The sequence below is a fragment of the Amblyomma mixtum genome, chromosome 9, assembly GCF_055824585.1.
Source record: "Amblyomma mixtum isolate Tamu chromosome 9, ASM5582458v1, whole genome shotgun sequence".
In the NCBI taxonomy this organism is placed as follows: Eukaryota; Metazoa; Arthropoda; class Arachnida; order Ixodida; family Ixodidae; genus Amblyomma; species Amblyomma mixtum.
In genome coordinates, this window is record NC_143020.1 from 93010337 (window position 1) to 93120589 (window position 110253).

General features: G+C 43.9%; 6 protein-coding genes across 6 annotated transcripts; 5 read left to right on the top strand and 1 right to left on the bottom strand.

Annotated features, from left to right (window-relative positions):
• Positions 1-16557: 16557 nt before the first annotated feature.
• LOC149330136 (uncharacterized) lies at positions 16558-30169 on the bottom strand. Its single transcript, XM_089559374.1, has 6 exons — positions 30103-30169; positions 29072-29396; positions 27777-28014; positions 17661-17729; positions 17483-17572; positions 16558-16696 (listed from the first exon to the last, which is right to left on the bottom strand). The coding sequence occupies exons 1-6, from the start codon at positions 30167-30169 to the stop codon at positions 16628-16630; spliced, it is 858 nt and encodes a 285-aa protein (XP_089415500.1). The 3' UTR covers positions 16558-16627.
• A 13187-nt stretch (positions 30170-43356) lies between these two features.
• On the top strand, positions 43357-49598 carry LOC149330137 (uncharacterized). Its single transcript, XM_089559375.1, has 5 exons — positions 43357-43621; positions 44615-44766; positions 46394-46461; positions 48072-48155; positions 49456-49598. The coding sequence occupies exons 1-5, from the start codon at positions 43502-43504 to the stop codon at positions 49596-49598; spliced, it is 567 nt and encodes a 188-aa protein (XP_089415501.1). The 5' UTR covers positions 43357-43501.
• Positions 49599-59373: 9775 nt separating this feature from the next.
• On the top strand, positions 59374-66600 carry LOC149330138 (uncharacterized). Its single transcript, XM_089559376.1, has 5 exons — positions 59374-59490; positions 60729-60877; positions 62924-62991; positions 64614-64697; positions 66464-66600. The coding sequence occupies exons 1-5, from the start codon at positions 59374-59376 to the stop codon at positions 66598-66600; spliced, it is 555 nt and encodes a 184-aa protein (XP_089415502.1).
• A 3754-nt stretch (positions 66601-70354) lies between these two features.
• LOC149330139 (uncharacterized) lies at positions 70355-81436 on the top strand. The gene is made up of 5 exons (XM_089559744.1): positions 70355-70471; positions 75421-75569; positions 77455-77522; positions 79127-79210; positions 81300-81436. The coding sequence occupies exons 1-5, from the start codon at positions 70355-70357 to the stop codon at positions 81434-81436; spliced, it is 555 nt and encodes a 184-aa protein (XP_089415870.1).
• A 1875-nt stretch (positions 81437-83311) lies between these two features.
• LOC149330140 (uncharacterized) lies at positions 83312-89663 on the top strand. Its single transcript, XM_089559745.1, has 5 exons — positions 83312-83478; positions 85627-85775; positions 87033-87100; positions 88710-88793; positions 89313-89663. The coding sequence occupies exons 1-5, from the start codon at positions 83362-83364 to the stop codon at positions 89447-89449; spliced, it is 555 nt and encodes a 184-aa protein (XP_089415871.1). The 5' UTR covers positions 83312-83361; the 3' UTR covers positions 89450-89663.
• A 4003-nt stretch (positions 89664-93666) lies between these two features.
• LOC149330141 (uncharacterized) lies at positions 93667-105113 on the top strand. The gene is made up of 5 exons (XM_089559377.1): positions 93667-93777; positions 96250-96398; positions 98445-98512; positions 103057-103140; positions 104977-105113. The coding sequence occupies exons 1-5, from the start codon at positions 93667-93669 to the stop codon at positions 105111-105113; spliced, it is 549 nt and encodes a 182-aa protein (XP_089415503.1).
• Positions 105114-110253: the final 5140 nt, after the last annotated feature.

A 110253-nucleotide genomic window follows, 5' to 3' on the forward strand; every position in this document is an offset into this window, starting at 1 on the left:
GTTGTCTTTTTCGATCACTTAGCGTTGCTTAAGAACTTCTCACACGTACGGTGCATTTTGCGATGGTCGCATAAGCATGTTTAATTAAGCCTCACTAGCCTAACTGGGTAAATTGGGGTGCGTCTTATACACGGGTGCGTCTTATATACCAATTTTTTCAATGACAGCCTGCATATATGGCGGGTGCGTCTTATACAAGGGTGCGTCTTGTACACCGGAAAATACGGTAGCCTAGAAACACGTTCATTCTGCTCTTCAATAGAGTCCCGCTTCTTCGTTTCTTCAATTAAAGAGTCAGAGTGCAATGGCTTTTATTGAATCCCGTAAAAGAAAGTGGATTCAAAATTTAGGCGCAGTAATGATGGAATACGTCAGGAACAGTGAGCTGGAAGAAAAGAGCGAGACAGTGTCTTAAAAATGTAAAAAACAATTCAAAGACTAGGTTCTCAGAAGCCATCTATGAAATAATTATTACTATGTTTGTTTGCGTCATTTGGCACAACTGTGTCTCACGTGGAATTGAGAAATGCGCTTGAACAACCAGCATAATTTTTTTCTTTGTGATCACTCGGCGCGCATTGCGCCGCTTAGCTGGGCTATCACGCTGTTGAGTTAAAAGTGAGTTAACCATGCCATCAGGCTGGTACGGATGAGTATACGCCATCAGGCGTACACTCAATGTAATGTGGTCACCCACGGACGCCTTACGTCCCCTGTCAAAGCGGACCACAGCTATTTGCTATTAGTTGTTGTTTGCTCTTAAAGGGGGCATCAAGCATCCGTGGGTGACCGCATTACTTCGAATTCGCGCGCTGTGACATCACAACCATTTCGACCAACCGAAAAGCGTGACACCTCTAATGACAACCTTCCGTCGACAACTATGAGGCACTGAATGCATTCGCCTTAATATTCTTCTGCCGCCGCGGTGGCTCAGTGGTTATGGTGCTCGGTTGCTGACCCTAATGACAAGAGTTCGATCGCGGCCGCGGTGGTCGAATTTCGATGTAGGCGAAATTCTAGAGGCCCGTGTACTGTGCGATGTCAGTGCACCTTAAAGAACCCCAGGTGGTCGAAATTTCCGGAGCCCTCCACTAAGGCGTCCCTCATAGCCTGAGTTGCTTTGGGACGTTACACCCCCATAACCGGTATTCTTCTTTTGCGATGCTACGGGAAGCGCACATCTCCGAAATAACGAGAATGGGCGCATTGACTGCAAAATGAGTCCTCTGTAACATCAATGGTGACGTGAGTTGCGTCGCTATGACGTCAGACGCAGTGGCATGTTCTGATGGTTAGTTAGTTAGTTATATTGATTTTAATGACGCAAAAGTAACTGAGGCTATGATGCGCCAAACACAAGGTTAGAGTTTTTATTAAAGGTGAAGCTTTTTATACTTAGAGTTTGTTTAAAACGCTGGCTTCCTTGAGAAACCTAAAAATACAAGAAATGTCAACCAGTGCTCGATCACCTAAAAGTAACATGGGGTGTAATGGAAGTCTTTCCCTATAAAATGTTGTAAAATATTTCTTTCTTAGTTCTTCTAGTTTGACGCATGAAATTAAAATGTGGTTCACCGTGAGTTCAGCACCACACATGTCACAGAGAGGTTTGTTCTGTTTGGTTAGTAGAAAGCTGTGCGTGAGGTGGGTGTGTCCAATGCGGAGCCGACACAAAATGACTTCGGTAAAACGTTCTTGATGCCTACATGATTGCCATTCCCCTAAAATTGGCTTCACAGAATGTAGTTTGTTGTTTACGTGCTCTTGCCATGCAGCCTGCCATTTATTTCTGAGTTTACTGTAGATAAACTTTAAGCAATTCCTGTGCGGTATGCTCACTTGTTTTATTTGACCATTCCGGGCTTGTGCAGCGCATACATCTGCTTTCTCATTGCCCACAATTCCAACATGGCTAGGAACCCAGCAGAATTTAATGTTATGCTTTTGTTTTGTGACTTTAACTATGTTGTGTATGATGTTTCCTATTATAGGTTCAGCTGCATTTCTGGAGTGCAGTGCTTTAAGCATACTCAGGGAATCGTTGTAAATGATGCTATTTTTGATGTTCTCTCTTACTATTTTTTCTACAGCTACAAAGATGGCATAACTCTCAGCAGTAAAGACTGATGCGCATTCTGGTAGTCGCATTATCTGTTTAGTATTTTCTCGGATTACTGCGCTTCCAACGTGACTTTCTGTTTTTGAGCCATCGGTATAAAATTCAATGTAGGTGTCATACTTTTCTTGTAGTGCAAAGAATTCCTGTAATATGTACTCATTTGGCGTTTGCTTTTTATCTAAATGTGTCATTGTGAGGTCGCATACTGAAGGCAGGCTGTACCATGGTGGTAAATATTCATTCCTTTGTGCAATATTCGGTAGGGCATCTAGTACTGTTAGCTCTTCGCATTTATCTTCAAAGCGCAGTAGTAATGGCCTGATAGAATGTGGTTTGTTGATGAATAATCTTTTAGATGGGCACTTGGTGACAATTGGATGGCAGAGATGTTTCGGAAGGGAACGGATTTTTAAGACATATGAGCATGTAAGGGCGATTCTTCGATCCTCAAGAGCGGCTTCATTAGTTTCAACGTAAAGGCTAACTACTGGTGATGTTCTGTATGCTCCAGATGATAGCCGCAGACCAAGATTATGAATGGGGTCTAATCTTTTCAAGTAGGATGCTCTTGCCGAACCATATACTATGCACCCGTAGTCCAGCTTGGAGCGCACTAGAGAGCGATATATTTGTAAAAGGCTTGCTCTATCGGACCCCCACCGCTTCCGTGAGAGCACTTTTAAGACATTGAGGGCTTGAGAAGCTTTCTTTTTAAGGTTGTTAATGTGTGGTAGAAATGTGAGTTTCTTGTCGAAAGTTAGGCCTAAAAATTTGTGTTCTTGTTTAATTGGTAGCGCAGTGTGATTCAGGTATAGATCGGGATCGACCTGTAGGCCTCGTCGCAATGAAAAAAGAACAGCTACTGTTTTTTGAGGAGAAAATTTAAATCCATTTCTGTCTGCCCGAGCACCTAGTTTATTTAGTGTGATTTGTATTTGTCTCTCACAGGTTGATATGCTGGAGGACGTGCATGCTATTTGTAGGTCATCTACATAAACTGAATACATTATGGACTTGGGTATTTCTTTAGCTAAGGAATTCATTTTTATTATGAAGAGTGTCGTGCTTAGAATGCACCCCTGGGGTACGCCGTTCTCTTGGGTGAAAGTCATGGAGAGAGTTGCTCCTAGGCGGACTCGGAATGTGCGGTTAGCCAGGAAGTCGTTCAAGCAGTTCAACATCCTGCCGCAGATACCTAGCTCTGCTAGGTCACGGAGGATGCCGAACTTCCACGTAGTATCGTAGGCCTTCTCCAGGTCGAAGAAGACCCCAATACAGTGCTGCTTGTGGATGAACGCCTCCCGGATGGTGTTTTCTAGGCGGACAAGGTGATCTGTGGTGGAGCATGTTTTCTTAAACCCACATTGGTGTTTATCTAGTAGTTGCCGAGATTCAAGTACGAAGGTCAGTCTAATGTTTATTACACTTTCGAAAGATTTAGCAATGCAGCTGGTGAGGGCTATTGGTCTGTAACTGCTAGGACTTGTTGCTGGTTTTCCGGGTTTGAGAAAAGGTATTATGACTGCTTTTTTACACTCGTCAGGTATGTTTCCAGTTATCCAGATTTTATTAAAGAATTTTAACAGTGCCTCTACAGCAGCCTCGGAGAGATGTGCAAGCATAGCGTAATGCACGTTGTCTGGTCCTGGTGCTGTCTTTTTTCCAGAAGATAATACCTTATTTATTTCTTGTAGTGTGAGAGGCTGGTTGTAATCCTCATGTACACCTGCTCCAGATGGGCATTTTTGTTTTTCAGCTATTGCTTTGTGTTTCTGAAATGTGTTTGTGTAATTGGATGAGCTTGAGATCTCAGCAAAATGTTCGCCCAATATGTTGGCCTGTTCTTCTAAAGATGTTTGTGTCCCGGGTGCTGTCAAGAGAGGAAGTGTGAAAGGGGTATGGTCACCAGTAAATTTACGAACTTTTTCCCACATTTTCTTTGATGTTGTTGAGCTGTTTATTGAGGAGACATATTTCTGCCAAGAGGTTTTTTCTGCATTTCTTCGGACATACCGCGCTCTGGCTTTTCCCTTCTTAAAGGTAAGTAAGTTCTCTGCAGTGGGATATCGACGCAGAGCGCTCCAGGCTTTGTTTTGTTGTTTTTTTGCTAATGTGCATTCTTTTGTCCACCACACTTTGTGTTTCTTTTGTGCAAGTCCTGTTGTTTGTGGTATAGCGAGTGTTGCGGCCGATATTATGCATTCAGTAAACTTCTCATTAATTTCATCTATGCTAAGGTCGTCACAAAATTCCTTTTCCAGATTGGCACTTTTTGTAAAGAGTGACCAGTCGGCAAGCTGAATTTTCCAGCGCCGTGGCCTTGTGGGGATGATTGGAGTGGATGATGAGAGCCTGATGACGGTAGGTAAGTGATCGCTGCCCATGGGGTCATTTAAAACATCCCATTTAAAATCGTTAAAAAGTAATGGTGATGCGAAAGCTAAGTCGAGAGAGCTCATTTTTGCGGAGCTTGGACAGCAATATGTGGCTTTTCCCGTATTTAAAAGACAGATATTATTCGAAAGTATAAAATCTTCGATTGTTTGGCCTCTAGAGTCACAGCGTACGCTTCCCCAAAACGGAGAGTGAGCGTTAAAATCGCCAACTACCAGAAATGGCTCCGGCAGTTCATCGATCAGGCCTTCTAGATCTTGGCATGTTAATGTGATGTGTGGGGGAAGATATACAGAACATATTGTTATGGTTTTGTAGCTGATGACGCTAACCGCAACTGCCTCAAGTTTTGTTTTCAGTTTGATTTCCTGAGCCGGGACGCCGTTTTGGATAATGATTGCGACGCCTCCCGAGAGTCTACTTGCATGTTCGCGATCACGCCTAAAAGTTGTATAATGCTTTAAGATATTTGAATGTTGTGGACCAAGATTGGTCTCCTGGAGACATAGAGCTAGAGGCATCACGGACCCTAGAATATGTGTTATATCACTGTAGTTCCTCAACATTCCTCTACAGTTCCATTGAATTGCAAATATCATGTTTGTTTTTTTGGGTGGGAATGGAACTGAAGGAATTTACTGTTCTGGGCCCGTTACCGGGGTTCTATCTTTTCTTCGCTCGTGAGAGCCGGTCCGCCGCTGCAAAGCGGGCGGAATGGTAGTTGTATCCATCACCTCACCAGAGGTGCTGGAGAACCGCGAAGCCGCGGATGTGTTGGTGTCAGGCCTCCCCCGACGGGGGGAAGTCCTGCGAGATGCTGGCCCATGGGCCGGCACTCCCTGGCTTGGAGTTGGCAGAGCAGCCTTGGCTGTCTCTGCCTGGGGCGTTGATGGCACTACCACAGGCGCGGTGGGAGTGGCCGCGGCAGATGCCGGAGTGCTGCGTGGTGCACCGCCCCTGCGCGCCACGTCAGCATAGTTTGGTTTGGCTGTGAAAGAGAATGTATTTGTCAGTGCAAAACGCCTTCTGGCTTCTTTGAATGAAATGTTTTCTTTGGTCTTAATGGTGATGATTTCTTTCTCCTTTTTCCAGGACGGACATGCCCTGGAGTACGCAGCGTGGTCGCCTTCGCAGTTAGCGCAGCGTAGAGCTGCGTCACATTCCTCAGAATGGTGGTCTTTTGATGCACATTTCGCGCAAGTTTTGCGGCCGCGGCAACTCTGTGAGCCGTGGCCAAACCTCTGACAGTTAAAGCATCTTCGGGGGTTAGGGATATAGTGTCTAACATTTACTTTGAGGTATCCAATGTCAATGGTTTCTGGCAATGTGCATGTGTTGAAAGTCAGGACCAGGTGTTTCGTATCTATATCTTTGTTGTCCTTGCGGATTTTGATTCGGTACACATCAGTGACGTTTTGATCGGAAAGGCCTTCCAGCATTTCTTTCTCTGTGAGATGTAGAAAATCATTATCTGAGATGACGCCACGGACAGTGTTGAGAGATCGGTGTGCAGTGATGGAGACAGGTGTGTCCCCAATAGACACTATGTTACAGAGTTTGGTGGTTTGGACATTTTCTCGGAGTTCTAGCAATAAATCGCCACTGGTAATTTTCGATACTTTGTAGCCGGGGCCCAAAGCTTCTGTTAAGCATTTCGATACCGTGAAGGGGGATAGAATTCTGGCCTGTTTATCTTGAATTTCACTGTGGACGACATGGAATTTCGCAAATGTTTGTTTCTTTTTAGAAAAAAAGTTCTCTGCCTCGTTCCGCACTCTTTTAAGAGAGCGATCAGGTTTGGAAAGGGGGGGAGCCATAAAATTTGATGTTTTTCGGTCATGGTGCCAGCCACCCACCATGGAGTCCAACAAGGGGACGCGACAGGAACTTGAAGGCAAGTCCTGCCTACGCCAGCTGTACACCTTAACTATAACCTAATATGACTCAACTCAGGGTAGTTGCTTGCAAGGGTGGAAGAGCGGGCTAGTTGGTAGTTCATCTTGAGGAAAAACACAGCGCACTCTTAAGACACGGACAAAGAAAGGCAAGACGATACAGCGCTGTATCGTCTTGCCTTTCTTTGTCCGTGTCTTAAGAGTGCGCTGTGTTTTTCCTCAGGGTAGTTGGTCACACACGGTTAACCCTCGCCGCCAGGAAAAAGAGGAAAAAACGAAGAAGAGAGGAGGATACAGGAAAGTTGTAAGAAAGGGACTAGGAAAGTGAAAGATAGAGGGGCGGACAGGAAAAGGCGACTGCCGATTTCCTCCGGTTGGGTCAGGCCGGAGGTGCCGTCTGCAGGAAGCTGGGGCCAAAGTGGTGTGTTGCCTCCGCCGAGGGGCCTTAAGGGTCCAAACGCTCGGCATCGGTTCAACCACCAGGATCCCCTTTTCCCCGGACACGGCGATGCCACGCACGGCTAAGCGCGGATGCTCGGGTCCGTGGTGACGCATTGCTCACCATCATCCCCCTGTGGGGATGTCCCTGCGGATGCTCGGGTTAACCCCGTGGTGTCGCCACTCACCAACGTCTGCATGCTGCAGACGCCTCCCTGCGGGGATGTTCTGATGGGTTACAACTCCGCCGCAGTCGGCGATGCACACGAGTTCGAGGAAGAGCCACAGCCGGGGTAAAGAGCCACAGTCGTGAAAGCAAAACAAAAATAGAGCAGAATAGAGTGTGGTTCTGCACGACCAATACAAGCCAATCACGGTGGGCGAGCGTATGCTTCGAAAGCACAACACTTCTGTAAATTATGAGCTTCGTTAAAAAAAAAATTAAACCCATGACCTAAAGCGCATTTGAAAGAAAGTAATGGAGCTTGTTTTTGTGGAGTTATTCAAAGCTTTTCTTTATTTTTTACGCGGAGCGCAGGCTCTGCCAGCTTCTTTACACCTTCTTGCTCAGTACATTTTCTTAAAATGTTTTCAGTTCCAGGAAGAATGTAAGAAAAAACACAAAGCATGCAGAATGTGATATCTCCTATGGCACGAGAGGAGAGGTCACAGTATTGAATATTTGCCTCATAAATGCAATGTAAATCGCGTTTTTGAGCACGTCAGGGAACCTATGGGCACTAGCGATTCCCATATGTTCCATTCCCATAGGCGCAATTGTGGAAAACAAGTAGCCAACATTTGTGAGCCTTTCTGAAAACAAAGCTTACAAATTCAAATTAAAGTAAAAAGAAACGTTGTGCAAAAACATGTTAAAGAAGGTGAAGCGCTTATTTTCTGAAAATTAAACGTGATTTAAGGATTCCAATGTGTGAAGTTCGCTTTTTTTTAGCCTAGCGTTTAAATCTGTGACGTAATCGCCCTTCAGAACCTTAACAATGCGGAGGCTTGTCCTCACATCTCTGTGTTGTACGCAGATCTCACTGATGACCTGACGTTGAAGAAGATTTCAGACTTCCGCTGCGTTCGTCTACCCATTTACGCGCCCAGTTGAATGCCGCCAAGCAACACTCCGCAGGCTTTCCCTTCGATGGCAGCCGCTTTCCTCATTCGAGCGAGTCATGCAGCCTTGGAAGTTTACCGTCCCCTCAATATGATGTATGATGCCCCGCCTAGCAGCCGCTGCGCAGTGCAGAGAAAACTGTGGAGGCTGTAATGGGTGAATGCGTAATCAATTTAAATGCTAGCACAAAAAGATTTCGCATGCTTCCACTGCAAATTGCGCACATTCGATCACTTTTAAGATCGTCGAAGTCTAAAATCTCCCAGTTACCCTTGTAATGAAAGCATTGAGAAATATTTAAAAAAGCCTGACGCGTCAAACTGCCAAAAATTTAAGGACATTGGTACAATATCTAGGGGAGCCACTCAAAGTGGAGCAGATTTGTGATAAGGGAGTATTTACAGATTAGCACCTATTCAAGCGCCGGAATACGACTGATGGGTAGAGCTATGCAACTCTCACTAAAATTTCAGAGTTGAAAAAAATAAAACGTTCCCCTTTGTAGCCCTATAGCTGCGCTTGGATGAATGCTAGTGCGTCATTACTGGCTTACCTCATCGAAGAACGTGCACGAAGAAATTTACGCGCAAGCTAGGCTACAAGAACTATGCGACACGAGGCGCTCTTGTCGCACAAGCAAAGTGGCGACGAGATTGCCAGACCATTGCCTGAACTGTAGCTCAGCGGAGGTCGGTAGATAAGATTTTCGCCAGCACGCATAACAGCCACGGCTGTGTATTGGTTGTCGCACGTCATGCGTGACTCTGCTCACAAGTGCACTTCTTGCCTCCTTGTTCAGAGCAGTGGTATCTAGTTTCTGGACAAGTGTTTCACTATCGCTGACACTCAGTAAGGCACTGAAGAGACTGCTCTGACATTAGACCAGTATCAGCGTATACGCACCGTCAAAAAATGGAGGAACAGCCAAGCTAATCTCGCCTTTGATGTTTTCGTGGTTACTCAGAGCTGTCTATTTCGACTACGTCGTTCCGGCCGTCAGCAACATGCAATTGTATTTAGCAACTTTGCGGCTCTTAGTTCTTTTGCCAGTTGTGAGGCATCGGCATTGTCCGCAAGCTTCTGTTCGCTACGCTACGCGAAGAGGGCACCACGACGCCGTAGCGTGACGTACGAAGCCGCTTGCCTTTACTAATACCGGTTCCGTCACATGCTTATCGTCTGAGTGTTCAGTACACCTTGACTGATGAATTTAACCGTGAACATTAATAAACTGCATGCGCACACAAACCCTCTGATGACTGTCGCTGAGTTACTGTGCAGAAACCAAGCATTTGAGACCGTAAAGTGATACGGTGAGCTGCAGTTCACGTGCAGAAAGGACTAGACCGCCAACCTCCCGCCTTACATGCAGCCAAAGCAGAAGCGAAGCCTATTCAGTGGCATCACCCCACTCAACCGATTCAGAGACAAGTCCTTGCATTTCATGCAGACGCTGCATAGGAGCGGTGAGGTAGGAGCGAAGACCGAGGCAATTGGCGCATAAGCACGTGCTTAAGTGATCACAAAGCCGCCATCGTCCCGCTAGGTTAAGAAAACCGCCAAAACTAAAAAAAAACTTGTCCCAGAAAGTTATCCGTTTTCTCGCTACAGATAACGCTGAAGCACTCACGTTATTCAATCGTAACCGTCCTGAAAATTTTTCGTGCATCTCATATGGTACTTTATGAATTCTAAATTCGAAAGATTTTATTTTAGACCAAAAACATCAATTCCATTATTTAATTGGCCGGCGAATGTTATTCTCTTGTTCCCAGTGAATAGTGCTCTATTCAACAATAGTTATGCTAATGGTAATGCACTGTTCTCGCTATGCTTTCGGCGTCACAGCAAAATTAATGGAGACAACCAGAAAAGGGCCGTGTAGGGGTATTCGTACGTCGCTAAATGCGTATGTTTCAATATCGCTTAACTGAGAGGAAGAGTTTCAACAACTATTTATTTTTCTAATCTATCACTCCTTGTGCCTGTTGCAAGTGATGTGAGACAAAAATTCATTGACGTATATTGAACCCAAAACATTTCCTTCCTTCGTAATTTAATGGGTCAGATGGAGAAGACTTCCAACTCCGGCCAGGTAAAGCAAATGAAGGGAATTTTCTAAGTGGTAAAAAAACCAGATGCGATAAGAATGTCGCGCTGGTGCGCTGGGGGTGATGTAGGGAAATGAGTACCACTTGCTATTTTCCATTAACTCGGTCTCATCACAGCCAACGTCGTTTGATGGATTTACTGATCAAACTTTTCTACCCTTTTTGAAGTTTCCCATAGGTGGTGATCCAGCAACGTAGAGAGGCGCTAGTGTGTAATTAAAGGGATCAAGTTGCTGTTGTGACTTAGAAAGTGAAGCCGATGTTGTATGGGAGCAACGAAAAAGTAGTGTTCACGCTGCGACATGCCCTGCCCGCGTTTTGTGAATAAATTGCCGCAGTATCGACAAATAGGTGATGGCATTCACTTTCCGCTTCGTACCATCCAACCAACCTTTGATTTGGGTAAAAAATTTTGGCTTGACGGGGCTATATTCAGTGCTGATGTGTTTCCTGGCACGTACCAGTTTTTTGTACACATGGTTGCTGATGTGGCGGGGTGCTGTTTATTCTCAGTACTTAACAGTATCCCATGCATTCAATTAGAATTTTCCGATACTGAAATTCCGATACTGAAGTTGTGACTGTGCCCTTTGCCCCATCTCTCTTTTCCTTTTCAATCCACTCGTCCCTCTCCCCCAGTGCAGGGTAGACAACCACAACACGCTTCTGGTTAACATCACTGCCTGCTCTTTTCCTCTTTATCTCTCTCTCAGATTATATTGTTAAAACACGCGGCAGCAAACGGAAAGAAAAGAGGTGTAACAGTAGCATCGTTAAAGTGGTTATTCCCAATAATAACATTGGTAAGACTCCCAGTTTGAAATTACTAGCTCAGGAAAAGATTTTGGGCTGGGACACCTAAGCTAACGTGTTTAGGACGACTCGTCTAGACTGAACTCTACTTGTTTCGAGAGCTGGCTCATGTAGCCCATAAACAGATAAATTACTGTCCAAATCAAGCACAGTGGTAAAAGTATATTACGAACACCCCACACAGTGGGAGCAAAAGAAAATTGTTTCCCTCTCTCTTTCCTTCGCTGAATTTTAACAACTGCTCAGTGCCTCTTTTAGCTTTCTAGTCTTTTTACCTAGTCAGTGCACCCTGATTAGTTAGCGCTTGCGGTCGAAATAGCTTGTGAGAACAGCTACTTAGACAAGTGGGCTCCAGTTTGAGGATATCCTGCGGCAAAAAAGAAGAGAGAGACGGAGGGAAGGAAATCACAATCCAGTGTGTTGTTGGATCCAAAACAAACTAAACTGCAGGAATAGTTAAAAACAGCTATACGTTTGGACTCGTTTCGCAGCCAATAATGGTTATTCTTTAGAACGTATTTAAAAAAAAATAGTGGAAAGACCGCTTCTTGAGCATGATTGGGACCAAACAGTGGTTGCGACAGCCAGAGTTTACAATAACTATGTTCTCCTTTTTTTTCAGTTAAACTTTCATCGATTAAAGAGACCATTGTAAACTCTTCGTTTTCACGCCTTTGTTCTGTACGTGCGCCAGGATAAATTCGTGCGTGTAAGGTATTCTGTACTTCACTATATATTAAGGAATATAAGCACTAACTCGCCGTACCATTATTGTTCTGGAGGCTTTCCGTCTGCTCTTCCTTAACTGCCAGTCATGATCGGTTTTTGGATTCGTAAATGCCCCGCATTGTTGGAGAACAAGCTTAAAGGGGTAGAGACACCATATATTGCTTATCGTGCTTTTGCTTTGGAATAATGCGTATAAGATTTGTAAACATGAATGAATAACCACGTGGAATTCGCAGCGCCCAGTTAATGATTCGCAATTGAATTTATTCTGCCCTCTTGTTTAAGTGTTGGTTTCAGTTGCCGAACGATGGTAGCGACGTCAGAAGTGGGCATGAAATCTCGTGAAGTATACAAAAGCTACGCTGTAATCACTAACTTACCACTTAAGTTCACTCCAACTCTTACGCTGGACTGCTTCAAAAGCCGCAGTGACCGGGCGACTAAACAAACAGCCATTATATGGCAATTTTTGTGCACCTCAGGTGACCTGATACTTACTTGTGGCGTCGAGCCCATTGTTCGGCTACGGAAACCAGAAGCAAAACTTAATGGTAGAAAAGATTCAATTATAGGCTATTTACTGAGCGTAGCCGAATTTCGCGTGGCGATCCATGTTTACTTATGTGTTACGCATCACTTGAACGCAAAAATACACTGAAAAAGGTTGGTATCTCTACCGCTTTAAATAAGAACTATTTCCATCGGCTGATAGCTACGCGAAACCGCTTGGTAGCGTTCACCAATAAGGTCTGAAAAAGGCGAGTATTGCCTGAAATTAGTCCTAGTGTGAGTGCTTGAAGTTCATTCTTAAATCACCAGTGGAAAGGGTCATTTCGTTTTTTTGCCCTTTATTCACGCAAATGTAGCTGACTGGAGACCTGAAGGTAAGGCGAACTTTATGCCGAGCTTGGAAAAAGAGTACTTCATCTAACAGGTTCTCCACGTGAACAGCTCCTTTTTTTAAAATCTTTGCGATGACGCAGGGTCATTGCGAAGGGAAGGGCTGTAGTGACAGAGCAAGATCGGAATTCCGCTGTAGCAAAAGGGCAGAAGTATCGTTTGCGAGAACCTTTTTCTGTGACCGGTCGTTCACTTATGCGTCGACTTAAATATCATTTCAAAAAAGAGTACACGTGTCTAGATGTTACAGGTCGGCGTCTTGAGAAAACCGATCGCTTCAGAGAGATTCAGTTTTATTACGCCAGTTTACCTACCGGCGCCTCTATGAATGCTTTGAACTGATATTATTCTTGTGTATGGACCTTTGTTTAAACAATACCGGTGCTAGAATCAGGACGCGCAAAATGGAAAACCTATTGAATATTTGTACTATAGATCATTGAAGGGAGTAGGTGAAAGGGTGAAGTGCAACGTTGGAAGGGTGTCGGCTTCGTAGGTGTCGGCGTCTATGTGAAGCATCCACCTGCAAGGGGCTGTTTAAGGGGATTTCCCTCCCTCCATGTGCCACCTATCTACCGTCTCCCCCTCTCCACTTAAAGGGGAGATAAGAGAGGTGCTGGACGAATAATGACTAAGCAGAAATGAAAATGGCTTAGAAGAAAATGGCTCAGACTACATTAGGCTTACTTGGAAAATATACAGCCTTCTCAAGAATTACCAGCGCAAAAGGGAAGTTTGCGGTAGGTATTGCTTCGCACACTGCTCGGAAGAGCAACCTGGGCCTCACAAGCCACGCCGATGGCTGTGTCTGAAGCTAGTGGTAAATACGTGAAGTCGCCGCGGAACCAAATAGAGCAAATTGAATCAATGTTTCCCCAAAGACGCAATGTAAATAAATTAGAGCTTTCCTGGGACTACGTTCTTTGTTAAGAATACGTGGTGTTGGTTTGTATCCGTTATGTGGGGAAAAGGGTATGTTCATTTGTTTTTCTTCACCGTTCGAGAGGTTATTCTTTCTTTTCGCCAATTTTACTCGTTCTTTCACGGTTCTGGTTAGGTGTCTGCCCGAGCCTGGAAGGGGACATTTATCACGACTTTCTTTCTGCCGAATAACCTCCTTATCCTCAATCACAACTGGTTTGAGTTCCTGAGAACTGATCCTGAGACTCCTGAGAACTGATATTAAGATACTGTCCACGATATCAAGGTTTTGACTCTTTGGATTCCTTAGATTTTGAACAGTAGATTTCTAGTTAAGACGTACGTTCAAAAGCATGACAGGTGAAAAAGCGCTGGGCATATTAAAATGAAAACGTTATACCGCCATGCAGGAATGCAGGAATAATAGCATTGCCGACACTTTGAATCCTCGCAGCTTGAGTGGCCAGAGCAACCGGCATCTCCGACAAACTAGGTGAGACATCTAGGTCACGTAACCTTTTGGCGATCACAACCTGCCCGCCGGGTTGTGAGCAAACTGACCATCGTGGCAGGTGGCAGTTAAAATAAAGATTGGTCGTGAGAGGCTGCTCGGGAAAAGAAACCTGAGTTGGGCAAGCCTCACGGGTGGAAGCAACTTCCATAGGGCATTGACGCATCACTTAACCGCTGCACCACTGCGCCAGGCGTGTTTCGATACTCTCAGCGATCTATGAATGCAAAGTCGAGAATAACCAATTCCGCATATACGGGCATTAACACATGAGCGTTATCACGTCATGAGCTTAAGGTGTAACTAGACATTTTTAAAATCGCATGCCTCTCGTGAAGCAAAGCTTGTTGTGCAACCAGCTCTACAATGAGTACCATAAAGAAGGTCATACAATTGCAGTCAAGGGTGCACGTGATGTCTTTGTTACCGGTGAAGTCCAATGAATAATGTTATTGAAAAGCCAGAGCTACAATTAACATAGAAACAATGTGTGATGCGTAAACAAGACTCCGCTGTCACCTTCATCCGTCTTCTTGGAGTTGCACTGCTACCGCATATTTAATTTGTTCGTAACTATGCACCGCCGCCTGGGCGTGTGTTTAAAACTATTGCAACGTGTCGCCGAGGCTCTTGTTCACATATTGATCCTGTCCTCCACTGTGATCTTCCAGTGTTCATCCGGAATTAGATGTTTGCCGTCCGTTTCGCTTAATTAATTATTGAACGTTACAGACTCCAAGGGGCATTGCGCAAGGGAGGGTACATCATCAAAGCAAATGAAAATAAACATAAGGGCAGTTATTCATAACGTCATCACCATCATCATTAGTAACCGTTGTTTGCTTTCGAACGAAGTCGAAGAAATACTCCAGAGCAGTAATGTCAAAACGGTGTCAACGAGATCGAGATCTTAAACTAAATTTTTTTTTCTAACTCCAGGTTGAGGGCGTTGCACTCGAAGGAACGAGTAGATTATGCTTGGAATGCGCTGGAGGTTTTGCATTAAACTTTTTGCCGAGCAAAGCTTGTAGCCAAACTGGCTGTCTGAAACGCACCTTTAAGGGCATGCTATTGCTTTTCAAGCTGTGACGTCTCCGTCAGAAATGCAGTGTGGTGAGTGCGTTGATCGCGCTCGAAAGAACAGAATTTAGAAGTCAATAATATAGTCAACTAAACAAGAATTTGATATATGTCACGAAAAATACTGCCGACAGATCTGCGCTACGCCTGTACTAGCGAACTGCAGGAATGCAGGCGTTCTGTACCGCGTTTAATTTTCAGTTATGCATACAGAGCACTGTGAGAAAGCAAACCTTTATGCAGTTGTTTCGTCTCGCTTGTCTCTCGTTCCGTCGCCTGGACGGCCACGGAGGGATCAACGTTAGTTCAAGCGAAACCTTGTCCAGCCCGCGGCCATTTACTGAAGGGCGCCGCGAAGGCATAGCGGGACTCTAAGGACATTCGAAGAACTCCGTGGTTTTTCAACTCCTCCTCCTGTCCGTGCGAAGGAGACCCTTCTGTAGCTTCGCCGAGGCAGTAGCTGTGGTACGCGGCTGCTTCGTCCTGACGTATGCACAAGAGCAGGAAACCGCCCCCAAAACACCTCTTTTCGCCTCTTCGGATCACTTGTTTTTTTTTTTCATTAATCGAGGCAGCGAAATTCGTTTTATTGTGCCTCATGTAGCGTCGATACTGTGTTAATGCATCATGGCAGCATTTGCGATTCTGTGCGTTGCTTTCCTGCCCTCATCAAACCATTGCTCCATAACGCTAAGAAGGGAGCACTGGTTTTTTCATGTGGATATGCCTCCTAGAAACATGCATAGGTGTGCTGTGGCGGTTCTCAAAAGTTCTTTTTCACGCCTTTTGCTTATACATTCCTCTTGAAAACAAAGTTGTCCTTTATATCTACTGATATTTGTCTTCTATTCAAGAACCGTTATTTACGAGAAATGTCAGTAGTTGTGCCTGTTCTCAAACAGGAAATAAAATTGTTGGTCTGTATGTTACAGAGAGAGGGAAAAAAAGACCGTAATTAATCACTACCTCTGCTTGTCTCTCGGTTACTAAAACCACACACTAGTGCATGCGGTCGCCACTGCGGGCTGGTTGGTGGCACAACTTTGATTAACGGAGGTTGAAGACCGTGAGAAAAATGTCCTTCACCAGTCACTGTGAAATAGCCAGCGTGATATTAGTAAGTAATGTGAGTTGGTTATGAAAGAAGCTGTAATTTTTTTACCTTTTTTATCTGTAATTTTCTGCAAAAATTCTCGTAGACATTTGTAGCAGACAATTTGTGTTTGTTCATTGCTCCCACCTTTGCCTTTGTTTCAATGAAAATTTAAAAGAAGGAAACTGAGTTGAACCCTGCTACCAACTGTGATAGGGGTATAAGTTCCGCCCCTTACTTCTGATTACAACAATAGCAACTGTTGAGAACCATGAAAACAATGAGAACCTGCCGAGCTTTCAGAAAGACGTTACAGAGGGGAAAATATTGGTGCAAACAGAAAGACACCAGGCACTGAGGTTTATTGAAACTTTTCTTCTCTGCGCCAGTCTCTGAGTTCCTTTACCGCATATTAGTTCTTCGGACCTTTATATTACACTTCTTGGTGCAGTTATACGTGCAAGCAAAAATTTAATTTTGATCTGAACTTGCAGACGTCAGCCCGCCTTGTATTCCTGACCAGTTTGAACCAAAAGAATTGTGAAGGTGAGAACACTTGCTGCCACCTGAAAATAGAATAAAAGATATAGACTCAGCCTGGAGGTTTCCCTCGTTAAAGAGTAGGAAAGTCTGTCTTTAGTTCTTAATTTCACAACAATGAGTAAATTGCTTAAATTCCAAAGTTTAATTTCGCTGTATGCATTACATCTCTGTAGTAAACGCGGGCGCACCAGGATACACTTGGAAACAGTTTATGTATCATTTTTTCAGCCCTGACAAGTGCTTAGTAATTTGGATCACGTGTTTGGGAATATTACAGGTGCAAAAGAAACCAAAACTCTTTCTTTCGTCCTATTTATTAGTGTGACTAAGTTAAATTTGCCCTAACAAAGCGCCTTTATGTGCCGACTTGACTTCACACAAATATAGATACACACAGCTGAGAATCTGTGGACTCCATAGACGGCTGCTGTCAATTTCAGCATCCAGACTTTTCGGATTTAGCATTGCCATTACTCTTTACTGCTCATACACTTCATTCGCTCTGGCAAAGCAGCACTGCTTGTAAGCTTCCTCTGCGTAACAATCAAAGTAAGAGAGTTCACGAATAGTAACTGATGGCGCAATCTCAAAAACTAAACTCAAATATATATTTGAAGCTGAAGTGAATGTTCCAATACTGATACAACCTGGAGATGTCAAAGAATATTTGACTGTCTGAGCACTCTGAGAGCTTGGCTCCCGAATATGATGTATCGCCCACTCCGGTTGCTTGTAGTCCCACGCTCATTCAGTGCTAGGCATTTGCAACCAGAGCAAGGCTTCGATTGAAAGTGAGGAACAATACTTACGGACACAAGCAGACTTTTGTCGAGCGTGAAAAATCCGAAAGCGTTGAGGCAAAGCTGGTTGCAGTCCATTGAATCTTTAAAGAGATGTATCTTCAAGATGAAGGAAAACAGAGAGGAAAGGACAAGCAATAAGTTTAGTTATTCATCAAACCACGAGAATTACAAGGCAGTAGCTCACCTGAGCGATTACGTATGAAGGGAGGTGATATGTTGGGATTGCGTCCAACATTTCATGCATCTGAAGTGCCTGAAACAAACGCATTGAGTTACTGCAAAATATTCGTAGTAATTACGGACAAACAACATTTACCTTTGCCGCCACTAAATATTGGAATATGTTGTCACTATCATTCAAATCATGTCCGTCCTTTTTAAGCTCAAAATAGCACTCAAAGATTTCATTTTTGATAAGTGACAGGTTTCTATATTATTTGTTCTGTTTTTGCGTTGCTGCGTCAATTCGATAAGAATTATGGTTTATGGTGGTTTAACGTCCCAAAGCGACTCAGGCTATGAGGGACGCTATAGTGAAGGGCTCCGGAAATTTCAACCACCTGGGGTTCTTTCACGTGCACTGACATCGCACAGTACACGGGTTTTTTAGAATTTCGCCTCCATCGAAATTCGACCGCCGCGGCCAGGATCGAACCCGCGTCTTTCGGGTCAGCAGCCGAGCGCCATAACCAGTGAGCAACCACGGCAGCTTTACGAATTAACAATCCTGAGAGTTCTTGTAAAATTACTTAACGTGACGTTTATACTGTGTTTCTTAATTATCTTGCTTGTTGGGGATCGCGGTACAATCCACGGGCTACGGGATCCGATTTTGTATACTACTCTGTATGCGTCGCTTATACTTATCCAATAAACTTAATTTTATTTGATTTGAAAGACGTCCTTGACGACCGGCACTTTTTCTCTCGGTCATTGTTTTTGTGTCTGAATAAGATTCGCTAAGGTGATATAACTGGCATTGCATTTCGTTCTCCAATCAGAAGGAGGAGAAAAAAGCACGTTTTTTCTTTGTTCGCGAGAAGTAATGTTCGAGAAACAGCTCTTAGAAAGCTGAGTTATTATCAGGGGAAGTATATGAAATTTATTGATATTGCGTGATGCCATTGACGCATAATTACTGCCCCTCCCCTAATCGAGAGTTTAAGTGAGCATGAAGGGTTTTTATTGCACTATAAACACAAATACGCCTACGTGGCTGTAAAAAGGAGTAAGCTCTTCTATAGCACCCTCCCATTTATAAAAGGTAGTGCACTAGAGGGCAGCTTACTCGATCTTTAGTCACATATAGGCGTATATGTGTGTAGAGTACACTAGCGTAGCACATTAACCTGCCTCCTCTTTTGCCCGCCTGTTTTCCTCAAGCTGGGCGCTGCGCTCTGTTTCTCTGGCATCTTTCGCTGCCGCTAGTTGCGCCGCCTTCCGTCACTTTTCTTGTCGCAACCGTGCAGCGCGCTCATCATGTCTAGCTGCTTTTTCTTCTTGTCACGTCGAACCGATTGCCAGCTTTTCTGCGACCTAATCTTGACGCTCTCCATTCCTGGCAGCTTTATCAGCCTCATGCGCGGCCTCATAAACCTGCAGTTTTCGACTCAGTCGAGCCGTCTCTTGCTCTGGCGTACAGGACCCTTGTCCTAAAGGCGTTTCTTAGCTCTACTGTCATCTGAAATTCATTGCTTGGCTTAAGCAGTTCTGTTGCCGAATGCATTCAAATGCATAATGATACACAAACGTAGGTGCCCACGACTCCTCACCGGCCTGAAACTTACTGAGCCAAATTGAACCTTGTTTCAAGGTATGCACCTCGCGAACGCGTACAGTCTTGGTCAAAAGTCTTAAGGCCACAGTGTTCAGCTGCAACGAAATTGATGTTCCTAGAGTGCTCCGTGTAGAGGATCATTCAAAACACAAGTCAAGAAGGAAACTTTTCTACCGCAAGAAGAAACCTTCTGCTAGCATTTGAAGGTCATTCTGTCTTTAACAGCGACGTAATTGCTCTGTTATGCGGCTGAAGCGAAAAGCCTTTGGCCTTAAGACTTTTGACCAAGACTGTACACCTAGACATTAGGATCACCGCCGAGTACTGACAGAGCGAACAAATTAGAACTGGCTGCTGTCCTTGCTGATAGATGGAGCCACGGGACCTTAACTTGCCGGAGCGTGCTTTACGGAATGACGGCAAACTGCGCGGCGCTGTCGCATCGCTCAACAAGTGCCACCAGGACTACGTTTGCCCCTCTATGGCCGCAGGGCTGAACTTAAGTTCCCTCAAGCCGCGCGCTGGATTTTACAACCACGGTACCATGAAGACGCTGTTGACGCATGCGCTGCTCGGGCGGCCACGCAGTAAGCACCAGGGGACTGGAAGCTTCGCCAATGTTCGTTAATGTTCGGCTTCGTGTGTTCCTCCGTTCTGGTGCCAAGGTCACCTGCGGCGCACCCACAACGGGAGCTTCAAGCTTTATAAGCACCTGTATCACTAATGTTGCATATTCATGCTCAAGAGGCTGCTGGGGACGTAAACTAAGGACTCCAACCTCGGACTCCGGGGAGGCGCAACAGCATTTTCACAGCTGAAAAAGGTTTTCCAGACAATGAATCCCCGTCAACATTGATCATTGCTGCTGGCGATTGGAGCTATAACAGTGTCGAGTTGACTCGCTTTACTGTTCTTAAGGCCAAATCACATTTCTGATCTGCCCTGCGCCTTCTGGCCGCAACATAGCGATTCACAAGGCAAAACAGAGCCTTACCTTTTTCTGAAGGTTTGTCGACGCTAGCACGAACTTGACAAGGTCCAGAATTAAGTAAATGGCATAACAGGTTGAAAACAAATGCCTTCTCCAGGAATCGCCGGGGTGTGTAACGACGTACGCACCTGTACACAGTAGTACAAGAGAGCACGTGACTGACACGAGCATAGAGTACTGCAGTACATCGTTGAGCCTCCCAAGGATCATCCTGAGTTTCAGATACTCGAGGCGGAGTTTCTGGAGTTCAAATCCGGCCTTAGGTGAGCACAGAGAAGATTCGGATTTGGTCATCGATTGCGTAAGATCCGAAAGATGCCGCAGATACTCGGTCAAGACAGCGTACATCATTCTTGCCAATGAGTGGGCCTCATTAGATACCACGTAGACCACAAACACCGAAGCTACCGACCAAACTGAGGATACCGCTAGGGCCAAGATTTCAGGCTGTTCGACGGAGAACTCTTGGTAAATTAAGTACCTACTCGCAACGTATGCAGTGGTCGCCAATGACCGAAAAACAGCCCATAGAGTGAGCGTCAAAACCGGAAACCCTGAACGGTACTCAGGCTTGTAACGGATCGCCTCTTCATACAGAGCCATGTCATTGAGAACGGACACAAACTTCCTGCCGGAGAGGACGTACGCTGTAATACCGGCGGCGGCTTTCACACACATCGCCAGGAGCATGATGTTGAATACGATGTCAGGAAAGGCTCCTTCGTACAGCCCGCTGTAAAACTTGAAAAGCAACACGGTTGCTTCGAACGAGATGGAAATGCCGTTTAGGAGCATGCCGTACATGGAACGCCATGTCCACAAACGAGCTACAAAACGAGACCCTTCGCGCTCTCGGTTTATGGCAACCAGGGAAAGACCGGTTAGCCTACTGGCTCTTGTGGCCAAAACGAATTCCCGCTCCAAGAAACTCATGCTGTTTACGTCTAGTGTAGTACACACCGATAGAAACAGTCTTCTTGTTTTTGCAGCGGAAAATATGAAACGGTGGATGAGAACAACCACTTTGTTATAACGTAGACAAAGAACATGTAAGACATGGTAAGGCTTAGAACTTCCTCACTAAAGGACGATCTCCGATCCCTGCTTCTGTAGATATTAATATCACTGAAAATCTGTTGTGGGATACACCAATCTTAGACCAAATAGAAAACGATTCCTGAAACCAAAGCAGGAGTTAGCTTGGTATCGACGTTACTCTGCGCACGGCGTTGCTTCCTATGGACACTACTGTAACCACAACGCGAGCAGCGTGTCGTGTTTTCAGCAGTGCATGAAGTATCTCGTGCCATGAATCTTCCATAAGCGCTCATTTTCAGTCAGCACAAACTTTTTATTAGGCCAGAATCAGCATGCACGCCTCGGAACTCTTATGCGCCACGCATTCAATCAGCGCATCGTAAATATTTAGTAGTCACACTGACAATGACGGCGCACATACTAAAGTCATATTTCGATTGCCGCTTCCGGCTGCAGCATCAAAAACGCTTTGAAACTCTCAGAATGCGTGTGAGTTGCCACGCAGCAATTTTTTTCAGTTTGCTTTTCCATGCGAGGTAGGTGAGAACTGCAGGAAAAAAGGGCTCTAGCCTTGCACTCTCATGTCTCATGTTTTCAGACGCTCTCGAGTGAACAGCTAGCCCCTGTTTGAAAGGCGCCGCATCGTTCTCGTAGATTCCCCCTCACTGCCAAGAACTTGTGCGAGACAACATACTAAGGCGAAAGCCTTTCTTGACTCATGAGTGGTGTGGATGGCAGTTGTAGACAGACGCTGTCCGCAAAAGTGCCCGCTGGAACTGTCATTCATAAGAAAAGGAAAGAATAAGAAAAAGAAAAGTGGGGTCTAGGTGGGAATCAAACCCGGGCCGGCGGCGTGTGAGACGGGGACGATGCCACTACACCATGGCACTTATCTTTCTGAGCAACTGAACCAAGTCCCAGTGCAGGAGCAATGTGTTACAAGACAGACACACAGGGCTCAGCAGTGCCGCTGCATCGGTGTCAGGCAAGACCAAGGCCAAAATCAACGATAACTATTATAAACGAATCCGAAACTGCGGCGATGGATCTAATGTTTTGAGCGCGCTTGGTTGATAGCGAGGAGCAAAGGAGTCCCAAAAGCAACAAAGTTCCAAGCATGCAGGCTATTTGCGGTAGAAATTCGTCTACAGCTATTAGGTGAAGCGGCATAATGGTGGCGTCGCCTTCACGGTATCTCCGCGCCGCGGTCTACGAATTCTAAAATGGCCGCTCGCTACAAAGGGCGCAACCATCCGACCAGAATCATTATTAGCGCGACACGTGACGACACTGACGCCAGCGCAATGAGAGTAAGTGAAGCAATGAGAGGGTTGCGCTGGTTGAGGGCGTGCGCATGTGCGCGGCGATTTTAAGCGTTCGTCTGGTTCGGCTTTGCGGCGCTGACACGCAGTTCTTTCTTGTGCGGCGCGCTCCGTTTACTTCTGCCCGCACCTGTACATGAACTTTGTACAAACCATGAAGAAAATAATCCACACTTCAACGATTGAAGCTCAATAAAGCGCGTCTAGTGAATGTACAGTTCTTAAAGTATTTTCGAGATATATGCCTACGTGATTAATTATGAGCATGTTAATTGCAGACGTCACAATCAAGCGACTACCAAATTTCCTCCATGCTTGGCGTGTATTCGCAGCCCCATCATGCGGCACCCACTGAAAACCCCTCTCGAAATGTACAACGCTTGCCCAGCAGATGGCGCAGGTGGCGGACCGCGCACAGCTTTCGCATTTAAGCACGTAAGGAGACTTAAGTAAACCTGATAATTTTTTTACTGCATCACGTGACTCCAATTTTACTTTGCCTGAAATTGCTGATTGTAGTCTGGCTGCATGCGGGTGCCGAACGAGAAAGTCAGTTATAGAGTTTTATGCATCGAATTCCAATAGTAGTGACTCAAAAATGGTCGCAAGTTCGTGGTAATTTCAGCCTTAAGTAACCAACCCCTAACCCCCCCCCCCCTTCCCCCGGCCCACTACTTGCCTAAACAGCTTCGTCCTTTAAGTCTGGTTATACACAGAAACCGATTAATTACCCTAATTTTACCCAGATATAAAAGTTTTTAAGTCTGAAATACGTTAATAACAATGCAAAAATTATGGAGACCTTAAAGCCGATGCTTGGGCGAGTTGGTACGACATTTTCCGGAATAACAGCGCGAACTTGGACGAGGACTGAAGGAAGACACATAGACGGGAGCTGCGCCCGTCTATGTGTCTTCCTTCAGTCCTCGTCTAAGTTCGCGCTGTTATGCCAGAAAATTATGGAGAGGCGCGCACACGTTAACAGTATTGATTCTGATGAAAACATTCATCATTTACCATCACGCAGCCCAAGAAAAACAGGGCCATTAATATGCAAGCGTCATAGAGTTTCGATTCTGTTTTAGTGCTACCCGTCACGCCCGCTCGTCAGTCCCAAAGATGGCGAGTACTTGCCGATCCATGAATCAATAAAAAGTAACGAGAAAAAATGCAGCATGTATAAAATATTTGCATTATTTCGGGCGGGCGTGTTTTTTCAAGCGAAGGGTAAGAATACTTGAGCACAGTGCAAAAATGCAGATGTAGAATGTGGGTCATCGCAGTAAACAGATTTCTTGGTTGCCAAGGTTACCGAAAGTTCAACTCGGCAGTCGGTGGGAGCACAGGCACAGACGCCACTGCCACTCCATTCCGTCAATGCTCTGCGCCTTAGAGATACGAAGGCATCCATGTGTAACAGCAACATCTGTACTGGACAGCAACATCGGCGCAGGCGAAGCAGTGACGAAAAAAGCGGCCGACCGTGTTGGCACCGAGCGCGCGTAGTGACCTTTAGTGAACGCTTCATTTTTATCGACATTTTCATCGACACGTTGCGCATAACTTGACAAAACTTGTTTGGTCCCGCAGCGTCGGTGGCAAGTAGCGGGACCAACTGATCGAGATATCAAAATAATTCGGCATGCGGTAACATGGCGACAAAAAGAAAACAACACTAAATGCCGACATTAAAACAGCCATGCACTAATTCTACTGACGGTAGCAGTGTCAAATGTGACCATCGGTCTATTTTTATTGCTTCGCAACTGAATAAGAAGGGCTCCGTGGCCCTGGAAAAATTGTAGGCAGCTTTGACGTCAGTTGGTTATAGGCTTCCGTATGAGAGCGGCCTATAAATCTACAGGCCTTGGACCGTAAGCACTCCTGACAAACGGTAAATTAAAGCAGTTCACTGCAGCTCTTATGTTGCGCGCTGGTAAGGTAAATGAGATTAATGGTCGGGGGTCATCATGTACTGCTATTCTACGTTTCATGTCAGCAACGCTTAATATATGAGCAACGGAATTACACGCGGAAGTCCAACGGAAGTACACGCCTCTCGTAAAACAGTGGTTCTGTACTATCCGTTCTGTTCTAAAAGTTGATGATTCTTACTGCCCACTTTTGTATGCTGCTAATAAATTTTAAGTATGTTTTATATGTACTGCCTCATGAGGCTATGCTGCAGCTCGGATAACTAGGCACAAATTGGAATTATAAAATACATAGAACCATTGGGTCAAAGCATTCACGGGCCTTTAGTAATATGTGGCAACCATAAGCTAGGTTCGAACATGTTTCACTAATATGTGATTGCCAGTTCGTATCTGAATTAAACATGGCCTCTAAATATTTAAACGAGGCTGCTCGCTGTAAAAGTGCAGCCACATCAGTTTTCTCTCTGCCAGCTTCGCAGTCTTTTGCTGCATGGCACGTGTGCTCGCTGCGAGCTCTTTGTGTGTTCGTTGTAGTTGTTGTTAGTGGCTATTTATTTATTGGTAATAAAAAATACAAATAAAAATCGAAGGAAGAGATGCTGCTAGCCGCGGCATCAGCCATAGAAACCTGAAGCACCTGAGCGGCGCCTAACGGGAATAAAAAGACAGGGAGAAATAAATGGGGAAGCGATAGAAGGAAGGATAGGGTTAGGGCGGCAATATACACTATGTAGAAATACAGGGTACTGAAGTTCGCCTTGCATGCTTCTGAGCAACAGAATTCAAAGTTGTAGATCTGCATTTTACTTGCGTTTCTAATTACATCCCGCAAACGTGATGCCCGCTGCATCTGGACATGCTTTGCCGCGCACAGCTGTCACATTTTACGGCGTTGCCTGGATAAAGCATGCGAGTTTAACTACGTCGCTTTATTTCACATTACGCGGGGATATGCAATTTGCATTTGGTTGGAATAATGCGGCTTCATGCAACCAAGCTCAGGGAGACTGTCCACCCGAGCCGTACGCTGCATGTCGTTTAGATCCATCTTATATACGGTTATTCAAAGCTAATGGACTCGGGACAAATTGACCTAATTGACGAGTATAGGGGCAGGGACGTACACTTTGATACCCCTGTCAGACTCAGGCATTGCAGGCTTGCTTCAGATGGAAGGAAACGAATTTCAGGATAGCCGTGTTCTTCGTGAAGCGCGCAGTACGACGATCACCGTAATTTCTTATGGTTTCAGCATGGTTGATATAGAGTTCGATATAAATTCTCTCTGATTTGTGCCTGACTAACTTTGAGCACCTGTAATTTATTCAGCGTGCTCAGACAATGCATACGGAAAGGTTGTAACGCATTAGGACTCAGTATGGTATCATCAAAATGTTGTGGAAACCACGAAGAAGCCACACGAAAAGCACTTGGAAGTTGTATACAAAGGCCACGGCTTTTGGTGTATTCACTATATTACGCTGACTACAGTATTAAATTTACGCATGTGCAACTAATAGTGATGCGGAATGTTTCAATGGGATCCCAAGATTTCTCCTCAGATGACGGCGCTTTTGCTGCGGTGCCTGTAAACGGACAGGTGGAGGGCTTACGGCAATCTTCGTCGGCCTGCGTTTTACGCTGTACTGGGGGCCAAGAGAAAATACTACGCACAAGGTGTAACTAGAGCTCACTACCGTTGCGGCAGAATACTGGCGGATTAATTGCCAGTCTTTTTTAGCGCGGTATATTTGCTGTGGAAGGAAGTTACATACACAGAAATAATTTTGGGAGCGCCCAATAAGTGCTACAGAGGTGCACAGACAACACAATATACGTTACTACCGCTGCACACTACAAAGAAAAGTGGTAGATAGGGAGCAGATGCCGACTTTATAGGCTTGGAGACTGGGAACGCATTTCTAAAAGATAGACGTTTGGCTAATTGAGTTTAAAGCAAAACAAGGAACCATTCTGTCCTATCACTCGGGCTTTCCATGGGCTATATTGTCCGTAAAGGTAGAGTATATGCAGATGTTCACAACCGGAGCGCAGCGCTCGCATAATGCATCGCCGAGTATGGGGATTTGAATATCTTTCATGCGCCTTGCAGAACGTTCAAGAGCGCTGTGACTCTGTCAGATTTTCTTTATGTGCTACACCTGTGCAAAGTGGTCAACTACGAAGAAAATTCCACACGAACTTGCCCCAGTCATTAACCGTGTTTAAGTCTATACCGTAATAGCAGCCCAACTTTACTTGGGTGGAGTTAAATTCACACAGTCGCCAATTAAGCCATTTTTTTTTTCAAAAGAATCGGCGGTGGAAGCTTTGGGTCTGGGACGTTTCGCGACGAATGACAATCTTGACATTCTTGAATTACATTCTGAATGACACTCTTGTATTTCGAATCAGCCGTAGTTTTAGCGATTCGCTCTGCTTATGATTTTTTGGCCATCCTTGTTTGTAGCATTTTATGAATGCAGTATATTTCTGTTTGTTTCCTTCTAGTAGCAAGGCTTCTTGAGATTGTTAGGAAATGTTTATCAAGAAACTGTAGCATAACCAAAGAAGAACAAAGTTGTAGACATAACCAAAACAAGCGCTAACATCAAACAGGGTTTATTTCCAGAAATACTGAAACTTATACACCAAATCATTATTACATACAACACCTGACTAGCGCGGACAGCATCAATACCACAACAAGACGTGCTCTTTATCATACAGGCAATAAAGAGTGTGTGTTTATAGATGTGCGATCTAATATCCACATCATTTTCCGCCTGAATTAATTGTTACTTTGTTTTTGTTTCTGCTATACAGTTTCCCTCAAAAAAGTGGCTCACAGTTTTTTGCAGTCTTTCCATCCTGTTCTGAAATTTGCGTGCATGTTGTTTTACTCGGTCATTGAAACATCTACTAGTCGGGCCGTAAATACTGGCTTCCTAGTTCATTCACTGCTTTTGTATGTCAGATCAACTATCCCGAAATATATGATTCTAAGAGAAGCTTGCATAAGTTCGTGAGGTGTACAGTACCGAATAATACAAAAGAAATTAATGACGCTTGCGAGCGCTCACTTTCAGCAAAACCAGCTAGAAATTTTAAGACGTGTTTCTGGAGAAAACAGCCCTAACGGGATGTGCCCTCATTAACAGTGAATGCTTTTCTAGGAGTTGTATGCCTCGCAACGTCTATCGAGAATATCGAACACTAGCCGTTGTTATATGACATTCTTTGGACACTCGTTTCTGGGAACACATGAACGGGAACCAAAATTCACTGTCATAGCGTAGCCTTCCTGGCAAACACAGGAACCAATGCTGCAGTGAGAAACGCACGTCTTGGCCGGAGGAGGAGAGTTGCAATATGGTTCACAGCCACTATTGCAGAGCTCAAAGGTTGAATTGGCCGGACATTTGGGAGGGCACTCACTAACAGGAACACACTTCCTTTCTCCTCTAGATGCACTGAGAAAGAAAAGAGACAAAAAAATAATTAAAGTGCCTCTAGGCTTGACACAAAAATATTTTAAACTGTTCACTTCATGTACTATACCCAAGCTCCCATTCGGCTACTGTTCCTTAGCACGTTGCTCCTGCTTTAGAGAATGGTTTTTTTGTTGTGCTCTAGCGTGACATTAACCTATAAGTCCACTCTGACTTATTCCATTTAGGGTGCCTTTAACATCTCGCAAAAGGTGAACGAGATGCAAAATGTGGCTTGGGTTCAACGTGATCCGAACCTCCTGTTTGGGCCTACTGTAGGCCTGCAGTATGTTCTAAATAAAAAATAAATATACGCGCTAAAGTTTCGGTAAGAATAGTCTCTACTGTCTCAAACCAAATATCAAGGTCAAGGGTAAAGGTCAGGTACCCAATGGCCATAGCCATATGGGCACGTGGTCATACTACCATAGCTTGGGCCATACCACCACGCAGTTAAGTTCGGTTTGACTTTTGACCTTGTGAGCCATTGAAGGTCATTATCAATGTGCTGTTCCTTGTCTCAAATAACGTGAGGGCCAAATATCAAGATCAAGGGTCGACTTCAAAGGTCAAGGTCAGCTACCCAATGGACATAGTCATACGATCGCGTGATCATACTACCATAGCTTGGGCCACACCACCACGCTGTTGAGTTCGGTTTGACCTCGTGAAGAATTGATAGTCATTGTCTCATCCACATCTAAATCGGAAGTTTTCCTCCTAGAAATAGAGGTCTCACTCTAAAACAACGCATGAAAGAGTGTGTGCCATAACAACGGCTAACTGAGCTGTAAGAAGAGAGCGAGAGAACAGGGTTGAGTACGGGTGCAAGTTTTGCCTGTTATGGGGGCCATTTTTTCTCGGTCCCCAGGGTTGACCCAGCCGGCGTTCTTTTTTTGCGCACAAGAATAGGGTTACGTGTTCACTTGTATAACGTCTACCTGCGCACTGGAAAGTAGACACGTTTATCGTGCCTCGTTGCTCGGTTCATCCCTACAGTCACCGAACTGAAAGAATTGCATGAAACGCTCCTACTCACCGCACAAAACCCGGTGGACAGGAGCATCCGAAGACGCACTGCAGGGTGCAAATGACAGCATCCTCTACACCACATGTCCGAGGACATGCTGACCCGCATGTATCGTAGTCCTGGTTTGGCCGATCCTTGCATAACTGGCATTTACTCGCTTCAATGCAATGACCCCAGGCGTTGCGGACGTAGCCGGGCTTGCAAACGCATTGCCTAAGCTTGTTGAGTGTGGAGGGTTGCGTTATTTCAGGCTTGCAGAATGTGTCCTTCCGAGGTTCTCCCTTTACGGGCTGCTCCTTAGAGTGACACTTGCTGGGCTCACCTGCAAGCGCCCCTAAGAAAGTAGCACGTAGACCGTTACTGAATTTTGCCGACGTCTAGAGGCAACTTTTCAATTGATTCATAGTAAACGCAGCTAAAAATTGAAAATTCAGTGAAGAGAGTAGTATCGATAGATTTCATGCCTTATCGGAAAGACAAGTCCTAACGTGATGTGTAGTTTTAATCCTTCATCTCTCTGGACTGATTTACCAATAGATTGAGTAACACGTTACACTTGGAGAAAGGTGCTTGTCGTATCAGAATACTTTGAAGAAAGCTTGGCAAGGATGAAATCCACGATGTCCATAGATTAGGTGCAAGTTAGTTCAGTATGCAAGAGATCCTAGACACCTTTCTAAATGCCTTGCTAGAAATTATATGACTGCAGACAACTGAATTCATTACACGCTGTACTAGAGATGAATGAGAAGTTTGTCTTTGCTTGTTACTAATCGAAGATGCTTAAAAGTTAACACAGATTACCTTTTCACACAAGGCCTTCGAGTGGAAAGTGTTATGCATTCTCACAATCATCTCTTCCCCACATCTCCTTGCTTGTAATAACAAGGTTCAGAGTGTCGCAAAATATGTCATGCGCTAACGACTGAATTTTCCCATACTCTATATCGCCTCAGTACACCTCCAATTTCGTTATTGTTATAGTGGGCAATAGCTTGAAATGCAAAGTTATCTTGCGGCTTTCACATGAGTCAACTTACCAAGTGACTGGGCCCATATCACAACAATGCTGAAGATGATCCAAAGCGCTAGAGCATGAACGTACATGGCGACTTCTCGAATAAAGCATGACTATTGGGACAAACCGTCCACTTTATACCGTCACCTAGGATAATAGCCTGCATTGTATTGAAGAGAAGATGGCCGTTGATAAAAAAAGAAAAAAAGAGGTGTTGCTTTCCTTGTGGAGTTGCTGGATCTCACTTGTGTTCTAACGTAAGCCGTCAGGGAGAGTCCAAAAGAATAAGAGTAAAATTATCATCGGCAGGGGGCACAAGAGGACCATTTGGGTCTTAAACGGCCTCGTCATTCTGCGTGTCATTTTGATGTGTATGATAGAAAACGACTCGGACAATAAACAGTACACGCTGCTTGCCTTACGGCATCATTACATGAGAAACCAGAGCGGCACTGCAAATCAAATGCGAGAACGAAGACAGGCGGCCGCTCTGTCTTCTCAGCATTCCCGTCTTAGCCATCTCGAATGACCTGAACAATGGCTCTCAAGAAAATGCCGCTCCGTCTAAATTTTTTCGTTTCTTTTTTGTAAGTGTTAACGGTGTTTGCGATACCGAAGCCAGCAGCTAAAATTTACTGCGATCTTCAATTCACTGCCCTCGCTGTTGTGAAATGCAGTGGCGGAAGGCGTCAAATAATGTGTCGGCAAAAAAAAATTAGAGCACGCAAGATTAATGCCATTTTAGGGTCAGAAGGTGGCGCCGTCCGCCTAGCGTTTGCGCTAACTCACTATTTCACCTCGATTCTATATTTGTGATTGGTTCAGAGAGGTCACAGGTTGCATCGCATGGTTAGGGGATATTTTTATATTTGTTTGGAAAAGGGCTAAGCTTCTGCGCATGCTTGAAAAACTGCTGTTTCGTGCACTAATGAAAAAACGAGTTCACAGGTGGTGACCAAATAAACTGGATCCCGGCTCTATCCGGAGATATGCTCATGCTTAGCTAACAAAACACTTGCGCCCCATATCCCTCACGTCGTGAGCAGGCAAACTCATGGCTGAGACACTAGACAGAGGGGAGAAAATGCACCCCCGAAAGCTGCAAACCAACACTTACAACAACCCACGAAGACTACATGCCATAGACCCGGAGTCATTTGACTCCCAATGCAAATTCTGCGCGGAGAAGGCGGACCTTTACCATATGGTATGGGCCTGCCAACGAAATCAGGCGGTCACTGTTAATAACCAGCCAACGCAGGAGGGGTGGGAGGCAGCTCTGACCAGCTCGGACGAAACGAGTGAAAAAGCAGCCTACGGCAATGAGGTTCCGGACTGAGAGCTCGAGCCGCCGCTACAACCTCCTAAATTATTCCATTAAAATATTTTAATCATCAATAGTTGACAAACGCTGCAGTATTTTGTATTTTTGTGTGGGATTACGTGAGCAATTAGCAAAGGAAAGTTTGCGCCATAGCCGCACACCCCAACAGTAAAAACACGGCTTTGAAAAAAAAAAAAAACGCGCTGCTTATTAAGTGAAACCTGTTGCTGTGTCACACAGCTCAATTCATCATAGGGCTGTGTTGGAGTGGCGGAGAAAAAGAAATAGTCTTTTAGGGTGTATAACATGTTTTCTGTTTCTTAAGCGCTTTCGGCGCGTCAGAAGCAGCACTGGGACTTTTACGGGATTATGTGATGTATATGTCGCAGTCGGCAAGAATATTTACGCGGTGTTTCATGGTCTACGAACCTTACGAACACTATTACCAAGTTCTGGAGTTAATTTCCAACGGAGTCCAAACATGGCTACTTCGCAGAATTTTTTCAGCTTATCAGGCTGCGAAGAGCAAAATTTTTGAATCAGAGGAATGATTTTATTTGGAGATGTTTTTATTCACATGCATTTCTTTCATAGTTCCACGTCTGTAGTGGCTAGTTTCGCTCTTAAATGTTGTACTGCGCCTCCGGGCGGTGTCCAGAACTTAACATGATTTCTCTAGTAGGCAGCTGAGAAAAAATAAATAAAAAATGCCCTGCCCTCACGCGTTTTCGGTGATCACGAGAGCCGCGTGCTTGCTTTTGCAATACACTTCCTTCGGTGCCAACCGGGAGAAATTAAGGCGTACATCTTCCTGGAAAAAAGCTGGAAAATATAGCCCGCTCTAAAAGAACCTTCAGCCGGGCGAAAATTTTTCTCCTCACCGCGTTCTACAGGTTGTTTTCAACATCTAGTGAAATGTTACAAAAAAAGCTACGAAAAAACGGCAACCACAGTTACGGCATTTGTTATACATTCAAATATTTAGCTGCAAGGACTGGATTGCAGGATGGATAGCTGGAACGATTAAGAACTTCTGGTCTGTGGAGCCCGTCTGTGTGTGTGTTAACAGTCGATGGTACCCATAAAAGATGGCGTACTCACGCAACCTGGTAGGTAGCGATTAAATAATTACTGGTCGCGCTAGGTTGCTCCGGACAACCAGGTTCGCACAAGTCCCACAGGGCACTGGCGCACTGCTTAACCGCGGCATCAGTGCGCCAGGATTGGTATGAGGACTCCCGGGGATCTATGAATGTTGAGTCCCAGTACAGTACACTACATTACAGTACAGTAAAGTCCCAGTAGGAGGCGCCAGTACCGTCACTGACTATGCAACCTCATTCTGTATAAATCTGACCATCTTTTATTATCTTTTTTATTCCAATAAAGTGATGATGATTTTGAAGTAGAGAAAGACCAATCTTGCATATATGGGCATTAACCCATTAGCTATCACGTCATAGTGTTAACGGGGGTCGTGGGCCGCGGTATTATGGCGACGGCGTTTACTAAGTTCGCGTGCAAATCGCAAGGGCTGCGGCAGCGTTGCGGCGGCTACGTCCAGCCTTTGTCAAAAGTAACCAGGCTGCATGGTTTGCTTCTAGCTTGTATAGTGGAGCCCTTGTGGCTTTCCTAAACATCAAAAGTTGTTGGAAGGTAAGGAGACCCCCAGTCCTTACCTTTAACGACCATTTAAGCTTCAGGGAAGCTGTAAGGCCTCCAATGTACGAGCTAGAAGCAAACCATGCAGCCTGGACTTTTGACAAAGGCTGTACGTATAGCCATACAGTGGTAGAATTGCCAGTTGCGTGACGTCGGGCCAAATAACATCGCAACTCGCGGGGACTGCGTTTACAAAGTGATGGCTTGGTTTGGTTTATGCAGGTTTAACGTCCCAATGCGACTCAGGCTATGAGGGACGCCGTAGTGAAGGGCTCCGGAAATTTCGACCACCTGGGGTTCTTCGCTCGAAATTCGACCGCTGCGGCTGGGATCGAGCCCGCGTCTTTCGGGTCAGCAGCCGAGCACCATAACCACTCACCCACCACGGCGACTCGTTTGCAAAGTAAACGGGTGGGCGTACACCTTCTCAAACGCAAGATGTCTGAGGTCTGTCGGCTGCCTTTTTTTATTTCCCATTTGTAAGGAAAACAACAGTAGGAATCCCACCGGTGTGATCAAGAGTGGCGGTACGTCCCCTCAAGTCTGTCTGTGTGCTCGTCTGAAAAAAGCAGCAAAGAATTTAAAAATTGGTTTCAATTGAAGGAAGTCAGTATCTTTGATTTGTACGCCACACAAGTGGCTGTTGAGCGTGAGTTACATCAGTTAAAGAAAAAAATTAACAAAGCGCAGAAGTGATTGGCTCAGTGGCGCAATTATCTTGTTTTTCTGATTTAGGTTTGTTTCCGGAGGTGTATTTGCTGTAGTACTGAAGGATCCTTTAATGTCTTGTCTTATAGATGCGCTGTTAACGACGCCTTCCTTTGACCATAACGTGGTAGCCTATCATGTAAATAACAATGGGAGAATTATGCAGGACTCGTTAGAAAGCAAAGTTTGAAAGGGTTAAAGATAGGGTTATTTCCGAAATGTCAAAATCTTATATAACAGAAGCGAAGCACCCAATGAACCTTTGAGGACCAAAGCGAAAACGCCGAAGGGAAAACGGGCTGTTTTGAAACATCATTTTAAAAGAAAATAAAAAAAACCAACTTATGTGTGCATAATTTCCTTTTTTTATTTTTGTGATCAATATATACTTATCTAGGAGGGAGGCAACCCTATGATGATTGCCCGCAGGTGACCTCAACGTGCAGTCTTATTACTCGTGATGCGAGACGCGCTAATAAGGTAGGACCTCTAATAAGAAGCTACCCACCTAATCGCTTCAGAGATACATACGCAGCTAGAGTTTGTTCTTAAGACGAATGAATTTGAAAAAGGGCTCTGTGACGTTAAAGTTTGGAAGGAAAGTTAAGACGGTGCACCCATGCTGGCCGGAGAGCTTTTTTTTCTCTTCTTCTACAGCTCCTTCTTATTCTTTTCTAATTTCACTACCCTCACTTGGGCGCACGAATTCGATGTAAATGCGAGTGACGAAAAAAAAAAAGGAAATTCCACCCGATCAGGTGACTCTTTACACGGCGTTCGGGCCAGCAGCCGACCACAATAACCACTGAGCCATCGCGGTGGCGTTAAGAGCGCGAAGAGAAAAGTGACATTTTATTGTCTGATCCGAGAAAAGATGATCACGAGAAGAGTAAAGGAACCGGCAAAAAGAGGTAAAATACTTTGAAGATGTTGTCATTTCTGCCAGAAGATGAGATATTCAAATGCCTGCTTTGGGAAAAGACCTCTGAGTTCTCCGTCGTTCAGTCATGTTTTACAATGACCAAATTTTCGCTTGGTTGCACTTCAAACTAAACGTCGTTTGACGACAATACATAGCACGCAGCTTTCTTTAGCACTTACTCGATTTCTGCATTAAATCCTCGTACGATCCGAGTTCCATAGAACTGCATCATGTTGAATTTGTCCGGTGCATGTGTAACACATGTTTCGCAGCCCCAAGAGAATGCGACACAGCTTGTAATTCTGTTCTTTTTCTATTTTTGCACGATGTCAGACACGGGCGGTAAATTATATTGCGAAAGTCTGTGCAGTATGCGCTACCTATAAAGGAATTCCTGGATGAAAGTAAATTTTCTACAAAACTTGCAATGAACGGCACAGCTGTTGTATAGAATGGCTGATGCCATATAGAATGACTTAGTACAATTTTGTAATAAAAAAACGGACCTTAATTGTTTGATATGACAAGCGCACAAAGTTATTCGCCTTGTAATATATGTGACCAGAGGAATTTCACCGTGTTCTATTCGGTCGCAGTCCACTTTTTCGATGCGGCAGTTGCTGTACCCCGGCAATGGCCTGTATCACTTTCACCATTTATGTGTTTTTTAAAGCTGCGCTTGCTTGGGCAGAACTTTCCCAGTACTGTCACTAAATAAACAAGTAGAAGTATTAAATTCTGGAAAAAGAATAATAAAACTAAGCTTCAGAGTTGTGTGCACTCTATTTAATAAAGCACTTTAATTAATAAAGACTAAAGACGAGAACGTAACGCATCCACTAACGCGGCAGCTGTATGTCGGGGCGATGACAAAGGGAGATATCTTGAAAAGCAATCAAATATGCTTTAGTTTTTCACCGACGAGTGAAAAATAGAGCTGAGGTTAGAACGTCATCATCATCAGCCTAACTAAACCCTCTATAGGGCAAAGACCTCTTCCATATCGTTTCAATTAACTCTGTCCCGTACCAGTTGCGGCCACCCTATTTCCGCAAACTTCTTAATCTCATCTGCCAACCTAACTTTTTGCCACCCCCAGGCTTGTTTGCTCTTGGAATTTATTCCGTTACCCTTAACGACCATCAGTTTCCAGTCGCTGCGGTGGCTCAATGGCTATGGTGCTCGGCTACTGACCCGAAAGACGCGGGTTCGATCCCCGCCGCAGCCGTCGAATTTCAATGGAGGCGAAATTCTAGAGGCCCGTGTGCTGTGCGATGTCAGTGCACGTTAAAGAACCCGAGGTGGTCGAAATTTCCGGAGCCCTCCACTGCGGCGTCCCTCATAGCCTGGGTTGCTTTAGGACGTTAACCCCAATAAACCAATAAACCGACAAATGTCCGCTTTGATCCTCGCCAAGAACGGCTATTACCGTAAAAGCCAGCAGTTTGAGCAGCAAGAGAATACAGATGGATGACCTTTATGATAGTGTTTTACTGTCATTCTTGTCAATATGCAGCTATTGAACACACTTTCCTTCAAAGTAACCAGACACTTTACGGCAGTAGCAAGTGTGCAGTGGCTTTAGGACAGTTTTTATTCCAATGACCTTCCACGTAATCCAGTTTAGAGTGTTATATATAACTTATTCGGCTTGCTAGTTGGTTCACAACGGTTGATCAGTTATTTCTAAGTACCTTTTTCATTTGATATACATTTCTTTATAACTGTTAGGAAAATCGGACTAAATTCAAGCTTTTGAGAGACTTCAATCCGTTTGTCTGTATTTAGGGTTGCTCACTTCTTTTCCTAGGGGATGTGAATGCATGATGCAGAGTTTTTCATATGATGGGTTTTAGTCATTTTTATTATCGCACTAATAAATGTCACGTACGCTAAGTAATCATATTACCGCTAATGTCATTGTGTTTGTACATTTTCAAACTAGTCTTGTTGCATATCGATTTAAAGGCTTTGCATGTGTTTGCTGCATAATCTTTAGTAACACGTGGTACAAGTTATACACAGTCATATGACGAAATGTAAAGCCATGCTAAACAGTACAGGCAGGAGACAACACTGAACAATGCGGAGGGAAGCATTTTAAGGGATGAGAAAATACATCAACTTAGGGCAGCAAGTGACCGCAGCAACTTGGGTGCACAGATGAGATTAAGAACCTTGCAGGGATCAGGCTTCGCAGCGGGCACACGGCATGGTTGAATGGAGGGATATGGGAAAGGCCTTTGTCATTCAGTGGACGTAGTTAAGGTGACGATGATGGTGAGTACAAGTTAAAAACGTATCCACCATGTTGCATCCATTATAAAGCACACGACACCGTGGAAAGATTTTAAACCCTGTGTTCAAGATTGAGTTTTGGCTGAAATATGGGAAACATTTGACACCCAGAGCAGTGTCTAGGACATTTTTGAGCAGAAGCGCTATCTTTCACTCCAGTTTAATTATGTTACATGCGACGCAGCACACGACTTAGTATGTGACATCCCATATTTTGTGAGAATATTTCCTCAATAACAGAACGCGCTATCACATGGCACAAAGGTCACGCCATTGCCTAACGTGTTGCCCATCGAAAGAAACATCACTGACAAGGAGCTCCCTTTTAGTCCTGCGCCTGACCCCAGTAGGAATAAGCAGTGGTAAATTTTAGCTGCCTGAACTAGCAGGTGATTTGAAGCGACGTACGTCAAGCAAAATCACCCAAGCATTTTAGTTTATACAGGTACTCATTTTTCCAACGACGACATCTGAATGGAACGCGCGACCTAGTACTTCGCTGTCTTTTACCGCCACCTGATTTAAGTGCTGTCAGCTTTTTCCTGCAGTCGCAATGAGTTTACCGTTTGAATTATTGTAATATGTGTTATTGTATTATTCTGTGTCTATTACACTATATTAATTGCCTTTTCACCCCCCTTCTTGAACACGAACATACATGTTCATGTTATTTCGTATATAGGAGCATATAAAATAAATACAATTACGAAATATGGAAACATTCATTCCATAATTTATTTCTCTCTACCTACAACCAATAGCTTCAAGCTGAGTTTAACCTTTCCGTGAGCAGCTGTGGGCTCTAGCTGCTAGAAATATAATGTCCTGCCTATAATTAAACGTAGTGTAACAGAAACCTTATCTCAGTCGCCTGCGGTTGACTTCAACTTGGAAAAGAATGAGGCCTTCCCTTGAGCTTAAAAAAAGGCGTCCTTAACAGATGAGAAATGCGGCCGGCTTCTACAAAACAAGCGGAAAACAAGGGTTTGCGTCCGTTATTATCTGATAAGGGCGCATCGTACGCAACATTGAAAAGTTTGTGCCTTTGTTCGTGCGCAGACAGAAACTTTTATATTTTTATGTGCTTATGTTTGTAGCGAAGCCCTAATCTGTGTGACAAAACAAATGAATTGTTCTGAGCGCATTTTATACTGCAGTAGTCCGGCCCATGCTATTGCCGCAGCCAGTTTTAGATAATGCAGTTATCATTTACGGTGACATCTGCTTTCCGAGGAAAGGAGTGCGTTGTTTCACGTCCAGTTCGTGACAGTCAGGAGGCGGTCGCCGACCTTTGCGCAGCAAATTGCACGCATGACAGCCTGTCATAGTGCGATGGAGGGTCTCTCTCTGTTCGACTCGCTAGTGCGCTTTTTATTTATACCCGTGATAGAAGTATTGTGACCTTCTGCGAGCTGAGAGAAAACAGTACGAGAATGAAAGTGAGAAAAACGAAGAAAATAAGCGAGGAAAAAGGTGGGATAAAAGGAAGGAAAGAAGAACAACACGAAGGCAGGAAGGAAAGGAAACTAAAGATGGAAGGAAAGAAAGATGGAACGAAGGAAAGTAGGAAAACAAAAAAAGGAAGGAACGAAAAGAAGAAAACAAAACAAGGAAGGAAGGAAATAAAAAGGAAATACGGAAGGGAAGAATGAATGGCAGGAAAGAAAGAAACGAAATCAAATGAAATAAAGGAAAGGAAGCTGGGCGTTGCAGAGAAGCCTGAGAGCAGTTATCGTTTTAATCGCTGATTACGTCACCATTTAACAAGATAGCCCAAAAAATGCTTCGCATGCATTAACTGCTGGTTTCACATAATCCAGTCTTTTAAGCTCATCGTACTCTAAAGCCGCTTCAGTTTCTTTTTGAGAAGCCATCAAGGAAAACAAGAAAAGGAGCACTGCGTCGCGGTAACTGAGGTTTGATGAATAAGAAATGATGTCTCTATTCACTACATGATATGCTCTAAACCGCAGTTTAAATTTTATATACAAGAGTGGAAATTACGCTCGAGGAAGCAGAGCATATTCTAAACATTCTGAGTCTTAGTTTCCCGAAAAGGAGGCCGAAAGTTACTATATACTGTGTGGTTCCGCAAACACTTTCAGAAAATTTGAAACAAAGGGCGATAAAAAAAACAAAAATCTTTTCAATAAGAAGCTTTTATCTTGAGGAAACTTGGTAATTAGCTAGCCAATGAAAAAAATTAACTAAATGAACATTTTAAATTCCACACAGTGGCTCCGGCTGATATGAATTGGGAGTTCATTGATGCGGAGGAGTTGACGTCATATTTCTTAGAACGAAGGAAAAGTACTTTGAAGTCATGCTACTCGAGAAAATGCGGCACCTTTTCGGCAGAGGTACAGAACTTTAAAAAATGCCATTTACTTTACTGTAGAAATTTATAAGACGTTATCTTTACCACGGCAACGAGCATCTCAGTAGCTTTAACCCCCAGGTTATCCTTGTTTAAAGGTAAATGAGAAAAAAAGGGGTTTTAGCTAGCTATTAAGTTTTCTGTTCAAAGCTTGAAAGCATGTTCCTGAAAGAAAATTTTGTCTTTGTCGACCGCCATATTTTCGGAAAATTTTGAAAGTGTGAGCTGTAACATCGGATACAACTCCTCAGAATTCAGTGAAGACATTTGTCAAAGCTTGTGCACGCGGAACTGGAAAAATATTTTGTACCTTCCACAATCAATTATTTTAATTTCACTCGGAACTGAAAAATAACCAGAAAAATTTTCATGCATTCACATTCTCCTCTTACTTGAGTTTAACTGTGCGCCCCAACACAACAAAAATTCTTTTGATGAAAAAAAAAAATCTGTTATACACGTTGTCTATTCATGGACCATTTTGTCCTGTAATCCCTGCAACATGCAGGTGCGCGGTGTCCGTCAATCTCTGAGGTCACAACGGTCACAAGTTGAGCCGCGTATCTTCTGCTCCGCCATGCAGGTTATTGAGACGTCAACTGTCGGTCTGGGGACAGCCAGGGTTATGTTGCATACATTTGCCAAGTTCAAAAGGCTAACTAAAGCAAAAGGCTAAAAGTATGGTTGGTTTTGCTTTTATGGGGTTTAACATCCCAAAGCTGCCACGCGGTTTAACGTCCTGACGGCACGTGTACGAGTGAGAATTCTTCCACGCCGCGCCGGATTTCCAAGTGGGCGCCGTTTTTTCTTACACCTGCGCATAAAGAGCGAAGAACTTGTGCTAGGAGACGCTTCAGAAGCGCTGAAAAGCTTGTGCCAAGTTTACTTCTTAATAAATTTCACTCAATTTGGTACGCATCAAATACATGTTAGTTAGCCCAGATGATGTGCCATTAAGCTACAACTGCACAGGTTTTAGAAATCGACGAGCTTAAAGGGGAGAATGTGTGAAACTTGCAGGTAAACCATGCGGAGTCCTTTCGAACCAGCATTTGAAATGGTGACGTAATCGCCGATTGAAATGGCTACAGCCTCTAAGCTTCTCTGCAGCGCACAGGAGTAAGAGGGGGGGGGGGGGGGGGGGCGTGATGGCGTCACCGAAGGCACCGGGACATTACTAACACATACCCGTTCGGTATGTGCCAACGCCACAGAAGGTAAAACCTGGCGAGCGTTATTCTGCCACATTTATTTAGTTACGGCAGATTGCGGTTGAGGGCAGCGGACATTATAAATCTTAGCTTTCGTGACGTCCCTTCCCCCGCACTCCTCTGGTGCTTCGAAGCAAACCCTGAAATTGAATCGTCGATTACGTCAGTATTTTAATTGGTAGCGCAAAAACAGTTGGCATGCTTTACCTAGAGACTGCATATATTTGATTCCTTGAATATCGCGGAATTCTCAATAAGTGGTGATGTTGCCCTTTAAGATAAGAAGTGACAGCTCATCTAGAATTTAGGAGTCTCAGTAGAAGAGTCGACTCATTTAACTTTTTTTTTCTATCTCGAGGGAAATTATTAATATAATCGCTTCCCCGAGGAGATAGTGTCTGTGCACTCTAACAGACTCTTTCCTCTCCAATATTGACACATCTGCTAGATCGTAGTTTCTCCTTTTATGCTAATTGAAATATTGTTATGTACTATTTATAGCCCCTGTTCGGCTCTGTTTTGTGAATATATGATATTCTAATACTTTCTCCTGTAATGACATCTTATTGCAGTGCAGGTATTGTTGCACATGATCCGAAAAATTGCGCTTTAACCGGTTGTAAAGCAACATAAACTTTAAGAATGAAAATCACGGCATAATGCCAGCTGTCACCTCGGTACGAAAAGGAATTCTCTGTATCTGCAGGACGAACGCAAGGCACCCCAAAAGAACAGAAGAGAGTCATTTCGCACTTTTGTCAACATACGGCGAAGAACGTGGCGAAAAGCTACGGCGTGCCGGTAGTTTTTACCGCCCCATGCAAGTTGGCCTCATTGTGCCCTCAGGTCATGTCCGGAGGGAAGAGGAAAGCGGACTGCGAGAAGCGTCATGCCACTCGATTTGTCAGGTGCCAGACGGGTGTCGTATACCAGATTCCCCTCACCTGTGGCAGGGTATACATCGGCCAGACAGGCCGATGTCTGAATGAGCGCTTAAGAGAGCACCAGCTTTCCATGAAATCAGGAACAGGGTCGAATTTACCCCTGCATTGTGGCGCATGCCCGGATGCTACGCGCAATAACCCTTGCCTGCCTTTGCTGACAGATACAAAAGTTTTGAGGAGGAGCCGTGACCAGGTGGCGCGTGAGTTGGCGGAGGCGTTCTGTATCAAACAGAAGGATAAAGATTGCGTAAGTGACCCGTCTATCAAACTGTATCAGAATGAAGAAAGGTTTTTGGTTTCCACATGTGTGTGATGTGACAGTTTGAAACTATAAAAGGAGTATCGTGTTTTCAAATAAAGTTAGTCGCGAGTCTGCGCTTGTTGTGTTATCTTCTTGTCCTTGTCTTTTTGTGCGCAGTACCCCCCTTGTATTCACCCGTATAAACAAGCTCTGTACCATGTTGCTTGAAACCTACTTGTCGATTGTGTTTGCTGGCGGCCCTAAGTGAACCTGAGATTTGTTTGTTTGTTTACGCTGATTAATGTTCACATTTCCTCCTCTGTTATTGCATGCTGTCCCAAGGCTGTCATGGTTTACGCATGCACCTGTTAGGAGCTGTGCTTTGTCCCGTGTGGTTTGGATGATTTTGCACAGTGCGAATGGCCTGCAACTCTGAAAGGTGGGGTTTTGGGCAAATTGGTGATCGATGAGTACAAGCAGGGCAAAAACAAGCACACAGGCGGTACTACGACAATGATGGAGCAGTCTGTTTCACCTATGACCACCTTCCCTTCCGTTCTTTGAACCGCTTTTCGCCGTCAATTTTTTGTTCCAGCGCTGTGTGTTCTTCTCGTGGGTGAATGCGTCTGGAGGATGAAGTGATGAGTGGATGTGTTATGGGCAGCATCTTGAGGACGGTGAGGGTGGGTGATGGTGTTGGGTGAGCTTCTGCAGGGAGACGACGCGCTTATTGGTGGCTAGTGGCAGCATTTTGTGCTTTTTTGTTGGATTTAACTTCCCGAAGCGACTCAGGCTATGAGGGGCGCCGTATTGCAGGGCTCCGAAAATTTCGACCACCTGGGATTTGTTAACGTGCCCTGACATCGCACAGTACACGGGCAATACTTTTATTTGAGCTACAACCAGGACATGTTTACGCAAAAAGCGTACTGGCACTAAAAGTCCTATCTTGTGTGTGTTGTCTCCGTCTTTAGCGCCAGTACGCTTTTTGCGTAAACAGGTCCTGCTACAACCCACTAGCGCCTCCGTCTTTAGCGCCAGTACGCTTTTTGCGGAAACATGTCATAGTACACGGGCCTCTAGAATTTCGCCTCCGGCGATATTTCGACGGCGAAAGAGGGCGTAGGGCGGTGTTAGATAGGTAGTGGGTGGAGGCTTGAGGAGGCTGGGGGTGGTTTGCTTGATGGTAGGCGGGGGATTCTTGAGAGAATGAGAGGAGGGCAAATATAGGTGGGTAGCAAACTGAAATCTCCGAGAGGATAGCGGCGGGACCCCAAAACTGACGCAGTGATTTTGCCATATTGAGGGTAAAAATGCTAGTGGTTTAAACGGGAGGTCATGACAGAAGGTATACGAACACAGAAACACGTGTGCTGTCATTGGAACGCGTGTGCTGCCACTGACACGCGTGTGCTGTGATTGACACGCGCGTTTCAGTCCATTCAACCTCTGTTTCATTTAGCCTGCTGCATCGTGAATTCCCCGATAACAAATGAGTAATTACGAATTTCATAACAGAAATCTAGATTGACACTCGATTTGGCGTCAGATGTCTGCAAAAGTAATGAGGTTTGGGCGGCCACTGACACTGAGCAATAAATCACAATATAAAGAGGTGAAAGTCTTGTAACATAGGTCGCACTTAATAGGGAGTCGTACAGGGATAAAGAAGTCTGCACGAAAAGCGACGTACGCCGAACCATAGTTGATTCTGCACATAGAAAGTCAGGTAGAATGTATGTGCTTGTGACCTGCCGGCTCGGAGCCGCCTGTCTTTGTATTGCCCTCCTTATCCAAACCGCGTCGGCGCTTGGAGAACACAAGCTTCACCGGGACCCTGTCAATGCTTTCAAGGTGAGAGGCTATTAGTGGTCGCTGTTTATGAACTCCGCCTAGTCCAGACGAATTCCAGGTAAAGCTTCTTAGTTTAACGCAAAGAGTTCGCAGTCCAGTTTTCGTGGCTTGTACCGGGCGGAGGAAATATTAGCGACGCCACCGTCGTCGTCATCTCCAGCCTAGCTGCATTCTCTGAAGAACAATAGAATCTTCCTGTATCTCAAATTAGCTTTGTCCTGCACTATCTGCGGCCATATTACTCCAGCAACTTGTCTTATCTCTACCCCTCTCTCGTTAGCTGCATTTATTGAAGGCCAATGGGATTGCCGTGTATCTCAAATGAGCCTTGTCCTTCACTATCTGCGGCCATACTATTTAAGCCAGTTTCTTTATCTCTTCCCCTTTCGCGATGACTCCAGACAGCCCGCGCTGTTTTACTTACCTCTGAATGCACTACATTATTCTAAGACCATCGCTTATCTGCTGCCGGGATTACATGCTACTTCCGCGTTATTTTTCACTCCCGGATATAATATAGTATGTAATTAACTCGTATTTGCTCCCTATCAAAGGCTGGTGACTACCAGCTTATAAAAGTTTGCGATTTCACCTTATTTTCCTTAGGCCAATGCGCTGTCTTCGTTTTAAATTCAAGGCCCCCTGTTTGGCTTCTCAGGCACATGCTTTGCGTTTGCTCAATGTTCGCCTTCTTTGAGGTGAAATGCGGAAAAAATATGCGTGTGAATCTATGTCGTCCAGCCAAATAAGCAAGTTAGTCAAGATACTCTTTGACCAAGCCACGATTTAGCAATCGCAATTAAATCACCATCCTTAATTTTTTTTTTAAAGTACGGAGTATATGAAAAATTTCCAATAAACTGAGCCTCTAGCACCTTTCTTAAAAGAACGATATGCAGCAGTCTGTTAAGCCCATGATAGCCTTAGTCACTAATGAGCCGTAATACACAACATACCTAATTGTTTCGCTGTTGTTTCCCTCTCTTTTCCAAGAACTTGTTTGACATCTTCCCTCAAGCTGTGGCGGTGTACGCTTCAAGCCACGATCCGAGCCTGGAGTGTGTGACAGCCAACCGTTCGCTGTACCAACCAAACAAGCGAGTCGTCTACACCTGGAACCTGAATGGTGCCGGTGAATCGGAAAAGTAGGGCCTGGCAATTGACGCTGAACATATCAAAACAGTCATTAAGGTTTTTGTGACGGTCGCAAAAGTAGGACCTGGAATGGACGCATGTACTATCGATTACAAAAGTTGTATACTCCACGCGGCGGGAGCCGGAGCAACAGAAAACTGCGGCATTTTGGCGAGCTATAGCACAAAACATTGGAACGAGCCAAACGACATGCCTGCCGATAATAAAGGTCACGCATTGGCTGTCTCGATCCCAGATGCCGCCTGTAGATGGCGTTGCAATGCAGTTTTTCGTTGCTCCGGCTACCGCCGCGTGGAGTATACGACTTTTGTCCCCGAAAGCACATGTGACAACAGCCATTAAGATTTTTTTCGATTCTACGCTTAAATACGAGCAGTTCATCTGTCGATATTGGAGAATCCCGACCAAGGTGGAGTGTAATTTGTACAAGGCAGATATATAATCTATTATAAAATCGCACTATACATTATTACTCAGTCGAAGTTTATTTGTACCTTAGATGTATATGGGATGGTGTTGAAATGTATGCCCTTTCAGATATTTACTCAGAAGAGGTTTCTGTATAGCTTCTTTTTCTGGCATCTTCTTCTTCATAACATATATGTTAATAGACAGAGAAATCACAGCATGAACTATTACGAACTATTCGAGCACTACTATACGGATGCAAAGAAAGAATATAGGACTGCATCGGATCTTCTGTGAATAAAAAGACAAATAAGAATAAATTTTCAAGGAGTCAAGCAAGCTGTGTAACCTCTTTATAGTCGTAAGGTAGGACGTCGCTATCAACTTAGTGGTCTGAGAGCGATTTATATATGCTAAGAAGCTGCCATGCTGAGTGATAGTTGCGTTTAATTTACTCACAGTATACGCGGTCGCATCCCATGGAAGCATGATGGTTAGAGCGTTTAAAAAATGGTTGCATGTGGGGTTTGCCGACATAGAGCTGCACATGGGCAAAGGCGGACGTGTAGTGGAGAACTCCGGATTAATTTTCTGCCAACGGGGTTCTTTAACGTGGACTAGAATCCACAAGCATGCGGGCGATTTTGTCTTTTGCATTCATAGAAACCTCGCCTTGTCGGCCGGAATTAAAGCCCGCGGCACTATGTCAGCGCTCGAACGCTATTGTCACTAAGCCACTAAAGTACATGCATAAAAATGCGAGAGACTGTGGTTTTGCTTGCAAAATTTGTTTTCTATGCTAAGAAGGTATAGGGAAGAAGAGATAGGGAGCTGAAGTGCAAACTGTTGAAACATCATTGCTGGCGCTAACCGAAACGTCGACAGTTTCAAGCTGTGGCGAAGCAATATTTCTAACTTTTCTTGCGTGGGTTAATAAGCATGGTATGTTTTTTCCCTACTTCTGAAATGAGAACTGATGAGATGTAAAGAAAACCAAAAACTCTGGCAAGGTTTCAGGCTCGGTGTGTGCATTTCTGAATATTTGACCGAAACGTTTGCGTTTTGAACCTCCAACACATGAAGATTTTCGAGTCGGCAAATCTTGGCAAACCTTTCCTGCTTTATGTGATGGTTGAGCGCAGTAGCAATGCACATTATCGGGATAATCATACTATATCAAATCTGCTGCTGCTTTGCCTTGCTTTGCAGGCCCCAGCATGTACTCGAATATCTCCCGGGACTAAGTGAAGACACGGTAATCGGCATCGCAAACCGCGGTAAATGTCATGCGTATATCCTTTTATCTCTTCTAAGGCCTCTACATGCAAAACAATCAACACAAGGGCAAGTATAAGTGTGACATGCATGCAGAAGGTTGAGTCTCACGAACATCCAGTTGTATTTAAAGGCTCGCTGACGAACCAAGCTTTTTACAAACATTATTCAGAACTAATTAAATACTGATAACGTCACGCTATTCTGCGCAATCCGCTAAACTCGAGGAGAGCAATCGTAAAAGTTCGTGTTTGTTTTGAGACATATCTTTTCGGTCCCCTGCCTACGGACAGTTTCGCTTGTGTTTCTGGGGATGTTTCATATAAGCCACTCGCTTTAATAAACATTAATGCCGACTATCCTGGTTGATCTCAAAATAAGGAATATACGTGTGTGTACTTACGCCCCCTGTCCGAAGTGTACAGCCCAGGGTGTTTGCCTGCTAGGCTTTCAGCGTGCCTGGTTATGCACACTCGGCAACCGTAATTTCTTGAACGATAAATGGCTTTGCGTCCTCGGTCGTGCAAAGCTTTGGATTGCTAGATGTGCATGGGAGCCCCGCTAAACAGCTTAGAAACGAACCCGTTGGGCTGTATACTTTTGACGGGGTCTGTACACGCCTAGAGAAATAAAATGTTGTCGGTTCTCATCCCCAAGTAGCCGTTACTTTTATTTACCAGTTACCATACAAACAGCAGATAAATTGCTAAGAGTAAGACTGGCTGTGAGCCGCTTGGGACTCATGGCGTGGCCCAAATAAAGCTCCGTAGGAGTACAGAGCAACGACAGCTGTGTCGGGAAAAGCGTTTACGTTTTTTGCACCGCGGGTAAAATGAGAAGTCTGTTCGCTTCATTTCAGCCGTTGAAAAGAGAACAAAAAAACCTTTGCAGCCAATCCACCGACAAGAACACATCCAGGATTGCTAGACATGTATCAGTTTTAATTGTGAGACAACTGTGGTACATTGTAAGGTACTGTTACGAAAATGTTGAAGTTAATGATAAATTCTTGCGATGCGTAGCAAAATGTTTGTTTTAAACCATGTCCATCGCTCAAATCACGCTCGCATAGGAGAAAAAAAAGGGGGACATTTTTGACGGTGGTGAAAATGTTAATAGCGAAAAATTCAAGCCTGCCGAGGGGATATTTCCGGATATATTGACTGCTATACTGAAGCTTGAAGATATATGAAAAAATCTCATTCATATACTATTTCCCCGTTGAAAAATTTGTTTCTCAAGAATTTCCGGGTATGAAAACTTCGGGTCTCAGATTAGGCACTCTACTATGTTTTTAACAGCGTCCGTCAAAAAATCGTTACATCTTTTTGTTTATTGCTGAATAGTAGTGTATAAGACAGGTACTGCGAAGTTGTTACACTAGCTTGCGTGTCTCTTCTGCGAACAGCAACACTTGAATTCGACTCTTGCAGAATGACGGAAGTATAAGTTACAAGGGACTCTATTCCATGGGATACCCTATGAGTTTATCACGTTTTAATTCAGACCAGTATAGATTTCTTGCTTCGAGCCATCTCTACAAAAAGGAAATGAAAACAGGAAGAAACTTATGTCTGCATGCAGTAATTTGTTCTTCGTGCATCTGTTTCAGACACAGGTAATCCACTTCATGTGAAATTCGAGTACACCAACAATAAGAACTGCGTTGTTGCCAATTTCCCGTACAAGGGCCCAGGTAAGGACGTGGCGTCACTCTGCACGGCACCAAACGTGACTAATTCGAAGCTTATCTATTTTCTCTCGAAATGACTGTTGTGGTTGTAAATTGTACTGCTTATCAAAACATTTTTGAGCACTTCCAATGAAGTCTTTGGAGCATAACGAACTAATAATTACTTCTCACATATTACAGTAGATTCATATTTTTCCCGATGATGAAAATACGGCCAGATTTTAGAATCCTATAAACCCAGCGGGTACAGTCGACCCGAACGGAAACAGTATTATTGTAAACAGTACTAGAAAGCATTTGACTTGTTTTTGTCGTGGTCACCATTGTTCCTGCTTGGAGTATGGCGTATGAATATAAATAGAGACATACAAGGTGTTTCACGCAAGATTAATTTTCAAAAATAGGCTTTTTTTGAGTAAAAATATGGCTTTTGCGGCATAGCATTACCAGAGTTGGCCTACACCAGAAAACCTTTGAATCGTCTCAAGTAGCAGGCTGGGTTAATCAATTTCTGACAATTACTTTTTAAATGATCAAAGCACGCTAACTGGCTTCAATTGGAGATGTGTAGAAGGTCGATAGTAATAGCCATATTATTTTTTAGAATTTAGGAAACGGTATTATCCTCGACACTTTGGGCGAAGAAATTTTGGCTACTCGTACCAAAATACGTACACTTTCGAAAAATATTCAGGCAAAGCAATCTTTCCAGTGCACTTAATTAGTCAAAAAGTCAAAATCTTTCGAGCTGCAGCGCCAAGGGTTATCGCGTTTTCGAAATTATAAAAACAAATATGGCTATTAGTAAAGACCGGCTACAAACCCCTATAACGACTAGGCGGATAACTTTACTAGTTAAAAAGATAGTTAACCAGCTTACTACTTCAAAAAAATTGACTGGTTTTCTAGTGTCCGTGAACACCGGTAATATCGTGCTGAAAAAGCCATATTTGCACCTCAATAAAGCTATTTTTGAGAATTATTGAAAGTCTTCCGTGAAGCATCTGGTATAGGAGGTCACACTTTTGCGGAGATGCAAATCGCAGAAGCGTTCCTGAGGAGGCGTTTATTTTCGTAAAAGACCTGTACCATTGTTAATAAACTAAAGTGGCTGTTTGGGCTTGTTGGTCAGTGATCATGGCTAAAGAGTGCAGCGGGAAAAGACAAGGACAAACGAAGAAGTGGACAGGACTGGCGCTGTCCTGTCCACTTCTTCGTTTGTCCTTTTCTTTTCGCGCTGCATTCTTTAACCATGTTAATAAATTGCTAATGATTTAACAGTATTTTCTTTTGTTGCCTGCAGTATGCATGTTGTGGGTCCGAATTGATGCTGTACCAGACGTGCCACAAGAGTGCATCGATCAGTACGAAGACATATGCAACGATGAAGTTCCCCTCTATCGCGAAGACCAGTGCAAGGAAGCTTTGGGTTTGGGCGCCAATTAGATTATTAAGTAAATAAAAGGAGCGCGTAAAGGCACAACGCATGCTTGGCCTATGTGTGCAGCTTGGCTTTATAGAACCGTCGAAATATTTTCTAAGCATTATCAAGAATCTACAGTTTCGCCGATTTATTTTTTGTTGCCAGGGATCTCTGACTAATTAGCCCCTATTAAACTCCATGAATTATAATGTTTCGAGAAATGAAAGGCGTTCCTCATCATCACTTTGTCAGTACGAAGCAAGCGGTTGCCCAAAATTATGGGGAGGCTTAAAAGAAAATGATGAAAACTATTTACATACAACCTGCGCCACTTGCGATAAAAGTTTGGATCTTGACTGTTGTCACTCGGTGCTTGCAAGGAAAAAGTCTAAAACCTTATCGGCTTCAATGCAATTTGCTACTGCCGTGCCCATATATCAGCATATGAATAAGTTAGCGAAAGCAAATAAGCGCGGCTGGTTTTTACCTGGCAGGCGCAGTCCAGGCTTATGGAGACTAAGTACCACAAACCATAGCCGACCCCTGTTTCCACATGTCAGGCTAGTTTTGTCTAACTCACCTCTCGTCACCGTGGATCGGCCGTTGTGCACAGCTTTTGCACCGTGTGACAACGTTAAAATCCAGGCGAAATTTATGTTCGAGCTAGAACATCAAAGCAATGCGTGTCCAAGTGAGTGCATAAAATTGAAAAGAATGTTTTACTATGGACTTACAGTATAACACTTCTTACAGCCACCTTGACACCCTAAAAAGCTCGCTTAGAAATGATACGCATGTTTCACACATAGCATTCCAGACAGGTTAATCTTGTGGTACGTTCTCGCATTTAACATCCTGCGAACTAGAGGATTCTTATGCACAAATGAGAGCCACTCAATGGTATTGCAGCTTCGCTCGCAGCAGTTTCTTTTTTAAATTTTGATGCGCTGCATAGCTATTTAAAATGATGCCAAATGTAAACAAAATGCATGTGTGCTCCATTTCTATAAACTGAATAACCATCCATGCACTTGCCTCTGTTTATAGGTTTATGATTACTAAACATGGGGGAACACTTGCTTAAACTTAACCTTGTTAAGCGATAGCATGCAACTCTTATGCTGAAGAAGAACATTTTGATTTCATGAATGAAATCTTTAATGTAGGAGATCTTGATGATCATGAAAAATTTTAACGGCGCCTTAGCATCTTGTGTTTGTCTATATAAGGTGCGGGAAAAGATTCATTTTACACGCATTTTACACTCCATAAGGCGATCAAGACATCACAGGAAAGCTGGCACGCTTCGGAAAAAGATGTTTACCTGCGCTGACACGGGGTGTGACGAAAAACTTTTCCAGCCGGAATTAAAATAAAATATTCAAAAAACAATAAGCAGACCTCTCGGTGACAAGGAGACGGAGATTTTAGGCAGCAAAAAGCTTTTAAGAACTTTATCCAGGATTTGTGCATCGCATTCAAAATGACACGAATAACCACGCATTCGTGCATCTCACAAGCCCCATCGGTGGTAGTATGTGCGATCACGGGGCAGTGGCGCATTGCTTAACTGTTGAAGCACTGCGTCAGAAAGCTCTACGAGGACTCCCGGGGATCTATAAATGGTAAATAGAGAATCTATAATTCCGAATATATGGGCAATAATTCATTAACGCTGTCGCTCCATACGCTTAAAGGGGCCCTGCACCATAATCTGAATGCATTGTTTTGCTTCCTTGTTGTAATTGTTGAGTTATGGCGACGCTATTACCACCGGTCATAACACGCATATTTCTGTATTTAATATTTTAAGTTGCTCGAGAATCAAAATCATGGCACTGACGGCGTCGGCACACAGCGGTGGTCTTTTGCATTTTTGCAGCGGATACGACTTCAGCTGGCGGGCGATTATGATTGGATGAACAACTAATAGCAAGCTAATTGTGTTCGTGAGCAAAAATATGTTGGTTTGTTGTGTCCTTTTATATTAAATTGAAAAAAAAACTAGCATCTTTTCTTACGCAAAAGCATTTCAAAGCTTGTTAGAAAAAAAAGCCCCACCAGAGGCGCTGGCTATTACTTTGCATCAAAGAACTTCGTGGCCTCCTGCTGCGCCGCTCTGCCCAAGCTCCGCCCACAACCGCACTTCGCCGCCGTGCAGCGGTGCCTGAGCGCTGCTTGGCTTGGTATACAAATATCGTAAGGAAAGACAAGATCGCCTTGTTATCAGAAAGACTGCCAGCTATACTCGAGCAGCGACAAAGCATGCCTGCTTATGTTGCGAGCTTTCGGCAACGGCACCGCTCGCGGGCGCTCCGGGCGACGAGCTCTGCTGCTGCCTGGCTGCCGTGGTCGTCGCTAGGCCTATAGCTCGTTTCGCGTCGAAGCCGCTGCGGCCGGCGCTTCGGAAGGCGCCTGCGCTATAATAAAAGGCCTACTCTTCACACCGCTTTTCTGTCAACAGCATTATCTCGCAATAAAATAATAGAGTGGTCAATTTCCGCTACGCCCTCAGCAGCGGAGCTAGCGGGCGCCAGTCGAGCCGGACCCGGTCGGGTTAGAGGCAGCTGCGAGGCGGTTCTCGCAACAAATTCGCTCGTGCCACAGTTGTCCCTTTTACCAGCAACTCGGTATTGGCCAGTGACCCAGAAAAATGATATATTTCTCATTTTCCTATCCCAGGCTTTATTACTTACGTCAAGAACACTCTTTAGCTCGTTTTTATGACGCCGGCAGACGGGATCCCGTCTGCCGGTGTCCAGGCTGGCCGGCCGGCAGGCTCGGCTTACTTCACGTTCGCACAAGAAAATACAAAAACAGCCATGCTACCTGAATGGATGCTTTCTAGATTCGAGCAATGACAGCATGCCTACTAGAGTGGAGCTTTCGGCTCCTTCGCTCCGTCTCAGTCTAGCGCCCACGTGCTTGTAACCATGGAAACGACGCCGTCAGCGTCAGCGGAAACGTGTTACAGCGACCAGGAAACCATGAGAAGCTATCTTCCGGGACGTTGTCGTGACGTGGCGTGCACGCTGTTTCGATTGGTCTCGCCGCGTGTCGTCATTGGGTGAGTGAAACGGCAAAGAGAAGACCGGGAAAATTTGAGTCGAGGGCAATTTTTTGTTTGCTTGTATATTGAAAATTCATTCCTTAATAACTCCCGTTCTAGTGCACCGATTCCAGTAATTCTTTTTGATTCGGTATCTGCGTGTCATGAAGAAATCATCTAAAGCATGTGAAAAAAGCGTTGCTGGGCCCCTTTAAGGTTGCGCTTAAGTGTCGTCTCCAGTTTTTTTTTTTGCGCGTTGTTGTGTTTAGCGCTATCTGTCGGACGACTGGCTCACAATTCGATGACCATTGAAAGTCGCCATCTTGAAGCAGTGGACTTGGGCTGACCTCAAAAATTTCGATGTTCATTGGCCCAACGGGCAATGAGATGGCCAGTTTGGCTTGGTTTGGTTTGATTTATGGGGTTTAACATCCCAAAGCGACTAAGGCTATGAGAGACGCCGTAGTGGAGGGCTCCGGAAATTTCGACCACCTGGGGTTCTTTAACGTGCACTGACATCGCACAGTACACGGGCCTCTGGAAGCCAGTTTGGCAGTGGTATTACATACCCCTAAGATAAATACTCTGAGAGCGGAAAAATTCAAAGGGCGATTACGATTCTCCCTAACGCGAAATATGAGCGCAGCTCTGTCGGAGTCTTATGCTCTGTAAGCTGATGGTTTAGCTTTGCCGGATCTTTACCACGTCTGGCGACGATATTAGCTAGAGAGGAGTATCAGTTGAAGAAGACGACGTTGTGCAATGCACTGCGCGCGAGAATGTCTATATTAGTATATTAATGCAATGCGTATACCAGTGCTTATAATTTGTATATTAGACGAAGATGTGCAAAGCAGAGGGCGAGTGTTTATTGCAGTTTAACACGAGGCGTGATCGGCTGTGACGTTAGCCTATTGCTCTCAATCTCTGTAGGCTCTTTGTTTTGCTTTGCTGGGTCGTCACCACGTCTGGCATCGGTTTTAGTCCAGTAGGAGTATTAGTTGAAGCAGGCGACGATGTGTAATGCACAGCGCGACAGTGTGTTGCAGTTTAACTCTTGACATGATCGGCTGCGGAGTTAGCCCAGTGCTTTCGTGCAGTGGCCAGCGAAGCTGACCTGTTTGCGCGGCCGCGGGCTAGAATCTGAGTGGCGGCAATGCTTATTTTATTTTATTTATGGTTTGGCTCAGTTACACGGACCCCGGTGACGTGGCTAAACCTACTAACAGGCGCTTAAGTGCAGCGCTCTAAAATACCCCGCATATCCCGGTAAACAAGGTTCCGCAGTTTTGAGTGTAAGCAAAAAATTAATTTGAAACAAAAATGAAAAGTCAGATAGGTGACGAGAATTCAAAGCAGATAGATAGATACAGAGAGGGGGGAAAGGCAGGGATGTAAACCAGAAATGTTTCCCTTTGGCTACCCTGCAAAAGGGGAAGGGAATGAGGGGATTAAAGAGGGAGGATTGAAGGAACGGGAAACACAGTCACAATCTGTCAATCAAGGCACTCTATCGCAAAAAAAAAAAACAGTGCCTAGTAGGCCTTGATGGCAGTCGACTGTTGTGGTCACGGTTGGCCTGTGTGAAAGCAAGAATATATTGATTCCACTACGACGGCACTGATGATCAGAAACTGGCGCTGCATTTTTTGGCTGTACCTTATGAAGTTGAGAGGGAGAATAAAAGAATGCGCAGAAAAGGAGGGGACACTCCACGCAAACATTTTGAGGCGTAAGCGATCAGGAAATAATATTTAAGCACTCTTCTCGCGCGGAAAGTGAGGATATAGTTGTTATAAAAGGACTAACCCTTGAATTCGCCGTTGATCAGGCGAGGGTTACAATGACCACTTTCGACTTTTGTGTGTTTCGTCTGCATAAACAACAAACAGAGAGAAAAAGACAGCCAGCTGCTTTCTTTGGAAAAGATTCAATTTCTTCCCTCAAACACTTTTTATATGGGCTCCAGGGAACTGCATTACGGTCAAATGTATGCCAAAAAAAAAAGACTGCACCCTACAACTATCACTTTTGTACCCCGGATGAGGAAAAAGGGCGGGAACAAACACTTTATTTTTTGCTGTGTAAAACACGCGTGGGGTTTTAAGTTGAAAAGCTTTCCAAGTGTAGAGGATGGGCTTGGCCTAAAGAGATTATTAGCCGAAAAAAAAAGTTCATGAAAAACGTGCAATAAATGGCTGGCGCTGCGCCAGCAGCAGAACGGTGGTCCATTTGCTGCTCGGAAAAAACAAACTTTTTTTTTCGGTTTCACAGACATAGATCGTTATCTTCCGTGTAATAATCTCTAAGGATAACAAAGTGTATCACATTTTTTTCATATTCGCCGTTTTCCTTCGGTGCTTTATTTGCGTTACTTTTATAGGGTCTCCGCCTCGCTTGTAGTGTTTAGATTGTTTAAGCCCCCCGAAAATAGGAGAAGGCTTTGTCTGAAGTGGGGCTAAATACAGGTATCAAAATAAAGAAATCGTAGCAATGATGAAAATAAACGGCTAGATTGGCGATAATAGAGATGTGTGTTACAAAAGTCCCAAAATTTAATAAGACGCAGCGGGAGAACTGTGTTCACGAGTGTGCCAGCTGTTTGTAGCGATGAACAGAAAATAGATAAAGTGTTGCTCTGTGTACATGTGGGTGGAATAGAATGAGAACTAATAAAAACTACAAATGGCTGCGCATTTCTATTTATTTTGTGATTAATTCCTGTCGATTTAGCACGGCCCGAACATCAGGTGCAAAAAGAGAGCCATCTCCGAAGCCGCTGTAGAAGAAAACGCAGATCTGCAAGAATACTGAAGATAATATGAAATGGCATGATGTGTGGGTTTTAACATCTGAAAGCGACGCATTGGCTATAAAGACAAGGATGTCTGCATTTCTCCTGCGTTGAAATGCGGCCGCCGCGTTCGGGATTCGATACCGCGACCTGATGACCCGCAATCGAACGCCAGAGTCACTGAACCACCAGGTTGAGTAATGGATTGATGGAATCATTTTCTTAGCGGTTTAAAAACACAGGCAGTACATCTACGACAAACACACAAGGGACACCAGCTGTGTTTGTCGTAGGTGTAGTGTCTTTGTTTTTAATCCGCTAAGAAAATGATTCCAGCAAGCAAATACCAAGTAGCCCTATTTTTGTTTTAATGGAGTAATAGGTGTTACTATATACTGTGAATAGCTGCTGATTGCAAGAAAAAAAAAACGCAAGCGTTTTTTTTTGTAATTCGCTTACATGAAATTTAGGTGGTTAGGTGTGCGCTATCGCTTATTTTGCTTGCCACATAGCGCTAAAAAGACACGGACACAAGGGAGACACACTGGACGGGCGCTAACTTACAACTGAAGTTTATTGCATGAAACCAGGCAATATGACAGAGAAGAGGAGATAAAAACATTTCAAATAAGGAAGCACTCAAACAGCGTTATGGTCAAACAGGATTTACAGATTAGCAGACATGAAAAGCATTTCCTTGTCAGATAGAAACACTGAGGCAGCACTGGCGCACATATCTTCCTTTTGTGAATGTATATTGAACGCCTCTATAATTTCCCTGGTAAGCTGATCTTTGTGGCAATCAATGACAACAGAGCTTTTGAAAGCCGGATAACAGCCAGGACACCGACTTTCTTTACACCGACTACAAGTGGAACTCACTGAGCCTTTAAGTGCCCTTACTATATTTACGACATCATAGAATACAAGTCCAGGGAAAAGTATTTAAAATACAGTTTCTTAGAACCTTCCAGACAGACTCCACGCACGGAAAAGGTTCAACTGCGTGCCATAACGAAACCTAGCTTAAGAATCACGAGCTTGCAGCTGTGCGCCATAATCGATTTTTGAAATGTTAAAGCTAGGAATAATGTCTCCTTGAATATATGGTATCATTTAGACAAGGGTTCTGTTCCGGATACCTCTTCATTTGATCGACATTTTAGATATGAATGCTAATTCTGAAGATGACTGTGCCCTTTCCAGAAATATTTATTGAATACTAAGCAGCCTAATTGTAGCAAATTTAAAGAATATTCGTGCAATGTAGTCCAGGGGTGTGATAATTGACGATGGCATGAATAATATAAACTTGTTCGCGTTTGCTGCGCGCACCTGTGTTGTTACACAAACAACACAAATGGCTATATACATACACATGTAGCCATAAAATAACAAATTTGGTCCTAGTGTCGGCAATTAAATATTATTGTTTGCTTTTAAAATAGAAAAGTTCTGACACTGCCGTGTTGATTTCGCTTCTGCCAAAGAATATCGCGTTCTAGGTTTCTTGCCCAGCAAGGAAAAATATCCTGAAGAAAAAAGGATTTCTTTTGTTGAAATGTATGACTTTTACACGAGTGGCATTCGCATTAGACGAACCGAAAAATACGGTTGACGCAAAGTTAGAAGTGGCTTAAAACCACGGTGTTCATGTTTTTGTTTTTCATATTTCCAATGTGTTCCCAGCGTACGAAACGCTAAGAGTGGATATAAGGAAACGTTACAGAAAAGAACAAAAATCATTCTAAATTTTTTCTCAATAAATTATGTTCAAACACGTAGACATAAAATTTCTTGCACATATATTGAACTCGGATAACTTGTCAATAATCAGATAAAGGTTTTTTAGAGATCGGGAGGCTCAGCGAGAAAGCGGGCCTATTTAAAGCGTTTTTCTGCGGCGAGGACAGTTCTTAAAGAAACAGCTTGCTTCAAAAGGAAAATACGGAACTGGCGAAGGACGTTTTCGCAATAATTCCACTACTGAAAAGTGGCGCACCTGCCAGGGAGAAAGCATTTTGAAAACGGCGGGTACACAGTGGCACTGAGGATGGAACCCAGCACTTCGTGCGCAATGTTGAAGCCACTATGCTACTTCCGTGGTAAGGAGCTTGCGGGGAACAAAACAATGTTGGATTACAGGTAATTTCAGTGTTATCTAACAGTCCACTATTTTCCTCTTATTTACAGATAAATGCTGCATCATGGGTTTTCCTTTTCTCCATCACGTTTCTATTTCTTCTTTTCCTTGTAGGGTTGCATTTTGTGCATCTGCTATTTTCCAACCCCGCCTCCTATTATGAAAGGATATTTCAGAGGGTGCATTCTCGAAAAAAAAAGCAGGAAATTGCGTTAGAAGCATTTTGTCTCGTAGCAAAACTTTCAGAAACTTCAACACGTCCTGATACTGGGTGCATTCATCAGGACGAAGAAAAATAACGAAAATAAAATGAAAAAATTTGGAGGACACTTTGGCTCTACCTATAACGGTATGATGCAATAGCGTTAATGCGTCTCGTTAGCGGCTCCTCGCGCCCATGCTGACACCGGCACTGTTTCTTTTTTCACAGTCACAAACATTATGTTAAAGACCACATAACACCAATGTAATGCCCGGTCTCGCCAAGACGTATGAACATGCTTGCGCTGCCTAGAGGCAACGTGTCTGACTCGCAACCCAAGGGCCATGAATTCGATTCTAGACCAATTGCCCCATTTTGTTTTCAACCCAATTAATTTAGATTATATACATACTTGTCCTAATGACGTTTGAGTCATCTGGGACATTCTAATTGTAAGTTTATTAACCTTGTAATGGCTTTTCGTTTCCGCCTCTCCACGTATGACGTAGCCACCTTTTGATAAATACGGAGTTCCTCCACACAACGCCTACGAACTACGCTGGTTTTTCGCAGAAGAGAACCTATAGCTCCGTCGCGTTAGCATTTATTTCAAGAAAAGAATACGAAAATCCAAATTTGACGCCGTTGGCAACACGCGACAATTCAGTAAAATACTGCTGAGAGGAACTGATCGTTTATGGTTGTGTAGACTTTAACTGCACCGGCGTTTTGTTTGTTTGTTTACCCTGAATATTGCTTATATTACCTCCTCGATTATTGAACACTACCACTGTACGGTTGTCTTGTGCAACCATACCTGTTCTCTGTACTGCAAACGTGGAGTAAGCCGTGCGGCAAAACAACCTATTAAGGGGAAGGACAGAAATGGATTTTTTTCCGGCAGAGGACAGAGGTAGTGCCGGTTGGGATCTCGACTTGGCACCGTGGTGCCTGAAGCATTTCGGATAGGGCGAATTACCTGCAGCTATGACAGGTAATCAATAGTGCCAAGCAGCACTAATCACTAGGTAATCAATAACTCCAAGCAGCACAAAAACGAGGCCACAGATGGCACCACGGGAGAGGATGGAACACTCACTTTAAACAAGCTTTAAAGCAACAACACACATAATCAGTGTGAAAATAAAAAAACAGGTGATTTCTTCGCGTGCTCAATATACCTCGCTGTTCAATCGGGGTGGCTCAGAAAAAAACTGAAATAAAAAAAAGGAGGTCATGACTGGAGACATACGACGACGGAAACATGTGTGCAGTTATTGGCACCTGTGTTTCAATCCATTCGATATCTTTTTCAATCTGTCTGCCTGTATACCTTGATGCATGACGAACGCCTTGATCTTAATTGAGTGAGGGCGACTATCATTTAAGAACTCGATACGAATGTGGGAGAGTGACACTCAATTTGGGGTCAAACGTCAGCGAACCTAATAAGTTTTGGACGGCGAACTACAGTAAAGAACAAATCCAAGCGTAAAGAAACGAGTCTGCATCCTGTGTTGCACGGGATCTATGCACGGATAAAGACATACACCCCCGAAAGCCTCGTAGGCCTCACCATATCTGATTCCGCACCGAGCAAGTGAGGTAGAATGTCACTGCTCGTGACTCGCCCGCTAGCAGCCGCCTGTCTTTGTCTTGCCCTCATTCATACAGTGTCGTCGCTTGGAGAACATAAACTTCACCGGGACCCTGTCGATGCTTTCAAGGTGAGATGCTATTAGTTGTCGCGGTGCAGGAAAGCAGTTGAGCACAGGTGAATTACGGGACAAGCTTTTTCTTAGCTTAAGTGGAAGAGGAAATACCGCTGAATACTCGCTTTGTCACGGGGTGAGGAAGTGATAAAAATACCATCGTTGTCGTTATCGCTAGCGTAGCTGCATTCACTGAAGGGCAATGGAATCTTCGTTTATCGGAAATAAGCCCTGTCTCGAGGTTGCTGCTGTCATCCTATCCCAGCCAGTCTCCTTATCTATTTCCCCCTTACAGACGAATCTGTAATCGCTTGCGCTGTTTTCCTCAACTTGGAATTTAATACATTATCCTAACTGACCATCTCTTCCCTTTTACTCGATCGCATTACGTTATGCCAATATTCATTTTCGCTTCCGGGTCGCAGCTAGTATATCGTTAACTCGTGTTTGCACACTAGCCCACGCAGCATTTTTCAGTTTCTTAACTTGACAAATCTCATTTCCTATTTTCATGGACCAGCGCACTCATCTCATTCTATATTCAAGATTTTTCGCTAGGCTGCTAGATTTAGAACCATAGTTAGGTACTCACATGATATCACTGTTATGCGCTTTCCTCTCGAGTAATGATTGCGGCCTGCTTTATTTTTAAATTCCAGCCTATCTCGTCGTCGATGGTAGGCGCTTTCATGAAATGCCATGCAGAAACGGCGTAGTAGGCAGCTCATAAACGGTGGTTGCCGTACATCGGTAACCCAGGGAATGCGCTTCCGTAAACGGTCACTTGTGTTTTTCAAACTAGGCAACGCGCCTCGTCTCACTGATTTGGTGACCGCATACCAAGTGGGTTGTGTATCCGCTTTTTATATTTCAGGTTCGCTGTTCGATATCTAGTGCCACAGGTCAGCTTTAGTTTTTCGATTGGTACAAGCATTCCCATGGCCTGTTCCAGGGCTTCCTGGAGTGTAACAAAATGGGCCTCTGAGCGCACTTCGTGTGGACAATTAAACCATTTAGCCAGGGAACTTCTTGGCCACGCGGTCCTTTTAGTGATTGTAATGAATTCACTATTGTTCACTTTCTTTAAAGTTCAGTGTATAAAAATGTCAAAGCATTTAAATCCTTTACCATCTTTCATAGGTACGTAGATATTCAACCGTCTATTACACCCATGATAGCTTGTGTCGCTCATGTACTGAAAAGCCTAGCGTAACTGACTACGTCTCTATTGTCTCCCTCTTTCCTCCATGAAGATGTTTGACCTCTTCCCGGAAGCTGTGGCCGTGTACATCTCAAGCCACGATTCCAGCCTGGAGTGCGTGACTGCAAAGCGCTCGCTTTACCAACCAAACAAGAGAGTTGCCTACACTTGGAGCCTGAAAGGTCACGGAGGGTCACAAAAGTACGACCTGGAACGGAAGCATCAATATATTAAAAGTGAAATTAATTTTTAAATTATACGCTAAAATTAGAGCGCTTCATCTCAGAATTTTGGGGAATTCCCGTGAAGGTAGAGTGGAATTCGTACAAGGCATATAGAATAGATTTTTAGATCAGGAATGTAGACCGGAATAGACTAGTGCATTTTGGCCTAAGCATACGGGGTGCTTAGGCAAAGTGCAGGATTCACTGATTAGGAGGACCCCTACAGCTTTATGCACGGTGGTCTCATTCCGGGTAATACGTGCGCTTTCACCCAGACAAATATCTAAAAAAAAATTACGGACTATTCTATGCAACCTTGGCTACAAAGAGACGAAAGAAGCTTTTGATCAGAAAAAAGTAGTGAACACTTATTTATTACCTTCACTGGATGTTGCTATAAATTTAGAAGCCTCTTTTTAACCCCTGTAAATACTCATCTGAGAACAATCATGTACCAATCTGATGAAGACTAGCCTGTCGAAACGTCAGTAAATCCTTGTTATGTCTTTTGTGCGTGCGTGCGTGTGTGTGTGTAAAGCAATTGCAAGGCTTAGTGATAGCTGTGTTTTTTATTCGCAGTATACTAGCTCGCATGACATATTAGAATAAGCCTCAGAGTCTTAAATAAACTGTGATATGTGGAAGGGCTGTTTTACCTACCGCCATAGATTTGCACATGGTTATGACAGAGACCGTAGTGGAGGACTGCGGATTAATTTTCACCACTTGAGTTCTTGAATGTGCACTGATATCCAATGTCATACGGGTATTTTGCATTTCACCTGCGTAGAAACGCGACAACCGCAACGTCTGGCACACAGGGCTCAACGGCCGACTGCTGTAGCCACTAAGCCACCCTACGTTTATGTAAATAAATGCGCGAGAGAGTGTGTTTTGCTTGCAAAATTTTTTCCCCGCGTTAACGGAGTATAGAAATAAGGGGGGGGGGGGAGGAGGGAATTATACGACATTTAGGCCAGCGTTAAGCAAAGTTCAGGGGTGAAACTGCAGGAATGTGCAACACTGACGCAACGATGCCAATTTAACCTCATTAGAAACCATGCTGTATGAATCAACACTTCAGAAATGTTGTAATGAGAACAACAAACGCTTACAGGCTTGCATGATTGGTGCTTGCATTTCTATTCATTTCAGAAAACTCTTTCTCTATGAGCAATGAAAAGATTGTTATCATAGTTTGTTTTGCGTGTCAGTTTGCTTATTTACAAAATATCGGAGTAGATCCCGACGTTCTGAACCGTCAAGGGGACCTCCTACACAAAAGATGCACAAAATTTGCAGAAAAGGCAGCAAGAATATTTTGTTCATTATAAAAATCACATAAGCACTAAAAACATTGTCATAGCGATTTGAATGCAGCACCACAAGAATTGTTTTGAAAAGACGCCAAGGTGGCTCAGAGTTTATGGTGCTCGGCTCCTTACCCAAAGGACGCGGGTTTGAGCTAAGCCTAGGCAGTCGCATTTCGATGGAGACAAAATGCTAGAGGACCATGTACTGTTTGATGTTGTCGCACGTTAAACAACTTCAAGTAGTCGAAATTTCCGAAGCCCTCCTCTACGGCGTTTCTCATAGCCAGAGTCGCTTTGAGACGTTGAGCGCCATAAACCCAAACCAAAACATTGTTTTGAAGCTAATCACTCTGTGAATACAGATGCAAAATGCGGGTGAAAAAACAGCGATAATGGGAACGTAAAATTAAGCTTTGGATTTGAATGATTGCAGTGCAATACTGAAAGTCAAATGCAATTTACAATTGAACTGGAAAAATGGAAGAGCAGTGAAATGGGAAGAAAATAATATTTAGGATATTCCATCGCTATCGGCTTATGTTGTTTTATTTCTTACTGAATGCTGTAGAGGCTGCACATGATATAATTTAATTGAGTAACGTTTGTGCAAATCCTGCCTGCCTTACTAGATAGTTAAACGGGGTGACAAAATTTGTTGTGGGGATAGCTTGACTATATCTCATAAGCTGCTTACTTGGATTGGTTTGCAGGGGCGAGCATGTACTTGAATATCTCCCGGGACCAAGTCAAGATACAGTAATCGCCATCGCAAACCGTGGTAAACGTCATACGTGTTTTAATTTCCTCTTCGCACCCATATCTGAAGATATATGTGCACGAAAATAACCGATAAAAGTGCGAACATAAGTGTGTGATGGAGGCTCTCATAATGCTTGAGATAGTGCCCCTCAAAGAGTTAGCGTATTGGAAGCCTCGCTCAAGAAGCAGTGTCTCCCTGCGATTACGGCGAACTAATTAAATATTAACTGTGCTTAAGCTATGCAGTGCAAGCGTTGAAACTAAGAGCAAGCATACGCAATGCGTCTTTTTTAAAATTATGCCTCATTAACACCTTATTAATCCCATCCTTGATGGCATGGTCAAAGTCCATTCACAGCAAGACTGCTACAGCACTGTTTCATTTGTTGTAACCGCAATCAAGGCTTGCACAAACTGTGCGAGAGACATTTCGAAGCATTTTGTACCGCCTTACGTCCGTGCATCCCACAAGTGGCAACGAAGGTTGCCCGATGCGCTAACTTGACCGCGGAAAGAGCTGTACCCATCCTCACTCTCGCCCAATTTTGTTAACCCAGCTTCCTTACATTATCTACCCCCCATATATTCATCCAGCCACCAAGGGACAAACTATCGCGCGTTTCGCAGGACATCGCATATAGAGTTCTGTTTTTAGTTAACGTTACTGCAAGTTGTCCAGGATGTCCTCCTTAACATGAGGTTTATGCATGTGCCTACATAGCATGATAACAAAATTAAAACAGTAGTGTTGCTCGTCACCATTCGCAAGCAGCCTTTACAGTTATTTCCCAGTTATGTCCCAAAGAGTGTGCAAGTTGTAAAAGGAAGACCGGCTTTGATGACCTTTAGACTGGAGACATATTTTAAGTAAAATCTACGAGCAATGCCTTACTATGGGCAAGGACACCTGTTTCGTGAAAGGCTTTTTCATGTTTAACACGGTCCCCCAAACAAGATGTCTGCGTTCAATTTGTTAGCGGCAAAAGAAAAGGAACCTCCATGGATGATATATCCTCAAGAAACTTTCATATCAAGAAAATCGACATTCACCAAAAGCTAGGAAAGCACAAAGGAGTGTACCTGTTAACTTATAGGCGGTGTTCATGAGTTGAAAGTTATGTGTGCAACCATTTTTTACCTGAAAGGTAATTGCCAAAAAAAGTAGAATAAGAAACAGCCCCCTGCCGCAGGTGGGATTAGAAGCCACGTCCTCCGCATGCTGTTTGTTCGATGACTGTTTTCTTACTCCATGTGTGTGTCTTCACAAGGCTTTCAATTTCCTACCATTGTCCATAAGAAACTTTGGTCCATTGGCAGTTTTTTCAGCCCTCTAGAAGGCTTTTATTAGAATCTCGCAAAGAATAGTTAACAGCACTTTTTTTGGTAGTTAAGCTTGGTACAGTTGAGGACAGTCGTAGCGAAGTTGTCAATCCTGTTGGCGTCAGGCTTCTGTCAAAACAGTACTTAAGTCCTACTCTTGCAAAAGGAAGAAATTGAAATTAACAGATTTCTAATTATATGGCACAACCTGCGTGTTCATCATGCTAACATAGCTTCCAGTTCCGAGTTTTCCATATAGCAATGAAGAAAATGGAAGAAACGATACTTCTGTGGTCTAATTATTTCGTGAATCTGTTTCAGACGCAAAGAATCCACTTAATGTAAAATTTGAGTACACCAACAACAAGAACTGCGTTGTTGCCAATTTCCCGTACAAGGGCGAAGGTAAGCCCGCTGCGTCACTAGGAAGCCCGTATATCTTTTTCGCAGTGGCTATTTTGGTGTAAATATTGCTATTCATGAAATGCGGGTTGTCACTTTCCCTGAACGTTGCTGTTATAAGGGTGACAAACATAAAAAAAAAACGAATCTGCCACTTTGCAGTCTCTGAACACTCGTTTCCGGACAAGAAAACATGGAAAAATTTGTACAACCTATCATACAAGAAGTTCTAGCCAACCGGAAAAATGATTGCAAGCAGATCTTTTTCCCTTTGTTACCTTCCCCTTGAAGCCTTAATTATTTCTGCTGCAAAATATTGCAAATCTTGTTTACTGCCCACACACGTCGAAGCAGTTGTAATACTTTCGTTATAAATTACAAACACGACTGTTTAGAGCAACTATGAAAAATTTATAGTATCTATAAATTAGGGTAACTGCGCATTTATTAGTCAAATTGTAGGATTTACACTCCTGAGTAAAGAAAGCATCAGTTATGCACATTTCGCCGACGTACATGCGGCATAAACCATCCATTCTAGGAACTCCTCGACAGTATACTTTTTCTTGGAGGAAAAAAATATATGTGGGCGGAGGGTTTTGTCTCTCCAAAATAATGCCAGCTAATTTCATTTACAAAGGTAGCAGAGTTTTCTGTGCAATGCATTTGGCAAGCTAAGAATTTGCACCTTGTGTCCAGTAAGTTCAGAGCAATTAGTTTAATATTTAGCTTTATAAACTGCAATAGGAAAAGAGCGACTATTAATAGGAGAAGTACAAACGGTCGATAAATGCATGACTAATTTAAGGAAACAGATTTTTTTTTGCGGGTGGCCCTTTCACGCATTCTGGCTATTGGGCAGGCGCTAAGTGCCCTATTGCATCTGTCGGCAGGGTTAAAAGCCTTCATTGCGACCTCACAGAGACAGAAACAGTTGGTAATGTTAAAGTGACTTTATGAAAGTCACCTGCTGTAACATTATTCACGGTGTTGAAAGCTATTCCTCATAGAATGGAACTCTAAAGGAGGCTGTTGATCACAAACAGCAGACAGCGGCCAGTGGAAACGCTGTAGCAATCCAGCCAATTGGGCAAGGCCTAAGGTGTGCATTTACAAATTAACATTTTTCTAAATTACATAAGACACCATTCAGAAATTCGGGATGAATTCTACTGAAAAGCACCTAGCTTCGTCGAGTGACTAAGGAGGAATGTTGGCCACAATAAAATCTCACGATGCCAGAAGTAGGCGTCGAAGGAAGAACGATTCTTCTCTACAAAAGGTGGATAGGGGAGTAAGATACCATAGCACTAAGAGTAGATGAGGGCTTTTGGATCGTTTACACAGTGCTTGTATGTGGCATTATTAGACTTAAACATATCAGCACAAAACGCGTCATTGCTTACTACTGTCGCTGTCTTAAAAGGTGGCGTTATATCTTCTTATGGTTTGGATGCTGCGCCTTCTTTGATGATGACTTCCATTCCTATGCAAGTCCTTAGCTATTTACCGACCAAATTGGATTATGCATTTTGCGCTTGAATGTATGCTGCAATGAGATAATTAAGTTAGCATTACTGGCCAACGATGCTTCAAGCTTTTGCTTCCTTTGTTTGCGGCCGTGACCGCAAACAAACGTGTGTTGTTGTTTACACGTCCACGCAGATATGAATCGCACGAGCGCCCTTGGGATTGTTATTCTTTCATAAAAGCCTGTGCAAATTAGTTCATTGCAAATGTTACAACAATGTCTTCTTCGTTGTTTGCAGTATGCATATTGTGGGTAACAACTGACGTAGCAGCAGACGTACCACAGGAGTGCGTCGACCAATACGAAGACATATGCAACGATGAAGTACCCGCCTATCGCGAGGATCAATGCAAGAATGATTTGGGCGTCAAATAGACGAACCAGTAAATAAAAGAACCGCCTGAAGCACAACGCATGGTTGGTCTTTGTGTGTAAGATTTTTTGTAGAACCGCGGAAATATTTCGTAACCATTGCTAATAAGCTGAAACCTTGCTGGTACATTCGGTACTGTCCAGGGTCTTGCGTTGTACACAATAGTAAACTGCAGGCGCTGCATAGTTTTGCAAAAAAATAAGAGAGGCCGGGGAAGACGTTAAACACGGTTAGGCACACGCTACCAGCTGAAGGCTTATTACACAGAAGGTGATTAAACCTCGGTTAGGCACACACTACCAACTCAAGGCTTATTACACAGAAGGTGAATAGACCCTCAGAAGGCAGGGCACGGAACCCCACCTTTTTTATCACGTCCGTCACTCCGAGGCATTTGTACCTCTAAGAATTCAATTAACCCTGAAAACCCCGAAGTTACGTTGGGTGGAAATGTACAAAATTTCAGAGATTTTTCTTATACTGTGACTAAAATTTTTTTATTTTCTCTGCTTCCTAACATATACCAATAATAGAAATTCAAAACAAATACCTGTGTTGAGAAAAGCTTTTATTTTATGCATTCCATAGTTTTCAGATTGCAGATTTTTAGATGCGCAATCTCTATTTGAACATGCGCACGGATACAAAACATCGGGTGCGTAGGCGTTGTTCCTTATTTGTGCAAACAGGATTTATTAACTGATGAATTGTATGGGAACCTCCCGTTATGGGAACCTCCCTGCCTTTCCTCTTCTACCGCCTTCTCTTCCTCGTTATCAGAGTCTGTTTTGGCTTCAAAGAACAGAGTCAGACTCACTGTGATATCCAAATTTAAAATTTTGTTGCCTTCATCATGGCCGTTGCTCGAACTGATGCAAGAAACGTATTATTTTTCCTGTTTATTGACGATGATGGGCTGTTTAATAATGTTAGTTCTATGTCTGAGATTTCTGCCTTAACTTTTGACATCTGCAATTGTAATTTTTCTTTTCTGTATTCATGTAACCACCCTGCGAAGATCCCTTGTTGGATTGCAGTATATATAAATAAATTGTACTACGAAAGCGCTTGTTACTCATCAATGTCTCCGCCATAAGGATTACAAGAATAAGTGTGTTGCCATTTTGAAATCACCACTGCCATGCTTCGTGGGCGCTTAACTTCAAAAGAGGACCATCATCATCGTCATCATCAGCCTGACTACACCCACTGCAGGGCAAAGGCCTCTCCCATGTCTCTCCAATTAACCCTGTCCTTTGTCAGTTGTCGCCACTGTATCCCCGCAAACTTCTTAATCTCATCCGCCCACCTAACGTTCTGCCGTCCCCTGCTACGTTTGCTTTCTCTTGGAATCCACTCCGTTACCCTCAAGGACCAGCGGTGTCTTGCTTTCGCATTACAGGATACTTCTGCGATATCTCCAGTTCTATAGCGTTGAACACAAAGACTGAAACCAATTGACGAACATAACTTGTCATTGGTAAGTGAAACTAAAGCCGCATCTAGCTTGGCAAATGTGGCTTGTCATTGGCGATAGTGCCACAGCGTCCTAAGACGAGCGCAACTCGGGACTGGCAGCTAAGGAGCTAAATATGATTGACTGGTTTCACTGTGACTTCTGGTTTATGGTTTCCGCGCTTTAACGTCCCAAATGACTTAGGCTATGACAGACGCCGTAGTGAACGGTTCCGGAAATTTCGAGCACCTGCTGTTCTTTAACGTGCACTGACATCACACAGTACACGGGCCTCTAGAGTTACGCCTCCATCGAAATTCGACCGCCGCGGCAGGCATCGAACCCGCGTCTTTCGGGTCAGCGGCAGAGCACCATAAGCACTGAGCCACCGCGGCGGCCTCTCTGAGACTTCTGATATGCACTAAAAGAGGGAGAGGCTCCACCATATATACGAAAGATTCACTATAGAATCGTTGCACGCTTCTACGCTGGAGGAAAAAATAAAGCGCAGACATCGCAACCAGAGAAATATAGCTATAAAAATGCGTGTATCTTTATTTTCAAACAATAGTATGTATGATGTCATCGTAAAGCAGACTCTCTGTGTTGTTTTGATCTGATATCTGATATCTAATATCAGATCCCCAGGCTGCTGGGCACCGGTCGCCAGCATGCGCTTGTGGAGACTGAAAGCGTGCGCTATGTGCACCAACTACACAACAAGCTCTATGTTCTGCTGCTTAGAATCCTTGCCAGCAATAACCTCGAGGTAAAGCAACCCCATAGAATGCTAGTTCTCTCAAACCTGTTCAGAGGCATTATTAGAAGATTGTGGGGTATGCAAACTGCACCGGGGACAACACTGAGAGGGGGTGATAACACAGTTAATCCTTTGTGTTTAAAATAACACAGGTGGCGCTGATAATGGTCTTTCCTGTAACTTTTACATTACTGGGATGGGTAGGGTTGATGTGCTTATGTGAAAGTCGACGCAACATAAATGTAATGTCCCGCTTTAACCAAGCCATATGAACGTGCTTGAGTGTTCAAACGTAGCTTGTCAGACTCACAAGCGAAGGGTTATTACTTCGATTCCCGACCAATTACCTGAATTTTCCTCTCAACGCCTTCAGATTGCTTTATATACTTACATATTGTAATGCCGTTTGTGTAATGTTTGTACTTTCTAATCCCCAGTTTTCTAACATTTTAATCGCTTTTCAGTCACGTTTCAGTCACAGCCCCGTTTTTCCACCAACCAAGGTTTTCTTGACAAAACGCCAACGGACGTCTGGGGAGTATCCACTGAACTGGACTCTTACGCTGTTGCGTTTATATATATTTCAATACAATAAAACGAAAATGCCATTTGATATCGCCGTCAACGTGTGTGAATTTTGTCGCTAAAACATTGCTGAAATCAACTGGTCGTTTATGCTATATCGTTTGCCGTTTTGTTTACCTCGAATATTTTTTAAATTACTGCCTCAATTGTTGCACTCCGCCGCACATGGTCGTGTTGTGCAACTACAGATGTTCGCTGCGAGCCGAATGCAATGTTTTCCGCGAGGCAAAACCACACATTAAGCGGGACGGCAGAAACGGATTTGCCGCCGGCAAATGAATGACGTGCGTTGGGAGCCCTACTTTGTCCGGTGGTGCCTGGAGCATTTCGGATAAGGTGAATGACCTGAAGCTGTGGAAGATATTGGTTTGGGCAAATTGGTGACCAATGGGGCGAAGCCGAACAAAAATGAGGACACATATGGCAGTGTGACGCGGATGGAACACTCAGTTTAAACAAGGCTTTAAGTAACAACACTCATACTCAGGTTGAAAGAACGCAGGTGACCTGTTGAAGTGTTCCAGATACCTCACGGTTCATTCGCGGTGGCTCAGGAAAGAAATGAAATAAAAATTGGAGGTGGAGATACACGACCCCAGAAACATGTGTGCTGTCATTGGCAGCTGCGTTTCAATCTATTCGATATCTTTTTCAATCTGTCTTTCTGTATACCGTGCTACATCACGTTCGTCCCGATCTTAATCGAGTAAGTGCGACTTTCATTTAAGAACTCGAGACGAATGCGGGAGAGTGAAACTCAATTCGGCGTCAAACGTCAGCGAACCTAATGAGTTTTTGGAGGCAAACTACAGTAAATAGCAAATCCAAGCATAAGGAAACGAGTCTCCTTGCTTGTGTTGCGTATATAGGGATCCATGCACGGATAAAGACATACACCCTCGAAAGGCTCGTAGACCGAACCATATCTGATTCCGCACCGAGCAAGTAAAGTAGGATGTCTCTGCTCGTGACTCGCCCGCTCGCAGCCACGTTTCTCTGTCTTGCCCTCATTCATAGAGTGTCGGCACTTGGAGAACACAAACTTCACCGGGACCCCGTCGATGCTGTCAAGGTGAGATGCTATTAGCTATCGCGGCGTAGGAATGCAGTTCGGTACCGGTGAAATGCGGGAAAAGCTTTTTTTTAGTTTCAATGAAAGAGGAAATACCGCTGAACTCTCGATTGTCTAGGGGTGAGGAAGAGATTGAAATACCATCCTCGTCGTCATCGTCAGCCTAGCATCATTCACTGAAGGACAATGGAATCTTCATTTATCTCAAATTAGCCTTGTCGTGCGGTCGCTGCGGCGATCCTATCGCAGCCAGATTCATTATCTCTTTGCCTTTCTCAATTACTCTGTAATCGCGTACACTGTTTTTCTTATCCTGGAATTCACTGAGTTACCCTAAATGGCCATCTCTCTGAACACCAAAGTTCATATTCGCTCCTGAATCTAAGCTTGGATGTTGGTAAGTCACATTTGCTCACTAGCTCACGCTCGTACATTCCGGTACATTCCGGAGAACATCTAAGTTACCGATCTCATTAGCATTTCTATTTACCGCTACACTGATCGCATTTTATATGCAAGCCTTTTTGTTAGCCAGCATGTCCCCCCAGGCAGCACAACAACATTGGCCGAAGGTCGGTCAACTGTTGGCAAAAACTGGCACGAACATCGGTCCTACACTGGCATTTGGGCCGAGCGCTACCACTTTACACATTGGACCTACTTTCATGCCAGTTTTGGGCCAATGTTCGGACGATCAAGCGGCCAGCGCAGTACCGATGTTCGTTCTGCAGCATGGGCCAGCAAAGGTCTCATACTGGTATCCAACTTTCAAACATTGGTAGCCAGCTTTCAAACATTGGTAGCCAACTTTCAAACATTGGTAGCCAGCTTTCGAATAATGGTTTCCAGCTTTCGAATAATGGCATCCAGCTTTCGAATAATGGTTTCCAGCTTTCGAATAATGGCATCCAGCTTTCGAACGCTGGCACATGCAATTAACCCACTCGCCAATGACCGGCACTGTGGATGGATGTACATAACATTCTACCTAGCAAATATTCATAATAGAGGGTGCGAAAGAATTCCAGAAAAAAGACCCGTTTATTGTTTTGAGTTACAAGAATCACGCTTTTAGCCCGCACAGGATGGTTTGCGCTACAACCAGCCACCCTGGGGAGTAAAGAAAGGGGGCCCAAGAACATGGTAGCAGAGGCTGTGGGAAAACAATTTATTTTCAAGTTTGGTGCGTGCCGATCAGGTTGGGCAAAGCATCTGGGCAAGCTGCTGCGGCACGGCTAAGGCATCCATAAAATGCTCAACGGAGCTGTCCTCCAGTGAACTGATCAGTCATATCCGAAGTAATCGTTGCACTCCACTTGTAAGAGGGCTGCTGGACTGCATTCAAACAAATTCCTCGTCCAGCTCTTGCACGATGGCGTCACGAAGCGCCAAGCCTGCAACGATCGAGATGCATGATGTCATGGTAAGTTGAATTATGGCCATCACAGAACAAAAACAAAAATGATTAAATAACACCGAATTTTGTGAAACACAGTCATCGTGAAGACACTAGCAACATATTTTACAGGATAATTTTAAATTTATTCTTAAGAACCAGCACCACATTAGTTGTACAAAATGGAATTTAATTTACTAAACTTCTCTTATACCAAATGGTTTAATTTAGTCCAATGCGTCGTGTCGCACTCCCAGTAAATATATTCAATGCGAGATAAGCAAATTAATGTGATATTGAAAACAGATTAATGTATTATTTTGTTTTAATATCATAACTCGTATCTCTAAATTGCGAGCTAATTTTTTATTCAAGTACATATGCACAGGGGTTAACGTCTCTTCCACATGGACGTCAAAACAACTTTTTTGATTAGTTTTTTTTAATAGGGTTAAAAATACGGCTTGCGAGTTTTTGCGAAATACGCTGAACGCAAGGAACTCAGGGCATCTTTGTTTTACCTTAGTCGCTTCGCATGCATGCTATAATTGGATTCGAAACTGCGACTTGCAAACCACACAAAAATACTAGTCTGATAGTCCAGAGTAATGCCCTTTTTCATTGCGAGAGAACTTGGGGAAAAGCTTTAACCAGAAATTGCGGATTTTCTATTGAGTCTGCAAGTGTAGAAGGCAGAAAGAAACAGTACGGAAGTATTACACATATTCTTACCAACTGGTCTGCAGTGGAAAATTAATTAAGCGGTTCTGATTTCCGTCGTGCATAAGCGGTAAAGGACATATTCCCGAATGCATCCCATCTCAGGTCATATGAGTCCAAACCCGCTGTTAGCCAAAGTAGTGAATCTTCAGTGAGTTCATCTCACCAAAGACGAAAAATTAAATTCTCACCATTCGGCCACAATTCCACTGTGCACGACGTCAAGCAAGCCATTTCGCAATGAGAGTGGGTACACAGAAGTCGTCCTCGTGCTTTTTGGCTCGCTCTGTTTTCCTGCCGAAAAAATAAAGGCGCATGTAGTCAAAGCAACGTTTACTACAAAAACCACTTTAACTTCCAGACGTATATCAAGATAAAAGAGTTTTAGTACTTACAAGTAAGATCTTGCAGGTGGTACGAACAGCGTCGGAGCTCTCCTAATATATGAGCGTGGCTTTTCGCGTGCACAGACTATGAACGGTGCTAGCTCGAGTGTGCATGCATTTTCGTCGTGTTGGTTGTGCACGTGGTTGGGCTCCGCCGTGGAGTCAAGAATGTCTTATTGTGATGCGTCGCGCGGTTCCAAGACGAGCAGTGGAGACGATGGTGGGGGGGGGGGGGGGGGAGGAGTTGGCTGGAGGGGATAGGGTCATTTTCCTTTACACAGGTTTTGTGGTTCCGAGAAAAGTCCTCGAGCTGAAAGGTGGAGACAGAGAGATCGTGGAAGGGTGCACGAACAGCGAAGCGCGTAGCTGCGCGCGAGGGAAAATAGCTTTGAGGAAGTGACAACCAAAAAGAAAAAAAAGCGCTTCGCGGTGTGGGGGGTTAGCCCGCTACCTAAAGAAAGGGCGCCGCCGGGAGAACAAGTGGGGAGATATGGGAAGACTTGAAAGAGAGAGGGAAAGGGGCCAAAACACGTGAAAAGGGTTTGGAATTTTTGGAGAACGAGTGACATGGCCACAGGCAGTACGGGAAGCAATACCTACAAGGAACAAGTGGATGGGAAACACGGAAGCGTCAAAGTATTGCTACAAAGCTGCAGCAAAAGCCCGAAAATTTTGAAGTGAAAAACTTGCAGCTTCAAGATGAATTTCGCCAAAACGACTTCAGACACTCGCGTATTTTGTGGGGCCGTATGATGTGGCTTCTGTTAGTTCAAGATAGCTTAAAATGTTACCACATAATAACAAAAATATAAAGCAAAAAAATATATCCAAGCAGAATGCGCGCTCTTTCATAGTTTCATGTACCGTACATACGCCAAACAAGCTAGGTTAACATGCGTCTAACGCCAGTTGTCAGTCCATTTATTCAGTGGTCGTCGAAGAATTCTCAAATTGTTTGTTGGTGTGGAAGTTTCGCGCAAAAAAAGCGAAAACAAACAAAGGCATGTTGAATTGTGGTTCGCAACTACTTTCGATGGTTTTCATCAATAAAGGTCATGTTCGAAAGAAAAAAAAACGCGAGTAAATATGCAAGGACGTGAGCAAGAGCTATATTGCCCCCAATTCAAATTACACAACAGAAGAATAAAAAGGTCAAAAACAACAATTTCCAACACTACGATTTGCAGAAAAGGAAGGAAATAACAAATCAGAAAACACGGGAAAGGCGCGATCACAGGGCACGAGGTAGGGAAGCGTAGGAATCGCTTAGCACGTGTCCGCGTGCGTTTATGAAGCACCCGCCTAATATTTCACGAGCGCAACGCATAATTCGAAATTACGAGGCGACTGCTTCGTTTCTGGACGTTGCCTAAACTGAGCACAATTTCTGTTTAGCGAATGCACTTGCGCTAATCTATTACGTTTGTATCGCGATCTCCATAAAGCAGACACCAGCTGCGCACTGTGGCAGTGAATTCCTAGAGCGAATAAAAAAAAGTGATTTTTTTTATTCCAAAAATTAAATCAAATCAAACTTATTTGATTTTTATTGAAGGCGCCTGTTGAGAATTTTTGTTGAAGGCGTCTCGGGTGTAATCAGAACGTTAATTCTGATCTACAGGACTTCGATCGCAATTCTCCTAAACGTATTATTGCTGCTCACTGCGCAACCAGAGTGCAGCTTTTCCAACGGAATCATGGGTAGCTTTGCTCACAAACTGCAAAAGTGTTCGGTTAAAATATAATAATAAATAAAACCAAATCTTTGAACTCGCATGTTTTAACGCGTTCGAAAATTATGAACTGCCGATATGGTATATTTTATAAATGAAATTAAATTTAAGCGCACACAAGAGGATAATACACACAGGACAGGCGCTATATGGCGATATGGTACTCGACAATAAAAATAATTTTGAACCCATTTTAATGCATGACACAATGTTTACCAACGTTTGCCAGTATACTTTGAACACTGGATAAGCGGTGGCAATCCTAGGCCAATATAGCCAGCTCCTGGAAATGGCATAGCCAACTCTGGCAAAGAGTGGAACAGCACTGGCTAACATGGCCCATGATAGCCAGGATTCGATGATGGCACAGCCAGCAATGGCAAACAGTGGGGCAATCCTGGCTAACCTGGCCCATGATAGCCAGGATCTAATTACGGCTCAGCCAATACTGGTAAAGCGACGGACAACCAGGGCCATTGTTGGATGTGCTAAGGAGTGGCACAACCAATATCGGATGCTCACTGGCAACTCTGGGCCTAGTTAGGGCCACGCTTTGCCAGTGGATTTCCAATATTGGCCCGCTGCCGTGTGCTACCTGGGACTTTCTTTTAAGTGCGGAGTATAAAAATTTCAAAGCATTTAAATCCTCTCATGTACCGAAAAGCCTGCCGTAGCTGACTACCTCTCTGCTGTCTCCCTCTCGCCTTCGTGAAGTTATCTGACATCTTCCTGGAAGCTGTGGCGGTGTACACTTCGAGTCACGATCCGAGCCTGGAGTGCTTGACTGCAAAACGCTCGCTGAACCAACCAAACAAGAGAGTCGCCTACACTTGGAGCCTGAAAGGTCATGGAGGCTCGCAAAAGTACGACCTGGAACGAACGTTTAAATACATCAAAAGTGCAATTGTTTTTTTGAATTACTCGGTAAAATTAAAGCACTTCATCTTAGAATTTGGATGAATCCTCATCAAGGACGAGTAGAATTCTTACAAAGCTTATAGAACAGTTATTTAGATCACCAATGTAGACCGGAATAGACTAGTGCATTTTCGCCTAAGCATACGGATGCTTAGACAAAGTACAGGATTCAGTTATGAGGTGGACCCCCACAGCTTCCTGATCGACGATCTCCTTCCGCATAATATGTGAGCTTTGGTACAGAGAAATATCTAAAAAATGAGCACTTCGGACTATTTTACGCAACCTTAGTTACAAAGAAACGTTAAGAAACTTTTGGTCAGCAAAAACTACTGAGCACGAAATTACTACCTTCACTGCACGTTGGCATTAATTTAGCAGCCTCTTTCTAAGCCCTATAAATACTCATCTGAAGCAATCATGTAACTCTGGGATGAAGACTAGCACACCCTGTCGAAACGTCACTAAGCCCTTGTTATGTCTTTCTTTGTATGTGTGTGTTTGTGTAAAACAATTGCAATGCTTAGTGATAGCTGTGTTCTTTATTCGCAGCATACTATCTCGCATGACGTATTAGAATGACGCTCAGAGTCTAAACTGTGCTATATGGAAGGGCGGTTTTACCTCCCGCCCCAGAGTTGCACCTAGCTATGGCAGCGGCCGTAGTGGAGAACTGCGGATTATTTTTCATCACTTGGGTTCTTTAACGTGCACTGACATCCAACGTCATGCGGGTAATTTGCATTTCACCTCCATAGAAACGCGACCACCATAACGTCTGCCAAAAGGGCTCAACAGCCACTAATCAACCACAAGCCTATGAAAATAAATAAGCGAGAGAGTGGTTTTGCTTGCAGAAGTTTTTTCCCGTGGTAACGGAGTAGAAAAGTGAGGGGGAAAGCGGTGGGAGGAGGAAATGACCCAAACATTTAGGCCCGTATTAAGCTAAGTTCAGGAGGTGAAACTGCAGGAATGTGCAGCTGTACACTGACGTAACGATGTTAATTTAACCTTGTCAGTCTGCTTATTTACAAAATACCGGAGTAGATCCCAACGTTATGAAACCATTTGGGCACGACTTTTCTGCGCGTAAAAGTCGTGCAAAAAGACAGAAAGATTATTTTGTTAATTATAAAAATCACATAAAGACTAAAATACTGTCATAACGATTAGAATGCAGCAACAACACCATTGTTTCGAAAAACGCCGAGGTGGCTCAGAGGTTATGGTGCCCAGCTGCTGACCAGAAGGACGCTGGTTCGATCCCAGCCTTGGCAGTCGCATTTCGATGGAGGCAGAATTAGAGAGGCCCATGTACTGTGCGATGTCGGTGCACGATAAAGAAGCCCAGATGGTCGAAATTTCGGGAGCCCTTCACTACGGTGTCCCTCATAGCGAGAGACGCTTTGGGACGTAGAACCCAATGAACCTAAATCTAAACATTGTTTTGAAGCTTTTCACTGTGTGAATACAGATGCACAAGGCTCGTGAACAAGAACAGTAATAACGTGGAAAACAAAAACAAGGTTCGGATTAGGACAATTACAGTGCAATACTCAAGGTCAAACGCAGTTTACTAATGAACAGGAATAGGAGTGGAATAGGAAGAAGACAATATTTACAATATTCCATGTCATGCGGACTGTGCTATCAGCTTATGTTGTTTTATTTCTTGCTGAATGCTGTAGATGTTGGACATAATGTGAATTCCTTGAGTAACGCTCGTGAAAATCCTGTCTGCCTTAGGAGATAGTTCAGCGCGGCAACAAAGTGCATTGCTGGGATAGCTTGACTATATCACATAAGCTGCTCACTTTGCTTGATTTTCAGGGGCGAGTATGTACTTGAGTATCTTCCGGGACCAAGTCAAGATACGGTAATCGCCATCGTAAACCGTGGTAAACGTCATACGTATTTCCATTTCCTCTTCGTACCTATATCTGAAGATCTGTATGCACAAAAAAAACCAATACAATTGCAAACAGAAGTGAGTGATGGAGGCTCCCATAATGCCTCAGATAGTATCTCTCAAAGAGTTAGTGTATTGGAAGCTTTGCTGAAGAAGCAGTTTTTCCGGTGTAATATGGCGAGCTAATTAAATATTATCTGCGCTAATGCTATGCAGTGCAAGCGTCGAAACAAACAGGAAGCATACGCAATGCGTCTTTTGTAAATTTATGCCTCTTTAACTCTTTTTTTATCCCATCCTTAACGGCACGGTCTAAGTCCACTCACTGCAATACTGCTACCGCGCCGTTTCATTTGTTTTAACCGCAGCACAGGCTTGCACAAACTGTGCGAGATGCATTTCGAAGTATTTTGTGCCGCCTTACGTCCGTGCATCGCACAAGTTGCAACGAAGGTTGCCCGATGAGCTAACTTGACCGCGGAAAGAGCTGTACCCATCCTCACTCTCGCCCAATTTTGTTAACGCAGCTTCCTTACATTATCCACTCCCCATATATTCATCCAACCACCAAGGGAAAAACTATCGCACTTGTTTTGCAGGACATCGCATATAGAGCTCTGTTTTTAGTTAATGTTGCTGCAAGTTGTCCAGGATGTCCTCCTTAACATAGTGTTTATGCACACGTCTACATGGTACGTTAACGAAATTGAACCAAGTTGGTGGTCACCATTCGACAGTAGCCTTAACTGTCATTTCCCAATTACTTTGTAAACAGTGTACAAAGTGAAAGAGGAAGTTCAGCTTTGATTCCCTTTGGACTGGAGACGTTTTAAATAAAACATTGTTGGAGCTTACAATGTCTTACTGAGGACAAGGGCACGTATTTCGTGAAAGGCTTTTCCATTTTTAACACCGTCCCCCCCAAAAAAGGTCTCTGCGCTCAATTTCGTAGCGGCGAAAGAAAAGGAACCTACACTGATAATCAATCCTCAAGAAACGTCCATATCAAGAAAGTCGACATTCACTGAAAGCGAGGAAAGCACATTGGAATGTACCTGTAATTTTATGAGCGATGTTGATCAGTAGAACATTATTTGTTTAACCATTTCTTAGCTTAACGATAATCGCTAAATTATAAGAAAAAAGAACCACATGCAGCCGGTGGGATTCGAAGCCACGTCCTCGCACGTTGTTTGTTGGGTGACTGTTGGCTTTCATCATGTCTGCGCCGTCACAAGCCCTTCAATAGCTTACACATGTCCCTAGAAAACTTTGTTCGATTGGCAGTTTTTTAAGCCCTCTAGAAGGTTTTTACAAGAAACTCGCTAAGAATAGTTAACTGTACATTTGTACACAGTTGTAGCGAAGTTGTCACTCCAGTTGGCGTCAGGCTTCCGGCAAAAACATTACTTTTGTTCTGCTCTTGCAAAATGGAGAAAGTGAAATTAATTTTGCCCTCTTATTGCATAGGGCAACCTGTGTGTTCATTATGCTGACTAACATCGCATCCTGTTCCGCATTTTTCGTGTAGCAAGGAAGAAAATGAAAGAAACGATGCATCTTTTGCCTAATTATTTCATGAATCTGTTTCAGACACAAAGAATCCCCTTCATTTAAAATTTGAATACACCAACAACAAGAACTGCGTTGTTGCCAATTTTCCATACAAAGGCGAAGGTAAGCCCTCTGCGTCACTTGGCAGCCCGTATATTTTTTTCTAGGTCGCTATTTTGTTGCAAATATTATTATTCAGGTAATGTTGGCTGTGCACCGTCCCTGAACGTTGCTGTTATACGGGCGACAAACATAACAAAAACAAAAGAAATTTTTCATTTCGCACTAGCTGAACATTCATTTCCGGACAAAAAAATATTCCAAAATTTGTACAGCCTATTATGCCAGCAGTTCTAGCTGATCGGAAAAGATTACAAGCAGACCTTCTGTCCCCTTCAAATTTTGTTACTTAATAAGTTTCGCATCAAAATATGGCGAATTTTGTTTGCTTCCAACACACGTCGAAGCAGTTCTAATACTTTTGCTGTAAATCCTAAACACGACTCTTTAGACCAGCTGTGAAAAAGGTTATAATATCTGTAAATTAGGGTAACTGCGCATTTATTATTCAGGTGGTAGGATCTAAACTCCTCGGTAAAGAGAGCATCAGTTAGGCACACTACGCCAACCTACATGCGGCATACAAGTAAACCATTCATTTTGCGCACTCCTCGATAGTATATTTTTTTTTGGAGGAAAAAATATATGTGAACCGAAGGCCTCTGTCCCTGATAAATAATCCCAGCTTATTTTATTTTCACCGTTAGCAGTGTTTTCTGTACTATGCATTCGGCAAGCTAAAAATTTGCGCTTTGCGTCCAATGTGTTTAGGGCAATTAGTTATTTAAAATTTTAGTTTTATACACTACAATTTGAAATGAACGACTCCTAATAAAAGCCGTACAAACATCTCTTTAAATGCATCACTAATTTAAGGAAGTAGACTTCTTTGCGGGTGGCCGTGTCACGCATTGTGGCTGTTGAGCTGGCGCTAAGTGGCCTTTTGCTTCGGTCGGAAGGGTTAAAAGCCTTCGTTGCGACCTCACAGTAACAGAAGTGGTTGGTAATGATAAAGTAACTAGTCACCTGCTGTAACATTATTCATGATGTTGAAAGCTATTCTTTATAGACCGGAACCCTAAATGGATCAGGAACAGCAGTCAGCGGCCAAGGTAAACGTTGTAGCAAGCAAATTGTGGAACGCCTAAGGTGTGCATTCACGAATTAGTATTTTTCTAAACAATAAATGGTGTCATAAATTAGATATTCTTGATATTCCGAAATGATGGATGAATTCTACTGGAATACACCTATATTCGCCGTGTGACTAAGAAACAATATTGGCCACAATAAAATCTCACAATGCCAGAAGTAGACTTGTCCACGGAGGAACAATTCTGCACTACAAAAGCTGAATGATGGCAGTAAGATACCGTAGCACTGAGAGCAGATGAGGGTTTTTGGATCGTTTACACGGGGCTTGTATGTGTCACTATAACACTTAGCATGTCAGCCCAAAACACCTCATTGATAACTACTATCGCTGTCTTAAAAGGTGGCCTTGCATCCTCTTACGGTTTGGAAGTTGAGCCTTCTTTCATGATGACTTCCGTTTTATGCGAAGCATACTACTTTAGCTACCACTTCAGCCTTTCACCGTGGTTATGCGCCTCCAAATCACGTGATACATGACGTCACACCACGTGACACGATGACGTCACGGCAGTGGAGAAACGGGGGCCCACCTCGCGCCGCCGCTGTGGTTGTGCGCCTCCAAATCACGTGATACATGACGTCACACCACGTGACACGATGACGTCACGACAGTGGAGAAACGGGGGCCCACCTCGCGCCGTCGCTGTGGTTGTGCGCCTCCAAATTACGCGACACGATGATGCTTCGCATTCTCCAGGCTTAACCAAGTTAAGCCTCAGCATTTTTTTATACAAATCTTTACCTCTTTAACAATCAAATTGCATTATGTATTTTGCTCTTGAATGTACGTTGCAATGACGTAATTAAGTCTGCATAAATGACCAAGCATGCGGCAAGATTTTGCTTCCTTTGTTTTCAGCCGTGACCATGATGATTTCACACGTCCACGCAGATATCAAGAGCAAGGGCGCTCTTTGAAGGATGTTTCTTTCGTGAAACCACAGTGTAAGTTAGGTCATTGCAAATATTATAACAGTGTCTTCTTCGTTGTTTGCAGTATGCATATTGTGGGTAACAACTGACGTAGTAGCAGACGTACCACAGGAGTGCATTGACCAATACGAAGACATATGCAACGATGAAGTTCCCGCCTATCGCGAGGATCAATGCAAGAACGATTTCGACGTCAACTAAATGAATCAGTAAATAAAAGAACCGTCTGAAGCACACCGCATGCTTGGTCCTTTGTACGTAACACTTTTTGTACAACCGCGGAAATATTTCTTAACCATTGCTAATAAGCTGCAGCCTTGTTGATCCATTCGGTATTGTACAGGCTGTTGGGACCACAAACAATAGTTAATTGGGGGCGCTGCATAGTTTGTGAAGAAAAGAAGAGAGGCCAGGGAAGGCGTTCAGCATAGGTAGGCGCACACTGCCAACTCAAGGCTTATTGCACAGAAGGAGGAGAACAGAAGGCTTATTGCACAGGGAGTATGCATAGGGCCGTGCGTAGCACCAGTTTTGTGCAACATCTTTTTATCGAGCATTGACCGCACCTTGACTGGCGCACTGAACAGTGATGTTGCCCATGTTTTTGGATACGTTGACGATTTCCTTATCCTTTTGAAGAAACGGGCTGATTTTATGTATGACGATTCCATTGCTGAAATTTTAAATATCATAGAGAGTAACGCCTCAGGTTTAACCTTCACCCATGAACTCACTGTCAATAACACTCTGCAGTTCCTAGATCTTAAGCTGACTTTCTCTCATGGACATGTGTGTTGGTGTTTTTGCCCCCGCACAAAAAAACAGTTATTACCGTATGATTCCGCTCACTCTAAAACCACGAAAAGGGCCATTGCGAAACAGATTATCGAGAAAGCTTTAAAAAAGCCTGGTTCCCGTGCCATGGAAGCCAGTTTCGATATGCATGCATCAAGACTGAAAGAGGTTGGTTTCCCTGATGTGGTTGTGCTGGCAGTGGTCAAAACGCTGGCAAATAAGTTGAAAGCTCCTCTGAATGTTAACACTGATATGTCTAACCAATCTAAGAGGCCAGCAGTGATTCCGTACGTTCACAGGACCGCACACAATCTCAAGAAATTGGGTAACAAGTACGGCGTCCCATTCGTTTTCTCGGCACCCTGCAAGCTGAGTCATCTGTGTTCCCGCATCGGAAGACATGCTTCCAGAAAGAAGAGAAATAAGTGCGGCGTGAAACATAAGAACCGCTATGTGGACTGCCAAGTTGGCATAATATATCAGATTCCTTTAACATGTGGCAAGGTTTATATAGGACAGACAGGCCGCTGTATCAATATCCGCACTCGTGAGCACGAAAGGTTCATTGAAAGCAAGGAGCAGCGTCACTTAGAGTTTCATTGCCTAGAACACAAATGCATGCGTCTCCCGACACAAGTCAAGATTCTAAATTGCCGTAATGAAAAAGCACGGGAACTTCTCGATTCATGTTTCATCAAAAAGAAAGGAAAAGATTGCGTCTTGTGACACATCAATCAAACTTTATTATAGAGAGGCACGTTTCCTCGAAAACATCATGACCTGAATCTACCTAGTGTTTTTATCTCGTTTTTTATCCGCCCTATCTGCCTTTGATGTCCTTTGTTGCCAGTGCTGACAACATATGTATAAATTGCAGATTCCTTGAATAAACGTCAGTTGCTAGTATTGCGCCCGACCCGTCTTCTTTCTTGCGATTGTTCCATGTGCGCATCCCACCTTTCTAATGCAACCAAAGAAGTATAAGCATACAAGCGCGTGTATCTGTATTTTCAAACAACAGTATGTATGATGTTACCGCAAAGCAGATGCTATGCGTTGTTTTTGAAGCGCGCTCCTATGTTATATCTATTATCAGATCCACTCCGCTACTAATCTACCATATGTGGCAGCCTGACATCCAGTTGCGAGTCAGCCGTATGACAACTTAATCTGTTTTTCTCCAACCAAGGACACCGTTCAATAAATCAAACATGCACAGCACATGCGTCGGAAAATTGAAAGCCCCCCTGTTGCGTTCAAAGGATTCATAATAGACTCCTCGTAGCATAAAACGTTGGCTCAGTTTGCTCGCTCTGAGGAACTGGAGCAAAATGGCTCTCGTGCTGACTCGTGCCATAGCGGTTTTCCACCTGTGTCTGGGTCTTGCACAGGCCGTGGAGGCCTTGGGAGAACACAAGCTTCACCGGGACGCAGTCGATGCTTTTAAGGTGAGAGGTTGTAAGCTGCTGTAATGCGTGAGCACAGCTTCGTACATCTGCTGTGCTATACGCCGTGCCTGTAGTGCCTTGTAAAAAGCGAAAGTTATTCATCTCCAAAAGGCTTGATCATGCCTGGGCCCAGGCAGCAACATATCATGGTGAGCGCCAGGTTATCCGCTATCCTTATCCACTTTTGGAACGGTTTTGATTCGGCACAACAGAGTTAATATGGATAATCTAGTTCAATGTTTCGCAGAGTAAAGATAAAGCCACGTATGTCGCGGACACAGCGTAGGAATACAGTCATTGGCCATGTCAGTGAGGGCGGAAACGACTTTTTGGAACCGATGAGGGTACCTTGTTCGCAATAGCATGTAGTCGCGTATTTGAAAACTAAAGATGGGGCATAGTACGAGTACATATGTAGTTCCATTTGGTAGAGATATCTTGAGAGAAATACGCCAGCTACCTACGCACGGGTACTATAGACATTATCAGAACAGCGCGGGGACGTGGACGTGAAAAGAAGACCCAGGTAAGGCAATGTCCTCTTTTCACGTCCATGTCTTCGCAGTGTTGCGGTAATATTGAACCAACTCGCCCAAGTTTTCACTCTGTACACAGACTACGCCCCACCAATTGCGTTTTTAAATAAGCGACGAAATTCTATCGCGGACAAGGAGCCCTCACCGGCTCTAGGGAACATCGTTTCAATATTCTCTGACATGATAAAGGACTGAGTTTCTACGTTTTCCAAGTGATATCTGAAGAGAAAAAAAAATATTGCTGTACGAAATTTTGTCGAACTCGGCATTTTCAACGATGCACACACACTGCACACAGGGTTGCCTAGGTAGGCGCACTTGTTTCGTATATTATTCAGGGGTGTTTAGAAGAAGAAAAGAGAACCAAAGAAGAAGCAGAGTTTAGATAAAATTTAAGAGCTTCTCTGAGGAATCGGTGAAAATGCTTTTCTATAAAAGTTCCACCCTGCGTTTTAGTTTTAGCAGAGTATACTAAGCGCCCAGGTTCCAAATGTAGTGAGTATAATATTAAATAATGAGATAAGTATTTACTTACTACGTACCACGATGGCGGTACCATATGCCGTACAGAAAGCGCCTTTAATTCCCTCAACAGCGTAAAGCTGCGTTTGTTTTTAACCGATGTCTGTGCCATCCTAACGAGACAAAAAAGGCGCTGTCAAGTCAAGTCAAATAAATGTCCTGCGTAGTCGTGTGGCCTCCGTGGCCAACACTCTAGCCACGCAGGCTTCGTAGTCAGGTACCTGGCGTGATATTCAATACGGGGCGATCTTCCGCGAGAAAACGCCCCAGTTTCGGTTGTTTTGCGACTGAAATCGCGCTTCATATCCGTGCCGTCCTTCTGCTGGATTTCAACAATATGGTCGAAGTCTCGTGACCGCTTCTTTCTGAACGAACATAAGTAACTGCTGGAGGACTACGTGTCACGCGTTTAAGCGGATAGAGAGTCGGAGAAACATGACGTGTAACCTCCATAATCATCATCTCGCTGCAATTAGCTGCACTTTAAAGTATCACCATGTGAACTTTTCACCTTGAGCACAAAATTATTCATTACATATACCTACATTGAAAAGCATATCCTCCCACATTTGTTCGGTGTATTCATTGATCTAGCTCCAAAAAAAAACGCAGCAGCAGCTGTTGCGTACTAAAAAAATGTGGTGGGGGTCCAACGCAGATAAACTGAGCAGACATGCCAAAGCATGTGTTTAACATGGTTGGCTTAAAGTTTTGCTTTGCTGGGTCGTCGGCATGTCCGGCGACAATATTAGACTCAGATTAAGCACTGATCGTGGTTAAGCTCATCTGATCTGCTAGCGCCGCAGGTAGAAGTTCATGAATACGACGATGTGCAAGGCGCAGGGCGAGTGTGTGTTGCAGTTTAAGGCGAGACTTGATGGACTGTGGCGATAGCATGGTGCTCTCGTGCAGTGGCCAGCGAAGATTATCTGTTCATGCCACTTCAGGTTCGAAACCCAGTCGTGAATATATTTGTTTTATTTCTGCACCCTCAAGGTCAGATGCGCCCCAAAATTCTTGATTGGGTTTGGCCACATGAAATAGTGCTTTCCCACTAAAAACATGTTCTGTCGCTCTCTTCTTTCTGAAGGTCTTCGACCTGTTCCCAAATGGCGTGGCGGTATACACATCGAGCCACGATCCCAGCCTCGAGTGTGTCACCGCCAACCGGTCGGTGTACGAGCCGAACAGGAAGGTCGTCTACACTTGGAACCTGAAAGGTCACAAGGGATCCAAAAAGTATGACCTCATGGTAATGTTAACAATAGCCGACCGAAGAAACCCCTGTGTAATAGGTAAAAAGAGAAGTTTTTGTTTGTAGTGAGCAGACATGACTATGCAGATCTTTTTTGTAGCGAGAGCGACACTATGCCAGCTCTTCGAGTCTTCAGCGCGGCACCTCTTGAGCTCCGTGGCAGTGCCGTGGCCTTGAGCCGGTTGGTCACGTGGTGCGGAGCGGCGGGCCGGCGAAACCGAGCTGCAGCAGCTGTGCGCATGCGCCGTGTCAAGTGGGGAAGGGTGGAGAGGGGGAGATGTGTCGCCGCGGTATAAGTAGGCTACTTTCAGCGGAGCTCTCGCGTCACTCCAGGTTTAACCAGAGCTAAACCACAGCCATTTCTTTTCGTCTGTGGCTATTCTCCTCCGAGCTTTAAGACACAAGCGGTGCAACAGTAGTGACTGAGCTGCGGTAGCCGAAAGGGGAGGGAAAAAGTATGCTTGAACGCAATTCCTTACTTCCTTCAAGAAGTATGAAGTGACACGGACACGTTCCTTTATTATGAAACTTCACATTGAACCTATTTTGCATGTTTGCTGATCAATTTAAGCATATGAAATAGCAGAAAAACAACCGTAGCCACCATCGTTGTACTCAACAAGACCTTTCGGTGAATAGGAACACCAGTAGCCTGAGGTGGCGCCGCCTGTTGAGCCAAAGTAGGGACAGCTGATAATACAGCGGTGGCGGCTGTTATGTATTCTATGGAAACAGCGGTAAAAATTGCAAGGACCTCGGGAGGGTTGGAAGGGAGGAAGTGAGGAAACATTTCTGAAATGTGGTAATGCGAACACAAGTCGAGGTACATTTGCCACTTCCAAAGCAATCAGGTAATCTATCATCACCTTCCTTGCAGTCGATCTCAGGGAGAGCGAACTATTAAGCAGAACTATTAAGCTCCAGCTATCTCTGCCGTATATCTGGTACTTTGCCGAATATCTACGTGCACGATGTATAGGGCAACAAAATTACGAATCCCGTAGCAGCGCCCGCACCACTCTCAATAGGCAGCTTCGCTAATGTTCCTAAACCTCAAAAAACTTTTAATGGGAACCGCAAAGTGCGATCGGATTTTTTGAGACCTAAATTGTTGATCATTGCCGAAACCTGAACACTGCTCGAGGCGACCACACAGCGAATATGAATCCTCTTTGAAGGGGATGGAGTATAAGGGGCATCAGAATGCCATAGTAAAGGTTGTTTCTTCTCTTGTGTCGCAGGGGCAAGCACATACTTGAATACCTTCCTGGACCTACGCAAGACACGGTAATTGCGATAGAAAACGGTGGTATGTGTCCCATACATTGTCCATTAGTTTCTAACATGTTACGATAAAAACGTGACCAAGAAAAATATTGTACAACGTTTACGTGTGTTGCATTATTCGGGAAATTAAACGAGAGCTAAATTGTACTTTCTTGTGTATTAATGTTTATAGAGCAGGAAAACGCGCATTATTTGCCGAGAAATGAAATTTAAAAACTGCAATTTTTCTTTACTGCCACTGAATACAAACTCTTGGCGTGAAAAACAAAAAGGACTTGGTGATCGCCATCCAGATGCCTATGATGGTGTAGGCAACCTTCAGAGATTCGCATCAAAGAAGCAACCCTTCACTTCACTGCATTTTGCGTATGAAAAAAGCCGCAGGTGGTGGCAGCTGTATTTGATTCCTTGGTATTTTCTAGCTCATATAATCTTCGTTTAAAGTGAAAATAGCATCTGTGTATTAGAAGATTGCAATGTTTTGATAAAGGCAAATCAAATTCAGTTTCTCGTTACTATTTAGCTCAGTGCTTGGAACCGGTTCAAATTCAGTTTCTCCTTAGTAAACCTTTAGCCCAATGCTTGAAACCGGAGACATCCGTCTGCTTCGCTTGGTGCGACGTGAATGGAAACCGCTGCATTATTCCTAACAGCACGAAAACTGATTAGGCTGAAGTTTATTAAGGCGAAAGCCTTTAATATGCCTCATACTGTTGTTAGCAGCCGTGTCGGCAGATTTTTCTGCGTTTCGGCGTCACTACTTAAAAAGATACTGCGTCGAGGCTGGGAATCGAACCAAAACCTTTGGCATTTGAAGCGGAGACGCTACCACTCCGCCACGAAGGCTCAAGGTTCATACATGAATAGAGGCGCAGCTAGTGAATGCATGGGTTTCATGAATAAAATAAAAGGAATAAAAAATACATATAAGAAAAGAAAAATGAAAACAATAAAATTAAAATGAAAATAAAATGAAAAAAAAGATAACATACGAAAAATAAAAAAAAACAGTGCGCCAGGAAACGCATTCGCCTTGCAGCACTTTAGGGAGTAAAAGTGCCCCCTGATTTTTTTTTAACGCTCATCTTACGTTCGAATTTAATTAAGGCCTCCGCAATAAGGGATATTCAAAATTCTGCAAGTGCGCTTTCCCGCATAACAATGTTGCCCCCAACAAGATGGCGGACCATGCGTTTCTAGCTGAAACAAAGCAAGAAAGACTGGTTTTTTGTTTGATTCTTCCAAAATACGTTTCTTACATTCTATCCACACCTTTAGCGCCTGTCCTGAAGCCCATGTAGTTCCTTTATAGCGAAGTCGGCCATCTTGTTAGGGGCAACATTGTTATGCGGGAAAGCGCACTTGCGGAATTTTGAATATCCCCTATAGCAAGCACCTAAATGTTTAGTTGTTAATGTTTGTAAATTTCTAGTAAATAAGACAGAGCAATTATTTTGATGTTATGACCCCAACTTGCCCGAGTTTCATACAAATAATTTTGTCTTGATATGAATTGTTGCATTTTTATCCTTGAATCATTTAACGCACTCCACCCTTTATGTTGCTAACGCTTTTTCCACAAAAAAGCAATATTTGTGTGGCCTATATCCGTGTTTCAATACTCATTTCAGACAGAAAGCACCCACTTCATGTCAGGTTTGACTACACTAACAAAAAGAACTGCGTTGTCGCATACTTCCCATACAAGGGCGAAGGTAAGACCTCCACGCCATTTTACTCTGCCTGTGCTTTAGTAGCTCAGCACGCCGTCTTACTGAAATTTTACTCCGCACCTACCGCGACTTAATCAAAGCTTATCACCATTCAAATCCACTATATTTACCGTTAATGAAGCACTTTGTGAGGATGTCTGTTATGCTTTCTGCCTCAAATATTTATTGAGGGTGGTGTTATAATTATAGCAAGAAATAATTGCTCGTTGTTCCAAAATGTTCAAGCAGCAGCGTTGTAATGAGCCCTCTGAAATGAGTAGCATGTTGAATAATATGGTTTTTCTCTTATTGTTTTTTTTTCTAGGGCGCTAGGTACAGGCTGTGCTGGTGTTCAATGATGCCGCTTTATTCGCTTTGGTTTTCGTAGTTTGCGTCCCTCTCCATGGTAGTGTCTTACAGCCTACAATATGTGTGGGATGAGAAAGCGTTGATGAAAGTGCATTTTTAAAGAATATTCTAAAAGTTCATAATTGTCTGTTTGCACTATTTTTTTTCTTACAGTGTGCATATTGTGGGTTCCGAAAGAATACATTTCAGAAGTGCCACAGGAATGCATCGATCATTATGAAGACATATGCGACGATGAAGTTCCTGCCTACCGCGAAGACAATTGCAAGAACGATTTGGACGTTGATTAGACCAGCTAATAAGCAAAAGAATGATCACTGAAAATACTGCATATGGACCTTGCTCTAGTAGATCTGCAGAAATGTAGCGGTAGATTTCCTTAAACGACTGCAACACTACATCTACATTCACTCTTTTCTTGATTCACACGGCCATAATAAGCCATGATTAACTTCGCGAATCATGTACGATCTGTGTAAACAAAAATAAACGTATTTAATTGTTCTTGAGATTCGCTGAGAAAAGTTGCAGATTCGCAAATTACACTACACTCACAGTTATGCTCATCTTCACTGGATTACTTCACATCCTGTCTTACAGCTGAAAAAATCATTTGGACTCGGTAAAATTTCGTAATCCAATCCGCGACTTATGTTAATGTTTTTGTGTACCAGGGAAACAAAGAAGATGGAAGGCTCTTTAGCTTAGAAACAAAGTAGTCGTTTTTTTCACCTTCTTTTAAAAAGATTACTAGGTTAACATCTCCAGTGGTCAATGAAGAGTGCCTCCTGTACCTCGTTGGCTTGCAAAACTGAATGTCACCATACATGAACCTACGGTTGGTATCTACGTCAGTATGTTAATAATATTTGACTAACTCGGCCATAGTCCCCAGATTTACGTTACTGAATGAGCTTCAGGGTGAGTGAGTGAGCTTTATATAGAGACCTTAAAAGGAAGCTTGGCAGCTCGACTAGATAAGCAAACTAAGAATGCTTGAAATAGGAGTATAAAACGGCACACCTTACAATTCTTTTACCGTCTTTAAGGTGTGGTTTGTGGAAAAAAATGCGCGGCAGCAGTCACTTAAAATAAGCTTGTACCGCAGTAAAGAGTGTTCACGCAGTTCAAACTTGACGAACGATGTAACCATGTCCAAAGTTTTTGGACAAAAAAAATCATTATTACAGAACAGTCAGGCATTGGTATAGAATTATTGAAGCTAATGGTCTCTTCTTCCGATATGCAGCAAAATTATTCTTTTTTTCGTGTTTCTGTCCCTCGAATCGAGCAGTTAAGACTGCCATAGAAAAGAAACGTTGAATCATTTTGGCGATAGCAAAAGCGTTAATAGCAAAAAATAAAATGAAGCCTTCCAAGAAGCCATCTGCGGATAAGTTGTTTATTACAGTGAAATCATATAATATATGAAAACATTGCGCTCACAAGATCTTTCCCGTTCAAAAATGCTTTTGTCAGAATTGTTGGATATGAGTGTGTGCTCCTTTCCACGCATTCTTCTTGGATACTTGCTAGCTCTATGCGAAAAATAATTAGAGGACCGCATGAATGCTGAAAAATGCACAATTGTTGCTATCACTTCTCTTTGTTTTATTTATGAAAAATAAGAGACCCTTTAGTTCATTCATCTTGCTATCAGGGTTTGCTTCTCTAGCTTGTGACTTCAGAGTACTGATCGCTGCGGTTACGACCGTGACATCGCGCTTGTTGCATGCTACTGGTGCGTTTGGGACACGAGTATACAAAAGAATTTTGCACAGCCCACAACCGCATAGATTTAAGCTGCACCAGCGCAATCCTGGGGCACGAAATGGCTTTCCTATATACGAGAATTTGTAGTTTTGTATAAATGCACAAAAAACCCACACTCGTATTGCATGCAAGTGGGGGATAACTATAAAAACGTCGTGCTGGTAATAAAATTATTAAAAGAATTCCATATTTGGCAATGGCGTACATTATTCTATTGCACAAGTACTACACGAATCACACGCAGGTGACAAATTCCCGTTTCCCTCTCCATACGCTTCCACCTCTCTGTTGTGCCGCGTCTGCTTCTGGAACCCAGTACTTCACATGTTAACCTTGCTGCGAAGCAGTTGCAGTGGCGGTAGAAAACGAATGGACCTGCACCTTCATCTCTCTTTTCAATGCCCTTTATTGTATACATTGGTTGGAACGTGGTAAAGTTACCTCGTGTGAGATAGTTACCGCAGCCTTCCTTTCCGCTTAACCTCCTCTCTACCTCCTGCACACATGCATACTACTCCCCTCCCCACACACACACACTCACGCAAACTTTAAACGTCGTAAGCACAAGCGAAACACTCCACAAATAATGGTCTCCACTGCCATCTGGTGTGCTCAGGATGCACCGATCTGCGTTGGCTGCTACTGAAGTTCCAGTGTTCCCTAACGTACCACCGTCGTCAAATGAAATTCGAAGAGTGCTACCAGGAACCGAGCATATATATTCACGTTATTAGCTAATTTAGAGTAAAAGAAAATGGCAGAGGAGGGTCAATCAATGTTGATGATGTATTTTTATGGAGCCATGGCACAAGATGTTTTCGTCTTTTTAAGGTTGGGACTAAAATCATTTTCCTATAGATTAAACCGCAGAGATGCTGGGCCCTAGTCCAAAAGAAAGCTTGAAATCATTATAAACTGGTCGGTACTCCCCGGCACCGTGGATCGAACCCAGCACCATACCCATGCGACCCGCAGGCTGAAATAACTAGGCCACCGCTACGGTCAGAAGTTTGCGGGGACGTAGAATACTACATTACTGGTGGTGTCCATTTATTCATGTAACCAATGTTAATCCCACAAAGACATTTATCTGTTGGGTCATGGTTCCATATTTCGACGCAAATGCAATGTTATTATTTACTTTTTTTGCTACCACATGTGGCTGTGTTTTGCCTAGATTTTATTTTGTACCCGCTTTCCCGCCCCCTTTGCTTATGTTATATCAGTTTGTTCCCGTGTGGGTAGTGTTGCAAAGAAACAATAAAATGTGCCAGAATCATTTTGTCATATCGCATAAACTTTCAAAAGCAAAACCACGAGACAATAATAGCAGCTGTCTTCAGCATAGGAAAAGGTAATCGTGGAACAAAAAGGAATGCTTTAATTAAAGCAAAAAGGATGTCTTCTGACCCATCGTCAACATTCGAGAATTTTCCGACAAAGAACCATTGTGGCTTAAAAAAAAAAAGCGTTGTAACACTTGACGTGAAAGCAGCTTGTCGCCTATGCTGGTAACGACCCTAACTGCACTTGTTTCGATTGTTTACACTAGCACGCGAATTATTGCAAGCTGCTATACTGCTGTCGTATCGTGCATCTGCACCTCTTCGGTCAACGGCGAACGCGGCGTCAGTCATGCAGCAAAACCACTCATTCAGCTCGAGGTCGAAAAAGAATTTGCCGCCTGCAGAGGACTGAAGTGTGTTCGGAGCCTTAATTTGTCCCGTGGTGCCTGCAGCATTTCTCAACTGGTGAACGACCAGTAATGGTGTTAGTTCGAGCGAACTGGCGGTCAATAAGTCCAAGCAGAAACAGGCGTTGCTGTGACGAGGATGGAGCAAGATATTAAGCCACAACACACACACTCACAGTGAAATAGGCAGGCAAACTCTGGACATGTCCAACGAACTTCGTGGTGCAATCGTCGCGGCACAAGAATGGAACGAAGTATAAAAGAGGGAGTTCATGACTTGCAATATGACGCCTCAGAAACACATGTGCCATTATGGGCGCCCGTGTTTGAACTCATTTAATATGATGGAAAAAAGTTTCAGATCAAGTGAAGGACAATGCAGCGAGCTATGGGAAGAAAAATGATAGATGTAACGTTAAGAGACTGAAGCGGGCGTAGGTTGAGGAAATAAACGCGGGTTAATGACAGCCTGGTGGTAATCAAGGGGGAGAAAGGGGCTGGGGCAGGGCATCTAATGCGAAAGCAAGGTAACCGATGGTCCTTTAGGGTAACGGAGTGTACTCCAAGAGAAGGAAAGCATAGTAGGGGACGGCAGAAAGTTAGGTAGGCACAGGAGATTAAGAAGTTTGCGGGGATACGGTGGGTGCAGCTGGCAAAGGACAGGGTTAATTGGAGAGACATGGGAGAGGCCTTCTCCCTGCACTGGGCGTAGTCAAGCTGATGATGATAAATCTGTTTCAATTTCTGCGCCCTATAGCCTGCTGCATCAAGCTCGCCCGTGTCTTAATTGAGTGGCTGCGTTGTTCATTTCACAACTTCAGATTAATTCGGTGGAGTGACGCTCCCATTGGCGTCAAATATCAGGGGACGTAATAAGGTTTGTGCGGCCAACGACACTGAAAAATCAATTCAAGTGCAATGAAAGGCATGGGTAGCATGGGTTGCTCTTAATAACGAGCCGTGTGGGGGGATAAAAAAAACCACACTAGAAGCCTGCTGGGCCAAACCATCTTTGATTCTGCACCGAGCTAGCGACCCAGAATGGGCATGTTCGTGACTGGTCTGCTCGCAGCCGTTTGGCTCGCACTGACCCATACAGTGTCGGGGCTTGGAGAACACAAGCTTCAACGCGACCCTACCGATGCTTTCAAGGTGAGATGTTCATAGCTTTGCGAACTTCGTTCAGTCAAGGTGAATTCCGGGCCAAGCTTTTTCTGTATTCCCGCGGGAGAGGAAATCTTCTAGATTTCTTCCATTGTCCATTGGCGTTTAAATGATAGCAATATCACCGTCGCCGTCATCGCGAGCTTTGCTGTATCAGCTATAGGAGAATAGAATCTTCATTTTTTTCTCAAATTAGCACTGCCCTGAAATAGCTGACGCAATCTTAGCTCAGCCAGCTACTTTTTCACTGGCTACCGGTCTGGCGAAGAACTTTGGAAGGTTCCGGATACGTTATAGTTTAGGTTCTTTGTGATCGCGCCCGAATTTTCCCAGAATAGGAGCTAAATGGTGTTCATCATTTAGAAAAGGTAGAAAACGCGTGACAAAACTCACTCCACCAAAATCACTTCCTCGTGCCTATTTTTCCTTGTGTTTGGAATTCATGGACGCTGCCTGCCCTTCTTAGATGTGCTCCCTTACCGCTCCTTCTCACAAGGCTGAACATTACCTTAGCTTCTCTCTTGTTATTTTTAACCTTGGCGTTGAACTTTTAACGCTAAGGTTTCCAAATATGGCTGAAATCATTTTACTGAGTACTACTCCTTGGGTCGCTATCCCTTGGGCCGTTGCCAAGGGATAGCGGCCGTCGTTCAAGCGGGGGCCGACTTCGGGTCGCTTTTCTACACCCGCTAGTAATAAAGTTTCACCACCACCACCACCTGCGTACTACCAACGGCAGTATCATCAGCAGATTGACGGTTTCTGAGCTGTTTTCCATAAACTTTTAGCGCATAACTCTTACTTGTGAATGGTGTGGTGAACTGCAGTACAGAAATTCGATCACCTTGCCACTCATCATTTCTGATTGCTATTCTATTAAACATACTTTCGTGAACTTTTTTCGCTTTGCAGTTCATATAGATATTTTCCTGTGCCTTCAAATATGCGCGCTTCGCGCCGCGGTTATATAATGCCTGCGCGACTGGCGACGTTTTGAAGGAATTACTCCTTTTTTTCTTATTGATGAAGGCTTATTAGGGGCTCGTTACGTTTCGTACATTTCTAAAAACCTGTACTGTCTAACGGTTTAATAGACGTTTATCATCAGGGATAATCGGCGAACAATTCTGTGTTTTTTTTTTATTTCGCCGTTCTTACAACGGATGATGACGATGATGAAAACGCTACCTCTAAAGCCACCGCGATGAATCTCCCACTACCGAACCCACTTCAATCATGAGAGGGTGCAGTAACCTCCCTTGGCTCGATATTTGCTGCGTGACTTCCCTGCCGACTACTGCTTAGACTTCGCGTTTCCTAGTTTAAAAGTGTTAAGAGATCCGACGCGTTTCCAAGGACAGAAACTGCAGTCTAACACCACCGATGCACAAAAACAAATAAAAATACACAAGTACATTTCTTTCCAGCTTTTCTTTAAGCCAAATAATTATAAGTAATACTTGTACCTTCCAGGTACGCGCTGTTTAGCACTGTCAGAGAAAGAAAAAAAACATGCAAAGTTTGTCAGCATGCGGTCACTGTGCACAATGCACATAAGATTATTTTCGCACCCGAGACTCTTGAAACTGCGAGAAAAAATAATTCGGCGCTAGTTTTAACGAGGAAAAAGAATTATTTTCACTCCACTCCCGCCCTTCCCCTTGATTTTTTGACAAAATTTTCTTTGAGAACTGTTTGGCCGCCTTTATTCACGAGCTACCAGGGGGTAACAATGTAGTTGGGTATCCAGTGCGGGGTATGACATTGACAGGCGCAGGGTATGTAGGAAACTTGACGGACGATTACGATAGTTGGTAATGCGAAATTTTAGCACAGCTCTTCAATGGTGGCAGCAGCGGCAGCTACTACCTGCCATGGCTGGCAGGTGGCGTGCTACGCTGTTAACCACCCTCCTGAATCTTCCTGTGGCAGCCATCTTCCGGTTGTCCATTCCTCCGCTCTCGCCGTGGCAGGTGGCGTTTCACTCTGCTACTACCTGTCACAAGCCTACACAACACGCCACCTGTCACGCCACATGTCAGGCGGCGTGTTTGGCCCACTACGCCGACGCCAACGATGACTACCACGCGGAATCCTTGACCGGGCGCCTAGGAGCTGGGCTCTATAGTTGGTTGCACATGCTTTCCCATTGACTAGTCTCCGCCTTTTTGAGGTGAAATGGTGGGAAAAATGTTCCTTTGGCTCCACCTTGTCCGGCCATATAATTAAGGCACGTGAGCCACTCTTGGGCCAAGCTGGCTTGTAGTAATCAAAAATAAACCACCATTTTTTATGTTCTTGAAAGTACCGACGATACAAAATATTACAAATATAGAAAGCCTTTACAATATTTTATCAATAAACGATATCCAACCTTGCCCATAATAGGCTTAGCCTCTCGTTTGCCGTGATAAGCGTAACTGATTACTCGACAACTGGCTCCTCCTCTTCTCCATAAAGATCTTCGACCTCTTCCCGGAAGCTGTGGCGGTGTATACTTCAAGCCATGATCCGAGCCTGGAGTGCGTGACCACTAAACGAACGCTGTACCAACCAAACAAGAGAGCCGTCTACACCTGGAACCTGAATGGCCACGGAGGGTCGAAAAAGTACGTTCTCCAGAGGAAGTCGGAACATGACAAAACAGCCAATAAGCTTTTCGAACACAGACTAAAATAACAGCAGTTTAAGAATCTCGGAGAGTCCCCACCAAAGGGGAAAGAAATTCGCGCAAGTCATATTCACGAGTGTTCCAGCTATGGGGGACAAGCATTTAAAAAAGCAGCAGTGTCCTAGCCCAGTGAAACCAACTGAGGGCTGTTGAGAGTCTCGTGGCTCAGCCTGCACTTTTTTCATCCTCTGAGGTTAATTAACCAGTAAAGGTTATCTAGCTACCGCTTTATTTATGGGATTGATGGGTTGCAGATAGTCAGAAGTTAGTCAGATAGTGAAGATAGTCAGATACTCGGAATACAGAAAGTGCAGATAGTCATAGAAAACAGCTGGCTGAAATGTTTGCACCAAGGTACCGCTTACGTAAAGGTGCGTTTTTTTTTTTACCGGACTTAGAAAAAAACCACGCTGACTTAAAAGCATTACACGTGGCCGCGGTGCCACTTCATTATCCCAAGATGAAATTAAAGAATAAAATACGCTTTTGTCTGAACGCTGTCCCCGATGGGGCTTGGTTTGTGCACTGGGCGAGACATCCACTAGCAGGTTGCACGTGACAAATTTTTTTGAAGGCCATTCAATACAGCAGCATAGATAAAACTCAGTGCAAACTATGCAGCAGGCCGTTTTTCAAAATGATCTGCTACTTCTTCATTTGACGGTGTGTTCTTGCAGGTAATAATTGAAAAGTTGGCTAATTAGTCTGCGAATTAATGAACTTTAGTAAAAGAAATGCTGAAAACTTGACCACGCGAATCCAAACAGCCCTCCGATGGTTTCAGTGGTCTTCGGCTCTACGCCTCGTTTAAAGCTTGGTTACATTTGGATGGGAACCTCATATAATATATCAGTAGGTAACATTGTAGACTGATCAAGATTAGTTGCGCACTTTTGCCTTGGTCTACGGGAGGCTCCTGATATGTGTAATTTTAGGCATTTATTCAGAGGAGGTCCCCCTAGAGCGACTTGCTAGGGGATATCATTCTGCACATCAATGATTGTATAACAACGAAAAACTACTAACAACTATTTGAGCGCTGCTAGAAAGCTACAGAGAGAGTTTGCAGATCTGTTGGATCTTTTTTGATTAAAGATGCGAATCGGAAGGATTTTTTTCTCGGCAACGACGAGTGAAGCAATGTTTATAGCCTTGCTTTGAAGGCGTACGGACGTTGGAATCATATTAGCTCTTTGACAGTGATTTATATAAAGCAAGCTGTTGCGATGCTTAGTGATAATTGAATTTTAGTCATTCACAATATACTCGGTTCAAAAGAACTTAAAAGGAAGGTAAAAAGCTAAAAAAATAGTTTTACCGTCAAAGACCTGCACTTGAGCCATTAGAGTCCCTGTAGTGATGGCTTAGAAACAACTTTAGCCATTATCGCGACTGGCATCCGACAACACACAGACATTTTTGTATTTCGCCTCAATTGGAAGTCTGCTGAGATTAGAGCCCGGGACACTCGGATCAGCGACCAAAGTCCGTAGCCGCGAAGCCTTGGTATGCCTACTTTAAAATAAAATTCGCATGACTGCTGTGTCACTAGGAAAATTTTTTTTGGCTCTAAAGGGACTCTGAAGAAAAGAGGGGGATGCCGACACAACTATTCCTGCATTTTGCCTCTCGTTAGGTTAATAGGATATCAGCAGGGGCAAACTATAGGAAGCCAATTAGTAGCTCAAGTAACGTTGCTTACATTAGTTGGAAACTATAGCGTATGTTTCCATACTTCAGAAATGAAAACTGATAATAACTGATGAGAAGCAAAAACGCTGACCAGCTCGCGGCTGGCATTTCTATTCAAGTGAGAAAACCTGCTGTCTGAACCTTGAAAACCAGAAAATTCTAGAAAAGGCAAGTTTTTGACAGACCACGCTTGTTTTATGCTATGGTCCAGCGGGCAACAAAGTTCATTATGGGCCTAAAGTCGCTGAATGCCTGTATGTCCCATAAGCTGATTTCCTGCCTTGCTTTCCAGGGGCCAGCATGTGCTTGAATTCTTCCCAGGACCAAGTCCAGACACCACCATCGCCATAGCAAACCGCGGTAAACGTTATATTCATTTTTATTACCCCTTCGTATTCAGCGCTAATGGACGGTATGAGCAAAACCAATCGGTACAACGAACAAACTTAAATGTGAGATGCAGGCTCTTCTATATTCACGCAGTAATTTTTAATGCCATCAGCTTTCTCTGTCTTTGCGTTAGGTGTTCTAGCAGGCTTTCTGAAGAAGCAGCCTTTTTACACTTAGTATAGTAAACTAGCTAATTAATGACTATGATCACATTACCCCAAAGCAAATACTCACTACAGAGTCGCTGGTAACACTGCGGAAGAAGTTTCTTGCCCAAGAACCCCGGCCATATCCATCTTCGGTGGCTATCACAAAAGACGGAAATTTAGCAAGGCGTCAGTCTTCAGTAGATCGGCTGGCTGTGTCCTTCCATTAAATTACATGAGGCTTGTCGCTCGTCAGAGTTACCTTCTTCCATTACTTACGCGTGAACTATAGCTATGCGCTGGTATGAATGCACATGAATTACCGCGCCACCTACACTTGAACCTCGTTACAGTTTAACTACAGTTGAATCTCGTTATAACGAAGTAGAAGGGGCCCGTTATAACCTGTGCGGACCGAGCTTTCAAAGGGAATCATCATTCCTTCAGTATATCTATTATTTCGTTCTAAAACATTTCGTTACAATGAGGAGCGACTGTATTCTCTTTTTGTGTGCCCGCACTTTTATGACGAGCGTGAGATTTTACAGGGAAGTCTGAAGAGAATTAAAGTTCCGTTACAGGATGTCTCTCGCATCGGGTACCAAGAGTGTTCATGAACTGACCGGCGACCATTGTCAAAGATACTGAAGTTTTTAGAAGGCACTGGGCTTATGGAGCGGTGATAGAGACACAATCATTCAATGCATTCACTCAGGGTAGAATTTGCCGACCGGCAACTTTAGGACTCGCGCCGTCTGCTAGACCGCCTGTACAATCACCATCAAAAGTAAATGGAAGGCGAATTTGGGAAAAAAATTTTAATTTCTTTAAATCTAAACCATAATGGTCCCTGTTTGTTGGTGCACAGTGCAATTCGCACAATCACAATTAGTCTGCACATATGTATTCAAGGATGCATGAATTGAGCGGGCAATGATTAAATTTTTTCGTTAATATTGCCTTCCATTTACTTTTGACGGCACCTGTACATTCACACGAGTACACTCCAGATGACACGTGTCGGATTCCGGAGCTATGGCGTCACAAGCTCTGGGTCCCTCAACTCCCGCGCAACATGGACACGCAGAAACACAAAGGCAGACGAGAGGCGCGCGATCGGGCCCTGAGCACCAACACGGATCCAACCGGGGTATATACTACGTTGATGTGGCAGGACCTTCGTCCATAGGATTCTATACGGCCGCCGTAGTTCCCTAGGACAAACATGTTAACGGACTCTAAAATCGTGCTCCAAATTCAGCGCAGGCCGTTGAGGTAGCCATTGCTCTTTCCACCTCGGACCCGAATTCGGAAGTATCATCACACGTTCGCGTCGAGCCTGTGAACACTACCTGGCTGGCGAGGTTTCATCTTTCGGGTTCCATATTCTAAAGCTGGCAGTAAAAGAATCAAACCCTTCACCCAAGCGCATAGTTTGGACTCCGGGCCATCAGGGCCTTAGAGGTGATGAAGCTGCGGACGCGGCCGCCCAAGCGCATACCCACCGGGTAACTTATCCAGGCTCCTCCGGCTCGGAGTTCAGGCAACCACCACTGCGTTTCAGAAAAATTCTGGAATACGATTGCGAAGGGCATCGTTTTTTCCCGGTCAGTGCCAAGGGCCTCAGTAAAGCCGATGAGTGAACCCTGAGGCGCCTGCAGACCAACACTATGTTGTGTCCTGCAATAGCGAAAAAAATTTTTTCCTAAAATTGATCGGCACTGCCTTCACTGCCGGGAATTGTCCATTAACATTAATATGGCTTGGGCCCGTAAGGTGAATACTTTCCTTCCCTCAAACCCTCCCCCTACTCGAGAGGCATAGGAGGCAGCCCTGCTCAACTGCTCGGGGCTGGCGTCTCAAAGGGCTCTAGTCAAAACGAGTAGCGGCCTCGTCCAGCGGGGTCCCGGACTATAGACTCCACCTATGTAAGAGGCCATTTTTGCCTGCAAACTGTCCTTTCACTGAATAAAACGTTTTCAGCACCATCACCCCGCCTTTACATTAACACCACCACCACCAGCAGCAGCAACATAAACTTTTAGTGCTTTTTAAATATCCGCCCCTTTCACGATTGTTTAATATATTCCTTGACTCTACTAACCAAATGTGCGTTCAATGCTAGACTAGTGCCACGCCTCTCCTTTTCTTTAAGAACCCAACACCGTCTCGCTAAGAATGAGCGTCTAAGAGGCGTTTCAAAGCTCGTGGTGGTGTTACGACCGCCCGTCCTGCAGATGACATAAATTCTGCACGAAGCGCGGGCTGCATGAGCGCTGGTCACGTGGTAGCGCAGAACTGTGTACAGTGCCATCCTCACTCGCGTTTTCACATCCTCCACCTAAGCACCCAGAGACAGGCTTTCTCGTGTTTTTTGGGGACGTCGCATATCCAGATCTCGCTTAACGAAACTTCACTAAAAACTATCAAGTTTGTACTATTAAACTCATATTAAGGCATGTCTGCACATGTCACGAAAAGAAAATCAATACAGTATTGCTGCGGGTCGCCATTCGCAAGCAGTTAGTTTTTCTTATTTTCCAATTACCTTCAGAAAGGTACACAAACCTCAAAGAGGAAGATTGGCTTTGAGTCGTTTAGGACTCGATACATGTTTGTACAAAAGCACTGCTGGAGCTCGCAATGATTCACGGATTCCAACGGGAGCTGTTCCTTTCTTCAACAGGGGGCCTATATTGAGTCAAGTACGTCCCCTTCATTCCAGCCGTCCAAAGAAATTAAAAGAGCCCCTACAGCCATCTACACACTAGAACAAATACTTGTTCGTGACACTAGAACAAGTACTTGTTTCTTGAAATTCTTTAAGTTCTCTAAAAGGATTTACGCACAAGCGTAAAGGCTCCATGGAGCAGAAAAGTCGGTGTCAGCGTTGCCGGTGGGATGGCCGAAAACATAGGACTAGTCGATTGCAAGAGGCTTCGAAACATGGCGCGAGCCACACCAGCGGTGCAATGGAAACCCCTGACCGTCAGGCCGTAGCGCAACAATACGTAGACACGTTTGCACGGCTTGATTTAAGTTGGGCTTTATGTGCATGTCGTGCGATCTTTCACGTAATGACTGTGAGTATGAAAAAGGAAAACAGTGTTCGTGCCTTCGTGGGCAACAGAAACCGCTGTCGCGTCATACACTTGAAGGCGGAGCTTAGGGGTCCCCCAATACTTATTTTTAATGGAATCCTGCAAACAATTGTTAAGATCGTTTCGCTTAGCGCTGTATCTTATTATAACAGAAGTTAGTGCGAACCTGTCCCCCTAGCTTGCGCCATGCTTCAGCCTAAAGGATCACTTAAGTTGCACTCTAGCCGAATGCAGAAATTATAATTGAATCCCGGGCTCATCTTACAAGAGACACAATGTCTGTTTATTGTGATTTGATTTCGAGCAACATACGTTATCTGTTTCGAGCTTTCCGTATAACGAGAAAGAGGCAACCACCCGCACACTTAAAAAAGCTCGCATACGCCACCTTAATCAGGCCTAAAATTGAATATGCATGTGCAATCTGGGACCCGAGCCAGGATTACATCATACATAACATTGAATCCCTGCAAAGTCGTGCTGTTCGCTTCATTTTTTCAGACTATTCCCCGTACACCAGTGCTAGCTACATCTTTAAAAAACCGTGCCGAATTAGATCCCCTATAACTACGACGAAAAACGCTCGCCTATCTCTGTTTCACAAGCTTTATCACCACGCCGTTTTACATGACGACTTCTTTCAGCCACCTTGCTTCATTTGCCCTCGCCGTGATCATCCCCACAAAATCAATCGCCCAGTGTGTCAGTCATCTCTTTACGCGCAATCATTCATGCGTAGAACCATAAGTGACTGAAATAACCTACCATCAGATATTGCTACCGAGGTTCACCCAGACAAATTTCACAAAATGCTGCCTACTCACATCAGAATGTGACGTCCCTGTGCACCACTGTATCTTTACAGAGTTAATAATCCTTCTTTTTTGCTCCCTCGAATACCACTACCTTCTTTCAGATTTTTGCTTTGTACTCTTAATCTGTGCAGTAACAATTTTTTTTCTGCGTTTTTTTTTTGTATTCTTAATTTCAGCTGTTTGCATTTTTTTAGCTTTTTTTGCGCTCTGCTGCTCTTGTTGTTTTTGTTTGTATGTTTTTGTGTACTTAGAAATGGTGTCGGTATTTTAATTTTCTCTCTTTTCTGCACCTTTGATTTTGAGCAAATTGTCATCAAAGTGCTTCGTGTGTGTCCCCTATGTAATACCCTCCCCGGAGGGCCTTTAGGGTATTTGAATAAATAAATAAATTAATAAATAATAAAGAAACAACCCCTGGGTGGACTAATTTTGGTTTCTTGCGCCTGTTTCAGATACAGAGAATCCAATGAATGTGAAATATGACTATACTAACTATAAGAACTGCGTTGTCGCCAATTTTCCCTACAGAGACGAAGGTAAGGATACAACTTTACTTTAAGCGACAAATAACGCGACGAATTTGAAGCTTATAACTTTTATTAAAAAAATGATCATTTTGTTTGTAAATATTACTGTTCACATGATGTGCAGTGTAACCTTCCGCTAAAAAATGGTGGCTTATAGGGTAACAAGCCTATCCAGTAAAAACGCTTTTGTCACATTGCTTTAGCTCGAATTTTTTTTCCTGGCCGGCTGACATGCGATAACTTGTGAATCCAATCGTTGCCAGCCTGTATAGGCATTCTAAAAACATTAAAAGCGGGGCGTCTCTCACCCCGAAGCCTCGTTGTCTAATTAGTTCAGCGAAAAAAATTTACAAATCTTGTAGTGTGGTACTAAATGCTAAAAATGTAATCCTTTGTATATCATTGCCACACATGACTTTTTACAGCAGCTATAAAAACGTTATGTGGTTATGAAAAGGGTAGTCAAGCACTTCTCACATAGATTTATGCTTTTAGGTTATTGCGTAAGAAAACATTTGTAGATCCTTTCAAGATTAGTTTTACGTGCCCCTTGATCATAATTCATTCTACATTGATGACAAAAAAAATATTTCTACTGGAGGCGTTCGTCTTTGCTAGTTACTGTCAGCTTGTTTTATTTTCAAAAGGAGCAGCATTTTCTGCGCATTCCAATTGGCAAACTACAACTCCACGTTTTGCATCCAGTATGTTTGGAGTAATTAGTAATTACATCCTTGAAGTTTGCATTCTGCAGTTTGACACGTGCAACGTTTAATCAGAGGCTTAGAAGGTACTGACTGATACGCGCACGAATTTCGTTGCAGAAGGAAGTAAATTTCCTTGCAATGGCGCTGTTAGGTCTTGATTTCCTTGAACTTCTAGCAGCAAACGTAGTTGCTTTGTAAAATATGTACAGTGCCTCTAAGTTTATTCGATTTCCTATTGATGATGTCTGGAGTGTGAAAATTTTCACAAAAACCTGATAGTGTTAGCAGAAATTTTAATATTAAAATAGGAGTGGTGCGAAAATAAGGTGCTGTAATATTATTCATAGTACTCCAGGGCATAGTCTATTCTATTTAACGGAACTAGAAGGGAGGTAGGGTATAACAAAAAAAACGCTCGAGTGTTAAGGCAAACTCCGTAGACAGGGCATAAAATGCGCAAAACGTGGGCACTGTAGGGCAGGAGTGACCATTTTTGTACAATGCGCATGTGCGATACCAATCTGAAATGCGAAAATTTTTCGCTGTACGTGGTCTAGATTTATCTGCTGGCAGACTGGGGATATGAGCCACAATAAAATCTGAGGTCATATCTAGACTTCTCGAAAGAGAAACAATTATTCACTACGAGAGCCTGGCAGAGGAATTGAGATTCAACAGTACTGACGAAAAATAAGGAGTTGCGCACGTTTATGCCATGCTTCAATTGATACCTATAGCGCCATCAGAGGTATTTTGCTAATTTAAAATGACTTCTTCACCATCATTGTGCTGGTAATAAAAGTGAGCCCTGTACCATATTTACTGTTTAAACGACGAACCTTCTGTTACGGCAGCTCTTGCACTTGCGTAAGTCGTCAATTATTAGAAAAGTATGTTGGAAGATGTGTGTTCCTCTTAAATGGATATTATGCAATGAATTCATTGGGGGCTGTATGAGAGGTCAAGGATGATACTATCAATTTTTTTCCCAATGCTTACGGCCATAAGCAATGCAGTATCGCATATGCATGCAGATACTAACTGCATGGTCGCTCTTTGGAGGGCGTTATTTTCGTAAAGTACTGACATCAGTTAGATTAAATTTCAGTGTCCTAACTATGCCATCTTTCTTTTTCAGTATGCATATTGTGGGTCCGAGCTGACGTTGTATCAGACGTACCACAAGAGTGCATCGACCAGTATGAAGACATTTGCAACGACGAAGTTCCCGCATATCGCGAAGACCAATGCGCGGATGATTTGCACGCTATTTAGATGAAGCAGCAAATTTTGCTCTTAAATAAACTTATGCAGTGAGCTGATTGCACCACCAATTCAAGATAGCATTAGTAGTGAAGAATGCGACTAGATTTTGTTTCCTTTGTTCATGGCCGTGACTATGGGGCTCACACCTCCAGGGAGTTGCCAAGCTCAAAAGCGCTCTCGGGGGAAAATATTTTTTTGTTGAAGACCAATAGTTTTTTTTATTACATTGCAAATATTTAGCAGCGTCTTCTTTAGTTGCTTGCAGTATGCATCTTGTGGGTCAGAACTGATGTAGTAGCAGACGTGCGAAAAGAATCCATCGACGACTAAGAAATTTGCAACGAAGTTCCCGCTTATCAGGGAGACCAATGCAAAAACGAGTTGGGCGAAAATAAATTAATCAGTAAATAAAACGCCCTGTAAGCAGAGCGAGCGCTCGGTATTTGTTGTGAAGCCTGCTTTTGTAGAGGACTAGAAATACCTACAATATGCTATAGTTTTTCTGATACATTCCGTGTTCAGGTTTTTCTAAATGTAAGTTGCCATGGCCGGCTTCCAAGAATAATTATCATTATAGGCAAGAAATACTTGTTCAGCTTCACCTCGTTGGAACGGCACACGCGTTCATGGTTGTTGGGATGGGAATGGTCGTCATTCGTCGTTTCCTTTTGAAAAGATTAAAATTTTACTCTGCTTCAATGCAATGCGTTACAGTAGCCCACACAGGTCACCATACGAATAAGTTAGCTACCCATTATTATTGATCCTTACATTTACATTGGATCAAATTTCTACGGCTCGAGGCTAAGAAAGAACGCGAAAGCAGGGAAAATTATTTTCTCCTAGTAATATTTACTACGCTAGTGGACAACATCTACTGACGTCTGTGTGCATCAACGAAAACAAAAAAATGTCTAAGGTTTTGTAGCTTACATCCATGGTCATTTTTTAGCCCTCATCTGGAATTGCCTTCTAGATAGACTAGAACAGGCTATGTTGCTGGTCAGGTTGGTCTGACATTCTGAACCCTGTAGCACAGGCAGACGAGGGACGAAGGAAGGCCGAGACACACAATGCGCTGACTAGATAGACTACCAGGATAACATCTCCAGTGGTCATTACAGACACCACCTGTGCCTCCTGCCTTGCAAAAGTGAATGCCGCCGCTCATGAGCCAACGGAGGGCACCTGTCAAATTGTCAATAATTGTGACTAACTCGACCATATTCAGCAGGCGTTGGAGAATTGCATGAGCATCAGGGTGACTGAGCTCCAGTTTGATAGGAACGCTGAAACAACACTCGTCAGCTCGACTTTATGAGAACGTGAATAATGCTTTAATATAAAGCTACAAAGTTGCACACCTTCTCACCATTTATCAGCTTCAAGAGATGTTATTTATGCAATACAATGCATGGCGTCTTCCTATTAATAGAAGTTTCTGCGTCAGTAAGCCATAATTTCACGCACTTCACACTTGTCGAAAAACCTGAACTACGGCTGCTGGAAGTATCAGAAGAAACAAAGAATGAGCTAAAAATAAAAGTATTCTAATGAACCAGCGCTCGTATTCAACCATAGGCGCAGCCATAACGCAGCGCGAGTAGCATAGAATTTTCTTGCGCCAATCAGCACCGGGTTAGACTCTTTGGCCTATCAATAATGTTGCGGTCAGAAATCAGAAACGCACGTTCTTATCGGGAAGCAATGCTGCTGGTGAAAGTTTGTGCTCGCCCGAGCGGAGTTTGAGATGAAGCCTTGCAAAACGAAATGTAAACCATATGATCGACAAGGCAACCATTTTCTCAGGCATCAAAACAAAGAGCACGCAAGCCAATTGCGGCCGCCAGACGCTCGCGGAAAGTAAATATGTCGGCCCCTAGCTGTCTTATGGGTGCATGATTTTATGTGGTAGAACGTCTCAAACAGTCTCGCGTTATCAGGGAGTCCTTAGTGGAGGGTTCCGGGCAATTTCGACCACCCGGAAGTGTTTAACGTGCCTTGACATCGTACAGTACACGGGTCATTTCGCCTCCATTGAAATGCGACAAGCGCGGCCGGGACGGAGCCCACGTCTTTCGGGTCATCAGTCCAGCACCATAACCACTGAGCCACTTCGGCGGCTTGGCCCGCTACCTATCGACACGGTTTATAAAAGCGAAAGCTCAAAATTGAAGAAGATATTTCTGCTTCGAATATCGTCTGAACACGCGCAACTTTGTCGTGACCCAGCAACACTGGGAGTTCTCTTTATTCTCGAAACAAAGACCCATGTCGAGTTTGATGCCCTCTTCATTGTAATGACAAACAACCCTTAGCCGCTGTGATACGCGTCAGCACGAAGCCGTTCGTATTATATACGGCCGTCCATACCGCGTGGCGCAACGTACACTTAGGACTGGAGGCACGCGGTGCGGTATGACCCTGGGTCCTAGCCTTGCCACCAGGTCCACCACGTCACTGGAGCTTGCCGCGTAGTCACCCTAGGTGAAAAAAAGTGATGCGGTCTTTGGAGTGCTTTTCAAAAGTTACCATTTGTCACCATGTTTGATTATAGATGGAAAAAGTAGAGATAAAGCAAGTTAATATGACCTCAAGGGACGGCAAACTCTTTCTGAGTTTTAACGAGCCAAGTGCCGCTTGCGCGGTACAAATGGAGAGTGCTTTTAAAGCTGTTTACAGAAGAGGAACGCTTCAATATGGCTCTAAAGTAGACTACGGTCTGCTTGTGGGACCGATTGTCAATTTCGTCAACGTCAGAGCCACCGCAGTCACCATCATTATCATCCCGATTTCCCTAGACGCCCACTCTAAGGCCACCCTGAATCACAGGACCAGATATCGCACATCCCCGGGAACCTCTTCCCCCTCTCCTCAATCTCAATGAGTAGCGCCAATTATCGAATAATTATATGCGATGAACCGAACGGTTGATCAAACAAGGGAAGGGAAATGGGAAGCCCGTTATGAGGCGTACAGGTATATGAAGGAAGCCTGCAGATCATAACAAATAAAAAAGAAACATTTCTCTATGCAACGTGATTTCAGTGACGGTTGGCTTCCTCCATAAATATCAGCAAAATAGGTCAGTTTACTAGCACTTTACTGCAATTTATTAGCAGTTTACTAGCTCTTTAATAGTTCCCGTTTGGAAATAACTAGCAGTCATGTGAAGCCTTTACTAACAATCCTGCTGTGGTCGATTCCAAAGCTTTGTGGCCTCAGTAAGCCTTCTGTAACTGAGGCATACTTACTGCTTATGTTTTAAGGCGGAAGCCTTTAATGCCTCATCGTTGTAAGCAGGAGCTGTCGACAGAAATGTCACGCTTTTCAATTGGTCGAAACGGTCGTGACGTGACAGTGCGCGAATTTCAAACGGGGCCAATTGTACTTTGGCTACTAACCATGCAACCAATTAAAGGGATCGTATAGTGATGCCTTAAGTAAGTGGGACTGAGTTTAGTTAATTGCTTACTTAACCAATTAATCTAATTAACCTTTCTAGTCAGACCAGATAAATAAATAAAACCGAGTAAGAAATTGGCCGAGCTTGGGAATCGAACCCCGGTCTCCGGAGTGCGAGTCGAGCACGCTACCACTCCGTGCCATGCCAGCTCGATGGTTTGGAATCAACAATGGTGCGTCTAGTGAATACGGTGTCTTCGTTCACTCCCATCTTCCTACCTTCCCGTTACGGCGAGGTTTAGGTGTCCACCGAGATATGAGAGACAGATACATTTTCTTTCCTCAAAAACCAATTTACCGACGAGCAAGGCGTATTTGTCCGCGTTTCGGATTGATAAAAATTGTCGTGACGTCACCGCGCGCGAATTTTGATGGGTGCCCACCGAAATATGTGAGACAGTTACTGCGAAACTTCCTTTCCTCAAATACAATTTTCGACTAGTGTCTACTGAGATATGTGAGACAGTTACTGCGTAATTTCCTTTCCTCAAATACAATTTTCATTTTCTTCATTACGGTCCCTCTTTCTTCTTTCACTCACACTTCCTCCCTTCCTGTACGGCGCGGCTCAGGTGTCCACCGAGATGACAGAGAATTACAGCCCCATTTCCTTTCCTCAAAAAGCGTTGCGTTCAAAGGGCAACGCATCGCGCCGAACGGGTGGTGGCGTTCCTTGGACTCCGTGGCAGCGCTGCAACACGCTGTCGCGTTCCACTCCTAAAGGCGAAGCTTAAGCGTCATTAATTGGCAGTTAATTAATGCACCAACAAACTGTGCAGTGAACAATCGCGTAGCAGAATGCACCACTCAGGCTTTCGCCTTTCACAACTTTAGCCGCTAAAGTTCCTCGTAATTTTTTTCGAACACGAGAGAAGTTAGGGAACGGAAATGTTGCTGCAGTTTTTCATAGTACTTGGCGCAAAAAGTTTCTGTAGCTGATGTTAGTATGTTGGATCAGCCCAGTTATATCAACCGGCGCTGAGGGTTGCTCTGCGTAGCTTCTTGGAATGGTTAGTCTGCAAGTGACAGGGAACGCTTTATTAATTTTCACTGCTGCATGAGACAAACATTCTCATAGCATGGCATGAAAGTCAGAGTGCAGTAATGGCCCCGCTTTTCAATGCGTGATTGCATCATGAAGTTACATAATGACTTTTCCATGTTCAGTGTATCGTATCGGCTTGTTCGTTTTGTTTTTTTATGAAACTTAACATCCCAAGGTGACTCAAGATTTCAGGGATGCCGTAGTGGAGGGCTCCGACAAAATTTTGTACCACCTGGGGCTCTTTAATGTGCAATGACATCTCACAGTACACGGGTCGTTGCCATTTCGCCTCCATCGAAATGCGACCGCCGTTGCCGGGATCGAACCCGCATCGTTCGGGTCAGCAGCTTAGGACAATAACCACAGAGCTACCGCACCGACTTTTATCCGCTCGTTCTTGTACGTCCATGCATTACGCACAGATCACTGTATGCCTCCTGTGCACCAGTGTTTTTCTGGTGCGCAGATCCGCCTGTGCGGACGTTGAACTCCGCAAAACTGGCCGTCGCTTATAAAACCAGCAGCTTCGTTAGGAGACCACCTTGCCTCTGGAAAGCAGAGGATCCACTCGTGCATTTAAAAGCGAGGATGATAATTTCAATCAAGAAGGTAGCCTGCTCCATGAATGAATGCCCTCTT

Bases quoted from the DNA above. Each gene is read 5' to 3' on its own strand.
- LOC149330136 (XM_089559374.1), bottom strand. From the start codon at position 30,169: ATGTACGTTCATGCTCTAGCGCTTTGGATCATCTTCAGCATTGTTGTG. The intron at 17,730-27,776 runs GTCATATAACAA...CGTTTGTTTCAG, and splicing joins GAAACGAGTGTCCAAAGAAT to GCACTTCAGATGCATGAAAT. The intron at 17,573-17,660 runs GTGAGCTACTGC...TTCATCTTGAAG, and splicing joins CTTCATACGTAATCGCTCAG to ATACATCTCTTTAAAGATTC.
- LOC149330137 (XM_089559375.1), top strand. From the start codon at position 43,502: ATGTATGTGCTTGTGACCTGCCGGCTCGGAGCCGCCTGTCTTTGTATT. The intron at 43,622-44,614 runs GTGAGAGGCTAT...CTCTTTTCCAAG, and splicing joins ACCCTGTCAATGCTTTCAAG to AACTTGTTTGACATCTTCCC. The intron at 48,156-49,455 runs GTAAGGACGTGG...TGTTGCCTGCAG, and splicing joins TTTCCCGTACAAGGGCCCAG to TATGCATGTTGTGGGTCCGA.
- LOC149330138 (XM_089559376.1), top strand. From the start codon at position 59,374: ATGTCACTGCTCGTGACTCGCCCGCTAGCAGCCGCCTGTCTTTGTCTT. The intron at 59,491-60,728 runs GTGAGATGCTAT...TCCTCCATGAAG, and splicing joins ACCCTGTCGATGCTTTCAAG to ATGTTTGACCTCTTCCCGGA. The intron at 62,992-64,613 runs GTAAACGTCATA...AATCTGTTTCAG, and splicing joins AATCGCCATCGCAAACCGTG to ACGCAAAGAATCCACTTAAT.
- LOC149330139 (XM_089559744.1), top strand. From the start codon at position 70,355: ATGTCTCTGCTCGTGACTCGCCCGCTCGCAGCCACGTTTCTCTGTCTT. The intron at 70,472-75,420 runs GTGAGATGCTAT...GCCTTCGTGAAG, and splicing joins ACCCCGTCGATGCTGTCAAG to TTATCTGACATCTTCCTGGA. The intron at 75,570-77,454 runs GTACGACCTGGA...CTTGATTTTCAG, and splicing joins GGTCATGGAGGCTCGCAAAA to GGGCGAGTATGTACTTGAGT.
- LOC149330140 (XM_089559745.1), top strand. From the start codon at position 83,362: ATGGCTCTCGTGCTGACTCGTGCCATAGCGGTTTTCCACCTGTGTCTG. The intron at 87,101-88,709 runs GTATGTGTCCCA...TACTCATTTCAG, and splicing joins AATTGCGATAGAAAACGGTG to ACAGAAAGCACCCACTTCAT. The intron at 88,794-89,312 runs GTAAGACCTCCA...TTTTTCTTACAG, and splicing joins CTTCCCATACAAGGGCGAAG to TGTGCATATTGTGGGTTCCG.
- LOC149330141 (XM_089559377.1), top strand. From the start codon at position 93,667: ATGGGCATGTTCGTGACTGGTCTGCTCGCAGCCGTTTGGCTCGCACTG. The intron at 93,778-96,249 runs GTGAGATGTTCA...TTCTCCATAAAG, and splicing joins ACCCTACCGATGCTTTCAAG to ATCTTCGACCTCTTCCCGGA. The intron at 96,399-98,444 runs GTACGTTCTCCA...CTTGCTTTCCAG, and splicing joins GGCCACGGAGGGTCGAAAAA to GGGCCAGCATGTGCTTGAAT.